The sequence below is a fragment of the Ambystoma mexicanum genome, chromosome 12 (genome assembly GCF_040938575.1).
Source record: "Ambystoma mexicanum isolate Mex_15411 chromosome 12, UKY_AmexF1_1, whole genome shotgun sequence".
NCBI lineage: Eukaryota > Metazoa > Chordata > Amphibia > Caudata > Ambystomatidae > Ambystoma > Ambystoma mexicanum.
The window spans coordinates 534,029,956-534,174,134 of record NC_090936.1 but is presented as its reverse complement, the minus strand read 5'-3'; the positions used below and the strand labels follow the sequence as shown (position 1 = coordinate 534,174,134).

Here is a 144,179-nt window from a genome sequence, read left to right as displayed (position 1 = left end):
TCCAACCAGGGTTGGGTGGCCTCCCTGTGGATAGCAGGTGAACGTAACACCAAACCCAACAGGAAAAGGTACGAGCATTCCTTGAAACACGTATGCCCAAAACCAAATAAGATTTAAGGGCATTTCTAGGGTTGATGGGGTACTATCGTCGTTTCATTTCTAACTTCTCTGATAAGACCGCCAGGCTAAAAAATAAGTGCAAGAATGCTTAACCAACGAAAATCAAATGGGGAGATGAGCGCAAAGTTTGTTACAACATTCTAGAACAAACACTGTGTAAAAGCCTGATTCTAAAAGTGGCTGATTATTTGAAAGAATGTATTCTGCAGACCAACGCCCCCCTGACAGTTCTAGGCGCCGTCTTATCTCAGAATCATGACAGGTTAGAACATCCCATATTGTATGCCAGTCGTAAATTGGTCCTGATGGAGAACTACTCGATCTTAGAACTCAAGGCAATAGCCATCAAATGGGCCATCCTCCACTTGAAAAACGATCTATTGGTGAGCCCATTTAGAATGATCACAGATCACTCCCCCCTTGTCTGGATAAACCAACGAAAAGAGTCCCACCCAAGAGTCATGCAATTGGTTCTGGACTTCTCAGTTGAACATCGAAAGGGCCGGGAACAATGTTACATGGATTGCCTTTCGAAGTTACGTGTGAAGCAGTCCCATCCAAATCGCATAGGAGAAAGCAATGTAAAAAACCTGATAGTTTTTAGCTTCCCACTCCCAGGGGATCTTCCAAACAGGTGGCTAGGGGAGTGCCATCGCTTTTGTACCATGACCCTGGGGGCGGACTAAAGTGGGAGGATCACCTAGGTGGAGGATCCTCTGGGATTGGAGAGGGATTACCTAAAGGTGAGACATGGGACCCCCTCTTTCCAAACACCCCTATCCAACATTCCATCAGCCTATATGGCAAATTGAGTGCCCGACACACGTTTCCCCCGGTACTCTCTTTGTTCAAAATGCCACAGCACCATCAGAATGGAGGAAATACATCCAGATACCATTTTGATGAATGTCCCGTTAAGAGGGTCAGGCGAAGTTAGACACTGAACGAAATGGCAAGGCACCTGAAGCCTGTTAATACTCCTCGGGTGTATAAAAGGAGTAGCCCTGTGAGATAAGCCACACAAGTTTGACCCATGGAAGGAACCCTATGCACAGACCGAGCGAGAAGGCAGCTAGAAAGGCATGAGCACCCCGAGTTCTACTGTCAGAGAATGGAGCACTGAGACGCTGATGGTTCGTGGGCGGAGTGGGCTAGACAAAACATGGCAAGGGAGCCGTGTCTCCAAGGAGCCAAAGGAGAGTGCGTGAAATCTAAGGAGCAGTCCTTGAACAGTGCTTTTTCCCTTGGGCCAGGAAGGCTGCCCAGGAGTGTCAGAGGGGCGAGTGAGGAGTGCCTGACCTCGACGCAATGAAACTGAAACAGCTAGGCTGATCACAACTAGTGAGTTCAAAGGAAGAAGGGAGCCCAGTTGGTGAACGATTCAAAGCACGAGAAATAATTTGTAGCAAGAGAAGGACAATCGTAAGATAAAAAGATGCACTGAAGAGAAATCTTCAATTGTCCATTGTGAACTGTGATGTGCAAACTATGGAATGAATGTGAAGGAAACAAAGTAATGGAGTGGTTGCATGTACGTATACACTTTGTCGAAAGACACTGTTAAAGTGAAAGTTACTCTCCAAAAGTGCAGGGGAGATGTGCGAAGCTCGAAGTAGTCACTAATGGAAAGCATGAGATGGATGCTGCGTGAGACAGGAAGAGCGAGCTCAAACCTCGGGATAGCAAGAAAGCAAATAAGTTAAAAAGTACCTGGGGCATGACCATAGCAAGAAAGCAAATAAATTGAAGAGTGCCGGGGGCTTGACCCTATTGATGAACTGTGTTACAAGTGTTGAAGAGTTCCTGGGGCACAAATCCCAGAAAGGCCAAGGTGTCGGAGTGGTCACACATAGATCTAACTAAAGTGTGCACATTCGCAAAGTCTCTGATATGAAGAATTGGCAAAGTGTTAAAGTTGTGGAATTGTTGGCAAAGGGAACCCCTGTTGAATCAAGAGCAAAAGAAGCTTGTGCAAAACCTACAAAGTGAAATTTGTGAAAGTCGGGGAAAGGAAACCCAATGAAAAGTGAAGCCTGTTTTGAAAGACCTGAACTTTATCAGATGAAGAATATTTGACCATAGGAAGGCTTTGTCTAGGAAAGGGAACCTGAACAAGCCTTTTGAAACAATTACAACTCTTTTTGAACTTTGCAGAACTTTGTTTATCCCAAATCGTTCAAGCTTGGGGAAGGGAGCTATGGGACAGATCCAACATCGTTTGATGAACATTGGGAAGAAAGCTGTAGAACACCCGCATTGCTATCCTGATATTATTTGCTACAACTTTTTTAATGTTGTCCAAACCCCCACACAGTATCTTTCTAGACAGTGAGGGCAAACATAGGTTAGACACAAACATTCTATTGATTTTGGCTGCCAAAATTTGGACTATTATTCTTTTTCTTTTATGGTCAACACTACTCCCGTAGAGAATAGTGCAAGTTAGGCATTCATTCCAACCACTTTTCTTAAATAAAGGTTTTGTTTTTAAACTGATTCCTTGTGTCTGTGTCTATCTCACACTTCTTACAATATTCAACTAAGCATCCATCCCCACTATCAATTTCTATCAAGATACTACTTTAACCAAAATCACTGAGGACAAACTATTATAGCCATACAAAGTGTCCACAATTCTGTAGCATTATAAATACTATATACACTTCAATAATATCCTTCCATATTACAAATACTATATACTCAACCTAGATTAGCTATAATTACTATACACATATTACTCTGACAGTGTCCAGTGGCTAAGATTCTTGGGTGCATGGCCTGTGGCCATTCCCCCATGGCCACAACAATAGAATTCAACCTTATCATAAATAGGCGCAATACACCTTTAAATAACATGACTCACCCAGAACCCCACCCAATCCCAATAGAATCCTCGGACACATGTCTGTGTCCGCGGACAAATGTTCATATCCGTGGCTTGGAATACCACAGCGGACAGTAAAATTGACTGTGAACTTGGCAGCACCTGCATGGCCTTTTTTCACCTATAAAAATGGCTCCATCTTAAATTTGTTCCACTGCCCCACCCTTCACTGACACTCTTTCACCCACAAAACAACCCCAAATCTAGTTTCCAGAGTCTTTTGTCACTGTGCTGTCTGCAGACAAAGGCTGTGGTCCGCCGATCCAATATGGCGACTGTTTAAAAAAATTATGTTTTCTTAATAAATTTTTCATTTTTGTATGAATTGTTCCCAAAATCACCGGTTTGGGCAGCCCTTGACAAACATTTGCTTTAGAAAATGTCATAAAATCCATCTAGAATGTCAAAAGTTATTAGCCTCTCTGAACCTCTCTACTGCAAAGCACTAAGACCAATATAAATGTTTTAAGGCACAGGGGAGCACACTCTACCGAATATTTTAAAAACTACTGGATGGATTTACCCCAAACCAGTCAGAGGCATGGAAAGACACCTTAACCAAACTGTTCAGATCCCCCGATGACAAACCTCCCTGAATGTCGCAGGTATCCATCCCACTGCTAATCACGAAATCAAGGAACACTCGAAACCACACCCCCCAACCCCCGGACTACACCGAGAAGAACTCCCCCCGCTCCCCTGTGGACACTAAACCCACCCTCCCCGACAATGCCTACCGCCAAACACCCATTCGCAAGGAGACTGTTAATGTTAAGTTTGTTTATGTATGTTGTTATTCTGTTTTATGAACAAGGCATGACTGTAATAAGTCGGTCAGGTGCCCTGAATTAAGGCCCAGACCAGTAAAAATGTAAAGCGCTCTTAACCACAAATGCCAATAAATAAATTTTAAAATAAAATGGAAATGAAGTCAAAGCTTTGTGCCCCATTTGTTTCTTATTTGGTCCAGATCTGCCAAGCAGGTTTCACGCTAGTGTTTTAGAATATAGGCCGTGCTCACTGGCAAGGGCCAAAAGCCCTGGCTAGTGGTTCCAAAAAATGCTGTTTTCAGTCTACACATAATCATTTTCACATAGAGAAAAGGTGCAGTTTTTAAATAGCCATTGCACGAGAACTGCTTGGCAGTTTTGGACCAAATAAGAAACAATTTGGGCACAAAGCATTGGCTGTGCATTCGAGCAAACATTTCACGTTTTCCTCTGTCAGAAATTGAATGGGGACTCGGCCAAAACTGAATTCTTTTTGTTTTCTTAATAGCTTCTTTTTTTAACAGATCTTTCCCAAAATGTCCAGTCTGGGGGGGCCCATACGTACAATGTTGCTTGTACAATTTCAGCTAAGTCCATCATACGAGTCAAAAGTTATTAGCAATTCATTTTTCAGTTTTCCTATGGTACTTGATACTTAACTATACTGCAGTGACCACCACACTATACACTATAATAAATATGAGTATATATTATAGTGCGGCGGTCGCTGCACTAAAGTTATGGTGAGCATTGACTTAGGAAACAAAAAAATCACTTTTGACCCGTATGACGGATTTTGCTGAAATTCTGCAAACATAATTGTACCCACGGGCCGACCCTCCACCTCCAGACTGGACATTTTGGAAAAGATCCATTAAAAAATAAAAAAGTTATTTAGAAAGTAAAAAAGCAGTACCGCCTAGTCTTCATTCATTTTCCCATCGAGAAAAAGTCCAAATTGTGCTTGAGCGCACAGCCAAAACTGCCTCTTAAGCACAAGTTGACATTTCACAATTGGCGCTGTGTGACTGTTTTTGCCTCAATTTTCCAGGAATTGGACCAGGTACGAAACAACTTGGTCACGGGAGTTGTTTAGGGTTATTTCGTCTACTAGTTTTTAAAACATTTGCTGGAGAATGGGGTGGCCCCTTCTCCCTAAAATACAGCTATATCTCTGACTGTGCTTTGCACCAGAGAGGCTTTAAAGAAATAAAAAGCTGCCTTTTTTTGTTAAATGTGTGAAATATTCATGAAAATTCGGGTTAATATTCGGGTTTATCCAAAAGGAAAAGTGGGGAAATAATTTTTGGAGAGGTGAAAGGGATGAAATGTGATCAGGATGGGAGGGGCTAAGAGGACACCATGAAAAATTGGGGTTTTGGGGGTGGGGAGGCTGGGGACCAAGCTCAGAGCTCGAATGTTTTCGTCCAGGGTTATTTTTCATGTTCAGGCTTAGTTTTTGCACATGCTGGGTTATGGCTGAATACTGAATCGGGAATAAGAACTGTGTCACATGTATAATAGCTGCAAATATTTTTGAAATATTTGGGGATATTTGTAGGCTATGGGGAACACATTTTTTTCAAAATGATAGTTAAATAAATGAGATTAATACACAAATCAGTGGAATTTTACAGCTACAGGGAGGTGTGGGGTAACCCATTGCGGCAACATGCTAAGGGGTGCAATATGGCCCTTGCTAGTGGGCCCGAAAGACATTTACAGTGGCCACAGCTGAAGGTCGTAGCTCCCTAGTAGATCCAAAAGAAACATATTGGGGGAACATGTTCAGTGGACACAGCTGAAGGCCATGGCTAGTGGCCCTGTAGTGTTTTAAAATTTACAGTGGGCACGGCCAAAGGCCCTGGATATTGGGCCCGTAAGACATGTACAGTGGCCACGGCTACCTATTGGGTCCAAGAGAACCAAATTGGGGGAATATGTACAGTGGCTAGGCCATGGCAGTACGTATTGCATTTCAACCTTAGCATTTACATATTCTTTACTAAGGCCACACGTAAACATTCATTATTTCTGAACCGAGACAAAACACGCAACCCGAAGACAACACAGAATACAACAACGTGCAGGTACTATTATCCCGCAATATCAGCGTGGTAAGGTTATAACATTTTAAAAAAACATGTTCTGTCAAAAACGAATTTCAGGAGCAAAAATTGCCAGGGCATTCAAACAAAAAACTCTTTATTCTAATCTTGAACACAATTACACCATTGAAAAATGAGTTAGAAAACTAGAAAAAACCGTAGCAACATGCAAAATGTCAATGTGGAAAATATCTGCAACTTTTGTGAGTGTGATTGGTTTCATATTAGCATTACAGAATATTTCGACCATGAAGAAGCCTACTGCCAGAAGAAATAAATCCAATTGCATTGAATGTTGAATAAAGAGGTGATGGTTGAAGGAAAAATTATGAAAAAAATAAACCTTGCTCCCAAAATCGTCTCATATATTTACCTCTCTGCTCCTCCTGACCAGGCTCCACGTCCAGTATACAAATTGTCATGTAGCTCGGTCTGCAATTTGATACCACACTTGCGTTACTACGAGTTCTGCTCGCGGGTGCCCTTGCAGCCACCAGGTTTGACTTGGTGGCCGTACCGGCACCCGTAAGCAGAACATGATGGTAGCACCAGTACCATTATTAACACTACCGGTGCTACCACCCTCCCCATTGAGTCCTATGGGGCTCAAATGGGAATGGGGAATATTTTTTTACGGCGCCCAGAAAAGGGCAATTACCGGGTTCGGCAAGGTCGCAAGGACCCGGTAATTGCCCTTTTCTGGATGCTGGAAAAAAATGAATGCTGGCGGCAGCCGTGCCTGTACTACAGGCACGGCTACCACCAGCCTCGTAATGAGACCCAATAGATAAAGGGAACACACAAAAGTCAACTCAAATTTCATCAGGTCGTAGGCTTGTCGTCTGTTCACATTTGCACTGGATTGTGTGGACGTTCTTTGTGCTGCATTTCGGAAGCATCTGGCAAAAGCAGCATTCATTGTATGAAAATGCTGGCAACACGCCACTCTACAATGCGCAATTTTGTGCATAAACTGTATGGTGCAAAATGTCCAGCTCTAGAATAATACACATTAACCCAAACTTTGCTAGCAGGCACAATGCAAGAAATTCTTCTGCAAATACATGGCATTCAAAATAGGTACTTTGTTACTGAAGTGGAAGTTGAAAATACCAAGCCACAAACTTCCACACAAGAGTTTGTGAACAATACGTCCCTTTCCACTATATATCAAAAAGAAATCATAACATTTCTAAATACCTCTGCTGAAACTTCAGACATTGGGCTACATTCTCAAAAATGGGTGCAAATAAAAGAGTACAGAGAATGGGCCTCATTACGAGTTTGGAGGTAGCCATGCTGCTTTTAGTGGCATGGCTACCCCCAAACCGAGTACCGGGTCCGGGTAGCACAAAAGGAGACTTACCGGGCCATTCTGACCTTGGAGGGCCTGGTAAATCCCTTTCGCGGGACCCGGTACATCCCCATTCCGATTTGAGACTCCATAGGGCTCAATGGGAATGTGGAGGATGCTAACAATGGGCCCGTTAATGATGGACCCATTGTTAGCATCCTGGTCTGCTAGCGGGTCCCGCTAAGGACACCTGGTCTGACCAGACGTCCTTAGCGGGACCCGCTAGCAGACCTCGCAATGAGGCTGTAGAGTGATAGCGGCGCCGGCAGCTCTACCGGAGCTGTTATCACTCTACCGCCTACGTTGTAATGAGGCCCAATGTGTTCTTTTCATATGCACTCATTGCTGAAATGCTCGTCACCTTATTCTCAAAGGTGAACTGAACATTTCAGGAGGGTCTGGACAATAGCGCAAAGATGCGGTGTACAACACCCTTGCATGCATTAGTGCTGAGAGCGCATATCCCACACTAACGTATGACAGGCTCCCCACCTAGACGTGGCGTTAAAGGTCCCGTCTCAGTGAACTGCCAGAGAAAAAAAAACATTGTCATCCTTGTTTCGGGATGGAAATGCACTGGTTTAACAGGCACTACTGCGGCTGTCATCCAAAAAAAAAAATCATGGCTGATTCTGAAATTGCCCTGTTCATGAATTGCGCTACCCCTTGTTCCTATTTCAAAAGTTTGATCCCCATTTAGTCCTGTGCATTTTTTTAAATTTCATATTGGGGTGACCTGTTCGTGTTTGCTTATTTGAAAAAGTGCAGTACGATGACCCTTGTTTTAGTGCACTTAAAAGCGCATCATTTTTTGCATTCAGGATGCAAGTCCCATAAGGGATGCTGGAGATTCTTGGGAAGCGGGACTCACAGGCTTTTTGGAGTCTGATGAGTTACGATCAGGTTGTTCAAGAATTGAGGCAGACAAATACTATGCCTGAAGAGGTATGGTTGGAGTATTTCCGTGTTATGTATATGTCTTTAGAAAATACCCATATGGAGCAGTAAGCGTCAGAACATAGTCCCTAGTCACTGGGGTTTGATAGTGAGGAGATAGAATGACTTATAAGGGTGGTTAAACCCTCGAGTGCGGTGGGCCCCGATGGGATATCTAACGTTGTAACGAAGGCAGATCCTGGCTTATTGGCAAGAATTTTGTATTCCCTCTTCAAGAATATCCTCGATTCTAAGACTATTCCTGATTCCTGGAAGACAGCTATTCTCATACCTATATACAAGAAGGACAATAGGCTATCACCAAACAGCTATGGACCTATTGCCCTTCTCGATGTTAGTTGCAAAATCTTTGCCTCATTAATTCTAGAAGCCTTAAATGCTTGGTAAAGGGTGGCAGGTAGATTTGACGAGTATCAGGCAGGATTCAGGAGGGGTATTGGGACCGAGGAAAATTAATTTGCTCTTATGATGTTGATAAAAATGAAAAGGTGGGAGAGCAAACCTCTTTATATAGCTTATGTGGACCTTTTCATTCACTTTTGATTGTGTTAATAGGGGTAATTTATGGAAAAAGGTAAGAAGCTGGGAGATCCCTAGTAGTTTGCTGGAGATATTGCTTCCTATTCACTCTCATACCAAGGTAAAGGTGCGATTAGATGGAGATGGCACTCTATCTAAGTCAGTGTTGTGGGGGCGGCATGATATCACAAATATGACACTGACACAAAAGATACAATTTGTAAAACCTTTATTGGGTTTGGAAAAAACTCCTACTTTGCCCTATAACTAGGATGGGAGTCGTCTCAACCATCAAATAATAAAGAAAACAGTATTTTTTTTTAAAGTTTTATTTGTTATTACATACAACAGTTAACCAACATTCAACAAACAACTTTCTTCCAGTCCTGCACACAGTTGCGGGAGTGTTTCCAGTTTGGTTTCTCAGCGCACGTTCTAGGTAATCTGTTCTCGCATTTCCTTATGTTCTGTGGGCATCTAAGTACTTCCTCCCAAGGGAATGGGGTTAAGTGCACCAGTCTGTGTCTTCCTGCTTCTCGGCAGGTGGCAGCCAATATCACGCTCTCACTCTGCCCCTTCATTCGTGTCGACATTCTCTTGGTCCTTTGGGCTTTCTGAGTTGTTCTCAGCTGTGGGTGTGAATAACTCCTGCACCATCATGTTCCATGCCAGTATTTTCTCACTGCTTTCATGTGCCCCTCTGTATACTGCTGTTGTCCATACTACTGTTTCTGCTAGTGACCATTGTTTCAGATCTGCCCACCATGCCTCAAATGCCGGTCCGGTTCTGGATTTCTAGGCCATTGCTGTTCAGTGTTTCGCCGGGATGCTCATTAGGTCCCTAGGTTTAGCCAAGTGTGCTCTTTGCTTGCCAACTCTCGGGAATAGTTCCAGCAGATATGATTCTGGTGCCCAGGCTTGCATCTGTATTTCCCCTGCCGCCGCTTTAGCTTTAATTTGGTCCCAAAACCTCCTTATCGCTGGGCAGGACCAGAATGTTTGCAACATGTCTGCATCTTCTGTTGTGCACCTGTGGCAGGGTTGCTTGGTTTTGTTTCCCATGTTGGATGTTCTGCTGGGGGTAAGGTATGCTCTATGCGTGATGTATATCTGTGCTTTTCGGAATCTCGCATTTCTGGAGACTTTCTTTGTGTACCTCAGGGCCCTAGCCAACACTTCATCAGTGAGTGTTCTTTGGAGTTCCTTTTCCCATTTGCCTTGTGCCGGCAGCTCTGTGGTGTTTTGATTACGCAGGAGCCGTTTGTACAGTCTGGACACAGTGTGCCCTCACTCAGCCAGGTCATACGTTCGTCTAGTGCCTCTTCAATTCCCTCTCCGTCACGCAGACCTGGCCACCTTTCGTCCATTGCGCTCACCATGCTTCTATGTAGCATGAATTGACCTTGGTGTATGTCATACTCTTCCATTAGGGTTTGGCATTCCACCATCGTCCTTTTTTCCGTAGGTCTCCCACTTGGGTTATTCCTTTGGCTTCCCAGTATCTTCGGTATGCCCTGAGCGCGTCTGTTCGGGTATACACCAGTCCTGCCAAAGGGATCTGTGTAGAGCAGGGGTCCGGGCTTTTCTGGATCTTCCACGCTTTCCATCAAAAGGTTAGGCCCAGTGTGGCTTTCATGAGAAGCTTCTGGTGTAGGAGTTTCTACATCCATATAATCTCTCTCAGGTAACAGTCTTGAAGTGGGTGCCAGCGTTCCACAAATTGCAACTGCCCTGCGAGATAGTATAGTTAAAAATTTGGTAGTTTGATTCCACCTGACTCGTAGTCTCTCTGCAGTGTGCCCAACGCTAATTTATTTCTGCCCTCACCCCACAGGAATTCCCTTGCTATTGTGTTCAGTTGTTTGAACAATGCCCGGGGTATATTGTAGGGTATATTCGTGAAGTAGTACAAGAGGCGGGGCAGCACTATCATTTTCAGCAGGACTGCCCTGCCCATCATCCCCAGGGGCAGCATTTTCAAGAATGCCATGGACTTTGTGATGTTTCCAAATGCTGCTAGCGTATTGGCTCTATGCGATGCTGTTGGGTTGTGATATATGTCTATTCCAAGGTAACGGAAAGAGGTCAGTGCCCATTTCAGTCCCAGGTTGGGCAAGTGATCTATGTTTGTTCGCCTAAGCGCCGCCATGGGATACAATGAGGATTTCTCTTTGTTAATGACTATGCCGGACAGTTTACTGTATGCTTCTATGACGTCCAGTAAGTGTGGCAATTTCTCTTGTGAGTTATTGATGTACAGAAGCATGTTGTAAGCGCATAATGAAATTAGATGGATGGTGTTATCTAGGCTTATTCCTGTGTCGCCCAACTCCTTCCTGAAGAAGACTGCTTGTGGTTCCAGGGCTAGTATGTAAAGCATTGGTGACTGGGGGCACCCCTGTTTTGTGCCTCTGCGTATTCTCCATGCCTATGAAATGTGCTTGCCTGTCTTGACTTTGGCTCTGGGCTCCGCATACAGCAGCCTGATCCACTGTAGGAAGCCCTCTCCCATCCCAAAGTGTTCAAGTACGTGTAGAAGCCAGTTCCAGTTAGCAGAGTCAAAGGACATGACCGCATCCATGGAGGCCACTGCGCTCTGCTCCTGTCTATGGTTGGTCTGGTCTATGATGTGGTGTAGTCTCCCCAGATTCTAAGTGGTGTTTTGTCTCGGGACATATCCCGTCTGGTCCGAGTTCACCACGGTTTGTATGACCTGCTTAAGCCTGTTTGCGAGGGCTGCTGTGAGGATCTTGCTGTCCTGGTTGATCATCGAGAGTGGTCTGTATGACCTGCAGTCCAAAAGCAATTTTCCAGGTTTTAGGATGGGTATTATAAGTGATTTGAGCATGCTGTCCGGTAGTTGGCCCTGTGTATACGCCGCCTCATAGGTTTCCAGCAGTTTGGGTACTAGTTCCTATTTGTATGTCTTGTAGAACTCTCCTGGTAGCCCATCGGGACCTGGGGTTCTGGCTGTTGGGAGATTTTCAATTACTGTTTCTAGTTCTTCTGCTGTTAGTGGTTCTTCCAATGTTGCTGCTTGTTCTTCTGTTAGTTTTGGGAGTTCTAATTGGTTTAGAGCCTCCTGCATTTCCCAGGTTTCTGTCTCTTGTTTCAGGGAGTACAGGTCTTCGTAGAAGTGTGAGAGCACCTGATTAATGTCCTCCTGGGCTTTCAGCACTTCAGCACTTCACCGTCCTTATTTTTAATTGCATTTAACGGGTCTCCTTGTTTTTCCTGCTTGGTCAGCCAGGCGAGGAGTCTGCCTGGCTTGTCCCCTTCAGCGTGTATTTTTTGTACATATTTCCCATAATCCAATTTCCCCAGCTTCTCCCGATGGCGGTGCACCGTAGTCTTAGTGTGGTTAGTTCTGCTGGTTCTTCTCCTGTCAGTCCTGCCTGCTTTTCTCCCGATTTCCCTATTGCTTCTCCCCTAGCCACTACCTTAAAAGCGTCCCTTAGGGTTCCAGACTTGTGTACACTACCTGTGTTGACTTGAAAGTATTGCTCTATGGTCTCCCGCATATGTTCTTGGAATTCGCTGTCCAGCAGCGCTTCTGCACGCAACTGCCACGTTGGTATAGGAGCTCTCTTGTTTGTGTATCTCCATGTTGCCAGCTACGGGGCATGGTCTGAAAGGGTCCTAGCTTTAAATTCTATGTTTGTAAATTCACCCACGGCAGGGTTTCTGTCCCTGTGAAGATGTAGTCTATTCATGTATGTGTGTCATGTGGGGCATTGTAATGCGAGTATCCGTGCGTATCATTGTGTGTCTCTCTCCAGATGTCTTCCAGCTTCAGCTGTTTTAAGAGTGTCAGTAGAGCTTTCGCCGGTGGCGCTGGTTTCCTGAATTTGTTGTCTGATCTGTCTAACAGCGGGTTGAGTGTGCAATTGAAGTCTCCTCCCCAGATGTACGTCGAGCCTATGTATAGGGAAAGGCCGGAGAGCCAGTCTTTTGAAAAATCCTGTGTCATCATGGTTTGAAGCGTACGTGTTCATTAGGCACACCTCTCTGTTTTCTAGCAGTCCATGCACTATCACCAGCCTGCCCTCATTGTCTTGCTCCATTGCTATGAGCTGGAAAGGGGCATCGGGCCACCCACGTTAGTACCCCCCTGGCGTAGGTGGAGTAGGTTGATCTGTATATTCCCCCCCACGTTCTCGCTATTTTGGACTGGTTGTCCTTCCTCAAATGTGTTTCTTGTATTATTGCCTCTTTTATCTTTAGCCTGTTCAGCCATGAGTACACTCTCAGCCTTTTAATGTAATTGTTCAATCCTTCCACATTCCACGTAACAATGTTAAGTTCTTCTGGTCTCCCCATGGATTCCTTTATTGTGACCCTTCTCTTCCCATGGGCCTGTTCGTTTCGCACTTTCACACTCAGGATGGTTTCTGTCTGGTTCTCTGCCTTTGTGTCTCATGCTGCAGTCTCCGCTTCCACATTGCCTTTGGCTGCTCCCTCCGGTATGCCGATGTGCCTTGCTATGCTTCTCATTTGTATCATGTGGTGTCCCCCCTTTCATTATATGTGTCAGTGTGCTTCGTGCATCTGCAAGCTGCTTCCATGATTTGTTGTGTGTTCCTACTCTCGTTCCAACTTCCAAACAACAAACTTGAACTTGTAACAAACACCCAGTCTCCCTCCCTCTGCTCAGGCTTCACTGCTTTCCTTGCACAGTCTCAGTTTCCTGTGAATGGCTTGCCGCAGCGCAATGCCTTCTAACTGGCATCTTTAACTTTTGGCGTTCCGTGGGGTCTTTTGCCGTGGCAGCTGTTAAGGCGACCTCGACGTTGCACTTTTCTAGCTCCCGCTACAAATTCAATCTGGTCTTGCTTCTGCATATTTCCCCCATTCTTTTTTGCTGTGCTTGTGCGTCTATGGAGGCTCATTTTTGTTGTTGTTAATGTTTCTGGCTCCAAGTTGAGGTATGCCCTGCTGGTCCATAAAGGCACATGCCTCTTTGGTCGTTTCGAAGAAGTGGGATCTGCCATTAAGCAGCACCTTTAGTTTAGCAGGGTATAACAGCATGCATCGCAGGTTTGCTTTCTCGAGGAGCTCTTTTGTTGGTCCAAACTGTGCTCTTTGCCTTTGGGCTTGTATGGTATAATCTGGATAGATTGCTAGCTTTGAGGAGTTTCTGATGATCGCTCCGCCTTTCCTCGAGAAGGCAAGTATCTTGTCTTGATCTTTGAAGTTCATGATTTTAGCTATCATGGGTCTCAGTGGGACTCCCAGTGTTTAATTTTTTGACTAGGGCTCTATGGGCTCGTTCCACTACAAAGCCTTGCAACAGTTTCTCCGCTCCGACCTCTTTCAGTAGTAGGTTTTCTACATAGTTCGTGGGGTTTCTGCCCTATTTTCCCTCCAGTAGTACGACGATGCGTATATTGTTGTGTCGGGCTCTACCCTCTGCGTCCTCGACCCTATTCTCCAAGGTTTTTATTCTTCCGAGCATATCTGTAATTTGGGACTGCACTCCTGCTACGTTGTTGGTGTTTTCCTGCACTTGTTGCTCTGCTGTGCTCATTCTGTCCACCAGGGCTCTGATATCTTGTCATAGCAGTCCCACATCCTTGATCACCGCATCCATTTTGAGCTCAAGTGATGTCTTCAGTGCTGCTATCGCCTCTAGTGCCCTGTGTTTTTGTCCGGTCTCATTGCGCTCACGTTTGTTGAAGCTTGTGGGCCGTTGTTGGTCTTGCGGGCATAGGACTCCATGCTGGTCTGTTTCCCCTTGCTCCCTCGCTGCTTGTCTGGCATATCGCTGTTCTTGTTTTGGCGTGTCTTAGTTCGAGCGTCGTCTCCCTTTCTGGGCAAGTGTGGGGTACTTGAAGTTGGTTTTAACTACTTATGGGCAGCTGGGGTGTTATGCTAGTCTCAGGGCTTTTCGCTACTGTGCGCTTCTTCCTTCATTTATCAGTGTACGCTGTCGTATTCCGTGGATCAGGGGATCAAGTGGCTCCTCCTGATTTGCTGACCTGGCCAGTTCGACTGTGCCGTGCTTCGCCCTCACTTGTGTTTTTCCGGCTCCTCTTGGGTGGGGGCCAGTGAAGAGGGCCAGCGTGTGGCACACTTTAGCTTTCCCTGGTGTGCTGCTCCTTCCCTGTGCGTGTTGTGTCCTTGGTTTTTTTCGCTCTCTCCCCAGCTCTTGAGTAGGTGATCTGCCCTATGGCGCCACTGTGTCTCTATTCTGGTGCATTCAATGCCTCTTCTGTTCACTCTTGCCAGGTTGCGGAGTGCCTGGTTGGGAAATGTTCTACTCAGCTCAGGGCCAGGCTTCTCTTGTTACTGCCTTGGACCCCCTGAATCTTGGTGGGTAGAGTTTGTCTACCTGACGTGCTTCCGTATCTCACCTTCACTGGGTGCTGCCTGCTTTCCCTTGCTGTATGCCGTTATGTGTACTACCTCCCTGGCCTAGGGAAAGGTGCCCTCCTCTCTGGGAGGCTTCATCAATCACATATTAGCTGCTTGTACTGTCTCCTACTCTCCGGATCAGCAGGCGGCTCACTGCGTGCCTCAGGAGGTTTTCTGCCTTCTTTGCGGGCTGCAGACGTGATCTCTTTCGAAGCCCGGTCTACTGGTATGCTGAAGGGTGGATGGGGGAGGGGTCTAGCGGTACTGCCGCTCTCCCGCCTGCGTCCTCTCTTATTTGTTCTGTGTGGGCTTCCCACGGCTCACCTGTTTGTTCTGTGGCTATTGCGGTCTCTCAGAGAGCAGCCCGCTCCTCCTCGCTAGGCAGCCATCTCGCGCCCTCTTTTTACACCAGCTCCGTTCAGTGGTGCTTCCGCGGGCAGATCTGCTTCTTTCACCCTTTGTTGTATTCCTTGACGCATAGGGCTCCCACAGCTGTCCTCTCTCCGCTTAGCCGCGGGCACTTCAGTTCTTCTACAGTTGCCCACCCTCCCGCCTCTCTCCATCTCGTCTTCGGAACCGCTAGCTCCCATCTGCCATCTTGCCCCTCAGGCATTCATCGCTCCGTTTCCGGCTGTCGTGTGGTGGTTCCTCACCTCTTCTCACAGCAATTTTCTGCTCATCAGCTCTCAGCAGCCTCTGACACCTTTTGTTTCTGTTTCAAGGCAAATTGGACCAGTTTTATAGATGTATGTGTAGGATCTCTCCGGAGCTCCGAGATTCTTCCTCTTCACCACATAGCCGCCAACCCACAAAAAAGAAAATGGTCTTATTCATGTCTGTCAAATCAAAAGGGCCTATGCTAACAAAACATAATGCCTGCCCTATCTCTTGTACAAAATGTGTAAAGGAAGTATGTATATAAAAGGAAAATCAGTGTTCGACAAAGAATAAATGTGGCTAAATCAGCTCTCCTCCCCACGTTTAGACAGCATGGAAAAAGGCAGTCTCTGTAGACAGGATGACACACTCTGGCTCGGGCTTTAACACTAAAACAGTTCGGAACGTGATCGAGGCCCGCCTGGTCTTCCACGTTACAGGCTCTTGTTCCAGTCTGCCCCAAATAAAAAAACAAGAAGTTCACACCGGTCCCCCTCTTTTAGGCTCAGACCTCTTTATAGAAACAGAGTTCAATGTTTGTCCCCCTCTGCCAGTCTCAGACCTTGCACAGTTCAAAGTTGGTCCCCCTCTGTTGGGCTCAGACCTTTATCAATTCACCAACACTTGCTTGGGCTGCCTTCCCCAAGCTTTTGACACTGCGGGTCACCCTCTGTTGGACTCGGACCGCTTTTCGGATGCCGAAGACTTTCAAATATGTAGGACTTACTTGACAGACCGCTGCAGGACCACTTTGTCTCAGAATTCAATGTTCAGCTTCCCCTCTCCTCTTCTCTCAGGGTTAACTTAATTCACTTTTGCTTTTACAGTTCATTCACTTTTATTGCCTCAAACAATGCACCTTTCACAGAGACTTTCAAGTGGGCTACTCCTCTTCGCTGGACCACTCCGTTACTCAGTATCGCTGATTCCACAGCTGTCTTTATCGTAAAGCTCATCCACAGGTCTGCCTTTCCTTGCAACCTTCACTTGCCACATATTGTTGCAAACGTCAATCTTTCGTAGCACACACCAGTCTCTCAGGTCTCTTGCCAACTCACTTTTCCGATGTTCAATTCATGAATCAAGGTTAGTACCACAGGCTTGGCCTCGCTTCCCCACATCTGTCGTTCACCCGGCATCGTCGAAACACAATGCAGTCTTCAATATTGGGATCTGGCCTTCTCCACGTGTCATTTGTGGCCTTGTGGAGGCAACAACCTCGGGTAGGGAGCTCTCGCCCCTTGGTCTGTTGCTCTGCTCCAGTAGGGTTGCCTTCGCCCGGAAGCTCTGCTCACACTCGTGTTCCACCTTGGTCAGAGTGTGTCTCTAGGTTCTGCCTTTTATCCGTGTGAGGAGAGCTAATTGGAATCAGGTGTATGCACCTGAAAGTGCATGACTTTGCCTGACCCGATTAGCGGGACATGTCCAGTACGATGTATAAGACTGAGTCTTGTTACTCTCAGTCGCCCTCTTCCTCGGCCTAGTGTTTGTGCATAAAGGGGGTGGGGAGGAGTTGTGACATCGGATCCTAAAAAATAGGAGGGGTTGGATATCCAAAAAAGGGGGGAAGACCATGTCTCACCATCGGCTGTCTCAACTCCACTGTCCGGAAGACCCCTCTCCCAGGTGATCCTCCCGCACTGGTCCATGCCGAGGAACTGGATCCATAAGCGATGACCATGTTATAGCCTCCTGAAAGAGAGATCCCTGCGGTAGCAGGTGAGACACCCTCTGGTTTCTCACAGTGTCTACGAGGAGTGCACCAAGGCTTTGTCTTGGCACCTGCTCTTTTTAACATTTACCTTTCAGATTTGGGTGACGCCTATCTCCCACGTCTGGGATCCATGAAATGTCATTACTTAGCCTATGCGGATGACCTGAGCATTTTTGATCAGACTCATATTGCGCTGCAGTGGTCCTTAGACACATTGACAGATTTCATGGCTATGCATGACCTGATAATAAACAAACAGAAAACAAAAGTTATGTTGATTGACCCTAAACAGCAGAAATGTTCATTTGTATGGAAAATCAAAAAGTCTGGACCAAGTGGATCAATATAAATACTTGGGTTACACCATTTATAGTCGCCAAAGTCGCCATTATTCAGCCAGCAGGACACAGGTGCTGTCCTCCTTTATCCTGGCCCCCTCAGAGGTGCCCCACCCTGCTTGAAATTCCTACCAGGCCTCACTGGCCAGAAGAAACACATCACCCTAAGATGGCCGCAGCCGCGGCGATCGGAAACAACAGAACTGCCTGCTCCCTGCCTTGCCTGCCTCTGCTGCGCCCTGATTGGACAGCTATGCCTTATCCAAACCAATCTCCAGGAAGCTGGCTGGCTTCATCGGCCCCCACCAAAGGCCCACGCTTAAGGCTCCAGACCTCGCCTGTCTGAGCCTGTCCAAAAACTGTCCAGAACATGCATGCTGTCACAGGCTCAAGGTACCCTCATTCCCCTGTTATCACGATCCGGCAATCGGTACCTCTCATCCTACCTGCAGATCTAACTATCCCACCTATATTATTTCTTACTGATGCCCTACAAACTCACTCCACGTTTGCCCATGACTTGATATTATCTTGTTCCACGCATCCCCGACCTCTACAACCTGCTGTCTGTCCCTCCGTAACTTCGGCCTATCGAGCCGCGCCATACAAAGTCACTGCCACCCTGCAGGGCCTTTATCAACGGCCTTGAGAAACGTACGCGTCAGTTCTAGAACGTCTGCCCATCATCCTGCACCCTCTTCGCACAGCCCCTCAACTCCTCACTTCTACCTCGCACCCAACAGGCCGGCGACCCCTAATTTTAGGAAATCCCTCTCAAGCCCCTCCACAACAAGGCACGCTCATCCCCCCTCCCACGCCCAGCCTCTCTTACTCGCTCCACCCACTCCCTCATGTAAGAACCTGTGCCAGCCCTCTGACAATATTGGCATCTCTATGCTCAGTAACATCCGCACTCTAATACCAAGGAATGATCACCTCCCTCAACCTAGTAAAGTTTGTCCCTCAAATGCTAACAATGTCTGCCTATTGCAACCCAATAACGTTTGCCTTTCAAATGCTAAAAATGTCTGCCTATTGAAACCTGTGGGATGTATTGACCCACTCCGCTATGCAATGCGGCATCACCCTGGCAGTTAAGGGGAAAGCAACGGCAACAATGGTGGCAAAACCCTTGTGCGCGCCAAAAACCTAGAAAAACCGTGTGCTCAGCACACAAAAAGAGGGATGCACAACCTGCCACCCATGGTGCATGTGCGGGGAAATAAAGCACACCCTGCAGACAATGTACCAGTGGGCTCCATGACCAGCAAACAGAGTGCAGAGAGAGAAGCAGCACATTGCAAGTGAAACCCAAAAATGTGCCTACAAATGATATTTGCTTTGTTGTTAAAAACTCCTAAATGCCTATACACAACACCTCATCTACATTCAAAATCTGGCCTGGTGCTAAAATTCATGTATCAAATGAAACATTGTGAATCGTACAAAGTCTGAAAACTGACAGCCTATGCCAAAATCTGGGTGCAGTACCCAGGGCGACCTGAATGACAGCTGTCAGAGGAGTACTGAGGAAACTTTAAAGTGACCTAAAAATAAAAAGTCTGCTGGATTAGCAAACATAAAAAGGATTGTTGCCAACAAGGAATACAGATTGTAATTGTGTTTTTGATCCCACAGATTGTAAGGCTAAGAAAGAAATGTATTTGTTTGATGCAACAAAGCTGGTGTTTGCAGGATTTAAGAAGTTAATTAGCTTGGCTGGGTCACAAGAACTGGAAAAGCAGGTTTCTCCCAGAAGGAGGGCCTTCCTCTCAGCAGAAACTCACAGGGAGCTGCTAATTGCGGGTTAGAAAAAGACTTTTGTCTATGGAAATGGAAGGAACAATGACAAAGCCTTTCAGCCCAGGAAGCGGAGGTGTGAAGGGGATCGTAAACTCTCCTGGAAGGAGCTTCCCCCAGGGATGGGGATGCACTGAACTCCCAGGAGAGACAAAGGTGTGGAGCCAAGTGACCATCTGTTGCTAAACATGAAGAAATAGCAATTCTTAAAGACTCATAATTTGTCATCCAAAAGGGTGAAAAATATACCAAGGACAGAGTTGTGAATCGAATTTTTGGCTGCATGTTTTAAGAGGCGGCAAAACCGTGTCACATGTTCTGGACAGGAATGGCAGTATATGTGGTTTTATGCAAAATGTATTGACGTTAGAATTGTGAAAATGTACACGCACATTCCCATTTGAAACACACACATTTATGGAAAGTTGCATCAAATTTGGAAAGTTTGTTCATAGCGAAAAGTACAAAATTTTGTAGAAAGTTGAGACAAGATCCCACCGCTGCAGGGTTTTGAGGAGTAGCTGCCACATAAATTATGGCATCTGTGTGTGTGATTTTGAGACCAGTGGCTAAAGGGAGGTTTCTAAAGATTGTAAAGCAAACCATAAAATGTGACATCAGCTGGCCTTGATCCAATCACTCAAATTGCAAGGCGGAGATGAAGTGGGGTCCAATCCCAGCTCACAGGGGCAAGCCTAGTTAAGCTGGCCCATACATTCCCTTTGTGATGTCATTTTAAGCATAAATAGACAGCTGACAACACATAGGGACACACAGATCCACTCACTTTCCTGATTCCGGCTAAGCACTCTGATCCAGCATTCTACATCCAGCTTTAATATTCTTCCAGATTCCGAGGCCAAATCTCTTGCCAGAAATAGAGAACTATTGATTTCCAGCAAGGCCCAAATCCTCAAATGGATTCTCTCCAACCAGTGAAGCGCTGTGTGGTGTGAGAAGGCCTTTTGAACCATTATCCTGAAATCCCCTGGCCAGCCACCAGGGTAAATACCCTTGCCTGAGGAACTCGCCATCCAGCTGATTCAAATACCCACAGACTAGGAGGGCAGATCCTGTGCAAACCCGGCGACCGGCCTAGATGATCCAGTACTGTGCCCGATGTGCTGTCTTTCCTAGACCAGACCAATCCTATGACCAGAGCTGACGGTCCATTTAATAACTTATCCTCTGAGTATTAATAGGAAGAACTGTGACCCTTAGTATATTTGCATTGTCTCATCCCTATCTCAAACCCATCCTCTCTTTCATTCAGAACCAGTATTGTTAGGAGTATCTTTGCATTGTCTTATCCCTATCTCAAACCCTTCCTATCTTTCCTTCAGAACCAGTATTGTTAGAACTATCTTTGCGCTGACCCTTTTCTCATCTGAAGAAGTCGATTTTCCTTAGCAGTCGGGTGGCACTGATCACGTGACTGTAAGATCCCTGTGTGGTATTCGCTTTTTCATAGTCATCCTCTAGTGTAAGCAAACCCATTTGTCATTTTCAAAAGTGCATTTCTGTTTTCCATTCTCGCGCCTACCTCACAAAAACGACCTTTACTAATACCTCTATAACTCCCTCGGTTTTTGTGATAGAAACAAAATTTCAACTCCTACTTGTACCTAACATCTGTAGCTATCCATAGAACCCAAAACATTCTCCCGTTATCGCAAATATCGCGCAATGAAACGTTTGCCGCGATTTTAAAAATCTGAAAGGTTTACATGTGTAAAATAGCTTTAAACTGCTTCCGACTTGGACCTTAAGATTTCAAATGTTTTCTGCTGACTAAATCATTGCTTGTGATTTTTTGCACCTAGTCAAAGCGGCTCCCATAAGAAATTATAACAATTTAAGTATTTTTGACCACATTTGGTGTTTTTGCCCAGTCAATTCTAAAGATCATTGTAAAGCCATGCAGACAGCTGAAAAGCCAATTCCGTTTTTCTCTTGTGTTTGAAGGGGGAAAGTGGGACTGATATTCTGTTTGATTGTGCTATTCCTGACTACCTGCTCTCTCCTCCCATCGCTTTACATTGCCTATTGGGGGGTTGTGGGGTGTTGCAGGCGGAACCTCTAAACATAGTGCTATCTGATCTGAACCAACACAAAAGTATTGTTTTCTGTGCTGCATTTGTTTTGCTCATTACTTATTCCTAGTGTATTAAAGATATTATTCTGTGTTCCGTCACCCCATTGGTTATTGTCGTTTACCTATTAAAATATATTGTGATTAAATTTAAATACATGAATAAATATTTACCTTTGCAAACCAGCCTGATTCCTGATTCATGATTCCTGGTTCAGTGGTTCAGTGTGCCATGGTACAACTGCACGTTTTTGTTGAAGCTAATAACATCTTAAGTAAACAACAATCAGGGTTCAGGCCTTCTCACAGTACCCAGACAGCACTTATCGACCTACAGATCCAAATGCTACGCATCATGGACAAGGGTAAATCAGGTATGCTGGTCTTACTCGATTTATCCGAGGCCTTGACTTGCTTGGCCATGAACAGCTCCTGTGTTCCTTGGAACATGCGTGTAACTGCACAACAGGGGCAGTAAAATGGTTCCAATCATTCTTATCCAATCGAAGGTCCGAAATTCACTGGGGCGATGCCTTTTTACCTTTGGCACCTATCAGCTGTGGCATGCCACAGGGGGCCAGTCTTTTCCCTGTGCTGTTTAACCTATACCTCAGACCACTCTGCTTGGGGGGACCAGAGTTTTCTTTACGAATTACGCTGATGACACTTAGCTTGTGCTGGAACTGAGTGGTGAGTATGAGCAGGATGCTAGCAATCTCCGGACAGTCTACAAAATCGTGGAGTCCTGGATGGCCATGAATTGGATGTGCGTAAATTGCAGTCAAACTGAAATACTTATATTTGGCTCTTGGCAGGCCTGTGCTACATTAGCACGGAATATAAAAACTTCCATATCAATGAATGTGTCATCCTGGTGCAGTACACATTAAAAACACTAAGAATTTTATTGGAGGTTTCCTTAAGCACATAATCACATGTGAACCAATTAAACAAGAGCTGCTAATACCACCTCAAACTGCTCAGCCACATCAGACCGCTCATCAACGAAAAGAACTGCGCAACCATTGCTAGAGCAACTATCATGTAAAGGCTTGACTGTGGCAACGCCTTGCTGATCGGAGCTAACAGGTCTTGCCTGGTGAGATGCCAAACCGTACAGAACAGCACAGTAGGAATCATCAAAAAGGAACCAAAGGACATACACATTTCGTCCGACAGAAGAATTTTGCATTGGCTGGCAGTGAAGGCATGGATTATCTTCAAATCCATGACTATCATCCACCGCTGTCTCCATGGGTCTGCCCCATCATACTTGAAAGCTCTCATCTCGCAGTACATACCAGGTAGATCTCTGCGCTCTGAAACCCTGGGTCAGATCACCAGCACATCATTCAGACGCTCAAATGGGCTGGGTAGATCGTTCCCTGTAAAGGCTGCTTAAACATAGAACGACCTACCGGTTGCTATCAGATTAGAAGGCAACAGCAGCGCCTTCCACGAGGTTCTGAAGACCACTATTTTTAAATAATATGGTAGCTTGAGCAGGATTCAATTTTAGTTGTTCATTTGTCCGTTTACTCTTTGTTTGTCTGCTGTCTAAATGTTGCGCCCTGATGTCTGCGGTCTTTGGCACATTATAAATAAATATACAGTAGAACCTCTCTCCCTTCCTTAACGCCCTTAATCCTGACCTCCTAGACATCTCAGATCCGATGCACCGAGAGGAATTCTACTCTGCAACTCTGCCCAATGCTATCGACACCATTGCCCCACTAGCGCCCAAAAAAGCTAAACCAGGCCCTACACATCAATTCATGGTACACCCAAGAACTTCCAACCCTCAGAACTGAAAAAAGACTTGCAGAGGCAAGCTGGAAATATAATCCTTCCGACGCTTCTAAACTTAAATTCACTACCCTCACCAATAAACAGGGTCGGGATGGGACAAGAAATAGGGCCAGACACCCAAAAGAAAGTGTCCCACCCCTCGCCTCAAAAATAATGTGGCCATCAAACCATCATTACTGAATCGGGTCAATTCACGACTTTACAGAAAATGCTACTTATGGAGGGTTCATGTGCCTGTTGCATGTTATGTTTTGTGTAAATGCTTGAGAAAGTGATAACATTACTTTTATTCTATTTTTTAAAAAACATCATCACATAAATACTTTTTTTGCAGAACCAGACTCGAAGCATACCTACCCGTTGCCACCAGTAATGAAAATAGAGTTGCATTTAATAAGCTGTACAGCCAAATGATGACACCGGAAAGTACTTTGCCAGTTGTAAATATGCTCAAATATTACATTACAACACAATTTATAAAATAACCTAACTTTGCATACAGTTCTGTGACAGGGTCCACAGCTCCGAGGCGCAGGAGTGGCATAAACCAACCACCCCCACTGCGGTTTTGAGATCTCCTGCAAGTCGATGCTTATACAAGGCTCTGCAACCCCAGCAGGGAAGGGGGCTTAGGGTGACGATGGTTGGATAGGAAGGGGGGGAATTAGGGAAGTGGGGAAACCGGAATTAGGTTTAGGGAGAGGTTATGGATATGTTGGGGATGTTAGGGTAAGGTTTTGACCACTGCACACACTTCCAGTGAGCTGTTACACTCATAGAAACACACGTTCCTGCTCCTGACTCTAAACACATATACAATATCACTATAACAGTATACAAAGGCACAGCAGCATTATAAGAACACAAGGTAGTGCAGCACTTAGCTTAGGTTAGTTGTCACCCAGAGTGTCCTTTGTTGTCTCCTGCAATTTCTTTGTGCCAGGATGTATCGTAGTAGCTGGTCAAATGCTGCAAGAGAGTGCTACAATTAGTGCACTCTCACACACGTGGCTCACACACACGTGGCTGTTCAAGTGCATGTACACATGCAGAAGATTTAGAGAGGCTGCACGACACGTGGCTACTAAACATGCACAGCAGGGGCCGCATGTGCCACTATAAAACACATTTTCATCCAGCTTGTGCCCAAAGAAAATCATGTCACCGGCCTTAACAGTCTGTGCTTGCATTACCACTGTAACACATTTTCGTGCTGTCTCTTGTCCCAGTTCTGCCCCACTCATGTACCTCTTCTTGTCCAAGTATTGCTGAAAGCTGCTATCCCTGCTCGAATTCCACTCCATGGCTGCCATTGTGCTTTCCCCTATGAAATTGAATGGAAACTCGTTCCACTAAAACACCTGCATAACAAATACAGGCTATTACTTCTATGTATGTAAGTATGTTCGTAGGTAGTAACAAAATGACATGCTATTCCCAACTGTGTATGTTCCAACTTAGCTGTAAATTATGTATCCTTCTATATGGATTCATATGAAGGCACTAGCAAGGGAACAAGGAGGTTTCACACAGTTTCTGGCTTGAATGATGATGCTCTTTCACCCAATCATGTAACAGTAAGCATGCAACACCCTTCCCACACAGCGTAGTACTCACTGATCCTATGCAGTGTCCTCCATGGCGGAACCAAAAACGCAAAATGATGTGTGGGACAGTTTTTTTTGGTCAAAGTGGGCAACTTTTTGGCCAATGTTGCTGAATAAATATTCTTTAAAATGCACAATTTACATCACATTTTTTTTTTAAACTCCCCCTTGGTTACTATTCAAACAGTGTCACAAAAGGAATTAATAGCCATTTGCAACTGTGGGCCACTTTTTCATTGGTGCCCGACTCCCGAGACAATTGTATAGCGCAGTCCGAGCCTGGCGCTGGCAACGCACTCGTGCTCCCAATGGTCCAGGGGAGACAGTCACTGGTGAGAGCACAGATGATGACGCCTGGGTCCCACTGCCTGGCTTTCAAAGCCCAGGAGTTACCCGCCAGACACACATGGAGCTTGCTGAAGGGGCTGGCGGTGAATGGTGGGCCTGCGCTGCACGCGCTATTCCCAGGCTGCCTAATAGATTCCTCCTAATCCGAATCTGATGAAAGGACGAACTATTTCTGATCAGTGGCATTGCTATAATTGCGTTGGTAACCCCCAAACTGGGACAATTAAGAATGTGAAGAATAACTAGTAAAGTGATTTGTGTTCTGGTAAAGCGATTCTGCTGTGACCCCAATCCCGTTCAAGACACGTTTAATGTTCATCCCTGCTTTCTCCTCCCCCCTGGGTGACATGCCTGCACTGCTCTGCATGCGGGCTGACAGATCTCGGCTTTGATCCTAACCCTTCCAGTGGGAACAGCCTAAACACCCGCAAATAGGATTTCCTCGGAACCAAACGGTGGTTCGCAGAGCTAACACTCAAAAATAACTGCAGGCATTCATAATACTCTCTACAGGAAACAGCACCTCAAAGTCATGGTACTGTGAGGACTTTCCGAAAGAATGCTTTGTTATTCTATTTGCTGACATTTTTAAGTGTCCTTTTCTCCTTTCGGAAGCTTAAATAGTAACATATTTCAGAGTTATTTGCAGTTCAACCATAGGTATTTATTATAATTAAATGCATGTGCCCTTGTAGTGATCCACAGATGTGTTGTTATGTAAGTGTGCATTGTAGTCCTTCTCCCACTTCCGCAAACGTTTTCTTCATTGAATTACGCTTTTCCGCCTTCTGCGTGGATACCAGTTTCTGCAGAAAACTTAATTATACCGTGAATGATTTTTGCTCTTTCCCCCCTCGGCGAGTGCATCAATACAACCCCTGCGCCTGTGCTACAATGATGTCGCACCTCCCTCGTCTCCCATGACACTTGCGTTCAATCCGTGTGTGCGGGAGATTTACATGCGATGGGTACTACGAGCAGGGCTGGGCTGGGCAGTTGCTTTCAGTGCGTCATCCAGTCCATGCATTCCGGAGCTGCCAATGTGATGACCCCAGCGGTACCCACACAGAGATCCTTTCTGCATGCATGCCTCAAACTAATAGGCTGAGTAGTGTGGGTTCACTTTGCTGCTCTTACCAGATCCCTACCTAAGTAATACATTACAGACAACTTATGTGTATGGAAAAATTGTAGGCCGTAGGCATTTTATTTTCTTACAGAAAATCCAACATAACAAAATAATTACATAGCCATATGCTTTTGGGCACATTGTGTCCAGTTCCGAAGCAGCTCAAGGCTCCTTCTGAGTCCTTGTTATCCCTGAGCCTTCGTTCCTGGGCACATGCTGCCTACGACGTTTCTTGGACCGTGTACCGAAAGAGTACTCGGCGTTCTTTTCTTCTGCCTGCTCCTTCTTTTCTTGGACCGTGTACCGAAAGAGTACTCGGCGTTCTTACTTCCGCTTTGCTCCCTCTTTTTGTACCGTGTACCGAGGGAGTACTCGGCGTCCTGGCTCCTGCCTGCACCCCCACCTCTTCCGTTTCTCTTGTAGGGTGGGTTGGGTGGCAACGTTTTTCCTTTCCATTCTCCAGGTACCAAGAGCCTACCCGAGAGAGGTGAGCTCTTACCTGGTTTGTGCCGCCTCTCCTTTTCCCAGGCTTACTTATACCCCCCGGCCTTTTGTTCCTTCCTGGGGGCGGCCGGGTTACCCCCTCACCTCTTGTTGTTATATTTTGCACCTTCCCAGGTGCCGTTTCCTGCCCTTCCTGGGCTTTTGTTTCTTGTGGCGCCATTCGGACGTCCCTCCCTACGCTTTCGCGCCGTTTTCCCCCCACCCCGCGCCTAAACTCCCAGACCCTCTATCGTCCCGCATTTCATGCGGCCCGGGGCCTGGGTCATAGGCTGAGTAGTGTGGGTTCACTTTGCTGCTCTTACCAGATCCCTACCTAAGTAATAAATTACAGACAACTTATGTGTATGGAAAAATTGTAGGCCGTAGGCATTTTATTTTCTTACAGAAAATCCAACATAACAAAATAATTACATAGCCATATGCTTTTGGGCACATTGTGTCCAGTTCCGATGCAGCTCAAGGCTCCTTCTGAGTCCTTGTTATCCCTGAGCCTTCGTTCCTGGTGACATGCCGCCACACCTGAGTGGGTGTTCCTTACGCCCGCTCAGGTCCCCCCCAAAAGCCCCCTACCTACAGCCTCTTGCCTGAAGTGCCCTAAAAATGTTGTCGGAAAAAACCCCCATCCCAACCTTTGATAGGTGCACTCCATCTTGGTGAAACATGTCCGGGTTGTTCCGGTGTAAGCCATGTCTTATGAAATGCAGTCCTGTACTCTTGCAGTACTTCTCTACTGATGTATTTATCTTCTTTCTCGCTATCTCAATTGCGTGCCTCTTTTGTGCCCCGTGCCAGATCCTTCTAGGTATTATTTCTGACATAAAAATCTGTGTCTTCCACCAGCTGCGGGCTATGCTATGCAGTGACTCACAGATCTTTCTTTGCAATTTGCCCCTGTTCGTGCTCACCAGATCGATCCCCCCTAAATGTATAACCAGGTACTCGGGGGGTTCCCTAAAACCTATTAGGTCCGATAGCCTGTCGTGGATGTCCGCCCAGTGCATCCCCGGGAGGCCCCACCATGACTTAATTGTGTTCATGAAATGTAATCCTTGGTTCACCTCTTCCAGCCACCTGCCTGCCAGGGTCACAAAAGAGTGCCCCACTATCCAGGCCGATTTGTAGGGTCCGACCTCTGTGGAAACGGGGGAGATGAATGTCATATCAGTTCCTCCCTTATGTATCTCTTAAAACATTGTGACTTCCATCCCCCAATTCGTCTCACCCCCTTTGCTCCCAGGCCCCCCACCCACGCAGAGGTTGCTGCCCCTATCCTGAAAGAGTGTGTCCCAAACTCGGCTGGATCCCATCCCGCTTTCGCCACCGCTTGTTTCAATACCGCCTCAAACTGGTACCTACTGAGCGCACTGCCGTCCCTATGTATCAATAACTGCCAGTCGATTTCTGGTCGCAGATCTAAAAATTCCCTGGTGATGCATCTGGGACAGTGGTCCTTCTCTTTGATGCAGTTGAGATCTATCGCTCTCCCCCTCCCCATTTGGTCTGTCTTAGATTTCCTTAGCATTATCGACATCCCTTTGCTGCCCATACTAATGTCTTTCCTTGCCAGGCCGTCTCCTGCCACCGTATTCCTGGCCACCAGTTCCCCTATTCTGAAAGCCCCATAATAAGCTAGCGCAAATGCTGCCCTGAACAGCGCAGTTTCGTATGTGCTGCTGCATGTATCTTGCAGCACTTTCAGTAAAATTATCAACTTCTCAAAATTGACCGGCCTTCTGCTATCAGGCTTCTTCCCCTCTAACTTCGCCCATCCCCTCATCGCATATTTTATCTTATTGCTGTCAGTCGGGTCCGGTATGCCCGCCACTTTTGTGGTATATGCCACCGCTGCCAGGTGCGCTGCTGCCCAGCTTTTCTTTTTACCTTTGGCAAATGCCCCTTCCAGAAATTCACAGATTTTTTCGTTGATATTTTCTCCACCAATTTTACACCTGTTTCCAACAACACATCTTTTACATGCTTTGCGTACTGCTTACCCGTCTTGTATGTCAGGGCATTTATGGTCAGCTTGTCGATGACCCTTTCCTTTTTCCGCTCTTCTCCCACCTCTTTTGAGTCGACCTTGAGGTCAACCGTGCTTTCCTTTCTAGTGCCTCCAATGGGACCCATGCCTTCCGCGGCGTGGGCGTTTTTTCCTTGTCGGCGTCCGGTCTCTGCTCCCTGAATCTCTCCCACTGAAAACGAGAGATTGCATCAGCCACCACATTTTCCTCCCCTGCGATATGCCTCGCCTTTATGCATGTATTTATTCCAATACTATACTGCATGACGCACTTCCCTTGTTTAACACATGCACTACTGCCATGTTATCTGACCATACCGTCAACTCCTTGTTGCCTAGCTCCTTCCCCTATGCGCATAACGCGACCCATATCGGGAAGAGCTCCAGTAGCGTTATGTTCTTTGTCCATTCCGCCACCTGCCATGATTTAGGCCACTTATCTGCACACCATTTTTTCCCCAGTATTGCTCCAAAACCAAAGCCACTGGCTGCGTCAGTGAACAACACTCTTTTACCTTCCTCGTTCACTGGTGAGCGCCATATCACTGTTCCCCTGAAGTTTTCCAAAAAGTCTGCCCATACTTCTAGATCTCTCCTGATTCCCCCTCCTAGCCTGACCCTGTGGTGCCCTTTGGTAGCACCCCTTGTCTTCAGCTCGATCCTTCTCTGGAACACCTTCCCCTGCGGTATGACTCTTCCTGCGAAGTTCAGTTTCCCTGCCAGCGCTTGCAATTCCCTCACTGTTGCTTTGGTTCTTCCTCGTAGTTCCTGTATTGTCTTGAGCAGCTCCATCACTTTGTCCTCTGGGATCCGACACCTCCCCTTGTTCGAGTCGATCTCTATACCTAGAAATTGGATAACCTGTGTTGGTAACGTCGCTTTCTCCTTTGCCAGAGGAATGCCCCACTCACTCGTTATTTCTACGAATTTGTCCAGTGTTGACTTGCACATGTCCGCCCCATTGGGGCCGACAAATAAAAAATCGTCTAGGTAATGCACCATCATGGACTCCCTCATCTCTTGTGCCACTGCCCATTGTAAAAATGAACTCACCCTCTCGAAATATGCGCATGAGATGGCACACCCCATTGGGAGGCATTTGTCGATGAAGTATTTCCCCTCCCAATGCATACATAGCCATTTTTGTGATCTGCTGTTGACTGGCAACAGGCAAAATGCCGATTTAATGTCTGCTTTCGTCATCCATGCCCCTTCCCCTGCTTTTCTGACCAATTCCACTGCCTCTTCGAAATCTGTATATGTTACTGTCGCTTCGCTCTGAGCGATGCAGTCGTTCACCGAGGCCCCCGGAGGGTAGGACAGGTGGTGTATCAACCTGTATTCCCCCTCTTCTTTTTTCGGCACCAGCCCTAGCGGGGAGCACAAGAATTCTTCGAATGGTAGGGCCATGAATGGACCCTCCACCCTCCCCAGTTCTACTTCCTTCCTGATCTTATTGGTCACTATCTCCCTGTTTTCGATTGCTGATTTTAGATTCCTAGGAATGTCTTGTGCTCCTTGCCCTGTGAACGGGATTTTAAAACCCTCCTTAAAGCCTTGCCTAATCTGTTCTGCCGCTTCTTGGTCGGGGTATTTTCAGAGCCACCTTTCCATTCTCTCGATCTTTACCGGCGTGGCCCCTTTCCTGCCCCAGTTCTTATTTCCGTGTCTCGTCTCTTCTGCCGCTCAGAGCTGCAGCCCTTGTGCACTTGGAGCTGCTGTGGTCACCTTTGCATCTCTCGCACTTGTGGCTGAATTTGCACTTCCATCCCCAGCTGCATGGTACTCCTTTTTCAAAGCCCCTGCATTGCCCTGGTTCCGCTCGAGCCGTGCCCGTGCTCCCACTGCCTCCACCCTGTGTTGTCGGGGGCAGGCTGCTCTGCCATCCTCTCTGCGGCCCGTAATTTCTGCTCCGAAAGCTCTGTTCCCTATTCCTGTCGTAGCTGGAGTCGTACCTTCTGCTACTCGATCTATAATCTGTCTTGTAATCGTTCTGCCAGTACTGCCTTCTCTGCTGTCCCCCTGTGTTCCGCTCCTTGGAATCCCATTTTTCTTTCAGCACATTAAAAATGTAGAGGTTAAAGTTTTCCTCGTCCCAGCCCATATCCGGAAAGCAGTCCATCTCCTTTCTGAACTCATGGTCGTACTCCAGCCATGCGTCCCCCCCAAATGCTGCGTGGACCTTCAGCACCCTCTGTTGATAAGCAACTAACGCTACCCCGTCTTCCGGAAATTTCTGTAATATGATTGTCGACATTATGGTGAAGGCCGACATCCAATTATCGAAGTTCCTTACTACTGGCCCCTTTTTGAGTAAACTTTTTTCATCCTCTTTCATGTCTTCGACTGCTACATTCATCCCCCTTTTTTGGCAATCTAATAATGTAAATATATCGATCAACTCTTTTCTCCAAATGTTTTCCTTTACTTTGTCATTTATGTACCAGGCCATCGCTTTCATTGACCTGCCCTGTGCGTCTTTACCCATGGTTGGCCTGCCATATTTCGTCATGAGTGGTGCATCATTTTCTACCGCTGCCACCGGCGGTGTGGCCCCTGCCCCTATGTTTGGCCCTACGGTCGCACTTTGTAGTGTCGCTACAATTGGCGCTCCTTGGGGCACTGGGACTACTGGTGTCCCTTGCGGTGTCGGGACCGGAACTTCCTTGGGCTCATCTGGTGCCCCCTGTGGGGTAGGGACCGGGGCCTCTCTGGGTTCTATCCCTGCCCCCCCTACACCACTCCGCTTTTCCTTGCTCACCACTCCTCTCCATTTTACCCAAGCCTTTAGGTGATCCCTTTCTTCGTCCTCACTGCTGGATTCTTCTGATGAATTTCCCAGCCATTCTTCCCTGCTTTTCTTCCCCCGTCTGATCTTCTTGTCGTTGGTTCTGGGCGACTTACCCGAAACTGTGACGCAATTTTTTCACATCTTTACTATTTTATTCCCAACATCATTATTCACAGTACCTTTCTTTTTATCTTTCCTCTTTCTCTTGGTCGTCGTCTCTGTCTGTTCCTCTGTTCTTTCTGATTCCGCTTTCCCCCTCTTCTGTCCTTGTGGCACTTCGTCTTCGCCTTCGCTGCTGCTGTGTTCGATGAACAGCAGGGGGGATGTTGCCTTCGCTCTTTCTTCTTTCTGCATTACTTCCAGCACCCATTGAGCTCCATACTCCTTCTCCGTCTTTCTTGCCCATTCTGAGAATTCTCGGGCCCTCTTCGCTCTTCCATCCGCCATCCTTCTTGTCTGAATTCTGTCGGTCACGCTTCCGTTTGGCAACTGCAACGAGTATCCCTCTCGCTCGCTCCGGTGCCGTTTCGGTTGCCGCGGTAGTCTGAAGCGTCTAGCGATGTAGAAAATGCGTGAACCCGCAAGAGCAAACGTTTTTCCTTTCCCTTCTCCAGGTACCAAGAGCCTACCCGAGAGAGGTGAGCTCTTACCTGGTTTGTGCCATCTCTCCTTTTCCCAGGCTTACTTATACCCCCCGGCCTTTTGTTCCTTCCTGGGGGCGGCCGGGTTACCCCCTGACCTCTTGTTGTTATATTTCGCACCTTCCCAGGTGCCGTTTCCTGCCCTTCCTGGGCTTTTGTTTCTTGTGGCGCCATTCGGACGCCCCTCCCTATGCTTTTGCGCTGTTTTACCCCCACCCCGCGCCTAAACTCCCAGACCCTCTATCGTCCCGCATTTCATGCGGCCCAGTGCCTGGGTCATTTTGTATGGATGTTTTACAGCCTTAACAGATTTAAAACGTTCATATTTTTCTAGTTGGAGAAAAACGTGTGACACGGCTACGCCGCATATCGTCCTCTTCAAATGTAGCAATTCGATATGCTGCCTACGTTAAAGCAGGTGTTTGTGATGTTATATGTGCAGCTGTCCCTATGGATTGTTTAGTGCATTAGCACTTTACATCCATGGTATGTAACTGGGAACGCTTCATTGAAAAACGTTCCTGTTGTAGAGCTACATGCATTAAAATAATGCCGGTTCACGCTTGATTACTTCTCAAACGACTGCCTTGTCAGCCGTATCATAACACTAAAGATTAAAGTAAATGAGCGGAATTAATAGGACTGCACAAACGATTCTGATTAAGAATGATGTTACAATTCCACCTCCTCTCCCTTGTTAGATATTGGGAGGGGGTTCGGCAAAGGGTCGCGGGGGACATGCTCAGCTCTCTGGTGTGGCTGGAAAAGTGGGGGCCAGCACTTAGCCAGTAGTGTCAGTGCTGTCGAGTCGACGAGGAGAGTACCAGCCGAGTGATGGACTCAGGGCCGGGTATCGGTGGGCCATTGGGCCACTGCAGGAGTCCACTGCAGAGCAGCAAGCCGCCGACGCCAGGCCCCCCACCTGACTCCAGGGCCAAGCCAAAGCAAATCAAGTGGTGGCGATGGCTCCTCTCTGTTCTATCAGAGAGAGGTTAGAGCTGCTGCTGCTGAGGATGAGAGAGCGAAGAGAGAAGGTGGCCAGCCGCGGCGCTGTTGCTGAGACTGCTGCCTCCGTGTGTGCCCAAATTAAAATGCCCGGCAGCCAATCACTCACTCCCACACTGACTCGAAACGTCATGATTGACCTTACCTCTCCTGCTCCAGGCGGTGTCCCAGACACATTTTTAATTGGCTCTCTGCTGGCCATTTCCCTGGTCCCAGGCACTCAGACAACAAAGTTGCTTTCAACTGAGCAAGTGCAACAACAATTTGTTGTTGGCACTTGCAAAGTTGAAAGCAACTTGCAAATGGCCAGTGTCTGTGTGTGTGTGTAGCACGACTGACGCGAGCTTGTCAGCTCCAGGTGTTACAATTCCCAGGAGCAGCCTCAGCTTGGCTCCTCCTGCTCCTGACTGGCACAAGCCGTCAGCTACACCGTTGCCGGCGGATGCCCAGCAAGGCCACTGAGGCAGCAGGTGGCCAGCAAGCACGGCCCCTCTATGAATGATAATTCATCAAAGCAAGGTAACCAACACTTACTGTAAGTAAGTGTGCGTGTGTTACCTTGCTTTGATGAATGCATGAGTAAAGTAACTTACATTACTTAAAGTAACGTAAGTTACAAACACAAATATTGCACCTCCAAACCAAAAATATTGCACCTTCAAAAACTGTTTCAGGGCGGCTTGTCCATAAAACCAGCCCCCAGGTCCTCAAAGTCACTCGACCATGGGCCGAATGACCGATAGTCCAGTCCAACCCTGCCAATAAATTCAAAAAAGCCACCATTCAAGCCAAGGCCTCCTCTCTCAATACTAGGATATCCAATGGTAATTCTGATTCGAAATAACTATTCACTATCCTCAACAAACTTGAAACACCATTGCCCCAAGTCACCACTATACTCAAGGACTCCGCCTGGTGCAATACTTTTCAGAATGTCCTACTACGCAAAATTTACATGCTAAAAAAGAAAATCATTGCAAAAAAGCTACCATTACGGACCAGCTGCTGGCCACCCCAAGGCCCCCCACACACAGACTAAGGCCCCCTATGTTCAGCTTCCAAATCATCACCTCACAAGAAACCCTACACATCCTACTAAGCCTCAATCCCTCTAGGTGTAAAGGAGATGCCTGGCCGGCCCCACTGATCAAAGACTGCAATGACACACTAGCACCTTTCATCACAGCCTTCATCAATGCATCCTTCAACACATGTGTAGTACCTACATGGCTCAAAGAAGCTTGTGTCCTTCCCCTTCTAAAATATAACACACACTCGACCCCACCATCACCACCAAAATACTGGCCCATCACTACTGTGCCATTCCTCCTTAAATTCCTCGACAGAGCAGCCTACCTACAAATTCAATGCCACTTAGAATCCCATCAAATTCTAGGTATGCGCCAATCAGGCTTCCACCCCGGACATGGCACAGAGTCAGCACTCCTGTACCTGAAAATTAGACGAGAACAGAGATGAATGTAAACTTGCCATGCTTCTCCTCCTAGACTTGTCTGCTGCGTTTGACCTGGCTGACCATAACATACTATGCCATCACCTAATTTCCATGGCTGCCTTCTCACAAGAATCTGCAGCTTGGACTGCCTCCTTCCTCGAAGGTCGAGTAATGAAAGTCTTTGCCGAAAATGCCTGGCTTCCCACTCCCTAATTACCTGTGGGGTCCCCCAAGGTTCATGTGTCTCGGCCACCCTTTATAACATTTTCACAAAACCCCTCGTCACCCACCTGGACTTGCTCGGGATAGCCTACACCAACTCTACCGACGATACACAGATTCTCCTTCCCCTCTCAGGGTCCTACCACAAAGACTGCCACCCTCCGCTCCATTTACGCCACGATATGATCATGAAAGCAAACAATGGTTTTTGCAATTCTATGATCACATAATTTGACAAGGTCATCTAATTTGGTTGTTGTAGGCAACTCTCACAGTGGATTTTTTCCCTTTTTTCCTTCCTTTAACCACCTCCCCTCTTTTGTTGTGTTAGCAGCTGGTTGAGTGCACTAATGATTTTGTGAACATTCTATTCCAGCACTTTGTATATTGTTTTCCTGATGAAGATGTGGACTAAATCATTTCTATGCGTCGAAACCGGTTGAAGAAAGTTGGAGATGTGATCATATGGACTATACTGAGTTGATCCACTCCACCAGTTTATTACATCCTTTATAACTGTTGTAATTTTTACATTGAATACACTTTATAACATGTTCTTTTCTCTTTTTTGAGACTATTAGAAAGTCATATTACAAATTGAATTGATTTTGGTATTTGTTTTAGTGCTGTGTGTTTGTATGGTAGGGATTGAATGTGGACAAATGAGTGAATGACTCACTGTAAGTTGTGCAATTGTTATGTTTTTAAAGTTGATGCCTTCTGTCAACACACATGAAATTTGAAGTGTTGATTAATACATGATTCATTTGTTTTCTATAAATTCTGTATCATGCTAAATACATTTGTATACCTAACATTCAAACAACGTCCTCTGGACCATTTTTCAGCATATCCTTGTTCGGTAATACCCTGGTCCAGAGTGTAGGGTCTTTGTGCGCCTTTCAGAATAACTCCATTGAGAGCATTCTAGTTTTCAAACTGCAGAGACTACATGTTTCAAGGAAATTGGAGTTCTTTATTGAGTTTGTTGGTTAAACATGTATTTTGTTGTGTTTGCTGCTCGAGTCTGTGAAGTAAAGAGAACGCATAATACATTGCCTCCCATTTCCGGTACGTTAGTATGGAAAATCTGAATTCTACCTCTACTTGTCATTCAGAGAATCACAGACCTTCGTCACCTCAGAGATGCCAACCCTAAGCTGTTCAGTCACATTATCCTGGGGCCTTACTTTTGGAAACATCTGTCTTAGGAAAGAGTACCTTGCCTCTCTTTCCCAGCGACGTGCCCTGCCCTTTGACCCCTGCCATTGAAAGTGCCATTGCATGACCTTTGGCAGATTACGTCACAATAAGTAATATCACACAGTTTTTGATCGAGGAGCACACTGGTTATCGGTGATGAATCATACAACCAACCCCTGGGGAACCAACACATGCTCTAGCTGTTAACACAGAACGCCTTACCATCGGGTGTTGGTTGCAGGAGAGTGGGGCTAATGCACAAGTGCTCTGGCATGTATCAGCGGAAGAAGTTTAAAACAAAACGTAGTGGAGCTGTGACCCATGTGACAGCAAGTTACATAGTGTTATTGCTTATTTAGCTCAATAGAAGCACACAGGAAGTGCACAGCTTCAAAGAGCTGGTCAACTGCAATCAAGAGTAATGCTTACAATTTAAAACCGCAGTTCCGAACTGTGAAACTTACTATAAAAAGAAGTGGAACAATTAAAAGTAGAAAATAAAATTAGTAGAACTAAAGCCTCCAATAGTTCCGTATCACTTCGACCACTGGTATGTGCAGTAGTCTTTACAGTGACGTGCCAGTAATTGCCTAATTCCGCAGAATAGTTGGGAGAAGTTGCAGCAAGTAACTTTACTCCTGAGCAGCAGCTAGAGTCAGCAAGGTTCAGCTAGGTTCACTGCAGCCCCCCCCCCAGCTGCTATCATTTAGGGGTCGCCAAGGGTCGCAACTGCGACCCCTGAGGTCTCCCTTGCTACTCCTACATTTTTTTTATTTTTTTTATTCAGGCTCATGGGCTGTGGCCAGCAGCATGTGGCGATTTGTTTCTGCCGTGGCTGGTTTTCTGATGGCTATAGCCGGTGAGATAGCTCAGTGGGTTGAGTGCTGGCTGCTGCAATGTGTGTGTGATCTACAGGTTGCAGGTTCGACTCAGCCTTTCATCCTGCTGAGGTTGATAAATGAGTACCAACACAGGTTGGGTGATATTGTATGTATATTTGTTCTATATGAAGCGCTTAAGCAAAAGTGCTATATAATAACACATCATTATCGTTTGGCCTTGGATGTCTGCTTGCGTTCACAGTGATTTGGTAATATGGCCCTATACGCACTGATATTAACGATACATATGGTGATCCATTCTTGCATGAAATGTATATCACATTACAATGAAATCATAACCATATTTTTCGTAGTGTACTCAGAAGCCATGCTATGTGATGCCACTTCCTGTTTTGACGTGGGGTTAAAGGTCGTGTTCCATCGCTTCCCGTGATATCAATTCGGGGTGGGGGTCAAATTTCATCACTTCCTGTGATGTCATCAGAGGTCAATGGTCGTGTGAGTCACTTCCCTACACCTGGCATTTTGGTGAAATGACATCCCTGTCTCTGTTATTCTTATTTAATTAAAAACACATTCCGTCTTGTTGGGAAGCAGAGGGCGCGGGTCAGATATTCATATACAAGCTAATGATTCCTGTAAAGAGCACAATTTATAGGGAGCAATAACGCATCGCCATCTCACCTCAGCCTCATGAATCTGCCTGGCTGCCCTTAGGGAGCAATAGCGCATCGCCATCTCACCTCAGCCTCATGAATCTTCCTGGCTGCCCTTAGGGAGCAATAACGCACCGCCATCTCACCTCAGCCTCATGAATCTGCCTGGCTGCCCTTAGGGAGCAATAACGCACCGCCATCTCACCTCAGCCTCATGAATCTGCCTGGCTGCCCTTAGGGAGCAATAACGCACCGCCATCTCACCTCAGCCTCATGAATCTTCCTGGCTGCCCTTAGGGAGCAAAAACGCACCGCCATCTCACCTCAGCCTCATGCATCTGTCTGGCTGCCCTTAGGGAGCAATAACGCATCGCCATCTCACCTCAGCCTCATGCATCTGCCTGGCTGCCCTTAGGAAGCAATAGCGCATCGCCATCTCACCTCAGCCTCATGCATCTGCCCGGCTGCCCTTAGGGAGCAATAACGCATCGCCATCTCACCTCAGCCTCATGCATCTGCCCGGCTGCCCTTAGGGAGCAATAGCGCATCGCCATCTCACCTCAGCCTCATGAATCTGCCCGGCTGCCCTTAGGGAGCAATAACGCATCGCCATCTCACCTCAGCCTCATGAATCTGCCCGGCTGCCCTCAGGGAGCAATAACGCATCGCCATCGCACCTCAGCCTCATGAATCTGCCCGGCTGCCCTTAGGGAGCAATAACGCATCGCCATCGCACCTCAGCCTCATGAATCTGCCCGGCTGCCCTTAGGAAGCAATAGCGCCTCGCCATCTCACCTCAGCCTCATGAATCTGCCTGGCTGCCTTTAGGGAGCAATAACGCCTCGCCATCTCACCTCAGCCTCATGAATCTGCCTGGCTGCCCTTAGGGAGCAATAACGCATCGCCATCTCACCTCAGCCTCATGCATCTGCCTGGCTGCCCTTAGGGAGCAATAACGCATCGCCATCTCACCTCAGCCTCATGAATCTGCCTGGCTGCCCTAGAATATGACAACCATATGTTCTCTCTCTCTCTCTCTCTCTCTCTCTCCTTCTTTCTCTTTCTCTCTCTCTCTCTCTCTCTCTCTCTCTCTCTCTCTCTCACACACACACACACACTTTACCCCGAATACATGAGCGCTCTTTTCATCTCAAACTTTTCCTGAGAAGCCCATTACTGCTCGGACTCTCAGAAATAATGCGTTGGGATTTGGTGGTTAGCGTGTGTTGATTGAATGACGTGCCTCCATCTACAGTGTCTTTACAACAGACCATACATCCTGTGCATCGATCGCTTCTAATTGGATCTCCGATTGGATGTAATGGATTGTGGAGCCTGCCATGGCCCTGGGGTCGCTCGTTAAGAGCAGAGGTTAACAGGAATAGGGGAAGTGGGTAGGAAATGGCCTTCTTAGTGCAAGCTCAGCTGTCTTAGACGCAACACTTCAAAGTGATATATACGTACATACATCGACTTGCAGGGAGAGGAGCCTGCTCACAGGCTAAGCTAGGTACGCAGAGCACCTGTGAAACTTAAGGCCAGGGAGGCCCTCCGAGGACCCCAGCGCCCCAGATTGTCGCAGTAAGTACAGCAGCAGGGGGTCATTTGGGTCCTTGATTTCAGGCTTCCCTGTCTAGTTCAGTTCCTGCTGACGGAGCTCTTGTCATCAGTGCGGGTTATGGCGCTCCCTTCTTGTCTCCTCTTTCCTCGCATAAGGAGCAAAGACACGCCCCAATGCTGTTTCCTGGGTGGCTTTTAGTGAAGTGTGGGAATAATCCACATTGTCTGCCAGTTATTTTGCACGTTGGCACTTTTTGTAGAGTTTATCTCTCAAGTGAAAAGGGGAACTCAGGCTCCAAGACCCTTCCGCATCTCGCCCCCATCTGGGAACCCTGCCCCCAGACGTTCTACTCTTCAGAGCATTCGGTTACTTCCGGAACGGCCCCGCCGAGCTCTGCTCTGGCAATGCACCTCACCGCTACCAGAACGACAGTGCCAGAGCTAGAGAGTCACTTCAACGTGGACTTGCTTTCCCGCTTAAACCGTTGATTGTGGTATCTGTCTGCACCTGTGACACCTTGTAGTGTTCTGATGGGATGTGTGCTGATGCTTCGTCGAGATCTACCAATGTACCTCCTCCTGACCGGCAGAAATACCTCAAGTCCTGGTAGCGGTGCAAAAGTGGTAAAAACGTGCATTAAAATATCCTCTGTGGCAATTGTCCCGTAAAAAGGCTGGATACCAGAGATGCTATACATTTCATGGAGAAGCCGGCATTTAATGGGTCAATAACTTCACTTCTCTGTAAGATTGCAATATTTTTCATTTGAGGACCAGCACTTCTCGGATTGGACTTCCATACTTTGCGTAAAGCACTACAGCGCCTTCTAAGCACTGTATGTCTAATTATTGATGGGCCGCGCTTTCCATTGGACGAGGCAGCGGTAGCGCTATTCCATGAGTCTGAATTCGACTTACCGAGGCATTACTCCGCAGTCATGCATAGGACCGATACTGGGACTCGTTTACGTTTGGTGGGACAGGACCAGCCCTTCTCAGCAGAGCCACGATATATTTACTGGCAGAGGAAATGGATAATGGTAGAGTACCAACCCTTTAGTCAGGCTGCTTCACCTTCAGTGGAACAGCACAGGCACTCTTTATTGTTTGTGTGTTTATTTATTTATGGAGCGCGCCTCACCCGGAGGTATCTGGGCGCTTTACAAGAATATGCGTATCTTAGTTCCAATAGAAGAAAATTACAGGATATAATGCAATACAGTATAGTACAAAGGTTTACAGGTTATAATGTAATACAATAAAATATAAGGCGGGGGAGAATGTTAACAGTTAAAGTACAATTAGAAGTTAAATACAGTTAAAATACAAACTAATGTACAAGGATACAGATGTGGCGCTGGAGCAGAATTTTAGGGTAGTTAGTGGAGTTGGAGGTCTTTGGAAGTGAGCCAAAGTTTGAAGTTTTTACTAAAATTGTAGAAGGATTGGTCACTTCTTAAGGGAGTTCCAGAGTTGGGCAGCCATGACAGGGAAGCTGCTGCCACCTGCCGTCTTCAGTCTGCACCTGGGGACTCTAAGACAATCTCAATCCTTTAGTGGGGCTACTCTACATTTAGTTGGACTGAACCACCACTTCTCAGCGGGGCTTCTACTTTGGGTTCAGGAGACAGGATGACCCATGTTTAGTGGGGCTGCCTTCACGGGACAGCACCAGCAGTTCTCATGGAGGCTGCTTCGCATTTAATGAGACGCTGGAGACTATCACTCCTCACTGGAGCTGTTACCTTCAATGGGGCAGGACCAGCATTTGACATTCAAACGCCTCAATGGGGCTTCTTTTCATTCCAATGCATGGGGCCGACGCTTCTCAGCAGGGGTGCTCTGCAGCTTATAGTTCCCAGTGGGGCCACTTTACATGCAACATGTTTGGTGATTAATGGGCCATTGCAAACACTTCTTCGCAGGGCTGTTTTCATTTTTGCAGTACAGTGCTAACAAGTATGCGTGGATCTGCACTACCTTGTAACAGGACAGCCCCAGCCCATCTCAATTACATGTTTTACATTCAATGGCGCAGTCCCAGTACTTCCCAGTAGGTTTGCTGTACTTTAAATTGACCCGTCCCAGTATCTCCCAGCACGAAGAGATAGTTTTGCTTTGATTCATTCCATTTCCCCAATTAGTATTCCCATTATAATTGATAAAATGATTTTGAGGGCGCAGTGTTGAAAATCAAGGATATCTCTTGGTGCAAGGTGTGCGCCATGTGTTGCCATAGGACGTTTGGGGCAGGGGGAGGTAGAGGAGTGGTAAGTGGGGGGTTGTGAGGAGTGTGTCTTTTAGAGGGGTCAAGCGCACTGGGGAATAGAGGACAGGGGGCAGGGAGGGGTATGGGGAAAGGCGAATGTGGCAGGGGCTACAAGGGTTTCCTTTGGAAAAAGAGAACAGGGAGACGGGTGCGGGTATAAACTAGATGGGGGTTTCGAGGGTGCCCCCCAGAGAGGCATCAGGGGGAATGGCAGTATGGAGTGCTTCTCTGTGAGGGTTGTAGAATTACCCTTTACAACATATTAGTCTTCATGGTAGATAGTCTGCTTTCTGGAGTGAATTCTTGAGTATAGCGGAGGGTGGATGTTTTGGGTTTGATGCAACACAGTCGTAGTGTGGCATAGTTGTTGACACTGGTGTTCAGGGTGAGTTTGATTGAATCTAGGCGCTTGTTGACATGGGCACTGGTTCTGTGGTGGCTGCTAAGGTGCTGAGCTCATGTTCCAAGCTGACCTTGGGGATGCCCTTGCTGCAGCAGTACTGTGGCCTGATAGGCTTAGCTTGAGCCTATTAAGTGTTTGACTTTCCCATATTAGCTCACAGTCTTTCTTCTCCATGTGAATTGTAGTTTCTTTGAAATGTTCTTCCATTGCTTGGCACTACTTTAGGATGTTTCAAGTGTTCACGGGTTTGGCACCCAGAATCACCATTGTGCCTCCCAAATGTTCGGTTCCGGTACACCCTTGCTGATTCCTTCACCCTGATCAAGATGAAGTGGTGCCTAGCCGGCAAATGGAGACTGGAATTCAGCATAGAGTAAAAGCCCGACCAGACCTGTCCCTTTGTGAACCATGGGCTCTCCCATTTCTCGTTATCGCCCTTTCGACTCCCAGGAACCCCTGGAGCTTCCTTAGTTACAGGCCATAGTACCAATGCCCCCATCCCCTCTTCATTCCAAGCTGTATCGGTTTAAGGTCAACTGAGGCCAGGGACATGACACCTGGGGCCTGATTTACAAAGCGTTTTTCAATGGGATTGTACCATTGTCAAATGCCTGTGTAAATCAGGCCACTAGAGTCCTCCTCTGCCCATTACTTTTGATCAGACCTGCATCAAGTAATGCAGTCACAGTTATGGGGGCAACATCACTTTTGATCTTTTACAAGTTAAGCCAAGAGTTGTCTCTTTCGATAGTGATTCTTCAATCTGCAGACATTGGGCCTCATCACGAGTTTGGCAATAATTTGGCGGTAAATCTGCTGAATTACTGTCAAAATCGGTTACTACCGATCCCGTGGACTTACCACTGAATTCTGAGTGGTGGTATGGCAGTGTTAGGCCCTATTTATGGAGTCCATAGAACTCTGTGGGGAGTCTGCCCAATTTACCATAAATGCAGCAGTAATCCTGTTACAGCAAAAATAAAAGTGGTGGAAATGGAAGTGCCTCCATTTCTTATCCTCAGAACCGAGCTTGTAATGAGGCCCATGATTTGTAAAGTGCTGAAACCTTAATCAATGTGTTCCAAGTGCTGCAAATCGACCTTGAAAGTAATTATTAGGTTAAAATAGCCTTTTCTGAGATACCTTTCTAAACAACATCAAGTTATCCAGCTTCTTCAAGTTATTCAGCCTCTGAATATGAATTCGCTGTTCACTGCATAATATTACTAATAAGCGAAAGGTGTCCTTTCAGCTCTTGCCTTTCTGGCTTTTGGTGCACATTCTTTTGAAAGAGCTAATAGAATATGGGGCTCATTACAGGGTTGCCGGTAAAACTCGCTGGTAGGTGACGGGTTAACAGCAACCCCATAACACCCTTACCGCCGCCTGATATCCCAATACCACCGGGTTATCACAAACAGTGGCAGTAATGGTAAATCCCCATTAGGACTCCATGGAAATGGGGTCACTAAAGCAACGGCACCGTTGACACTTTAGGAGCTACATTTTGCAAGCAAGCTGCAAATGTTGGTGGCAAAACAATAAAGCAGGTATAGTGGTAGCAATTGTGATTAATAATCACTGCATATACAATTTAAGTAAATATTGTGCACAGTGTATACATGAGTACCTAGAAATATATGTTTTGGTGCTAAAAATAAACATGAATAAATAAATGCATTTTAAAAGAAGCATTCATATGAATTCCTGCCCCTGGTCATAGCCTCAATATATGAAGGCAGGGTCTTTGAGAACCCAGTTCTAATGAACATCCAGCACACATTTGCTCCTGATTTTCATATCCAACACGCTTTTGACTCAGTGATCTTAAGCTGATGGCTGCTCATGCAGATTGTCCAAAGTTTGAATTGATGATCTTTGTGGTAGACTAGTACGTGAGTTCCTCTGTCTCCCACGGTAATGTGTAGGTGCAGATCTTCCAATGCAATCGTATGACATTTGCTGAAACTTGGGTCTTGACGTAGGATGCAATACAATTTCCGTTAATTGGAGGCAGATAGTGGCCCCAATAGCGGCAGATTCAGCAATATTTCAGGCTTTCTGAATTCCAGATTATCTACCAATCTTCTCTTAATGTGTGTCTGGAAACACACTGGCGATGGAAACAGAATTTGCCGTACAGATTTCTGAAAGGACATGGGATACCGGTGGCCACCTCTTCTGCTTTCGATGGGGGGCATCAGAGAGTCACACCATGTATTCCTGAAACCAGAAGTATACATCATCTGCATCTAAACAGTTAGTTCCCTGGGGCAAAGGGTCAGGGAGGATGTGTCATTCTGTATTTGGCTTAAATCAGGCTTTGCGACTCAGCATCAGTTGCACTTGGGGCTGCACTAGTCCCGGTCCCGAGGGAGTTATCAGGACATATTTATTTATTTAATTCACTTGTTGATAGCGCCCAAACCCAGAAGTACCATAGTGCTTGTTTACATTGTTAGGCAGAAGCAAGTGATAAGAAACAGTAGCTCGGTTGCATGGTGATTTATGCAGTAGTTACAGAAGAGGGTAAGTAGTAGTACATTAGTACAGTAATACAGTAATAAAGTTGGGCATCTTTTTTAAAGAGAATAGTTTTGAGTTGTTTGCAGAAGACCAGGTTGGATGGTTCTTTTTGGATAAATGGTGGGAGGGCATTCCGAAGAGAGCGGGCAATAAAGGTGAAGCTTGGTCCTCCTGCTTTTTGTCTGGTGAAGCTAGGAGTCGCACACGTGGTGGATGTGGATTAGCGCAGGCTGCAGGGGTAGGGTTTTCTAGAGATGCGCTGAGAGAGGTAAGTGGGTGTGGTCTTGTGAAGGCAGAGGTGGCTGAATGAGAGGATTTTAAACTCAATGCGTGCCCTTATGGGCAGCCAGTGAGCTTCACATCTAGCGAGGGGGATATGATCAGATCATTTTAGACCAAAAAAAGCCTGGGGTGCCTTATTTTGGATTAGTTGTAGTTTGGTAAGGTTTTTGGTAGAGGTTCCTGCAAGAATGGCATTGCAATAGTCCAGCTTGCTGCCGATAATGGCCCTTGCCAGTGTAAGGCAGCTGTCAGGGGACAGCAATTTTCTGCAATGGTTTATAAGCTTAGTGGAGTAAGCTGCAGAGGAGCTTACTCCATGCTGAGTTCAGAGGCAAGGTGTACTCCCAGGGTTTCACAGCGCTAGATACCTGGTTGATGTTGCCATCGATGGAGAAAGAGACGAAGGCTAGGTGAAGATGTCTTAGTCCATGGGGGGAACCCAGAATGAGGAGTTCTATCTTGTCATTATTCAAGCACAGATGGTGGGATTGAATGATGCTGTAGATCCAGTTGATATTCGCAGAGTCTAGATTGTAGTTACCAGTGGGTTTGAGGAGTATTTGCGTGCCATCGGTGAAGTTAGTGTAGGTGATTTCAATGCTGTCCAGGTAATCAAAAAAGTGGCTTAGTATACATATTATACAAAGTGAAGAGAGGCAAGATCCTTAAGGTACCCTGTAAGGGACATTTATAGGGTAGGCTGCTTCTGAGCCAGCGAAGATCCCGGAGGTTCATTCACTCAAGAAGTTGTTGATCCAGCTGGCTGCTTCGTTAGAGAGGTTGATGGTGGAGTGAGATGGTGGTACAGGATATCATAATCAGCGCGGTCAAAAGACGCAGAGACGGCGAGTAGGAGAAGGATGGTGAGGTCACCTGCATCTCAGATGATATCTAGCTGAATCTTAAGCTCAAGGAGAGCAGATTCTGTACTGTCGTGGTCTAAAACCAGATTGGCGTGTGCCTAGAAGGTTGTGGGATTCTAAGTAGGATTGGATTTGTGTGTAAGCAGTATGGTCCAGAATTTTGAGTAGGTAGGGTACCATAGTAATGGGGTGATAGTTAATGGAGAGGGTGGGAACGAGTGAGAGATTTTTGAGGAGGGGGTGACGCATGCTTCTTTGATGGAATTGGGAACTGTAGTAGAGTCAAAGGAGGCATTTAAACATTTAGCAATGATAGGAGCTAGATGGTCTGGGCACATCTTGATAATGTGACAAAGGGCAAATATCTCCTTTACAATTAGAGGTTTTTAGACAAGTGATGGTAGTAATAACTTCAGCTGGAGACAAAGGGGAGAAAGGGAAGGGGACTCGGGGTGGGTGAGGGTGATAGTCTGTACTGGGCACAGTATTAGGTTGGAGCTGGGATTTTTTGACGATGGTTTTGTCTCAAAGGTTCTGTTTTTTTTTAACAAACGCAGACTGGACTAGCGTGCATCAGGTTTTATCTTTTGGAAAGCTTGCTGTAGAAGGGGCAGGGGAGTCCAGCTCTTTGAAAACTGTGACGATTTCTCTAGTATTAGAACTGGCTTTGTTTATCCTGATATTGTAAATGCTGGTTTTAGAGGTGACAATTGAGATTTTGTAGGATTTGGCAGAAGTGAGAAAGGCCTCCTTATGGAAGGTGAATATTTTTTGTTCTCCATAGATGTTCCAGGGAACGTGTCCGTTTGTGGAGGGTGGTTAGTTCCTCTGTGAACCAGTTGTGGTTGGTATTCTTTTTTGTTGTTGTGGTTTTGAGGGGGACTGTTAGGACAGTTTTTCTGAAGTCCAGTTAAGGGCCTAGTAAAACCATTCAACTGAGGCAGTACAAGACTCCACTCTTAGTATAAGACTGTACCACCTGAGTACATGGTAGCGTAGGCAGAGCAGCCAGGCTTATCTTAGGAGGGAGAGAGGGCAGTAGATACAGTACAAGTGAAAATTGTAATACAAATGATCCAAAGAAACACTGAAACACTATGTATTATAAAAATAAAGGATTTATTTAAATACAAGTAGGCCCAGATAAATCTAGGGGTTAAGTAAATACTGAAACATTATATGAAATCACAATATAAAACACAACACTATACTTGAAAGTACACAGACCCAAGTATAGACCTTATTTGGAACACCTAACAGTAGTTCTAGGGAAGTCACAACCTTGTAATACACATTTAGTATAGGCCAAGCCTATTCCTTGGGAGTAAAAGACCAATGGTTACTTTTAGATTACTTTTGGTAATACAAGGACAGTAGGCCCTTCCAGTTGTACAGTGACTCTTGGAGCAAATCACATAAACAGTCAACTGGACAATATACTTTTGGTGAATAGTGAAACACTTATTCTAGGTGCAGTAAAAACCTATAACTACTTTGGTCATAACACACAGTTATACCAGGTGAGTAATACCTATGGATGTAATGTACAATTACAGATGCTTTGGAAATCAGGGAACCCCAGATTGAGATAAGCAATAACTCTTGTAACTTGTTTTGGATGGCACACCGCTAACACAAGGTAAGTAAAACCCACTTACTTTCACTTCACAATGAAGGGGAAAGTAAAACCCAATGTCACACTTTACTGAATAGATATTCTAGGTAGGCAACAACCCAATGTAGACTTATTAAAGACAGGCTAGCAGCAAGTCAGGGGAAGCAAGACCCAGTTGGGGGAAACTCATACAGTTATCCTAGCAGGACTAACCTGGTGATACTAACAGTTGGAGGACACTCATACAATTACCCTTCAGGAGTAATCTGGTGAAACCAACAGATTACTTTTGTAAAGAGGCACAACCTAATCACACGAGAGTAAAATACCTTCACATCTACTTTCTTTTAGACTGGCAAAACAGTGGCTAAGGAAGGAAATATGTTAACCATACTTTTAAGAATAGTGCATCACACATCCAAGATCAGTAAGAACTTTTGTAACTGTTCACTCTTAGAATTACAGTTACCAACCAACTCTTTACAAGTAAGTAAAAACACTTGATTTCTTTTCTAGGCAGAAGTCCCAATCCCTTCAAAGTCTTTCCCTTATTCTTGAAGCATGAGTGTTCTCAGTGGCAGAAGGGGGGTCACTAGGACTAGTGACCAACAGGCAGTGTTAGAATAAGTTCTTTAGTAGCAAAAGCCAGAGTTTCCTTAGGAAAACTGGGCAAACAAGTGAGTACTTTACTTCTAGGGTTAGAAGAGGGTCCAGGGGCTTCACAGAAGACACCCCAGCAGGATTCTAGCAGTGGGACTGGGTGTACTGGACGAGGGACCTCCCAATCACAGAAAACACCCCAGGACTACACAGAAATCCCAACAGGCTTAAGGTAAGTATATACCCAAGCCAAACAGTACCTCAGCAATGAAGAAGAGATTGCAGCAGGAGAACTTCAGGGACTGCAGCCAAATACCTGGTCACTGGATTCCTTGTCCTGGAGACTGAACACAAGACCTCAGAAGGGACTTTGCAGCAGGGATCGATGAAGAAGGCTCTAGGCAAGATTTCTCTCGCGGCTGAATGCGGTTCTGCGGGTTTGGCGCCTTTTCAAGGAGCACAGAAGAAGACAGAAAATCGCGGTTGAATTCTCGTTGTTTAAAAGGTCCAGCACTCTTGTGAGGCGACTTTTTGGACTCAATTCGTGTCTCTGGAGATAGCTGAAGATGCCCACGAAGTTTCAGCGAGATTCGGAATTCGGAAGACCGTGCACCGCACAGTGGCAGGAGGTCCCAGGGTATTGGGGTATTGCAAGAACGCAAGGTCGCAGCAACCCGTGGGATGGCTCAAAATGCAGGTCGTCTTGAGTCTAGTGGGTCTCACCAGGCTCTGGGTTTGGGTCGTCGTTTTCAGAGACCCCAGGTCGATCGGAAGGAAGGGCTGCAGCAGGATCCGGTTACAAAGCAGGCTCTCCGGCCGCTGGAAATCATTCCCGCCGCTTTTCCTTCGTCATCCTCTTCGGTTTTCTGTTCCAGTGGTCGACATGACTTCAGCTTCCAGGTTTCCAGTATTTATCAGGAACTGCAACACAACCTCTGCATTCTCTCCCCGCATTTTACAAGAAAGGGGCGTTTGGCTGTCCAATCAGGACAGCCAACCCCCCACTGGGATCTGACCCAGTTGAAGGAAGGCCTAAGACAAAGGAGGGGGAAGTTTGGGACCCCTCCCCCACTTCCTGTGCTTACAGACTGACTGGAGCCTGGGCAGGGTGTCCAGGGGACTCCCGCCAAAGGCAAAACTCAAACAAAGGATTTTCCCGCCCTGGATGTCAGGGGAAGGAACAAGAAATGACAAGAAACACTAAAATGGCAGAAAAAGAAGACAAGGGCCATTTTGGTAAAAATGAGCACCCTAAGGTGCCTTTACTGCAGCTGTGATTACAACACGGTGTAAAGGTGCACGAAATTAGTAAAAGGTATCACTGCCACCAGCCATTAAAGGTAAGCCTGTCACTGTAACAGAATTGTTACAGTTTAAATGTGAAAGGGGATACATTGTATCTCCCCAGCACTTCACATAAGGTGGGGTGTGCTGGTTTCACAGAATAAAATGTAAAAGGGATCCAAAGATCCTTTCTACCCTTGGGAACTGTAGTTCACTCAAGGTTAGCACAAGAAAGTTAAAGAGGGAGCCCCTAGGGCAACCCAGCAACAACAGGCACTTATTGCCAATAAGTTGTTAGACATGATAACTTTAAAAAGACACTATGGAGAGTCTTAAAAATGACACCCATAAAAAGAGTTAAAGACAGGTGAGTGTGGAAAAAGGTTCCCACTCACTGAGGTATTAATGGAAAATATCTCACTAGAAAAGCAAAAAGTTCTGGAGTTGAACCAGGCAAGGAAGATTTACCAGCCCTGTGGAAATCTTACCTAACAGGGACATATAAGTCAAGAGCATTGAGGAGGGTGCAGTTGTAGGAAGTGAGGATGGTATCTGGGTCAAAGCTGTCCGTCATTTGAGCCAGGAGATGCAGAGATGGTGGGTTCCATCATTTCTTTGGTAAGTTTGTGGGTGTGTCTCACAGTAATGGGTGGGTGTTTGTTGGTTGTTTCTGGTGTAGAGGATCAGAGAGTGGTCTGTCTAGGGCACAGGGGTCAATAGATGAGACCGTGATGGGCAGGTTGCAATGCATGATCCAGTCAAGGAGTCAACCCTCTCGAATGAGTGGGTGCTGTGACAGCTTGTGATATGCTCATCTCATGCAGATGAGTGCTAAGGGCTGTGGACTTGTTGTCAGACGTGTCGTTAAAACCTAAGTTAAAGTCTCCCAGGAGTAGGAGCCTGGTGTTGGGTTTCAGGATCGGTGCGATGAGAGAAAGGATCTCAATTACAGGAGAGCTGAGGTTGTTGGGTTGGGGATAGAGAAGGATGATATTCACAGTGGTTTGGGGATTGAGTTCAATTTTAGAAAGCAGGATTTCGTAGCCTGCAATAGGGGGGAGGGGAGAGGTCCGGATAGGTAGCAAGGACTTCTGTCTGATCTGAGAACAGAGGAACCATTAGGTATGGCGAGGGACAAGGAGGGACCTGCTAAGTTGTGAAACCATGTTTCAGTACTGGCAAAAGGACGAGATTGTGTGCCAGTATGAGGCCATGTATGTCAGGTGCATGAGCGACATAGTTGTTTTCATCCAGTGGATTGTTTGTCGATTCCAGGCACATTCCCATTAATAGCCTCGGTGGCTGGTGGGGTGTCGATGAAGTCCCAATAGAACACTTAAGGGAAATATCCCTGGATCCAACAGATCTTGCCAAGATGCAAATGTCTTGCGTAGTACTTCGACACCCAGGTTTCTGGTGAGAAGTAACTCCTTATAAGTACATCTGGCAAAGGCTTTAACCGTTGATGTGTTCCCAATCGAGGAAAACATTAAATATTTTTGAAAGTGAGAATGCTGCTGATAACCCAGGCATCTGCACAGTTCAGCTCTGAAATTAAAGCGGGCAGCCCCAAGGCGCTGGATGCTGCGATCACTCACGATTCAGTGTCTAGCACAGCACAGGAGCGAAAGTCCAAGTATTACAACTAGCCCAAGAAGCAAACAAGTTGGCAGAAATGTAAGTGTTTTAATGAACGCATCAATCGCTTCCATACCCTTCTTCAGGATTTTGTCTGCAAACATAGTGACTACAGAAAAAGCAGAACTTATGCCCGTTAACCACGAGCTATCAATCAAGGAGTGAATGTCCTGTTCCATTGTATTCTGGCAGGTCAGTAGAGATGCAGTCTGCTTGACCGCCTTGGATTGTGCTTCGAGATAAGAGTCCTCACTGCTACATATTTGTATTAAAATGTTCTGTAAAGGTGCTAAACACAGGCTCAGTTTTGGAAATTGTAAAGGCCTTAAATTGAGGCGTGTCCAGGGTAAGAATATCAATTGTGATTGCATGGGTGGATTCAAAATAAACCCACAACATTTAACTTGTGTACTCACAGTGATATGGGCTGATAATAAAGCTCCAATATGGCAACATAATGCATTGAACTGTACAAGATAGGAACCATTTGATAAGCTATGTGCCTGACTTTGAAATGTGGCAATGGGCGTAGCCTGAAGCGTGCATTCTCTACTATTCTCACAGGAATCCACTTGTAGAGCATGTGCACAAACTATGCGAGTAGAACCTTTGCAATCACGTAATGAGTGCAGTATTAATTCAGGACTTGCAGGTGAAACACATTTGAAATGCCACAAAACGCAATATTCATGTGTCTCTAGCAGGCAGACATTATGGAAATAAACTAAGCAGTTTAAAAAGAGTATTTCATTTGTGATCAATGTTGTGGTCTTGGAAGATTAGATTGCAAACTGGAATGTGTGGAATCTTGGACACTAGATGAAACTTTTGCAAATCACTAAAACAGTCACACATGCTCAAAAGACTTATCACACAGTGATTATCTCACAGAAGATCTATGTATCTCAGTGAGCTCTAGTAGCGTTTACGTCATTTTACTAATTGATGGTATTCATTTCACTAAAACAAGTTAATACTACCAAACTAAATTGCATGTGGCTGCGTAAAGGTAAAAGGAAGAATACACCCTGCTTGATTCGAGTATATGCATGTTTTCTGTTCTTGTGTACAGATGTAAAATGAATGCAAATTAATGAATGAACAAGTCCCTTTCTTTGTATTGCTTGCCATTCTGTACATATTGTAAATACTAGATCTACCAGGAGTCACGAGCCAGGACTGGTTTATTACACCTGACATGGCACAGATTGTGATCTCTTCAAACTGCCCTAAGTATGGCTGTACTTCTTTCACAACCTGCTTGTAGTCATTGGTTAACACGTGCAAGTATCTTTTTACTATGCAAAATTGATATAACTTTTGCAAATCTGCGAATAAATGTTAAAACCCTTTCAACAGATGCCAGTCAAAGAACCAAGCTTCAAACTAAGCTGGGAATATCGCAGCTATTACTAGACTCTTATAGTGATAATGGCATCGGGTAAGGGCTGCACCTTGTGGTAAAGGCTCATTGTCCCCAAGTAATGTCCTGAGTGAAGTAATAGTATACCAGGTTGAGCAGGTTATTACCACACAGCACAACCCGCCCCAAAGGCCATTATTGAGATTATCAGCCATATTCGACTGTCATAATGTTCTGGAAAAAAGTAAAAAGAAAGAAAAAAGAAGGGTTAGTTTGCACCTGAATTTCTCGCAAACCGCTGTGAGTAGGCAAGATGGGTGGAGAAATGGTGCTATTGGAGTAACTTGCTGAGTGGAATAAGCGCAGATCCAGGTGGTAGAAGAATGAGCGGGTTGGGAGGTCACAGGGGAAATGGGAGCAGGCAGGAAATGGATCCCAGTGGTGAAGAGAGAGTGCAGTGAGGGACCGAAGGTGGAAAAAGGTAGCTGTTCAGAGCAAGTTGAAACGGAGGCCTATGGGAATGCACAGAATGTAGACTCATCCTTGTAGTTACAGCCCATATTCCTCGTATACCCATTGGCTGCTGAACTTTCTTTGTCTACTAATTGTGCTTCTTTTTTGCAGCAGGTTCTTTATGGTGAGGTTCCCTCTGCTTAACTTTATAATAGAGTGCTCAATGTGGAAAGGATCTCTTAATATCGATGAGGTCACTTGTCCATTGTAGAGTGAACAGTCAACATTCTGAAATCAGATAAGGGAAATATTTCCAAACAAGATATATGTTTAATGCTGTGCTTGTGCTCATTTCTAGTCACAGAAGGTACAGAAATAGGAAAGGTCATTCTGATTTCCTTTATGGAAAAAATTAAGCTACAGACAAAGCCTGGTGCTGATTTGGATCTGATGGTGCATTTCTCTCCTTTACTGTTGTAAAGAGGAAGGCATTCCAAAACCCAAGCAGTAAAAATAATCAAAAGGTCAAATGATCACTGCACCTCAATGCAAGGGAAAACAAAGTTTACTACATGCAAATAGGTCTCAGACGGTCCCGTAGAACTGAACTGCCACAAAGTTCCTCACTTCCCAAAAGGTTCCAGGTAAACCGCACAATCTGAATACATAGCTTACAATGCCATCCCACCACCTTCATTGGATACCACCTATAGAACATACTAATGTCCCTCTATAGTCCCTGGACTGATTGGAAATACCTTATCTAAACCCATTCCCCTAAACACATGGTCTACTACATCATCATTATTGAATCCAGGTACTGGATTGGTTGTTCGAAAATATTGACACATTCATAAATCATGAGTGCCACGTGATGTGCACCCCTCCGATCCAGACACAAACAAAGCAAACTTGCGAGGCCAACTCTGCTTTGATAAGACACTAGGCCTTCTCATTATACCAGATGCCACGGTGCACTCAAGCTGCCTCTCCAACCTTGTACCAACATTTATAGCATCATCTCTGATCCTCCTAGCCCAAATCACAGAACATTTCAGGCATGTCCCCCCTTACTCCTTCAGACCCCAGTTGCCTAATAATGATGTGACTGGGGCACTGCTCTGGAGTCTGAATTTCAGGGATTTATTTGTTTTTGGTTATGAATGTGCTTATAATTCAAATGGGATGACCACTCTTGGTTAAGGGCAGTAGTGCACTAAATCTTCCTCTTGCCCTTTGGGTCACAAAACCTTATGCCCTATCCTCATGAATTTTTCCTCCCAAGGGTGCATGCTTTCCTGATTCTCCCTACCTTAACATTCCATTCCCACAACGTTCAGGCTGTGTAGCTGGATACAATTAATGATTAGCTGTGCATTGCGTGTGCCTCTGACCTCAGCTTCTCTCCTGGGGAAAGGGTATTTGTTTTTAGAACTGAGCTAAACAGAGCTGCAGCTCCACGTTAGGGCCTGTTTTATCTTCTGTTCATCATGTACTAGCCCTTAAAATCCAATATGGCGACACTTCTGCCATGTAAACACACTGACCTCCCTTCTACCACAGAACCCTTCTGACTCCATCTTCCACCTGTTTCAGCTCTTTCCCTTCATTAAAAACATAACTTTGAAAATAACATCTAAATACTGGGCCTTTTATACTGTACGATCTATAACTTCTGCAACTTTAACAGTTATACATGTACTTCTCCTTCTGTGTTGCTATATGTATGTATCTAATATGTTTCAACACTAACTACAACCAATATATGCACCTTCTGTCACAACTCGACCATGGACACTGTGGGGAAGATGGAGGCTTACTTAGGTATCTTTGCAGTCCTTTTACCGTTCTAGTCTTTCTGGTCTTTTCCCTTTAAAAGGTAGCCACGCCCACAATGCTGTGCGTTGCAACTCGCATTGTCAGCCTTTTGCTAACTTCGCCTGCAGTGCCGCTCTTCGAGCTTGGTCCTTTGAACCTTTACTCCGTAGTACTTTGCCCGCTTCGGCTCTCCCTGTTTCTCTGTTCTTTCCGTCTCGCTGCCTTTCTGTCCGCTCCCTCGTATCTGCTACCTCTCTTGTGCTGGGTTCCCTACCGTTACTCTCCTCTGTGTTCCTTCGCTATTTCGCTCCCGCTTGCTCTCTCTCTCTCCTGCTCGATTCCTTACTCTCGTTCACCCGCTTTCGCTCCCGCTCGCTCTCTCTCACTCCCTCACTCTCTCGTTCCATCTCTCTCCTTCTATCTCTCCCTCTCCCTTTCTTGCCCGGATGTCAATCTCTCGCACTTTCACTTTCGCTTCTGTTCGCTCTCTCATTTTCCCCTCTCTCTCGCTCTCCTGTACTAGCTCTCCCTCTCTCTCTCTCTTACCCGCATATTAGCTGATACCTTCCCTCTTGACTGCTCTTGTGCAGCCTCCGCTTCAGCTTTCCTTGTACGCAGTGGATATTCTTCCAATCCTTTCTGACATCAGCATACCTCGTCCTGTTATACTTGGACTTAAGTACTGTTTGCTGCAATACTATTCATCAGCCTCCTCCACTTCCGACACTCCCAGCAAGCAAGGACTCGCCATCAAACAGGCTTTTTTCTGCCGTCACTGGCTTTTTCCCTGGCGTCAAGGGACTGGCTCCCCTGGGTCCACCGACAGCTTGTTCTCACCACTGTCAGGGTGTCCTCAAGTGGAGACCGTCCCTATCTCTAGGAGCGTAAGAAGGACAAGAAGGAGAAGAAGGAAAGGAAGGGAAGGAAGAGTTCCAAGACGGACGAAGAACCGGATGAGATCAAGAAGGAGAGGAGAAGAAGACCTAAGTATTCTATCCAGGAGGATTCCTCTAAGGAGTCAGGTGAGGAGTCACCGGGGGTGGTAGTTTCCGATTCTGACACCTTCTACCACGCGAAAATCATTCTACTTGCACAATGATATGTGCTAATATGTTTTTTTCACCCAGAACCTTTTTGCGTGGATAGGGATGCTATATGTGCATACCAAGATTCCCCCTTTAGTCTATACTTCATTAACTAACCCTGCTGCCTCCTTTCTGCTATTGTCATCATCCTTGGGTACCCACACCCTACACACATGATGTAAACTCCCTGCCCCCCTCTAGCATATTCTTCCGGGGTACCTGTCATAAAGCAACACCCTCCATCTACTGCTAAGTCAACTCAGTGCTCTACGTAGTTCTCTGGGTATGGTGAGGGTGTGGTCAAGGTACCCAGGGATTCCAGATTCTGCTCTATTTTCAGCATCCTCGGTTTTACAACCCTGTCCCATCTATCAGTTTGGGTGTACTTGTGTTTTGTAAGAGGAGAAGCTCTAGCGGCTGTATTTGACACCATCATCATAGCACTCTTTGGCAACGTCTTCTTGTAGCATCTCAGGATCATCTGAAACGAACAAAAAAGCATGAGCAGAAAAACCACAATAGGAACCAGTAACTTTACAGCTATTTCCAACCACAACGGGGTCCACAGAAACATTGAATCAAACCAGTCGTCAGCATTTACTCCTGCTTCTTTCGCAATGGAAATCCTGAAATTGTGAAAGGCCCCTATCGCATAGTTCAAAGACCCATTGTCTTCATCTTTGGCGGGGGGGAGGGTCTATGCATGCAGCAAGACAGAGAAATGTCCTTGCACACACCTCCCTCCATAGCCGTGAGCAAATCCAGCCTTTATTGAATTAAGTCCCTGCTCCGTCTGGTTTGCCAGCTGAAGCATCCCCCACGTGGTGATCTGCAGCCACTTGGAATTTGCTGCAGTCTGGACACCTGGCGCAAGGAGGGAGGTAAAAAAGGTTTTGTTTTTCATAAATAGTTTATACTGGTCCAGGATCACCTTCAACTTAACGGATGAGTCTTTGAACAGAACCTTTTCTGCCGACAGAAACTTAATGAGCGGTGGACACGCTTGGTAGATAGGGGCTTAGTGGTCCTGGTGGCTGCACATTTATAACAGCATGATGGGTTTCAGGAACTACCAAAACTGCTGAGTGCAGGGTGGTCAGTGAACATATGCCCCTCCATGATGGTGGGAGGTATAAGTACGTGCATTGTCCACGCACACAATACCCATCCATTAACACCACTGTGCCTTCAGTTAAACCAGGGATGAAGGTGTCTTATTACAACAAATGTTAATTCCTACAGGTATAGCTCAATTTCCTCAAAAAAAAGGCATACTCCATTGCCTTTTGTACTTTTGCAGGGGTCTCACTCAACTCGATCCATGCCAATTTTGGCACAGAATTTCCTCATGTTCTGCCATAGTTCTGATTGACACATGCCACATCATCTTCTGAGAACCCCTCTAGCCCCCCGCTGCACAGCTCACTACTCCTGCCACCCATCTAACACTCCAAACATTTTCAACAACAGTGTTATTTTACAACAGGCTTGTTCTTTCTTCTTGGCACATTCTTCATAATTTCTGTCCATTTTTACTGCTTGGACTTTGTGCCTTTGGAAAAGACTTTGTACTCTTCACAGGGGCAGGTGTACGAGACATTGGGCTGTGAGAGGCAGCATTTCTTGAAGTTTAAACAGCTTGGGTTCACCCATCACATGAGGTATCAAAGAGCATACATAGCAGCTCTCGTGTGTCCTCTCCAACCCCACTTTGCGCATGTACCATATGCTATCCAATGCGGGTTGGTGCACATCCGCCACAGTATCCAATATTACCACCTTATATTGGGTATAGTCTATCTCTGCCTCCGTTTACCTCCTGGTTCGTGTCAACCTCAAAGATACATCTGTAACATTTTAATTTCCATACCTACCATTTATATGCCCCAACCATAGAAAATAACCACACAGAAACACGATACCTACTCCAAAAAGCAAATAGCGTTTACAACATAGCATATCTATTAAACAACTTTTGTAGTGCTGAACCTGCAGAGGGGTCGGAAAAAAAATAGGAAAACATGCAGAAAAATGCATACTTATCATCATATTACAAGGATAGACCAATTGTAGTATCATAAAAAAACGTGCTGCAAGGTATGCTTTAATATTACTCATTGATTATGTAGAGCAGTGCCTGGTGCTTTCCAAACATCGGATACCGCAACTCCTTCACCTAAACTGCAAACGTGGTAGCGAAAAACAACAAAGTAGGGGCCCGGGAAACATTGGTCATTCAAGCGCCAGATGAAATTCCTAATGTAAACATGGTGTACAGGGTATAGTTGTGGCACTGCTAAGTTCAGTTCATGTGACGGAAACACTTCAGCTGTTGCTTTTCTTCTAGGAGCAATCTGGCGAGACAAAACTTTAATACTTTTTGGTAGCTCATCAATTATCCCTGAAACTCCTCGCCAAAAACTCCTGCTGCCGTGTGAGCATCTAATGCTGTGCATTTAGGAGTGAGAGGTGTGTGCATTCTTCTCCCCATCACTGTCTTGTGTGTGGACAAATGGTGGTCTTTACTGGGCTGCGTTATCAGGCTAAACAAAGCCAAAGGGAGACAGTGCAGACAGTTCCTCCCTGACGTAGTGCATATCTTAGACAATCTTTTCATTTTCTTCAACAATCCCATTGGCCTGAGGATGATATATCGAGGACAGTGTGTGCTGTATCCCCAATAGGGATGCAATCTCTTTTAACAATTCTTTAAAAATGTGAGTTCCATTGTCAGATTTCTGGACCTCACAAATGCCCCAGTGGGGAAATACCTTGTGTACCAAGAATTTTGCTGCTGATTTTGTATCAGGTTGTGCGCAAGGACCATCCTCAATCCAATGGGAGAATGGACATACTACAACATTAAGGTAATGGTAATTACGGCACCTGTTAAGCATGTCCACATAGTCAATGTGGAGTTCCCACAAGGGTCTAGTCAGACGGGGCAATGTGCCACATAGCATCCTGAGAGTCTGTCCAGTGCTGTAAAGATGACACATTGTGCAATTTGCCACAAACTGGTTGATGTATTCCTGCAGATTGGGAAGAAACCAGTCCTCCTGAACATCTTCTTCGAAACATGTGCCGGGTAATGTAGTTGCTCAAGAGCATCCATGAGCAATTCTTGTGGCATTACTAATTTACCTGTAAGGCTTTGTCTCCATATCCAATCAGTCAGTGACTGTGAGCACCACCTTTTAACCCAAAGCTCGTTCCTCCTGGGGCACCTGACCTTGTAACTAATTTATTTGCATGAGTAGGACTGCTAACTGTAACTGTTGATTGGCCACCTCAGGATATGAAGTGACATCTTTAAGAATTGATGGTCCTTAAGCATCCTTAGGCTGCTTCTAATGCTTCAATTAATGCAGTCAAGTAATGCAATCAATTCTGCTGCCTGAGCTGAATAATTCGTTGACAACCTCTTTTGAACTGCAACCTCATATTCCCCAGTCACGAGTCTGTTAGGCAAGATTTGGAGCAGTGCCTTTTGGGTGCACTACAACAACCTTGACCTCCTGGCTATAGGAGCCCAACCTTTGGTATAAATCTGTACTACACAGGGTGGTAGTGTGGCTGAGCAACCAGGCTTATCTCAAGAGGGGTCAATGTGAGCAGTAGGGGAGTTAAACATAGATTCACTGTGACAAGTATCCAAATAAACACACTCAAGGTTTCTTGATTAAACAATTATTAATTTATTTAACAGTCAGTTTGAATAAGCCTTCTTCAGAAGGGGCAATATAATAGTAACACACAAATACACTCCAAAATACACAATCTAAGTTTCTCTAAATCACCAAGTACCCATTAGGGATGGCACACAGACACTTCCTACATCCTCAGGTGACTTAAATAGTCAGGACACTGTGGACATTAATATATCACTTATACATTTAGATCAATACTAAAATTGGTGTCAAAGAAAAGAGGTTTCAGAATAAGACAAGAGATCAAACAAATATTCTGAAGCAGGTAAGTACTTTTGAACCCCCCCGTGCATAGTAAGTTAACCCTTTCCTTTAAGGAAGGTAAACACACACAATCAGAGGAGAGAAGAGTCATTCAGGGAGCCAGGCCAGCCAATGTCAATTGGGCAAAAGTCTAGGTGAGCTGAAGCACTTCTTGCAGGTAAGTAAAAGTATTGCACAATGTTTCAGAAGTCTTTGCAGAAAAAGTAGAATCAAAGTAGGGTCAAAAGCTAGGAGGCTTGTGAGAAGTAGAAGATGCAAGCAACTCTACAGGAGCAACCAGGATAAGTCTCAACTGAGATAAAGTAAGGCTACAAGACAAGAGGTAAGTTCTCTTAGACTGTACAGTATCTTTGGTTAGAAGATATGGTTCCAACTGGCTTCTAATCCTGTGTGGCTCTGCAGATCCTTTTGTTCCTGGGCCTCAGTCATGGGGACAAGAGGGAGGACATCTGGGGACTCCTGCAACACAATGGGACCGTCAGCGACAGAAAAGGAAAACTTCTGTTTAACAGCACTTCACAGATTCAGCTCCTCGCTTCTCAGCAAATAGCACCACTGCGGTCCCACGGATACCACTGTGGACTTTCCTTTCTTCTGGGGTCCAGCACTCTGTTGAGGTGGTGCAGGCTTGGTCAGTCCTGCTTACTGGGAGTCCTGGGGATCTTCCATCAGCTCGGGTCTGTTTTAAAAGTGATGCACTCAATTTGATGTTCCTCTCCCTGGCTTTTGGTTCCAGCAGCAGCAGCAGTGGAAGTACAGCCAGCTCTGGGAGGATGTCCAAACGAGTTCACTTTGGAGTTGATTGGTCCCACTAACTCAAGGGGAGAAGTTGTCCTTGCAGGGCTTCTCTAGTCGAGGCAAATTCAGAGCTTCAGCACAGCAGCAGGGCTTCACTGGGCAAACCAACGGTCCAGGAGTTGCAGCAGGCGTCTCTTCCAAGTTCTTCTTCAGATTCCTTCGTCCAGTGGTCAACTCTGCCTTCCAGGCCAAAAAGCCTCACTTGTATGCAGGTTTCTCCCATTCATTCTAGCCTAGCTGTCAACCACACAGCAGTGTGGCTGTCTTTGCCAGACAGCCAGCCAGCCTATCACCTTGGGGTGAATTCCTGTAACCAAGGGAATTGCACAGGGAGTTTTGGGCAACTCTCTCACTTCCTGCCCCTGCCAGACATACTGGAGCCAGATGCTGGCTTCACTCATGAATCCCACCAAATAAAAATGAACAAAGGGACCAAACCTGGTTTGGCGCACAGGGTAAATCTCAAGAAGGACCTTTCAAACAAGAAATGGGGAAAAAAGAAGAACGGGGCCATTTTGACAAAATGGGCACTCATGGGTGCTTTACTGCAGCTGCGAACGCAGCCCACGGTAAAAAACACACAATGGTTGTTAAAAATAAACCACTGACACCAGAAAGGGTAACATAAAATGGTTACATGGGAAACTAGACAAAGGGGATACTAAGTAACCCCTCCAGCACCCTATTGTAAGATAGTGTGTGCTGGTTCTAGAAGTTACAAATGTGAGTAAAGCCAATTTCCCTTTACTGCTCTTGGAAACAGTAGTTTGTCCAAGAGAAGTTATTTAAACCTTTGGGAAATCTGAAAGACTTACCTGTGCCACTGTACTGAAGGTACTTTGTGTCACAATGTGAAAAGACGACGCCTATGGAGTTGGTCAGACTCCAAAATACCAAAAGAAAGACAGAGTTTAAATCACAGAAAAATACATGAGAGAGTGGGAAAAAGGTCTCTCTCTTTCCAGGTTAAACATTAAAAAGTCATAGAGTCAAGCAAGTGTGCTGGGGGTCTCTAAGGTAGAGATGAATTAGCACATTTCTGAGAATTCTTTCAAACAGAGTTGCACCACTGATTTGTGTCTCTGGTCCGTTTACTGATCAATCATCGATGACCCATCAAAGAAAATAACCTACCCGTCCTTAAGTGTATCCTCTCTTGCTCATTTTCCGGAACTTCATAGGTAACACAATCAAGCACTTCCTCACCTTCCTCAACAGGTATTGCAATAAATGTGGTGGGGTTCACTGTGCAACACTGCACAATGTGAATGGATGGGTTTGATAAAATAACCTCATTTGCTGAGGCCCTTTGCGTGGTCAGAGTGGATTTTGATTGCTCAAGAATTACAGATACTGTGTGATTTACATATAATGTCACTGAGCAACCCATAGTAATTGTTGAGGATTTCTTTGATGGAAAAGTATGCAGCAGCTAATACCTGTTCACAAGGAAATTGACCCTGCATCACTGAATCTAATATTCCACTTTAATATGCTAGTGAGTGGTATCCTATGGATGTTTGCCTGGACAACACAACAGTAATTACTTGTCCATTGGAATGTGGGAACAAATAACATTCTTCTGTGTAATCAGGGGTTGCTAGTACAGGTGCATTACTTATGGCATTTTTGAGTTCCTGGAAACATGTTATCAGTTCTCCTAGCCATGTGAGTGACCCTTTCCTTCTCTGTGAGAGGTTTTGTCCAACTAGAATAGTAAACAATTCCATGCTCTCCAATAGTTACACAAACCCCAAAACCATTGCATTTCTTTTAAAGTAGTGGGCTTTGGCGTGTTCAGTACTCCTCCTGCTCTTTCTTGGGTTACTCTTATCCCTGCTGATGATATTATTGGTCTCAAATATACCACTTCTTTCTGGCAATACTGCATTTTGTGCTGGTGTACTTTGTATCCTTTGTCTGCAAGCAGTGTCAGCAATGTAATTTAATCTGCTCTGCATAAGTCTTCTGTTGTGCTGCACGCTAAGAGGTCATCTACATACTGAATTGCTTTGTATATGTACGTTCCCCAAATCCATATGGAATACTCTGTTAGAAATCCTCAGGGACTCACAATACCCCCGAGGAAGCCTCATGTTTGGAACCTTTGCCCGCAATAGGTAAATGCAGCAAGATATTGAGACTCAAGGTACAATGGGATGGAAAAGAACACATTTTTCAAATCAATAACAGTAAAATGTGGGGCCTCAGTTGGCATATTGCAAAGAAACATGTCAGGGTTTGTTACAACTGGGAACTAAGCTTCAAGGTTTTTATCGAATGGGCGTAGGTCTTGTATCATCCTTCAACTTGACCCCTGTGCTTTTTTGAAAGGACATATTGCTGTGTTGCACAGGGATTCTGAGGGTACCATAATTTTCTGCTGCCACAACACCATAATCGTCTCATGAATTCCTTCATCTGTTTCCCTTGACAATGGATACTGTCCCCCTCTTGGTAATACTGTGCCTTGCTTGATACATACTGCTGCTATACTCTTCAAGAGCCCTACATTATGGGGTTTGTCAATCCATACATTGCTTGGTTCCTTCAACAAGGCCTCCTGTAGGTGTGCAGGCATGCATTTGGCAATAAGTATAGGGCAAGGGACATTCCTATGCTGGATAATTATTTGACATGGGATACAAACCTCTAACATCATTTCACCATAATTATCATTGTCCTCAAACAACGTCCATCTGACACCCCACTCAGTGGTTGAGCCGGGTCAATACACAAAACAGTATAGCACTCATCTCCCTCTTTGTCAGTCCCTATCAACACTATATTGTAGTCTGCAATCAGCACTCCCTTCAAATCTAGCATAATAATGGTACCTGGAGCATGATATTAGGGTACTGCTGGCCTAAACAGAGGGAACTCTCTATGGTTTATTCCCGATGCCTGGCACCCAGCTCAACCACACAGTTTCTCCATACATGAACACATTTGGCTGAAAAGGAAGCCCTCTCGTAGCACCATCACTGTACAATGTTCTTGTTATTGGCAGAACCCTAACATAAGAAATTCCTGCGTAGAACCCACTACCCCTTCTTCCGTAAACAAAATTGTCATATTTAGTTTGCTTAACAGATCCCTCCCTAACAAGTTCACTTGTGTTGCAGTAGAAAACAATAGCGGAGCTAACACTTCTTGGTTACCTACCTTGATGGGTAAGTCTTCTGTAAATGGAACCAAATGTATTGCCCCAGAGAACCCTTGCATGTCCATTACCTTTCCTGGTAAGGAAGGAATTTGTTGTACCTGTGTCAACCATGAAAATAAATGATTTGTTGCCTATCTCCATACCTATCAGGGGTTCCTCTTCTGGGTTGGCAGTGACTGATGGGACTGAATGGACTGGGCTCATCAGAGCTCTCTGTGGGCTGTCCTACTTTGGGTATGTGTTCAACGCCAGGAATATGAAGGGGTTACCGCGCAACACACTTGCCCCTGCATACAGTGTCACTGCACTGTGCTCCAAAGTATTTTTATCCCATACTTGTGGGGCTTTCTCTTGTGGCTGTCCCTGCGCATACACTGGCATGCTATTGGGTGCTGGTGGTTGCACTGGTGGCAGATATTGATACTGGGACTCTTGTCCCTGCAGAGGCACCTGCACCATATGGGGTGCTAGGAGGCATCATTCCATATGGCTGTTATATGACTGGGACTGCTGGTCTACTGGAATATTCACAGGGGACAAGATGCCTGTCTGCTCCTACACTCTTGCGCAAAATGGCCCATTCTCCCACATGATCAATACGGTCCTGCTCCACCAAATCCTCATTCTCTACCTCCTCAACCCCTATGGAATCCTCCTCTCTCTCTGTAATAACCTCCCTGATAACCTTCCTGGTACACCCCCTCAAATCCCCCATTGTCTGGATAGCCTTCATACCCTCCTGTACACCCCGGTACCATTCTCATTTCCACCGGTGCCATTCACGGTTCTACCTGACCTACAGGTGGGATGTAATCACTGCTCCTTCAATGCTCAACTTCGCTAATTTGTTCTGTACTAACTTCGCTTCAGCCTTCTGCGCATTGTCCACTACTTTCTTATCTTTCTCCTGCCTTTGATTACAGTGATGTACTATAATTGCCAGAATCTCTACACGTACCTTAGCCTCGATCCCCACTACCTTGTCCAAATCTTTCTGCACCGTTTTCTTTAACATATGATAAAATATTGCTATCGTCTTATCCAATGGTTCCCCTGTTTTAGCCCTCCACATCTCCTGAATCTGTAGTATGTATTGTGCCAGGTTTTCATCTTCTTTTATAGTATGTGCCATTGTAGAATGCATGTCTGGTGTTGGGATATTCTACTCTTAGGGCAGCCCATACTTTAGCCCAACAATCATAAAAATTCACCCCATCACAAGATAAAGTAACCAACACACAAGATAAAGTAATTGCAACCTAAAAACCACTGTGAGAAGTGAAATGGGATGTATCAACATTATAAAAGGCCCATAAAGTAAATAAACGTACAGTATCAGAGACTGTGCTCATACTGTACAGCAGGCATGTATAGTAAAATGTGTGCCCTGCAAACGGTGTATACTACCAAATCAGACCAGTGTTAATGTGTCATGAGTAATGAATCACGGTATTGGGTTAGATGATTAGGAAAGTTAGTTACTGTTATGTCATTATTCTGACTGATGGTGGCACTTTCCATTCACACAGTTACCATTTGCCTTTTTGATGAGAAATTACTTGAGTCTGTTGGGGAAACCAAGTTCACTTGATATATTTTAGAGAGTAATGAACACAGAGACCATGTATTGCATTGCAACACAATAAAGACAGTTGGCTTAATCATGTGTAACTTCATGCAGCAACATAACCTCTGCCCCAGACCTCGACATTTACAGAAAACCAAGCAGTAATGAACTAAACAGAAACTATAATAAAATAATAAATAACATATTGGCCTGTACCAGTCCTTCATGAATGTCAATGTCTACAATAATATGTCACCAACATAAGTGTACTCATTACACCCATCATGCACCGTCTAAAATGTCCAGTCTAATGATGGCCACAAGTGGTCCTATGTGTCAAGACCAGTTTCCAAAGAGCACATTTATTCTACACAAAAATAATCATTCAAATTACAAATGCAGGTCATACTGAAACGCTTAGAGATTTGCCAATATCATGCTCTGGCACAACTGCATTAAGAATGAAACTCTTCCCAGATTACCAGATGTCATGTTTGAGTGAAGAATCCAACATTGATTTATGGGATAAGATCATGAAATGCGATGATTCATGAATAATACACACTGCTATGTATTTGTATTTATTGTTTTATATAGCGCCTTAATCTAAGGGGCTTTACAATGAACACAAAAATATACAATAAACATGGAACAGTAGAAGCAATAACGGTAAACATGAGTCAAACCAGAAAATCAGCATGTAGAACAATTTACATATGAGAAAGAAGAGGAGAGGAGGGGGGTGGAGAAAGAACGAGGGGGAGAGAGAGTAGTGTGTAAAGTAAGTAGTAGGAAAAAGGAAGATTTAGAAGAGAAGGGGAAGATAAAGAGAACACAGAAGGGTACAAGAAAGAGGGAAAGAAGGGTGAGAGGGGTAAGGGGATCAGGGAGGGGAATGAAGAAGAGATTTCAGTCAGGAGTGGAAGGAAGAATAGGAAGGGGCGGAACAGATAGAGAAAGGTAGGGTGTTCCAGTGTAAGGGGCAAGAAGCTGAAAGGAACGGAAACGAGAAGAGGCACAATGGGGTGGGGGAACTGAAAGTAAGAAGAGATTGGCAGAACGAAGGGAGCGACAGGGGGTGTAAAATGAGAGAAGAGAGGAGAGGTAAGGAGGAGCAAGGTTGTGAAGAGATTTAAAGACCAGACAAAGGAAGTGAAATTTAAGTTGAGAATGGAAAGGAAGACATCCTAGCTGAGAAAGTGAGTTTGAAATGGAGTCATGAGGAGAGAAAAGACAGAGGGTGTTGATGGCAGAGTGATAAAGGGATTTGAGGGGGGCAAGGTGGGAAGCGGGGAGACTAAAGAAGAGAGAAGAACAATAGAAAAGATGATGTGATGCTATCTAGATTTTAAATTGTTGGTGAAACTGATGTATCTGATGTATTTAGAATGTACACACTAATTGTATGTAGATTTTTTGTAAACATGTTTGTTTAAAAACATATGCAGTTATATACTAAACAAAATTGAAAATACAAACTCATATAACATGTATGAAACAGGTTTTAAACAAGTAAGAAATAAGAAAAGTGCACTCAAAGAAACCACACAGACACCAAATCTGTTAATCTAAATATATTTCATACATGCAGAAAGCCTCGCCAAACTGACTAAAATAAATTAGAGAATAATAATAAACAATTCACACATCTTTAAAATTAAATATACATAGGCGATTATGAAACTAACAAGACATTTCATTAATAATAATAGAAAGCAAAAGTTAATCTATGACAAATTAGAACACTCATGTTCTTCCAAATGGCCAGTTGGTACCACTCATCATGGATAATGCTGTAACTGTTATTTTTTCTGTAGAGGGACACAGTCTACCTAGGCTTAGCCTGTTTGCGCCCACTGTTTATGGCAAATCTTTCCCAGAACCAAGAATAAGGGCCTCATTACACGGTAGGCGGTGAGCCATGGCGCTATTAGCGCCATGGCTCATGCCGGTAAAATACCGGCACCGCCTTGGCGGAAAGGGGATTTACTGCCCCATTCCAAGGTTGGAGGGGCGGTAAATCCCCTTTCCGCCATTGCCCTTCCCCATTCCCATTTCTGCCCCATAGGGCTCCATGGGACTGGGGAAGGCGCTAATTACAGCACCGCAATTTTGTGGTGCCGTAATTAGCTCCGAGGTCCCTTAGCGGGTTGGATTTTAACGCCTGCAAGAAGCAGGCGTTAAATCCTCCAACCCGCAAAGGGACCTCGTAGTACGGCGGTAAGGGTTAACGGTCACCGTTGCCATTAACGGTGACCGTTAACCCTTACCGCCGTCCGTGTAATGAGGCCCTAAATGTCAAGTTTTTCCCTTCTGCACATGTTGGCAACTTTTCATTAGCCAACACAAACCCATGATCCTTCATTATCTGAGTGCCTCGATCACATGAAATCTCCAGGCACTTAGGTTTCAAAGCACAGCATCAGTAGTTTTAATTCCAGCCAACTAATGCCTGGCCGGCCCAACAATTAATGTACCGTCAATTCTAAACTGAGGCCCAACAAGCCACAATATAACTCTGAATAAAATGGTTCTCTCAACAATGATAACACATGTATATTCTTTCCAAGCTGCAATGGAAAAGGACAGAAAGCACAATTCAATAGCACACAGCAATACAGAACATAAACAGGACTAAATAGAGTTTTGAAATATGCCTGCAGAATCCGCCCTTTTCCACTTAATGTGCAACCAACCTTATTGAATCCCGTGTGCCTCACCCTGTTCCATTGCTGTAAGTTTTTCACGTGTACCCGGTAAATGCAGAGTGGTCTTTATTAACCCTTTCAAATACAATCTAAATATCTCATCTACTCATCTGGGCATCAATTTCATTTTTCATTTAGTCACCAACAACATACTTGTCATGCTGACTGAAATACAAAATATGATGTTACGGTGTTGTGGGAGGCTTAACAGTGTGGGCATTTGAGCTCTCCGACACGGGCAGCAGCAATATTTCATACCTGATAAAATAACGAAAAATAATGTTGGAATTACAATTAAAGAAACAAAAAACTTTCCTTCACACTTTCAGTTGCTAAATATATGCGATCAGAAGTACACAGGAGGGCACAGCAGTGAGGGTCCCGAAAAGCCCCTTTTCCTGAACATATATAGCTTCCAGACATGCGTTTCTTTCCCTACATCAGTTATTTCTCAAACCTGGGGCAGAATCTCTACAAAATTCTGGAACCCAATGGGATTATAAAGTAGACCAAATAAACAGCATTTTGTAATTGAGACCTGGCAACCTATTTTTCCCGCAGGACAAAACACATTATGTGATATAGTGTGAATCCTAATAATGAAATATATGTGTCGAGAGGGGATACCCGTGACCCAGATATGGCTACTATTCCGGATAAACAACTCTGATCCCTCTATGGAGAAACCTGAGCCACCCCCTCACAGCATATCCTACTGCTTACTATACCTTACTGACCAGGCTCTAGTTTTCTGATGCATTGCAGTTGTGGAAGCTCTATGGGCCCCAATAACCAATCAATTTCTTAACCTAATCAGACATCGGGGGTTAACTCTGGGATTTCTTGTCCATTGTTCTGCTATCTTCATTTGGCATACATCATTGTGTGCAACCCAGTCTGATATACATTGTACCTAAGGGTGAGTAGAATCTCTCTAGTAGGGGCATATTCTTTTGATGGGCACACAAACTTGAAGATACCTTTAACCTCTGACAGTTCCAACTGCTATGTTTCCAGACTCTTCTTCACGACCACATTTCCACAGGAATTCCAGAATGTTTGGACAGTTCCCAAGGCTCGATCTGATGATGCATGTTTTCACAAATCCTTAGCAACTGCTTGTTCAGGAAGTGTTGAACGTCTGAACAGGTAAGGTACCACTCCACCGCTTTTCCTTCTTCCATGCCATTCCTGATCACTTTGATCAGGAGTTTCTCAGGGACTGTACATAAGGTAGAAACTATTTTGAGTTCTTCAAGATTGGTGTTGATATTTGACATTTGTGCACCAGTAAAAAATGCCCTGTAGCCTTTTGTATGTACCCTAAATAGTTGCCAATCGACTAGCCTCTGAAAGCATTCCAGGTTGTTTGAATAGCACTTGTCCATTCACTAAACAATCCTCTGCGTCCTTTCTTCTCTTGGACAACCACCCTTTTGCTGTACCAACCAATCAGCTAACATTTTGGAACAATTTTGATACTGTGACCTGAAAATCAAACAATGGAAATGTGAAGCTGATTTTGCCTAGAGAACAATTCACAAAGCTATACCTGTACCCAGATCTATCTAAACTAGCTACTGTGTGATAGTAAAGTTCGTGACTGATATCATGGTTCATTTCTAATTCTTGTATCACCATATACAAGAATTAAATATAGAATATTGTGCAATTGTAAAAGATACATCTTACACTAACAGAAACAGTCTGATCAATTTTGGGGGCTGGAGTTTTGGGTTCATCAGTGGCAGCTAATGCATTAGCATACACCTCATAAGAGATCCAGTTTGGGAAGTCATGACAGGCAGAGATAGCCCACCCCTCCTTACAGTCTGCGGCAGAAGTACACAACACCATATTAAGCCTACCCCACATTTCCATTATTCACCATAAGCACACTTTCCCCCTTGCCAGGCCATGGCCTAGCGTTTCTACCACCAAGGCCAGCTCCCTACATCGGCAGTAGTAACCACATTGCTCGTGTTAATCGTGGTCCTTCAGAAGATTAAACTTTCCAGTTTATTTTGTCTTAACCATTGTTCCAAATCATTAATCACTGGCACACTATTGAGGAGACCCACTTGGAAGCTAACTTGTGTGTCGGAGGTACCCGGGGCTCTCCCGAGTCGATAGCCAAGGCGGGGAGGAAAGTTTGCTGCCGTGGTACTGCCCTTGGCTCCTACAACAAAGCAGCGCCAGTAAAGTCAGCACAGCCGATGAGTCAGGGAGACTGATACCAGACCGGTCTGTGTTAGAGCCAATGTTGCAAGCAGCAACATTGTATGAAAAAATCTGAAGAGAACAGTGTGTGAAGCATATGTAAAGAACAACGTGAATATAATCGAGCCGCAGATGAGTGACTGAACTTTTGAAGCTAAGATAGATACCGTAAACAGAGTGGTCCGGTGCTACGTGGGTGCTCATTCGAAGGTCTCATTTAGGTATCGAACTTCGAGGTGGCAAATATGAAAAGGAATTGTGAAATTGAAGTAGTCCTGCAATGGGTCAAGTTAAACCCTGTGCACATTTGAAAGTCTTTGATAGTTAATACAAACAAAAATTGGTCCGAACTAAGCTTAGGGAGACTAATTGTGTAAGAGGAAGGATCTTAGCCCGGCTGAGCGGGATCCGGGGTGAACCGTGAGTCACCCGAGAGAGAATATTCTCTCAACATTGTAAAAAGGGATCTCAGCCTGGAAGAGGGGGATCCAAAGTAACAATCATTGTAAAAAAGGGATCTGAGTCCGGCTGAGTGGGATCCAGGGTGAAGAGTGAATCAATGGAATTGAGCAATTGTAAGAGGAAAATAACTTTTCATTTGTTTTGGTACATAAGGCCCTCTGAATAAAGAGCTTTTTATAAGTAAAGAGACTCACTCTTCACATTGCCTCGTGTGACTTCTAGTGGTCCATATTCTAATTGCCTAGCCCATCGGGATTCTCAGTATCCTTGAGCCATTAACCCCGGGAACCCTAACGTGAACCCCTATGCATTTATCATCTAAGACCTGCACAGACTCACATTGATGTTCACAACAATGTATGCCACTTCCACCAGCCTTAGTGCTATACTTCAGATCAGCTTATACACCATTCTCCTACCAGGTGTTATAGCCAACCAATCTAAGTCCCAGCGCTCACTCGCCAAGACACTGACCCCAACACATAGAACTTCAGTCACTATGCCTACCCATGCAAACAATGTAAACTGGATTAAGCCCACCCTGTTTCTGCCATCCTTGTTCCTCCCAGACAGGATCAAGCCCACCCTATTCCTAACACCTTTGAAACTTGTCTGTCAGAGCCACATCGCCTCCACCTGCTTACACCACCCCTAACTACCTTAGTAACCGTAATGTTAATCCACTAGCCGATACTACCAGTAGACTGGACCACACCCCAACGTCTCAGGAAGGCTCCCCCAGGCTGGTACCAAACTGCCCTTGCCCCACATCAATCAGGAACATCAGACTTGCCACTAAATTAGCCATATGGTATACAATACCACCTGGCCCACCCCCCACTAATAGCCCACCTCAGGGGCAAAAAGAAACGATTCCCAAAACCCACAAAGTCCGTTCAAAAGCTAGTCTGACAGTCTCTACCCATGTCATCAATGACCAAAGTAACAATCCTACATCTATCTGTGGTGCACTGATCAATGCCAGATCCTTGGTTGCACATGCAGCAGACATAGCTGACCTAATTATTGATAAGAAATTGGACTTCCTACAATAACTGAGACCTGGCTACATGCTGCTGCAGGCCCCTCTCTCCTTATTGCTACTCCAGGCCACTACACGGTCCTAAGATCCGACAGAGAATCATCTAAAGGCAGCAGAATTGCCTTTATTGCCAAATGAAACCTGGTATTTAAAATAATCCCCCACTCTTCTCTCAACTCATGTGAAATGATGTCAGTTAAACTTCCTCTCACTAACTCTTGCACTATAACAATGCACCTGAACTACAGACCCCCTGGGCCCATAGGCTCCTTTGCGGAATATATCATCACTCTAATCTCCACCAATACTAAACCCTCCTCACAAATCCTAATATTAAGTGATTTCAATCTAGGTCTTAATGAACCCAACGACCAACCTGCCATGACTCTAGCAAACTCCTTCACTGAGCTAGGCCTCACACAAAGAGTTCTTCTTCTCGCACATGAAAAAGGAAGAACCCTAGATTGGGTTGCCGACCTTAATTGTGCAAATACCATTACCTCCATTGAACCATACCCTTGGACCAACCACTCCTTACACACATTTACTATCCTAGACTGTACACCTTGGAATAAACAAAACCTTATTGCTCCTCCATCCAGACCCGAAATGAAAAGGAATATTACAGTGGACAATCTCAAACCTCTTCTCCAACCCCTACTTAATCTCTTACCCGCCTCCTCTGACCCGGCAGAACTAGTGGATCTGTACATTAATACCATCACATTAGCTCTAGACAAAATTGCACCTCTTAAACTGCGTAAAGGGAAACGTAGAGCACACCTGGTTTACACCCAAACTCAAATCCCTACGAAATGAAAAAAGGAAATGGGAAACAACTTGGAAAAACAATTCCACCCCAGCTAACAAAGATAGACTACTCAAATTCACAGCTAACTACAAAACAGAAATTCACTCAGCTAAACGTGACACCTACAACAATAGGATTGATAAAGCCAGTTCAAGCACCAGAGAACTCTTTACCATATTAAGAGAACTGGAGTCGCCCACCCCTCCAATAGATGACTACGTCAAAGACAAAACTTGGGAGTACCAAGATCCAAGATGCATTAGCTAACAAGATCGCTCTACCCCAAAATAAAATTGTCACCCAAAAACCAACCTTCCAACTCATGACACTAAAAAAAACACCTCGAAATCCTGTCCTAACCTTCCTAACCCCCCTCAATGATTTAAATGTACCCAAGTATCCACCCTAGAAGTGGAAAACATCATAGCTTCGCTGAAACCCTGTAATTGCCAAGGAGACTCCTGCCCTGCATCTACTATTAAAGAGGCTGCCAGTGAACTTGCCCCCTTTATCGCCACGCTTATCAATTCATCCTTCCGCACATGTACTGTCCCCACCAATCTTAAAAATGCATGGGTACTCCTACTTCTAAAGAAACCTTCTCTAGACCCTAGTATCCCTACTATCTTTAGACCCATAACAACAGTCCCCTTTCTATTAAAGATCATCGATAAAGCAGCATATATCCAGATAAAATCCTACTTAGAAACCAATAATCTATTAGGACTCAGACAATCTGGCTTCAGACAACATCATGGCACCGAAACAGCCCTGATTGACCTGAAGATCCAGATTGATGGCCTGAAAGACAAAACCTGCCCTCTAGCTTCTTCTGAATCTGCCAGCCGCTTTTGACTTAGTCGATCATAAGGTGCTCTGCAAACACCTTTCATCAGCGGCCCATTTCTTAGAAGAAGCAACGGTCTGTATCCAACCCTTCCTAAGCAACAGATCAATGAGAGCTTTTTCATCATTGGCAGCAGCTGATCCCATCCCTATAACTTGCGGCGTCCCGCAAGGATCATGCTTTTTGCCCACAATGTATAATGTGTTCATCAAACCACTGTTTGATGACCTAGACTATCTGGGTGTCATATACACTAACTATGCAGATGACACCCAGATCCTCGTACCTCTGACAGGTGACTATGAGAAGGATCTAGCTCTTGTTAACAAACTCTATCTCATCATTCAGGCTTGGATGGCCACACACAGTCTGTGTCTGAATGATGAGAAGACTGAGCTGCAACTCCTAGCCACTCCCTCCAACTAGAAGTAACTGGGCAATGAATACCTCTCTTTCAACATTGATGGCAGTGACATTAAGGTTGCTAAAGAGGTAAAAACCCTGGGTTTCTACTTAGACTCCTCCCTGAGCCTGTGTAAACAAGTCAGTGCCACTGCCTCAGTGACCGCTTACACCTGTAAACTGATCCACGTCTGTAAACCGTTTCTCTCCACAGAAAGCTGCATTACGCTGGCTAGAGCTCTAATCCTTTCTAAAAACTATTGTAATGCCCTGTACATAGGAGCCAACAAATACTTCATCAGCAAACTCAAGATTCTTCAGAACAACGCACTTAGAACAGCCCTTGGCATCTCCAGAAGACAACACATATCAGTGTTCAGACAGGACAATTAGTTATCCATCAAGGACAGAATTCAACTCAAAACAGCCTCCCTGACTCACAAATGCCTTAATAACGCACCCTCTCAATACCTTACCGAAAGGTTCATTAGGAATAATCCCTCTCGACCTACCAGAACTACTAATTCAGGTTGCCTTAGAGTCCCCAGGTTTAAATTGAAGAAGGCAGGTGGCAGTAGCTTTCATGTTATGGCTGCCCAACTTTGGAACTCCCTACCCACCACCTTCAAAATTGACCAATCCTTCTACAAATTTAGGAAAAACATCAAACTTTGGTTCACCTCCAAAGAACTCCCACTCTCTTAGTTGTCCATAACCTGAAAAATAGCTCCAGCGCCATTGCTGTATCCCTGTATATTATTGTATTTTAACTGTCAACAATTTCTCTTGCTATGTCTTTTATTGTATTGTACTATAACATGTAAACCATTGTATTATACTGTATTGTATTATATCCTGTAATCCTCTTATGTTGTAACTAAGAAACCACATATTCTTGTAATGCGCCCAGATACCTACGGGCGAGGAGCGCTTTATAAATAAATAAACAAACAAACTTGGGCACAGAAGGCCCTGATGCTGGTAATTGAACTGTGTCCTCTTGCCGAAGAAGCTAGAGAGTGTGCTACGCTCGAGTGACCCGCCTTGTCCTGTGCCAAAAAGGTGGGCAAGGGAGGCCAATATCCTGAACAGGCTGCCATATCATTTTTGAACACTTCTTTCTTTTTCATAACGTTATCCCCTACACTATTTGTATTTAGAGGTAAGTACTGGCAATCGTTTTTTTTAGTATAGGCCCTTTTGTTTTGACAGCCAGTCTCCCGAAGGATAGCCCTTTTTGATGACACATGTTTCAGCTCCTCAAGAACCTTTTTCAAATCAGGGCATATATCATGTTCACTTCATTTATACAAATAAGTATGTGCATGCATGTTGTGTTGTGTAAGGACAGAGAATAGGGAGGAGTGGTGGGTTTCACAACCTCGGAGGTGGGGTAGTGGTTCCTCCAAACCTTTTCACACACACACACAACATTCACATACCGAAAGTTAAAGAGGTTGCTAGGCCAAAGAAGTTAACACCCCCCCAAAAAAAACTCATTAACTACCTTATTATTATTTGATGTTCGTAGCTTGCTCCCATCTGTAGATTTAGGGTTATATAGGCGTTTATCATACCTTTGTTGAAGTTCAATAAACATCCTTGAACTGTGGTCACTTGTGTCTGTCTTACTATTAATACCATGCCTTCCTTACAGTCCAAAAAGCAGCGGATGTGTTCCTTGGGTTGCTTTAACAGTCTTCCTAACATTATGTTGTAGGCACATTTGCCTTGAGCGCAGAAGGTTTCAGCTCTAACTGAAAAATCAGGTGTATACCAGTCTTGATGCAGGGTAGTAATGGTTCCACTCTTTCTTACATGAGTGAGCCCATGGTAAACACAAGACAAGTTGGAGAACATAATCATTGGGGTGACAATGTGACCATGTCCACCCCGCCAAAGGTTATTCGAGTGAATGTCACAGCCCATTCAAGACGCTTGTGTGAACCATTGCTGCATTTTTTTGGGCCGACCTACACTGTCACCATTTTAATTTTTACTGCCTTTACCCAGACAGTCGCCATTACAGCCCCACATCCCCCTTCTTCAATATCCCTTAAACCGACTTTTACATTGCATTTTGCAGCAAAAAAGTGGTGAAATATTCATTTGGTGAAAGTGTAGGACGGCAAAAGTGGGCTAGACCATCCTAGACCAATGCCCTTTTTCTTACTCTGTCACATCTTCTTGGATAAGTGCTACCTCCTCCAAGGAAGAGAAAGAAGGGCTCTATATCTGACTCTTTACTCTTAATATATATTATGCTTGAGAACTGGAAAATGCTGCTTTTATTGCAGCAGCATCTACTAAGGCGTTTCAGAGGGAAACCTCATTAGTAAGTGCCTGATATGCCGCACATTTCATGATCACCCTCTGTCTAATGAACAACATGGCATCTAAAAGGGAAACCACAAAATTGTGATTCAATTATTGGGGAACCTGTTGAAGTGACACATCTTCTCTTTTTCCACAACTGACCAAAGCTATGTGCTATGCAGAATGCAACGTAGAAGTCTGTGTAAATGTTAACACCCTGCTGCTGCTCTGCCAGTTTACATGCGCAGGTTAAGTTTATTAGTCTGTGACCTGAGCAGAAAGCACATTGGGCCTCCTTACGAGTTCAACAGTAAAATGCCAGTAATACCGTTGCACCGGTATTACTGTTTCCGGTAGGGCGACCACCGTAAATAGCAGCACATTACAAATCCTCGGGCACGCGCACCCCCCCTTCTGGAAATGATAATACCAGCATCACAGTATTACCGGCGTGCACAGCAATCTGCCCGTAACACTGATACCGGCATCCAAACTGCTGGAATTACTGGCACTGGAATAACCAGCGACAGAAATAGCGTCACTGAGGAATCAGTAAGCTTGCCAGTGGCCATCATGGAAAACACAATCCACTCTTAATCTCCTATTTCCTGTTGCCATTCATTGTGAGAGGAGGTACAAAACATGCTGCAGGCAAAGAAGGCACGTGTCCCTCACATCCGCTTCAGGAAACCCAGGTTTCGGAGATAGAACTGACAGCATTGGTGGACACAGTTTTCCAGAAAACTAATGAGCTGTTTGGGGATGGACACCACAAAACCAGTCAACAGCGGAAGACTGCCATATGGTGGGAGGTTGTGGACAGAGTGACAGCCGTATGGACTGCCTCCCACACAACCAGGGACTGCCACAAGCACTGGGACAACCTGTGTCTGAAGGTGTGCAAATTCATTGCCACGCGCAGGAGGGAATCCTAAACCACAGTAGGAGGGATGGTGGCATCCCTCACCCACATGCCCTGGGATGAAAGGTGCAGCTCTATCCTGCACTTGGAGGGCATCAAGGGTGGTCGGATGGCAGAGGCAGGAGCCGGACCCAAGATGATGGTGGTTAGTACAAAAAACCCATGTAAATGCTATTCCTGTATCCAAATACATGTATCCCAAAGAAGAGAGACCAAAACATGTCAGACACAGCAAATTACCTGTTTGGTGAGGAAGGATAGCTCAGAGGCAATGTGTTTGTATTGGATGCAAGATAGTGCAGTGCAACACAAGTTTGAATCCCGATTTCGCGCTTAGAACCCATTCACTGGTATTAAGTGCATTATAAAAGTACAATTATAATAATAATAAAGCGACATTGAAGGGGTTGAAGCTAGAAGTGGCCATGCACAAGCACTGCTGCCATTATGTTCTTGTTTGCTAAGGGAGGACAGAACATGAATTGTAGGCCCACCGCATACACAACATCAGGCCACCTTGGCAGACTAACATGCACCGCATACACAACATCAGGCCACCTTGGCAGACTAACATGCAATGTGCACTCCCAGCACCCACATTTAGATGCACACATCTACAACAGACCAGAGAAGCATCATGATAAGAGCAGTAGAAACGCAATGTGGCATGAATGTAATGCAAGCCCGCAGTCATGACATCTAGAATACTAACAGCATGCTCATCTGTTCCCAACAGGCACATAGTCCTCTGACAGTGATGCCCGGGGACCGTCTTCAAGCTGAGCAGCTGCAGACAGACCTGCAAAGGCAAGCAGACCCAGGCAGCAGGGCCGTACAATTGCCGCACCATAGCCACTATTGTGACCATTGCCACCCACTGCTGCATGTGGCACAGCTGCAACCATCACACCTATAGTCAGTGGCTACACTGTCCCTCCTATGCCATTCAAACTACTATGGGCACGGCAGCCACCAGTCCCTCACCCCCTCCTTCTCCCCTCTGCTCCTTCGCCCCTGTCACACCTGAAGAAGTCACCAGAGTTGTCCGCTCCATGAAGGTCTCTTCCAAACAGGTTTCCCCATGCTCATCTGGAACCATCAATGACAACATTGGCTCTCTTGCCCCTGCACTTGCTGATTCCAGCAACCACTTGTTTGCCACTGGATCTTTCTCCTCCTCCCTGAGCCCCTTCCTCAAACAACCTTCAGCAGACCCTTCCTGTCCAGCCAACTACCGCCCTATTTCCATCAACCCCTTCCTGGTGCAACAGCTGGAGAAGGTTTCCTTGCCCCAACTCAACTTTCACATTGAACTTGTGGGTGATCTCCACGACAACCCATATGGATTCAGAGCATCCAGAGGCATGGAAACTGCTCTTTTAAACACCCATGAAGAAATGCTAGCATCTCTGGACTCCAACTCCCCAGCTGTCCTCATCCTACTCAATCTCTCCTCTGCCTTTGACATGGTCAACCACAAAATCCTCATACAAAGGCTCCATGATACTCTTGGTATCTCGGAACGGGCACTGGACTGGTTGGCCTCCTTCTTAACTAACCACTCTTCCCAATTCATCCTGGGCACCCTCTCCTCTCCTACCTCCATCGCCACTTGTGGTGTACCTCAGGGTTCTATCCTCTCCCCTTGGCTTTTTAACATCTACCTTGCTCAGCTAGCACTCCTCATCTCTCCTTCTCCCCCAACTTTCAGTGTTATGCAGATGACATATCGACCCTTTTTCAAACATCCTGCTAACCCTGTTACACCTTCCATCATCCCTGACTGCCTATCTGCCATCCAGCCCTGGTGCACCTCCAACAATCTCTGCCTCAATGCCAGCAAAACTGAGATCCATCCCATTGGGACCCTTACTCCCTCCTTCCTTCCGTCCCTCTGGCCTTCCTCCATGGGCTCTCGCCCTGTTCCTTCTTCTGAAGCCAGAAACCTTGGAGTCATCTTCGACTCTTCTCTCTCCTTCCTCCCTCACACTCAGTAAATTGCCAAGAAGTCCCACTTTCAGCTCTTCCTTCTCAAAGGAATTCTCCCTTATCTCACTTTCTTCCAGAAGCTCAATGTGACCTGAGCCCTGGTTCTCTCTAGGCTTGAATATTCCAATAGCCTCCTCCTGAATCTACCTTCTTCCACTCTGTGACCGCTCCAGGTAATCCAAAATAGGGCAGCAAGACGTATCCTTGACCTTAAGCCCAGGGACAGCATCTCTACTGTCTGGAAAAGTCTTCACTGGCTCCCAGTTGCTGCACGGATTAAATTAATATCCCTCTGCATCATCCACAAGGCTGTCTGGGGCCAAGGTCCACACTATCTGCAACTCTCGCTAACTAAATACTCTCCCTCTAGACCTCTATGTTCCTCTGGTACCAACTCTCTGTGTGTAAAGCGTTTTGCTAAACAGAGGGCCCGAGGTCGACTGCTTTCTTCATCTGCCTCCCTCCTATGGAACAACCTCCCCCTCCGTCTATGTCTTGAGCAGGACTTTCTTAAATTCCAGAAGCTCCTCAAGATTTTCCTCTTTACCTTCTCCTTCCCTCCTTCTCCCTTCTGCTAATCTCACAGTTGATGTGATTGGTGTCTAGAGCCTTAAGCATCTGAGGGCCCTTGATATCCCACACCCAATCACTCCAGCTTCTGTCAGCTCTCTGCACCTTTCAGCCCACCCCTCGGCCCTGGAGGCTTGCACTTTCCACCCAACGCGGCTTATGGCAGTGTAGCACTTACCAAACCTTGCACTTCATCTGTGACTCACCAATGAGCACGGACACCCCAGCACTTACCCCCACTGCCCTCTTCCTTGCTGCAATTGCACGTTCTGAATATTCACAAGGCATAGTAGGTTTGTCCGATTTTTCACCGTATTTATTTTAAATGTTTTGTATTATATTTATTTCCCTTGTTCCCTCTGTGTTGCCCCGTGGGCACCTTGAAACACTATTTGCTTCCTGTATAAGTGCTTAACAAGCAACAATAAATATAATAAATAAATATATTGTGGCAGTGTTGCCACTGAGGAGGAGTACAATCATGACACCACATACCCCTCAGCTTGATATAGCCCAAGGTCAGCCTTTGTAGCATAGATGCACGCCTGGGTGCAAAAAGGGAAAACTCACTGTGATAGCACAGGAACAGCTACAGGAGATGAGACTTATGAGGAAGTGTTAGCAGTCCTACAGCCACAGGAGTGCCAAGTCCTGAGGCTGTATCACTGCCGCCATCCTCACTCTTGCACAAAGAGTGAGGGAGGCGGATGAGATCACCTCATCCACGGTAGAGGTCATGTAACATGCCATCCAACTCTGTCTGGAAAACATACAGGCCAAGGGGTCAGACCCACCCACATCTGTGATCACCACTGAGGGCTACCAGCAAGTCAGCCCAAGGTGCTGGTTACAGAGACTATGTCCCACAGAGGAGTCTTCGAAGAGCCCCATGGCTAAGAGGGCCTGCAAGTGACAATAACACTGACTGGGCGCTCCACTAGGTGTGTTTGGGGAGGAGGGGGTGTTAAGGGATGGGGTGCTTGGAGAGGGGAGTTGTAGGAGGTTTTGGGGAGGGAGGGTTAGAGGGTATAGGTGCATTCACATTTCTCTCAAATACATTCTTTTCACTGGAAGCAATGACAGGCCATTCCATTTTTTCAAACAACCGTTTACTGTGATTGTGCATCATATACATTAAGGTGCAAGGGAAGTGCTGATTGAAGGGGGGACGCAGAAACATTTCTCAATGAGTTCTTGACGGGTCATGTGTCCATCCCAGGCCTCAATGTGCACAGTGCGTGGGTGTATATGACCGACTGGCACAGCATCATCCTCCTCTGGGGGAGGAATGTATGGCTCTGGGGACAGGGGTATGTTGTGCCTGATGCAGATATTGTGCAACAGTGCACAGGCCAATACAATCTGTCCCACCTTCTCTGACCTGTACATGAGCACACCCCCAGACATGTGCAGGCACCTGAATCGGGCCTTCAAGAGCACAAAGGTCTGCTCAATCACCGCCCTGGTCTCACATGGGCCTGTTTGTAGGCCACTTCGTGTGGGATCTGGGGATTCCTCAGAGGGGTTATTACCCATGGAAGCAGTGGGTATCCAGAATCACCTATAAGGTATAGAGAAACAGGTGTGAGTACTGTAGATTGGTAACAGCATTGCCCAGGATATGAGATGATTTGATAAGTCATTTATAACGTGCCTGTAAACAAGTGTTTTCTAGGCGTGACAAGAAGAGGGAGAAAAGACATAGGGAGGACAAGACAAGCGATCTTACTAGGCTTTGTGTCATTCAGATTGTGCAAGTGCAAGAACGAGAAGTGCAAGTGCAAAGGGAGGGGGGAAGTACAAGGGAGAGGGGAGGGGAAAACAGGGAACCAAAGAGAAAAAGGGACTGTAGGGTTACAGTCACAGCCACTAACTGCATGGTAGGCCCAGAGGCAGTGCAAGGGTGACTGATCAATAAAGTGCCTGGTACCCAGTGAGACTCTGAGTGTAGCCAAGCAAACAGTTGATACAGCAGACAGGTAGGTCACGTAGGTCAGCAGGGGAGGGAGAGAGAGAAAGCAGAGGAGAAGAGGAAATATTTGAGCTGCTTCCAGAACATCAGGTGGTCTGGCTCAAGTTTGAGAGGGGCAGAGAGGACATTCCAGAGGGAGGCACCTGCAGAGGAGAGAGATCTACCCACCACGCTCTGCCTGGAGAAGCGTCTAACCCTTAGAGAGTTGGTGGTAGTTGAGCGTAGGGCTTGAGAAGATAGGTATTTTGGAAGAGAGCGTTGGATATAGTGCGGGTCCCAGGCCCGCACTATATCCCCAGGCTCCTATGTGGTCATAGGAGGAACCAAAAGCTACACCCATGCAGCAGGACACAAGGATAGAACGATTTTCTATCTGCAACTACTTAAGGATAAGCTAATGCTAGAAAGCGCCGATGTGCCGCTTATCTAAAAGTAGATAGGGCAAGAAAGAAAAGACCTAAACAACTTGTCAAAATGGTATTTATTTATTTTATTTTATGATTTTATATAGCTCAAGACCACTGACCCTAGGGCTTAAGGGCGCTAACATACACAAAAACAAATGGGTAAAAGCCACAAGAGAGAAATGCTGAAGCAGGAGAGCTGATGGTAAGGACCATGGCAATGTTTAATTTAACAAGTAAGTCTTTAGGGCTTTTCTGAAAACTCTGTTAGAGTTTTCATCTCTCAACTTGGTGGGGAGATTCTTCCAGGCAATGGGTGTCGCAGAGTAGAAAGCTCCCACCTTCTCCTCCGACAATCTGCAGGCTGGGACAATTAGCTGGGAGTGTCTATTCGATCTGAGGCTGTATTTACTCGTCTTTATCCTTAATGCATCATTAAGATAACTAGGACCCGAATTTTTAATACAGTTGAATGAGATGGACAAGAGCCGAAAGAGAATTCTTTCCTTAGTAGGGAGCCAATGTAGCTCCCTTCACGCCTTACATACATCTGATCTCTTCTTCCACTTGCAATCTATTCAGTTCACAGTTCGGAAGGCCGATCAAGAAACTACTGCAGTAATCTTTCCTCAAACTTATCAGTGCTCTCGCTAGGGTTTCCCTACCTGATTGTGAAAGAAAGGGACGGCCGTGAGATAACAATTTGACATAGTAGGCAGACGAGGCACAAGGCTACTGACCTGTGCCTTCATATTGAGATTGCAGTCAAGATATATCCCTAGTGTCTTAACCTTACTCCTGACTTTTATAGCACAGTCGGTAATCACAAATTGGGAGTACTGGTCTTCCAATTTGTGGATTTTAGGAACAGTACCCACAAGCATGAGTTCAGTCTTACTTGTATTAAGGGCCAGTCCATTGGAGCACATCCAGCTTTGGATGAGGAGATAAATCCTGTTGATGTTCATTTCATCATCCAGAAAGACACCCGTAATAGGGATAATACATTGGGTGTCATCAGCATAGTTTGTAAATTCTATGTTATTAATATCCAGGAATATCCAGGGTAGCTATAATCTCACTATTATGGTGAGAAAGTTACCAAACATTCCCTTCTAGACCACTCTCTTTCATTCACATCAGTTTAAAGAGAAAGAAAGAAAGAAAGAAAGAGAAAGAAAGAAAGAAAGAAAGAAAGAAAGAAAGAAAGAAAGAAAGAAAGAAAGAAAGAAAGAAAGAAAAAGAAACAAAGAAAGAAAGAAAGAAAAAGAAACAAAGAAAGAAAGAAAGACAAACACCTATGGCATACAGTCAGCAGTCTATTTCAGGGTACCAACAGTTATTATCCTATAGACTAACTGACATTTCCTAGGTTATCTCTAGTTCAAAAATGAGTGGTCATATTACAACAATAGCTACCAATTGCTAAAAATGAAGACACCAATTCTCAACTTGCTGCAGATAGAATTGTTAATCAACAAAAAGTTGAGGGGGGATCAATGAAAAATGTATAGCCTCTTAAATTCAGCAACGGCTGTTTACCGGTTTCAGTGGTATAATGTATATGAAACCAATTTCTGCTCATTTATTTAGGGCTGCAACTGAACTATGAACCTGCATCATTTTGTGTCTTGCAGGTTTTGTTTTGAGCTTCTCTCATTCATGGCGACAGACATTATTAAGTGTGGAAAAAGTTCTTCAGAATTTCATTCCGCCTTTGGCCATTCCTAGGCACTTCATTTTACAACTAGCGGAAATTGCATTGACTAGGAACTTCTTTTTGTACAAAGATACATTCTACCAACAAAGCACTGGAACCACGATGGGAGCAATCTTTGCACCAGCACTGGCAAATCTATATGTGGCAGACCTTGAGGATAAATACATCTATCAATACACCAATCCCTTCATTAACCAGATTATGCTATGGACTTGTTACATAAATGATATACTGGTCATTTTTACTGGAGAAGACATGGCCATAACAGAATTTATGAATTGGCTGAACTTACGGAACAGGTACCTGAAATTCTCTTGCAGCAAAAGCAACAAGGTGATTCACTTCTTTGATGTCAAAATACGAGTGTCCGATGATGGCCTAAGCACCACCATTTTTCGCAAACCAACTGATCGAAATGCCCTTTTGAAATATTCAAGTTTCCATCCCAAAAGACAATAGGCCTCATTACACGGAAGGCGGTAAGGGTTAACGGCCACCGGTAAGGGTACCGATGACCGTTAACCCTTACCGCCTTACTACGAGGTCCCTTTGCAGGACCCCACCTTAACAGCTGGTGTAGACCAGCCGTTAAAGTTGGGACCCGCAAAGGGACCTTGGTGCTAATTACGGTACCAAAATTTGTGGTACCGTAATTAGCTCCTTCCCCATTCCCATTATGCCCTATGGGGCAAAAATGGGAATGGGGAAGGGCCATGGAGAAAGGGGGAATTAATGTCCCGCCAACCTTGGAATGGGGTGGTAATTCCCCTTTCCTCCATGGTGGTACCGGTATGGTACCGGCGGCAACCATGGTGCTAATAGCACCATGGTTTACCGCCTACCGTGTAATGAGGCCCAATCTTCCATTTGGCCAATTTCTGAGGTATAGAAAGAATTGATCGATGTTACAGGAATATGACACGCAGGCCTGTGTCCTCAAAAATCATCTACGAGAGAGAGGGTACACTGGCAAAATGATCAAGCATGCCAGAAAATGGGCAAGGAATATCCTGAGGGAAATCACATTTCAACACCAGAAACCTGAGGGTCATCAGCTGATCACAGCCGTGTTTAATCACTCTAATAAAATCAATAGAGTTAAAAAAGAAATGTTGAAGCTCTGGCCAATATTGAATGTGGGGGTTGTGAACTTACCCACACCCAGGTTTGCCATCAAGAAGCGAAGAAATCTTCAGGATACCCTGGTACACTCGTACCAAGTAGACAGTACGCTGGTCGAACCATTAATATGGACCTCAGAATAATTCCTGATGTTAGAATTCTGAGGTGCTACAAAACATTGTGTTGCTATACACTTTGATATTGTCTTGCTTGTCACAAATTTAACTTTGAAGATTTGTATAGGCAGGGTGCGTTGTTTTGTGGGGTATACAGGTTATATTGGGGATAGTTGTTTTATTAGATTTTTTCGTACTGTGTGTTTTAGTAATGTGCACTAGGTTTTACACATTTTTATCATGATGTATGTGTTGAATATTGTGATATTAACTTTGTGATGTGTTAATAAATTATGTACTATTTTTTCACAACTCATGACTCGGTACCTATTTGGTCCATGGACCGAGGTTCTTAGGAAGGAGGCATACTACTCCACTAGTTTCTTGTAAGGTGCTACACTCGTACCAACTACCAGACGCTATTGAACAACAGGGTACATTATGGGACAGATCATCACCATTGGGCCATGCACCATGTGGACAATGTAATGTATGCCTTATGATAACACGTACCAAGTCTTTAGATCTTGGACTAGAACACCTTGGAAGCAGAATTCTTCTACAAATTCTAACAGCTCGAACACCATTTATCTAATTAAATGTCCTTGCCAGTTGAAGTATATTGGCATGACAAGCAGGCCCATTAAAAAACGCATCCAAGAACATATGTCGTGTGTAAGAACAAAATCGGGAAAACGCACCGTTGGTAGCACATTTCCAACAGAAACGACATGGTGCCACGAACATCCAATGGACAATCATTGAGAAGGTGAAATGCCCAAGGCGAGGAGGATATATCCTAACTATGCTACTCAAAAGAGAGCAAAATTGGATATTTCGCTTTAAGACGGACCAATATGAAGCCACACCATGGCAGACACTAGCCGTGCTGCAGGAAACCTCTACGGGAATCGGGCATGGATTGACCTTTAAAAACAATGTCGTCATGCTTTGAGTAAAACTGCCCCTTCCCTTCACCATATAAGGCATTAAAGAGATACGTGACGCAACTGCTATGATTACATGGGGTGGAAGATGGTGTCTAACCACATCATAGTGATCCTCTCTGTATGGTGCATACTTAGGTGCTGTAAGTGTTTCTGCAAGATGACAGATGCAGCTCTTTAGTAATGTAATTGTTAATACTAGGAACACACAAAAAATACACACAAAAAACAGCATAAGGACATTGCTTTGACACGCATGCCTGTCACATGGCCCCTATTTCAACCACGCCAATTTGTCAACATTGTTAATTAAAAAATTGATATGGTTTTGTTTACTTACTACCCGATGGGTACAACATTCACATCATGGTGATCTAACATGGAATGATGGGGTGGATTGATGTATCTGCTCAGCAGTGGGCATGTCACACAGGTATTGCCCGATCTGCCTGGCCAGAAAACATAACTTTTCACATACACATTTGTGACTGGGAGGTCCTTTGGTGTTTTTGCGTATGGCTACTAAACCTGCTAGTGCGCTAAATGGCAGTGCCATGAGATTTTCTCTTGTGTTTTGGCCATATTGTAGTATGGCCTTCTTTCTGCCTTGCAAGTTCAGGAAATCCCACATAAGGTCATGCACTTGCCTGGGAATAGTAGTTCTCCCTGATTGGACAACTACTTGCAGTTTGAATGGTGCAGATCTTTACCATTGGTGGGCTGAACTTCAGGCTTGATTTTGGATAGGAAGCGGCATCCTGCAGCCATATTGACAGATCAGCGTTGGAGCCAAGAATCCCTTGTAGATGAACAGCCAACTGAAGATCTGAAGAAGACTCCTGAAGAGGCTTGGCATCCCTTCCTGCATATGGCCTGGTAAAGCCCTGTTTGGCTATCTGATCTCCGAAGACCCCGAGTGGTGCTTCAGCCATTGGACTAGTGGGACCGACTAATCTCGATGTCTTCTCCAGGATGCAGCCATTATTAGCCTTCAGAAGTGGCCCTTGAACAATTGGTGCACTGAGCAGCTCTCTCATGTGCTATCTCTCCAGAAGCATTGCAATACTATATTTGCACCTAGAACTTTGGTGGTCACTAGTTTGTGGTACAAGTCGCAGTCTGTGCTAATGTTAGCATCCCCGCATTAGGGGGTCCTGTCCTAGAGAAGGTTCTTCAACCAAAACTGGAAGGATTGCTGCTGTCATCTGAGTGGAGTGGCCATCACTGGAACTCACCTTCCGCCATCTTGTGAAGAGTCCTGAAGAGGTCTGCATCGGTGAATCTTAAATTTCTTCATCGCCAGGGGTTGTACCTTATATCTGGATCAGACTGGAAGAATCCTTGCACCTGCAGTTCCTCAGCACCTCTCACCAAAACCAACAGCGGCAAATCCAACCCCCAGTTGACCCACCAAGTAATCTGGGAAAATTGGAGTCAGGGTGGGTAAGAAAACACAAAGCATTTGTCTCCCCCCTTTCCTACATACGATAACATTGGGAATCAGCCCTTTTGTATGCTAACATTCCATTTCACTGCCTTTTGCTGATCAAATCTGGGTAGTGGCACCTGCAAGATAAAACACAATTTACTTACCTAGTAACTCTGTTGCATCTATTCCTTTGAACAATAACCCACACAAGTAACTTACCTGTTACAAATACATTCTGCAGAGAATCATTGTTGTTCCTCTGATTTTGGGGACAAGGCACAATTCTTCTTAGGGAATGGACTGCTGAAATTAGGCAAAATCACCTGTGACATGATTCCATCTTTACTGCATTAGTTTACTTACCTCTTGTGGTATTTAAGTCATTTGAATGCATTTGAAGAACCTATGGTGAATGTTTACAAGTTTATTATTGAGCATTGTATGATATCACCTGTTTGGATGGTTTATGGCCCTTGCTCGATGGTGCCATCTATAATACAAAGGTGTCTTGTGATCCTAAAAGCAGGTTGACCATATACTGGACTGATTCAGAGTGTTCTGGGAATTTCATACTGTCTAGCCCGTTTTTCAGTTGTCGGGAACTTGAGGGCAAGGATTAAGTGAACTCCTGTGGGAGGGGGATCGATGTGTTCTAGATCCCACAATATGAAAAGACTGGTTAGAGATCTACAACAGTGGGATACAAGACAATATAGAAGCAGGGTTTGAGATTACTGAAAATGAGGGCAATACCACAGCATTTATATTATGGTGGTTTTGTACAAATTTATAGATGACCTTTCCTGGCTTCTTCACAGGGAGTATCAGGGTATTGAAAGAGCTACTGCACTCAAATCAAAATCAAATTGTTTATTTGGCAATAACAAAATAACATAAAAGTGCATGCAAACATAAAATCATACAAATAAATAAATTTAATTCACAATAAATTATTCACCACATCTGAATAAATAGCCAATCCAAATTTGAAAGTCCTGATAACATCGTATAAAGTTCAAATTACTGCTATAACAACATTTCTACATCAAGCAAAATCTAAAGAATTTCTAATCCTGGCTTTTATATTTATCAAATTATTATTCAATACTAAGTAATCTATTCTGAGTTAGTATAAAATGAAGGAGAGGTGGCTTATAGTTTTTAAATCCTCTCTTGTGAGAGGAATTAATGTCCTTATCCTTACTGAGGCGTAAGCCGGACAAATAAATAAAGGATTACCCAAGTTTCACTGCCAGAAGGACTAAATGGGAAATACCAAGTTAATGATTAAAACCCAACAATTTACCTATAACTCATGCTAATGGTCCGAGATTAGATCTTAATCTAGTTAATGTCAATTAGGGCCTCATTAACACGCCAACTCCCAGAGGGGTTTCGAGGGCTTTTATTTTCAAATCAGCCAGGGGCCTAATGACTGTTCATCGTTGTCCAAACTGCTACTATAGATCGATAACCCCTACTAGCTAAACAATTATCAATTTTCTAGTGATGGCCTATAGACTAATGCCTTCTCTGCATAAGCATCCACAGGGAACAATCCAGGGGTCCCTGTCTGATGATTTCCCCAAAGGAATGACTTAAGGTTTGCCCCTTTCAGTCACTTAGGTATTCACACTCACTAGTCCATAACGGGCGAGGGAGCGTCAACCCACCGGGTCTTGGCCCCCCTCAGCCATTATGGAGAAGCCAGCCCAGTGAAATACGAGCACTCCCTAAGCAGTTTTTTTTTTCAGCAGTGTTTCCCTTGAACAGTTAAAGTTCCCTAGTCGTGCAAGCTCAATGAGCCAAGCATGACTGGGGGAGTTTGCTTCCCCAGCCTCGCATGGCTCATTGGCAATGTTGGCTGGGGAACTGCATGTCTTTATGTGCAAGGGGGTGCTTCTGTGCCTCCTCGCAAATACAGACAGAGCAGACTGGAGTCTACGCATGAGCAGAAACCTGAAAGCTTCCTGATTCCTGTTCATGCAAGCAGGTGCCTGAGTGCTGGTTAGGAAAGACCTGCGGTCTATGTTCTGCTTTTTTATTTTAAATTATGTGTATGGATGCGTGCATACTTGTTTTGCTAGGTGAATGAATGTATGATGATCGATGCTGGCGTGCATGAGAGCGTGATTGCTGTGTGTATGTTATGTTGTGTAAATGTGTGTGTTTGTATGTTCATGCATTTATTATTTAAATATGTATATGGATGCGTGTATGCTTTTGTTATGAGTGAGTGCAGGGGCGTTGCTAGGGGGGGTGCTAAGGTGGCTATAGCCCCTGATCTTTTGGTTGTAGCCCCGGATAGAATCTCAGGAGCTACAGCCAAAAGGCGAGCTAGCCCCCAGTCCCAACAGTACTGACATCAGCTTAGCCCCGGGTCCTTTCCAGACCTAGCAACTCCCCTGAGTGAGTGTATAATGGGTGCTCGTGTGAATGAGGGAGTGCTTGCAGTATGCATGTTGTCTAAATGTGTGCGTTTGTATGTTCATTTATTTATTTAAATATGTGTATTGATGTGTGTAGTCTTGTGTCATGTGATTGCGTGATGGATGTTCGTGTGAATGAAGCAGAGAGTGTTTGCTGTGTGTATATTGTGTAAATGTGTGTGTTTGTATGTTTATTATTTAAATATGTGTATGCATACTTGCATGCTTGTGTTATGAGTGAGTGCATGATGGGTAATCGTGTGAATGAGAGAGTGCTTGATGTGTGTATGTTGTGTAAATGTGTGTGTTGGTATGTTCATTTATTTATTATTTAAATATGTGTATGGATGCATGTATGCTTGTGTTATGAGTGAGTGCATGATGTGTGCTTGTGACTGTGAATGAGACAGCGAGTGATTGCTGTGTTTTCGATGTTGTGTAAGTGTTTGTGTGTGTTTGTGCTGGTCTAAAATGATTTTGGTGAGTGGGGGTAGGAGGTTTGTACAACAAAGGCATTTTAAAAATGCCTTAGTTGCACAACCCTCCTCCCCACCGGCCAAAATCAGCTCGCTGTCTGAGGTGTTGTGGGGCCCAAGGGACAGCGATGGTATTTTCTTACTGAACGTCTATGATAGATGTCTAGTAAAAAAACACCATACCTTTCTCCTGGCCCCCCAGCGCCTTGCATACACACATAAACACTTTGATTTTGTGTGTGTTTATGGCGCTGTTGGGGACAGGCATGGTATTTCTTTACTGGACATCCATGATAGATGTCCAGTAATAAATACCATCTCCGCCCCCTGGACTGCCAGTGCCTGGCATACACACATACTGTGACTAGGGGTTTGTCCTTCCCTCTAAGGTTAAAAAAATGCATCAATGATTTAAGTGCAAAACTGGTATCAAAACCCTTTTGGGTGCCCTTACAATTGGGGCAGCCATTGTTAGAAACACCAATCTTGTTGGTGAAAACCACATATTACTTACTCATATGTAAAGTTTTTCAGCTTATGTTTAATTCAAAATATTTTTAGTGAAGGTATTTGTGTGTGTGAGGAGCTCGGGACCTAGGGGACAGGCGTATCATTTTTTTATTGAGCGTCTAGGATAGATGTCCAGTAAAAAAAAAAAAAAAACATGCCTTACCCCAGTGTCCACCAGCGCCTCGCATACACACAATCACATTGATTGTGTGCGTGTGAGGCACTGGGGCCAGTGGGCAGGCATGGAATTTCTTACTGGTATGACATTTTATATTGGGCATCTTTGGTAAAGCAAGCATGGTAAGTGTTTTTATGTAGCTTGACTGGAATTTTAGTGCAGCCAGTTGGACATGTTTTCATACTTTGGCAGGTATTTTTAATATTCAAGCCAACTGGAGTATGTTCTTATGTGGGGATACTGCCATTTATTGGCAGAACAAACATGGACATGTTTTCTTATAGTATCATTACTGGCATTATGCACAAAGAAAACATGAGTATGTTCTTATATGGGAATAATAGGGTATATTGGAGCAGTCAGCATGGAAATGTATGGGCACAGCCAGTGTGAAAATGTTTTATTCTGGCACATATTTTGAACAAGGCATCATGAAAATGTGTAGGAGAAATGCTCCTGTGCCCTGTTGGTGACTTGCATGTATTGGATGTTTTACCCTACAAATCCAAATTGCAAACTGTTTGGCTTTTTATCTAATTTTTCTAAAAAGTGTGCTCTAAAATTCAGCATTTTCACCCATTATTTAAAAGAAATTCTCAGGGGAGAACCCCCCCAAACCACCCTTGAGTGATGGAGGGTCCCTGGCTACGCTCGTTCACTATTCCATATCTGGGAAAAATATTTACACGCCTCCAGTTAAACCCACCATCTCTTCTCTCTTTCTCTTACACTACCTTTACTGTATTTCTGATGGTCCTAACTTCCACGCTCCCTCCTTACTGCTTTCCTCAAACCCCAACTCTTCCCCCACTGTGCACTGTAATTACTTTCCTCTCTCCACACCACTGCTGCTCTCCCCTCTTCACACCACTTCTACCCGCCTCCTCCACACTACTAATACTCTCCAAACCCTTCTCTTACATTCAATCTCCTTTCATTTCTCCAATCACCTTCTCATTTACTCCCTTCTCTCTCTCACACACACACACACGCGCGCGCGCGCTCATTCACTTCCAGTTCCACTTCCTCTCACCAACCAATACCTCACCATGCATGCTGCCTTTATAATCCTCTGCCACGCTTCTCTGCACAAGCCTTCCTCCACCTGGTCTCTTTGTCTGCCTAAGCCGCCTCCAACCTCACCTGAGCAACCCAAAACGACATGTCTTCCAGGTCTCCGTTTGTAATGCTAATGATGTGTTATTTATATGGCGCATTCTCCAAAGCATTTTACATAGAACATAGTTACATACAATATCATCCAACTGAAGTTGGTACTCATTTATGGACCTCAGAAGGATGAAAGGCTGAGATGGCCTTGTCAGAATTCGAACCTGCGACCTTCAGATCACACACAGATAACAGCAACGAATGCTCATCCTGCTGAGCTATCTTACTGTATAGGATTTGACACCAGCATTTATCCTGAGCTTCTTCTTCCCGTTGGCTATCCCTCCCTACTGGTTCCCTGGGCCAATCTTTCCCAGTCCTGGGAGGTAGTACAAACATCAAAAGACATAAAAGGCGGTCTAAGCCAGGCCCCTTTTTGTTGTGAGGGTATATCAAGTTTTTGGAATGGAATCCTACGGTGGTGAGTTATGGTGCTTAATTCCCAGTTTGTGTGAGGTCCTCGCGGCCTGTTAGTCCACTCGTTTGACTGGGCAGCCGTTCCGCGGTTCTACCCCAGCTAGGCATGATGCTGTTGTAGCATTCTGTGTATGTGTGGTCCTCGCTTGTTAACTGTGGCTCTGGGTTGCACAGCGGTCTCTCTTGAATACAAGATCTGATACCATTCCTTGACCCGATCATCACACCTCAGGATGGCTCCTTATAAATGTAAGTGCATTGAAAAGAGACAGACCGTATCTCAATACTTTTGTTCTCTAGCCATTACCCTAAATCTTTACGCAAGTACTTGCCCTATAGCCAATTTTTGAGGATTAGGCGTAATTGCACCTATAAATCTAATTACACTGAGCACACCAATCATCTAATTGATATACTACAGCAAAGGGGGTACGCCTACAAACTATTGAAACGCGTGGCAAAGGGGGTCTGGTTCACTGATATAATCACACTACTGACCCCTAAAAATGGGAGGTATAAGACGACAAAGTAGTGTGCATCACCACGTTCTCTGTACATACCACTGATTAAAAAACACTGGCACCTTATATAACATGCAGTCAATTCCTTATGATATGCTATTTTATTTGTATCACGCTCCTACACAACAGTTTCAGAGGGTGACGAGGCAAGGGAGGGGAACAGGGGAGAACAAGACAACAATCTTACTAGGCCCAGTGACATTGAGAACGCGCAAGTGCAGTTAAGTGCAGACATTGAGAACGCGTTAAGTTCCTTAACAGGGTTCCTACGTTCCACCAGTAGGCATGGGACATGAACAGTGACCGGCTTGTTCTCTCTGTCTGTGGACTGTTCTGCCACTTGTCTCAGAGGAGCTTGATTCAAAAGTGCCTCTCTCCCATAGTGGATCCCCCTCTGGTTACAGAAATCGCTAAGGTGGGAAGCATCAGGAATTTGGGAAAATATGGGACTGATCAAGTCCCCAGGCGGTGGTCCTGGTGAATAATTTGTTGGACCCATCAGTGATGGCTGATTTGCAGAAATTCTGAAAGCCTGGCAGTGGACATGGAGGGGCAGCTGATTTTTGAAAGACAGGGTGTCGTATGATAGGGGCCGTATTGCCCCAAAATATCAGGGTTTGAACAGTGTGACTCAGTAGGGCAGTGGGAAGTTGTGGAGTACCTGGGACACTGCACTCACTATTCAGTTGAGTACTAGTCAGGACACTAGTGAAAAGATCAATAATATATTGTGCTGTTCCCTCACCCCGTTATCGTTTCCCGACTGAGGGCACAGCAGGGTGAATGCCAGCCCCTTTTCTTGACCTTCTAACAAGTTTCTTGTGCCCCTTACATTTTACTTTGATCTCTTCATTTCTCATTGGACTGCTTGAGCCCACTTAATATGAATGGACACAGCCTTTCAGGACCTTCTTTCTTACCATTCTGAATAAGCTCGTACACTGGTTTGTGGCAGGAGCATGACACTGATTTTTTCAATATTCGGTAGAGTGCAAAAGGAATTTTCAACTTAATCCTGATAATGACACCCGGACAATGATGGATCATGGGCATGTGTGAGCTAATATAATGATACCAGCATGTGCAGAGCGGGGGGATGGCTGACCACTGGTAGCCGCGATTAGACTTGACTTTATCAAAGGTTCTACATAAAGTGATGGGTATTGACGAAAGCACCTACATTGGCGAGGGATTATTGTGGTCATCAAAGAAGGACTTGTTTGGTTCAACAAGGCGTTCATTACTTTCTTAATCAGATCTTAATCAAAGTTTCAGATTTAATTTGTCACTGCTTAGTTTTCTACAAAAGTCGGCATCTTTCCGGGCAGTGGTTAGGTTGCTGCTAGAAGGATTTTTGATGTCTGCCCTTTTTTTTGTTGAACCACAATAAATTGTCTGTTTCTGATACTCTCTAAACTATATCACATGAGCCTGGTTTCTCCAACAATCTGGTGACAGATGCCTGAACTGTGACGCTCCAAGGCGACACCAGCACTTTGTGGATCACCTTCTCGCAAACTCCCGCCAAGCCCAAAACAAAAGGTAAGAGGTTAGTTGAAGCTCCAGAGGGGTGGTTGAGAGGAGGCTGGCCGTTGGTAGTGGTTTCTGTGAGCCAGACAGGTGAACATTTTAAATGAAGTAGCGAGTTCCGACTCAGATGGGTCTGAAACATAGGGTTGGAATAAGACATATTTGAAGGGTCGTGCCTGGTCTGAAAAATGTCAGAGCACTTGCATCTGTTAGCCGAAGTGTATTGCACCACACAATGTGTTAGTAATTCAGGAAAAGGCATGCATTAGGTAATCCGTTGGATGATGTAGGTAGACAATGAGAGGCGTGTGGGTGATTTTATATTTTTTTCCTCTACTCTGGACTACTTACAGGAGTTTTCCTATCTGACGTTCCTTATTTTTCCTCAGGCTGCAGAAAAGTGGAGTTATCCTTGTGTGAGCATGCAGAATATGTGACAGAGTGGTTTACAAATAAAAGAATAGTTGGGGGGGGGGAATGGCACCAAGGTTTTTAGGCTTCTTCACTATGGATACGGGTCAGTAAAAGAGGGGCTGATACCACCGAAGGGCAAACCAGCACCATATCTGTACACCAAATCTAATAGACTGTGTCAATATTTGCACAACATTAATGGTCTGCCTTAACATTGGAGAATGGGCCCCACCAATTTCGGCTTCAAGGCATCTTTCATGTGGACTGGTTGCACAATCTAAAGAGCACATTAGAACTTAAATAGGTACAAATCTGTCCAATGTACGCAGGGCCTACTGGCATGTTCAGTCCTGGCGGAAGACGGATGCCGTGAGTGCAGCAGGTAAGTGTGTGCGTGTCCCTATTGGTGTTTGTGTGCGTGTATCAGTGGCGGCTGGTGAATTTTAAAGCTGGTGGGGCGATATGTTTCCAGGTGGAATTTGGGAGCGAGTGGGCGCAGCGCGCGAGCCCACACCACCCAAGGGTGGTGTGTGGATGTTCTCCCCCCGCAATTATTTTTAAAAAATCGCCTCCAAAAGGTGTTATTTACTGTCCAAAACCCACCAAAAAATGACATGAAAAGAAAAGCATTAGGTTTTACATACTAATGGTGGTAAATTATTCTTACGTGTGCAAGTGTATTTTATAGCAGCTTGTATTGAGAATAGCTGGTACTATGGTGTATGCATAAAGAATGGTGTCTTCCCTAACTATACCAGGCCGGTTGGTTCAAGAATTATAAGCCTACCCTTCTTGAATCAGTACAATTTCTTCCTCTTTTATTCGAAATTCATGGGCACATACATTGCAATTTAACAGTCTTTTGACACCTCATTTCATCCGACTGCCTTTTTATTCCACAGAAGTGATTAATCAAGTGGTGTAGTGCATCTCCTTTGATTGTTTACACGTTACACTTCTGCAAGCTTTCAGCTGACCACATTTGAAACAAATTAAACATGCTGAAATAAATGTGCCCGCAAAATTCAAACACCGGGTCTTGTCAAATTGGTTCATATGATTTAGTGGCCTCTCGAAGAAATATGCAAGATGCTGCCTATACCTGTGCTACTAATAATGAATAGTTAATAGTCACAACAAATCATCATGCACTTGCTGCATATGAAGCCGACAGTTCTAGCATTAGATCAAATGATTGCTGCAACAAAGGATATTACACATTTTCTGAAGTATGTGCCACAGGAGAACACCACACGCTAGATCAGTGCCCCCTCCTTTTTCACAAACATCTGCGTTGGTGCTCCCCGTAACTACTTTCAAGTGCAGGATTCTTTATACAAGTTAAATTCCTTCTCCAGGGCAGCCTATAAGGTGCTCTAAACACTGTGTGAAGGTCAGGGGCAGGATAATTCTTTGGAATTTGCTGTGAGTAGGTCTGTGGGGTCCAGTCTTCATTATGTATGATAGACTTCTTGTTCCAAAGCCTTTGCTGGTGTGGTGCACTAGACACTTTAGGGGCATGATGGTGTGAGACCCTATCTCTTGTATGGCGCAAGCCACAAGTCTGTATACCTTCCTGTCACCTAGGTTCACGTTTTTCTGTCCTGTTCAATAAGCTAGGAAATGCTGGAAAATGTAGTTTTGGGTCAATGGAACTGAACTACTTGCACTAATAAAAATGAAATCCAGGCCTGAAAACATGGTCTCTGATTCAAAGGGGGGCATCTAGCCATCTTAATTACAGGGGGGATCCTGCTGCAGGATTTCATTTGAAGCAATGTAGAATGGACTGCTGAGAGTGCTACTGCAAGGCCTTTCTTGTTACAGCTGTTATGCAAGGAACCTGTCTGGTACGGTGCAGAGCCCCCAGGTTTCTTATGCATTGCATGAGTAATGCATTCAGTACTATTTTTCCTTAACATTCTGGGACTTGTAGTCTTAATTTTCTCATTTGAAATGGGCCATCAAATCCTGCAAAGCATGATCAAAAACCGCACTAGATGATCTAATTGGGTCATGACTTTGAATAGCTTGAGAGCTCTGTGCAGCTGCAAATGCAGGGGCAGGCTCTTTAGATGTTGATATGAAGCAGCTATGGTGCAGTAGGAACTGCAAGGAAATGCTGCTGCAGTGCCCTGTCTGTTGCTGTGTCACAGGCACTGCTGGAAAATGCTGTTACCAGGATCTATTTTACTAGAGCTGTGCTTGTACACGTTCTTCCAGCCACATTACGGCCTTCACAATCATAGTAGTACACTCCGCTTAACATACACAATAGGACTCATCACCTACAGGAAGGCATTCATGAAGCAGGTTTGTTAGCACTTCTGCACCACTGTTACCCCACCTACCTCTGCTCTTCACTGCCCGTCTCCTGGCGAACTTCCACTCACTCTGACTTCATTTCCTGAAGCTGGCAGTTTAATGTAAATTCCTCTATATGCATCAGGTGGTCACAAGACTTGCAAATCCTCACCATACGACTTTGAAGATGATTCATAAGCTCTTCCAAGTGCTATTCGGTGTCCTTCCATATTGATCTTTGACATAGCGAACACACATGCCAGAACAGCCCCTTGTCCTCCAGTTCGAGTACTATGAAAATGGTATTCATCAACCAACCCAAACAAATCTTAACAGTGCTAGTGTTTGAATTAATTTCGTGAGGCCTGCCTTCATAACAAAACATTTAGCGAGGGGCTGGAAAGGAAGGGTTGATATGCCATGCTACGTTATCAGCTGCATGGCGCCATGTAACACGTTCATTCCATGGTGCCAGCCAATCACAAGCCCGGCATTCACACATTGCCAGATTAATGGTGCGCACCTCGAAGTATGGCCGCACAGGAGTTTCATTATTACGCATGTGAGATGCTAAACAGACAGTAGCAGCCGCTTCCATCTGACAACAAGACTATAAACTTCAGTAAACACAGAACATAGTGAAGCAAACCATTCCAATTCTGTCAGAAAGAGCAGCCGTGGATCCCAACAACACTGGCCATTCTTCACTACAAAGCAATCCTGGCCTAGTAATTCCGATTATATATTCAGAGGCCCAGAGAGTTCATTCAAACGTCTTATATATAAAGGTATGAACTCTGGGCCTCTGAAAGGTTGTAAACCACCACGTGCTTTTGATTTATGATGGCACTTGCAGAGTGCAGACTGCATTGAGCAAAACAGCTTGGAGTCGGCATGCTGGGATCCTTTCTGCGCCCCCTCCCCCTGCTGAAATTCCTTTATTAACACCACCAGGCCCTGCTAGGATGCACTCACCTAGACCACACTGGAGTCGGAGAGGGCAAACTTCTTCGGCCTGCAGCAGACTGTTCTTTTCTCTCTGGTGGGAAGCAGGGCAGGGCAGCTCAACACGTTCCAATCACGAGGACGGAAGAGAGAGAGGAGTGTGGGTGGATGCAGCCTGGGCCATCACCCCACCCCCACGGCTGCCTCCTGCATAGATACAGTAATCTAATTGGCAGTTTGCCATCCATTGGCAAACAGCCAATGAATGTACTGTATCTATGCAGGGAGGGAAGGAGACTCCCTCCCTGCAGATTACAGATCTTTGCTGCGCTGTTTGCGCACATAGTGATACTGGCGGGGCCACCCCTCAAGCGCCCCGCCAGCATCCTAATTAAAAGGCTTACGTAAAGTGCGTGGAGCTACAAGCTCCACGCATTTTACTATAAGCAAAACCAATGTAAAACGGGACGCGCCCCGCTGTTTTATCCGGCCCATGAAAAGGAATCCTATTCGTGGGCCGGCTGCAGGGCTGCAACAATAGGAATGTATTGTCACCAGTGTCTCGCCACAGGGCCCCACGAGGTGGAAAATACTAACAGATTCAGAAGAAGAACTTCTGAACTTCTTCTGAATTTGTTGTACTCTCACACCTGGAGGGGGGCTTAAGTGGGGGGGTGGCGCCCTGCCGCCCTATGATAGCGGCCGCCACTGGCGTGTATGTCTGTGAGGGGATAAGTGTTCAGGTAGTGATGTTAATGGGTGGCGGGCGAGCAAAGAGGGTGTTCGGCGGTGAAACACCGTTGAATTAAAGAGTGAGGGCGTGGGGAGGTTGTCGGGGATCAGGGGTGAAACCCCCCTGAAATAGTAACATTTCAGAATATTGAAGGTAGCACCAAAATCGGCCGAAAAAAATCGGTATTTTATTTGTGCGGCCTTGCTATTTAAAAGTGCAAGCTGCAAAGGAAAATCACAGAAAGTGCAATTCAATAGCACTAGACAATACATAACAGAAACATGTCTACGTATATTTTTGAAATATGTCACCACAAACTCCTTCATAAACATTCTTGCAGTACAAATCCTATGCTATTGTTGTAAGATGGTGAGGCAAAAGAAAAGTTATCATTTGAGAGAAGCAATACTCCAAGGTTATGCACAACGCTGCTTGCCCTAAGGGCTTCATAATAATGAAAGATTAACTGTGCAGAGCACAACAGAGCACACATTAGCTATGTGTGCAGTGCAGTATGAGTGATTGTCCTGGCACTGCCAAGGAATTGAAGTTTCCTTTTTAGAATAGCCAAACGAGCTTAAATGCACAGTCTGGCTTTGGTTAAAAGTCATACCATGGGTGACCACGTGTGCACATCTGCAAGATATTTTAGAGATGAGGACAATAAATAGTGCGTGGTGATGCTACAGGGATACGTCAGATGTCATCTGAAAAGGTATAGCTTATTGCATATCTGGAATAAATTCCAATTGTCCCTTTGAAGTACTGTAGCATGTTGTAATCTCTTTGATCTGTGATGATAAAGGACCACCAAAACAGCTGAATATTATCACCATTTCACTCCCAGATTCTAGAAAATTGAAGGACCCTTGACATACCAACTGAAAGACTCCCAAACCAACCACATATGACGCTTTAACCCAAAGCCAGTCCTTGTGCCATCCTCCCCACCTTATTATGCCTGATTCCTCTCAGCCTTGCATCCTCCATATGGATGTCTCACGAGTCAGCCTAGGTACAGTGCCCTCACGAAAATGAGGGGGTTGCGATTGACCCACTCTATATATTACTAGACAACTATTCTGAAGATAGAACAAATATTCAAAAATGGAGTTGGAGTGTCTGACTATCAAATGGGCCACACACGACTTGAAATATTTACTTAGAGAGCAACTCCTCCAGGGGTCGAAATTGGGATTTGTTGACCAGGAGTAAAAAGCAGCTCCTGATTATCAGGCATCACCCGTTAGGCACGAGCTACCTCTGGGGAATCAGGAGTCAGCCCGTTGTGCACAGCAAATGTAACATGAGCTCAAGATGCAAACTTTATCTTGTCCATTTGCATATTATAAAATATGATTTAAATGTCCCTTAGGCGTGTCCTTTATTCTCCTGTAAACATTCCTAAAACTACACAGTTAATATCTTATAGCTGTGTGTGTTTGGCACCACGTGCCTGAGAGGAGTCAAACGTAGCTCTTGGTAGCTGTTGGTGTCATTGTAAATAGCTCCTGGCAATTTTATGTCAAGACCGGAGGCTCGGATTATGCATATCAGACAGTGCTTGCCATACGAGCAGAGAGTTCCTATTTCATAGGAAGCGAGGACGGAACTAGAGTGGTGGTACCATCACGTGGAGGCCTGGAATGGCAGGGCAATATTTGGTTCCTCCCCGGACCTCATTATAGAGTCGGACGCCAGCCGATGGGGCTGGCTAGCCCGGTGTGGCGATCTGACAACCGTTGGGAGGTGGTTGGAGGAGGAGCTGGCTTTTCACATCAACTGCCGCAAATTGCTAGCAGGATCTTTCGCAGTACAATGCTGGACACAGGAAGGGGCAAGGTGTTCCTTTCTTCTCAAGATGGACAATGTGTCTGCGGTCAGGTACATCAACCGCCTGGACGGGACAAGATCCAAGATGCTAGCAGATCTAGCAGAGGACTTTTGGCATTTATGCGTGCAGAGGGGAGTCAGTGTGACGGCGCAGCATCTGCCGGATGTCCAGAACCATGAGGCATAGTAAATGTGTCATAAATGCCCCACAGAGTTTTATGGACTTAAAATAAATGGGGATTTAATGCATTACCAATGCGAATAACGCCGGACAAAGTTGCAGTAACGCTATTTGAATTGGGTGGTATCCTAGTGGATTTACAACATACCTTTTCAGTCCTCTTCCTCATCCTAGTACTCATGGGATTATGGGAGTCGTAGTTCTCAACAAACAAATTAATTTTTGTAGGTATTTGTTTGATTTTAAGTGTACATTTACTTGCCTTAAAGTAATTTAAAAATGAACCATTCAAATTTGTTGTTAGAAGGGAAGACAAATTATTTAAAGCAACATTTCTAGATTCCTTTACATTATACCTTTGGTAGTAAAGAGGGTGTCTATCCTGAAATACCTTGAAGAATCTTTCCATTGGTAAGGCTTGCTCAGATTTTATGATACTTGTGCTCAGAACCCCAGATCGTATATGTGCGTCAGGGACATTATAATGACAATAACCTGTTTTGGAAGGACAAATACTGTTTCTCATACCACAGCATCTCTTCACCACCCTGGGCCTTGTCTCCTCCCTGGTGATCCTCCTGCAGTACACCACCACCAAGGTCAGGATCAGGAATCATCTGCTTTTCCCTGGCCACCTGGCTGGAGACTCTAGGCAGGGTTTCAGTGAGGGATCCATAAGATTTATTTATTTGACTTTATAAAGTACACAACAGCCCGGAGGCATCGTGGCGCTGTTACAGAATACTTGCTTAGTACATGAATACATTCGATAGGCACAGTAGTACAAAGAATAGAAACATAGGTATTTTATGTGCATTCAATTGGTCACATAGGAATAGCATTTGTGGTTAGTGAAAGAAGACAACCTTAACTGAATAGGTTAGTTTTCAGCATTTTGCAGAAGACAGTGTAGGATTTTTCGTTTCATAATGCTGTGGGCAAGGCATTCCAATTTTTTGGTGCCAAGTGTTGCCTCTTCACAACTCTTTCTCTGATACTGAATTAGGAAAATGATCATGGATAAATAAGAAAAATATCATGGATAAAGGTAAAGCTGGTCTGTTGGTGCTACCATGGGAACTGGAATATGTGGCCAATTGCTCCGCAGAAGCCACTAGATGAATAGTATCATTTCTATCGGATTGGAGGTCTAAAATCCACTGGGGGGAAATATTCTCTAGTGAGACGCCCATTAATTGTGGCATACCCCAGGGCGCTAGCTTATCTCCACTGCTTTTCAATCTCTACCTGAGGTGTCTCTGCATAGTGCTCGATAACATCAGAGCCTCCTTTACAAACTATGCAGATGACACCCATTTAGTGGTGGAGTTTAGTGGCTGCTACATCAGTGACCGTATCAAGGTGGCTTCCCTATATAACTTCATTGCAGCCTGAACGGAAAGGAACTGGATGTGCTTAAACGGGAGCAAAACAGAGTTGTTGATATTCGGCTCCCACCAAACTCGAGCCAAGCTAAGTCAAGAGTATAAGTCTTTTAACATCACAGACTCTCATATCTTAGTGCGAGAGAAGGTGAAAACTCTGGGGATGTTCTTGGAAGCTGCGATGGGCGCAGAAGCAGAGGTTACGTTTCTCAACAAAAATTGCCATTACTACCGGCGGCTACTTAAAGCCATCAGACCATACTTGAGCGAGGGAAACAGGGCCACTATAGCAAGGGCTATAATTCTATCTAGTCTCAACTACGGCAATGCACTTCTGATTTGTGCAAGCAAGGGATGTATAGCAAAGTGTCAGACCTTGCCTTGCAAAACAACGCTGTAAGAATAGTAAAGAAAAAATCAAGAAGAGAGCACATTACAGAGGACAGAAAAGCCCTTCATTGACCATAGAGGACAGGATCTACTTTAAGACCATGACAATGGTCCAAAGATGCTTATTTGGGCAAGCTCTGGCCGAACTAAAAGAAAAAATCACTCTCTATGCTCCAATGCAACCTTTAGGATCAGAGGCTTTAGGACAGATTAATTGCCCCATCGCAAAAAGGTCTAACCGCATGGGCCGGGCTTTTCCAGTGAAAGCTGCTCAGAAATGGAACAGCCTACCAACGAAACTCCATCAAGAAAGGAACTAAACTACCTAAAGTTTAGCAAAGCTCTAAAAAAAATCTCTTTAGATGAAAAATCAGACCTAAAAGATATGTACCATGAGTGAGATAGACAATCTGTCCTGTTCATTTTTATGTTTAGTCTTAAGTCTATGTGTTTTTGCGCCCCGATACCTGTGGGCTTTCGGCGCTATATAAATATATATATGAATAAATAAAGAAGAACCTGAGGAAAACCTGTATATTTATTAGAGCAAACACCCTGACACTCTACTGTTTGGCTATTCCTGATATCGTATTTCTAGACTATTCTCGAGAATAATGAAGTCCAGGGCCCAACGTGTGCCCCGCTAAGAAGGGCTACATGCTTGTCCCCTGTGGAAAATATAGAAATAAAGATGCAGACACCTGGCGGTGGGAATTAAAATACTTTATTTAGTGTAGTGTTTGTTGTGTTTACTGTACTGGAACTGAGCCATCCAGGCCAAAATGAAACTGCATGAAATGTCAAAGGAATAAAGGGAAAAAAGAAAACAAAGGAAAGAGGCCCCTGCTCAGGAGTGGGCTGAGACAGGGAGGTGAAGATTACCCAGGGGACGGTTAGAAAAACAATGGACATAGGGCCACCCAAGAGGCCATGGGGCATGGCAGTGATTATTGTGGGCTCTCTCCAGGCATGGGGGCCATCTAGTACAATAACCTGATGCAGGCTGCGTGTGTTGTGGGGTTGGGTGGTCCCTTGTGGTGGACCGGGCTACCCAGAAAAAACAGCTGGATGGAGACCAGCAGACCGGTGGGGCATTACCTCACCTGATGACAACTGGATTGCTGGTATCATTCTATCACTCCACATACAACTCACTCTGTGAGCAAGTAGAGTATCCCCTGTCATTCTCTCTGTTTGAAGTAGTTTGTCTGTAGTTTGAACAGAGCATATTTCACCCCCTATTGCTTTCTGGGGCAGACCCCCCATCCCACCAACCACCACCAACAGACTGCACCCAGAAGTACTGAAAAGCGGTGGCTGAGTGCAGGAGTCACGCTCCTGTAAAGTGATATGTTTGTATATGTTATTGTTTGTATAGGTCTAAATGTATATTTAGGTGCATGTTTATGATTATAGTTGTGTAGTTTAATAGTTAAAGTGAATATTAATAGTTAAGTAAGGGGAATGTATACAGTGTGGGGCAGTTGTTTCGAAAAAAGATGTAGGGATAATGAAAAGGTAATGATGATGTTTACCCAGGCATTAAGCAGGTGAAGTGGCGGCCTATTAGATGGTGGACCACTCACTGGGGCCATCTACTGGCCCGTGGCCCCCCTCTACAGTGAGTATTGTTAGGTAGCAGTTAGGGGCTTGTTTCGTCAGGTCCACCCTAATGGTTTCTAGGAACCACCCACCTAGATGTCGGGAGGCAAATGCCAACTGATACTTTTCAAAGTCTGGCTGGCCAAACTTGCCAGATATCTAAGACCTCTGTAGCTTACCCAAAGCAATGTGTGCAGGTATATTATCCTAAATGAATTTCAGCATGAGATCATTTACGGTCTCTGTGCACCTTGCTCGGCATGGACAGGTGACATATTAAAAGAACATAGTTTGCCAAAACCATCTTGATTTAATTGATCTTGCCCAGCAAAGAAAGCTGGGCCATAGCCCACCTTTCAACTGCAGTCTTCAGATTGTAAATCAAAATGTCGATGTTTAACCACATCAATCCTGGCACCTGCCCCTTCAGCTATAACTCATCATATGTAAATGTCCTGGGGCACCACTCGAATCCCAGCTTGTCCACCTCCTTTCGATAGAGTGGGAGGACCCCCATCGTATTCTAGTTGATCCAATTTCCAGAAATGTTTCCGAAGTCTCCAGTTATCTCCAAGGTGGCCTTTTATCATTATGATACATACCTCACCACTAAAAGCAGGTTTTCAGCATAGAGCCAGAACCTCTACAATTCCCCTCCCACCTGCAGGCCACATGCTCCACCACTTATGTGTTTCATCATCTTTCATTCACCGGTACATTTCCATGATAAACAACATAAGCAAAAGGGGGCACTCTGCCATGTTCCCCTTCATTTCAAATGGCAGGGAAAGCAGGTCATTCATTCACACAGGTGCAGATAGGGACATACAGAGGCGCTTTGTCAATGCAAAGTATTTCTCACCAGAGTACATGCTTCCATGAGGGTGAAGAAATATCTCATTCAATTCTGTCAAAGCCTTATCTGAGTCCAGCAGCATTAGTTGCTACTTGCTACCTTCTCTCATCAAGTTATACCGTTGAGCATAATCTGTAATAATTTCCCTGTATCCTCTTCTGATGTGAACAGGTTGCAGTCGAAGTTCCTGAATCCTGCAATGATTCTGAAAGCAGCACCCATTACCTCACCTGATAACAACTGGATTGCTGGTATCATTCTATCACTCCACATACAACTCACTCTGTGAGCAAGTAGAGTACCCCCTGTCATTCTCTCTGTTTGAAGTAGTTTGTCTGTAGTTTGAACAGAGCATATTTCACCCTGCCACTCAAAGATGTGCTTAGTTCACATTTCTTCCACTCAGGTGATCACCTTGAGTCTGCAGGCATCCTAAACCGACCTTCTTTTTACTTATTCTCCTAGCTGCATACTTTGAATCTCCTCCCTCTTCTCTTTCTGCTTCCTGTTTGTCACGATACCACATAGCAGCACAAGCAGCACTGTAGGGCCTCTGACACTGTAGAATCACGAATCTCTCTGTTTCTGTTACTCCTTGTGAATACCGGCATTTCTTCAGTGATATTTGTTATGTCTTTTTTATGTCAGTTGAATGACCTGACCAGGGAGTAATTGGGGGCCAAATCTAGACTCGCTAGTGTGTGGTCTGAAAGCAATATATTACCGAGGTAGTGGTTAGTGCAGTTTTGTCTCAACCCAGCTTGAGTACATGCCATGCGCTGCCAAATGTCACGTGTAACTTCTCCCATTCGGGTGTTGCAACCTCAAGACATCATAGAGAGGTTATTACTTGCTCAGATTTTTAAGCGACCTTGCTGCTCTATTACGGCACATCATATAGCTCCTAGCCCTGGATCTTTCAAGAATAGTTTCTTGAACATTTCTTGGAAGTCCCCTTTCATTATCAGAAACCCACCTGTGTTTCTGAATATGCTACTACACCCAGTTTGGTGCAAACAATTGCAATAATGGGTACAGATGTTTTTAACCATAATTTTTATATTAGCTACACTACCCTTGTAACCGTTGGTGGAGATGAGCACAGTTACAGGTAGTTTCCTATGAATTTTTCAATCACCATCCTGAAAGATGGCCAGATTAGCGCCACGATGCCCCCGGGCTGATGCGCGCTTAACAAATACGTATAAATAAATAAATAAAGATCCAGAGCTATAAGACAAGCAGTAGACCTTCGTCACCCACATTCCCACTAGCTTCTCAGCCTTCTCTGCCTGCACGTGGATCTTTTACAGGAAGGCTACACCACAGCCCAGGCTATTGAAGTACGTCAACACTTTAATATGTTTTCTCACACAGCTGAGATAATTGTAGCTTATGTGCTTGCCATACTTGCTTTCATAGATCTATTCAATTCAATATTATTCTCAAAGTGCATCAGGATGCAACAGTCTACGTATGAGTATGATGAGGTGCAGTATGATATATACTCCTCTTCACACCAGTCCCTCTGGCCTATACCAAACCCTCTGCCCCCGGCAGCTAAAAAAGACCAATCCTCTATCTTGTACCATAAAGGACCACCACCATCAGCCGCATCCTGACCCAGATTAGGGCACATTCTGCCCATCGGGAAGTACATGAGCCTGTCTTGCAATATGGATCTTCAATGGGTAACCATTTTCCTTTCCTAGGATAATCTGTCCTTTAATTTAACCCACATTGCTTAACTTCTGTAAGAGCAAGTTTTTATGTACTAGATCAGCCATAGTATTTTAGCAATCCTGTTTCCTTAATGCCATTGATTTAACTGTCATGATGTGAGTTTAACATTACACTCCTGTGCAATGGTGTGTATGGAATGGTGAACAAGTATTGAGTTGTGGTGTGAGGCTTCGTCTGGGCAAAATTTGCCCTCATAAGTTTGTGTACCTTGTATTATAGAGCTTGCAGTTCTGAGTTTAAAATTGGCAAAGCAAAGCCACATGACATAAACCATGTGTATCCAGTTGTATATATAGCTGCCAGTGTGGTTGAGGCCCAGTGAAAATATTAGATATCTATTATTTGTTCACCCCAGATTTACTATTGCCCTCTGCTTACACATGACGTATGAGCACAATGTACCCTATGCCCCTCTCCTGTGCCTAATAGGTATGCCATGACAGGTGTGACAAAGTAATTACTTACTTTACCATTGAGGTCCTTCCCAGCCTAACAGCCAATGCCATGTAAGCCCTAATTGTTCAGAAACACTAGCCGGTGGTGGAGAGTCATCAACCCAGACCTGGCCAATTACCTACTTCACACACTACCTCTTCTCTTTCGAAAGGAAGGACACCCCTCCATCAACCTCTTCAACCAATGGTTCTCCAAAGATATGATCCCCCTCACAACCAACCGTTCCCCCTCCCTACAATACCAAAAGTGGTACACCCTTTCCCTCACAGCTCTCAAAACCTTCGAACATTACCTAAAGCGAACTTGGAGGACCAACCCTACCCACAAAACAAAACAGCCTTCGCAAGACTGAACAGGGCATATCTGTACAAAATCAAGAAAGCCAAAAATAAACCACTATGGAAACCGAATCCCCAACTCCAACAATCCATGCAGTTAACTCCACTAAAATCCTAGAGGAATTCAATTCCCCTAGATGCTCTCTGAGATTAACTTTCCAACCACTTTTATAACATTGCACTTGAAAGACATCGTACCATCACCACAAAACTAGCTTGGATCCCGCCATGTACATCCGTCCCTCTCTCAATCCCAAACTTTTCCTTGCGCTCCCTACCAACTTTCTCTCAGTTATACTTCTTTCCTAGGCTTATTTCTGCAAACTGAACCCATAGACCTATGGCCCTTTAAGACGAGGTAGCAATACTTAAAGATGGATGGGGATGCAGAATTTACTCAAACATCAATAATTAAACCAACTCAGGAAGTTGCCAAAACTTGGTCTGTTTTATTTGCATTTATCTAAAACAGGGAGTTACAACGGACATCAACGGACGTTCGCTCGATTTCTCTGAATGCATATTATAAAAAACACAACTCTTATAGTCAAAACTCATCATCAATGACGTCACACTATGTGGCAAACTACAAAAACCTACTTGAGGATGTGATAGGCTTACAAGGAACATCTAAGTATATGTTCCATACTGACGGGGGTTGTGATTGGGTCTCTACTGTCAGGTGGGCAACTAAGCCCATCCCAAGTGCAAGTCATCTTCCGTGTTGTACTATTACTCAACACCTTATTGGTTACACAAACTATAGGGCTCTTTGATTCATGGCCCTCAACAATTGGTTTGGAACTCTTGTACCCTTCTGGAATATTCCACACCCTAGCAGCACGCGGGTTACCATAGAAGGTGCAGGGAGGGTTGGCGTGATCATGCCTCCCCTCCCAATCAGCCCAACATCTATCATCACTCTTGTAGTCAATTAAGTCTTTGAACTTGACCTTGCTGAAGCTCTCTGTGCCTGAGAATAAAAGGGAGTATCTTCTTGGTTTCGGTGTAGCTCTACCCAATGTCTATTTTGATATGACCATGTGACTGGAGACCGCATTTTCAAGCTCTTTTCAACATTTAATATTATTAAATGATGAACTCTTCACGCCTTCAGTGTTTTTCCATTTCACCTCAAGAGAAGTTTGTTTCTTTCTCACATTCATGTAACTACTGGATGGGAAACCAGGCTCACAGTGGCCTCGACCTCTTGGTGCTGGGCCAGCCAAGCCTTTCTTGTATTTTTCCTTCGCCACTAGTTATTTTTCAATTGGGCCACACTGAAAAACCTCTTACAATCATGGGATTTCAAGCCTTTCTTAAAGTGCATTGTGGAATATCCAGGTTCTATACATTCCTATGTATTATAGGTATATTGGTACATCACCGCAACTATTCACTGCGTAGCTAGCCTTAAGATCGCTTTGTCTACTTGCATTACTGTGTCTGTACAAGTGTAAACTGATTTTGCATTTTCTTCACTGTTTCTGTAGCATGAGTATCTTCATCTCGAGCCCGAAATGTTGCTCATCTTTACCAACTTGTCTTCAGATCTTATCAAATGTCTATGTTCTTTTACCTCGTGCATCTTTTCTGGGTGCGTCAGCTCTGCTCCGCATGACGTCACTAGTCTTCTTTTCCACTCATTTTCATACTTCCTCTGGAACTTTGTCCAAAAGGCCATTATTTCTTTCTGTATGCATATAGGTTTTTCTCAATGGATACCTTGTTTCAAAGATTCTGTGCGGTACAGGTATCCTCACTGGTACTGCACATGTCTCAATTTCTGGTTCCCAACATATAGGCAACACAGGGGCAGAGCTTTTGGTGCGGGTACTTGACTCCTCATCTACACTCCCCCCTTTGGGTGATTCATCGACCACTCTCTCATCAATCTTCATATCAAGACATTCTCGTCTGAAGAAGTGCTTCTTTCAGACCCATATCTTTATGACTCCCTTCAGGTATCCTGCTGATTTCACATGCTCATCAACACTCCAAGTCATAAGCATGCATTGTCCATTGGGACTGCAATAGATCCATCTCCCCACATACTTATTGTGGTCATTTGGGTACAGGAACTTCGTTCCCTCAGGTGCATGAATGCTGGCCTTCACATAGTCTCTGATTTCTTCATCTGTTAGCTCTTTTTGTTCAAATCCTGATTCGACATCAATCACAATCTTCATTCCTATTGCTTTCTTTGCAGTCTTCTTGCATTGTGTGATTATTATCCTGATCACACAAAATCCAAAATGGTCATCACCAACAGGGCTCCAAGTAACTTGAAGATATTCGCCATCCATTTTGGAACCCATGAGAAGATTGATCCAAACTAGCTGTCATCATCAATGTCTTCCAGTTTGTCTTCCATCTTGAGGTGTAAGTTTGTCAGCATCGTTATGGCCTATGTAAAGGTACCATTCATTTCATCGTGAGAAGGTATGAATGTGCAACATGATTCTCCGATTTCGGCACAAACACCTCCATCCATAGCTGTGATCATGTCCTGGACATATCTGTTCTGAAGTGGCATCAGTCTTATGGCTCTCAGCTCCTCCTTGATAGCATTGAATCATTTTATAGTGGTGTTGATCATCTGCAAAAGCTCCCATCTGTTTATCTGTAACCATTTGATATTTGCCATTGTCTGGATCCCAGGCATAAAGACAATAGTACAATTTGAAGAAGTCTTGCTGAACAATCTGTGTTCATATGGAATAGCATCAAAGGCTTCTATTGATTTGGCTGAACAATATTGTTCTCTCTTCATTTGATTTAGGAGTTCAGCAGATCTCTTTTTCTTCAGGTGAGCATCTGCCTTTGGAAACTCTCCAATATTCAGATCACTCTCTGGAATCACCAATGCTGGGACATGAACAATCACGATAGAACACAGTCCTCCCCAATCTCTGGGCAGCTTCATGTATGCTCTGGATCCGCCACGCAATAGTGATCCATTATCACTACTGTCCCGTCCTTCATTCCTGGTATTTCAAAGATTTGTCCGCACTGCTGATTCTCTCCAACTTTTCACATGCCATTGTTTCTGAAGCATAGTTCTGCACTAGCCAAAGGCACTATCTGCAATGAACCTCCTTTGTCTTCGACCCATGCCAGCAACTTTGCAATCCTTGGCTATAGAGGTTTGCATCCATTTTCCTTTTTATTTTATTATTTTATTTTTATTTTTTGAAAAGGTAAGCTTCTTTAATGTTACAGTTCAAAGTAGGAAGGTAAGACTGGAGATAAGGTAATGTGCTTCTACCTCCGCTGGCTCTCTCCCTGCCCTCTCCAAATGTCATTCCTGAAACCCTCATGTTCCCTCTGTTCCAGGCCTCACACCAACACTCCAAGCTCCACTACTCTTACACACATATACACAGCTCATCTTGCAGATATAAAGCTAAGCACTACAGCAAGGTTAGGTGCTAGGCTACAACACATCTCCTTCCTTAAAAGAAGATAAAAGAAACTCTCCATGTGTGCACAAGGAACTTACATACCGAGGAACAATGTCTTCTTATGTCCTGGTCTGCCCCCAAGGACCTAAGGGCTGCCACACCCAAGCACCACATGCTCCTAAAGAGCAATAGACTTTACTAACTCCCATAAAACCATCTATATAAAAGCCTTGCTCCTTCTGTAAGGGCTTGCCATGCCCAAACCCTAGACCTGCCACATCCAGGCACACCCTCACCCCAGTACAGGAAACTGTAGTGCGAGCGACCACACAAACATCCATATTCCTTAATGTTATTCTAAAAGAACTATATACAACACGCAGAGATAAACCTTGATATCTCAATATTCCAAACCCTACAAGTTAAACCACTAGCACCAACCTTTCTCGCCACTAACAACACCACCACCTCTCTCCAACACAGAACAGTAAAGAAAATATATAGGAAAGCTACTCACAACACAAAGATCACACAAATACAATGACACAACCACAAATACCTTTAGAGGTGTAGTGTTTTGATGAGTTGCATCTATTTTTCACTTGCTCAGTAACTGTCTTGTGTTGACCAGTTACTGCCATAGCTCTGCATATGACTACACCTTCTTTTGATCCATCTGGAGAAAGCACTGTTCCCCAGATCTTTCTTTGCAGCTTTGAATTTCTTCATCAGTCTTCCCTTGACAGTTGAGTTTTCTGTTTACTTCTCATCTGATTCCTCCTCCTTTCATTCCAGGCTGTTCATATCTTATCGCATGATTTTTGGTGCGTGCTTTCGCTCTTATCTTTAAATCTTGGACATAATCATCTTCATCTGGTGCTGACCATTCTGTCACCCATACAAAGGATGTCTTTTGACCCTGGAATTGACCTCTTGTATGGCAGAGTGCAAGGTGAGTAAGATAATGAGACATTTGAACATCTATTTCGATAGCTATGAATAACTTAGACTTTGCCATAGCATAAGCCAGGAGTGCACATACATAGCAATCCTCCTCAGAAGTTCTCTTTACCACCTCTTTCATGTGCTGATACCACATGGTGTTCCCCAAATGTGCTGTACTGTCCAAATAATTGTTCCATTCATAATCATCCTCCCTTTCACTTCCCTTAGGTCTCTTTCTTTGTCTATCTCTTTCTCAGAATCTGTATCTGGCACTCAGTAAGGATATCTATGAGAGTCCTTCCTGCATAAAGATTTCTAGGGACAATTGCCACAGGATTAGGTGTCTCCATATGAGCTATTGGAGTAGGGACAATTACATAAGGCCTTGGCTATCTTACAATGTCTAGTTCTGCCAAGGTAACTGGAGTGGGAAGAATCAAAGGGACCACTGCTTTCTTGGGACCAATAAAATACACAGTATAAATTAGCAGTATTAGAAAAACAATGATAACAGTAGAGCAAGCATATATTATGCACCAATAAATGAGGCTCCACCATCGACGCCTTTCCACTCGTCGTTGACTCTGCTCACTTTCTGGGTCTGAAATATGCTCTATGGACCACATGTTTGCCTGTGATCACTTTTAAGGAAGGGAAAACTCGTTTTATTCAGGCAAACTTTTTCAGATGCTCTGGTAGTTGTTGAATCTGTTCTATGATTTCCACAAGTATCTGGCTGATTGCTGGATGGTTTATAGGATTTTTTATAAACACAAATGTGTTGGTGTTCCTCCAAACAACATAAGGATGAACTTGAAACAAATAGTAAAGGATCATAACAAGTAGCTTGTGGGCATCGTCACTAGAAAGGTTAATCTGTACCTTCAGTAAAATGTTCAGGTAATAGGCCGATCTGTCTTATAATTGCTGCCAGTAAACGTCTCAAGGTTGGGCCATTCTTAGGACCCTGGATAAAAGCACTTATATCAGTGCTCCACCCAACAAGAGCAGGGTAAGCTCTGAGTATAAATATGAAGACAGCAAGAAGTAGTCTGTGCTGATGGAGTAATGTCCTCCACAACGAAAGGGCCGCTGAAACGGGGCTTGTGCCACTTTTATGTGAAATTTCTGATTAAAACCTTATCTCCAGCAAATAGTCTAAGTAAACATAGTTCTTTAAACTGGGGTTAGGTACGCACATAGCTCATCTCCTAACAATACTGCAGTAGTCTGGGAATCACTTTGAGTCTTCGATTGAGGAGTTAGAGGTGTTCTCATTCACCTCCCTGTAATTAGTTCATGGGGTGTGAGGTGATGGCCAGAGCCGGGCTGATTTGTCAATGCATATAATGCAAGGGGCAGGCAATGCAGCCACCCCTTTTTCAGTGTTTATTTCAGCTTAGCTATTCTCTCTTTGAGCAGACTGTTGAGTCTCTCACATAGCCTATTCACTTGCGGGTGATAAGCAGAAGAAAACTTGTGCTTAATACTAAGTAATAAGCTAATTTGCTCAAATACCTCATTCACAAAATGGGGGCCATTGTCTGATTTTAGCACCTCGCATACACCCATCTGGGAAATACTTTTTGAACTAAAAACTTCACAGCGCAAGTGGCATCAGGGTATGTGCATGGACCGTCCTGGATCCACCTTGAGAAGGGGCACACCAGCAGTATCGTATACCTATATCCACTATAATCAATATGTAAATGCTGAAAAGGACCATTCAGTCGAGGAATTACTCCTCTGACTGTTCGCAGCATGTGCCCAGAAGTAAACTTTTGACATACAATGCAATTTACAAAGCAACGTGTTCTAACAGGTTCAGTACTGACCAGCCCTCCGCAATGGTTGCTGCGAGGCTGTCTCTAGTGACATGCGCAGGGTAGTGTAGCTGTTCTAGCGCCACCCCTAATAAGGCTACAGGCATCACCGGTTTACCACTGCAGTCTTGTTGACACAATGCCTCAGAAGGGGTTAAGGGACACCCCCTCCATGTCCACAGGTCTTTCTCTTCCTGTGTCGCTTCACTTTGAACTTATATAAATTGCGTTCTCGATAAGTGGTTAAAGCTTTCATTCACAACCATCATCACAACAATTTTCTCTTTCACATCATTTGTATCAAAACACATTATATCAGTTGAATATGCAACCCTTTTTGCCTCTTCATGCGTGGCTTGGTTTCTGCGTGAAATAAAGTCTGTTCTCTTAATGTGCGTGGCACACTTTACTATTGCGATGGCTACTGGGATTTGTAGTGCTTTAATAAGCCTGTCTAATAATGCAGAGTGTTGCACTGGAGTGCTGTCCGCTCAGTGGTAGCCCCTCCTTTTCCAATGTGCTTATCCTGCGTGCATGGTTGATGTCACATAGGCAGAGTCACTGTACACTGTTACTTCCTGGTCTGTGTGATTCTCAAGCGTGACAGTAAGGGCCACTAATTCTGCAGCCTGTGCTGAAAAGTGAGACGGTAGTCTTGCACTTGTCATCACTTCAAATTCACCATTAGCCCTATGCATTACTACAGTGGCACCTGATTGCCTGTTTCCATCAGTTTGATCGATCCTTCACCCTCGGTATCTCCTCATAGAATTCCTTATAGTTTGAGCAATCATGCACTTGTTCATCCTCTGCCAGTGGTTCAGCTACAAACGTGGAAGGGTTCACCATTTTACACCTGACTATTTTGATTGTCGGATTTGAAATGACCACCTCATAAGCAGAAGCTCTTTGAGATGTCAGTGTACCCTTTGGTTTCCTCAAAACAGCAAACAAAGCATGCTCAACAAATAATGTCATGGAACACCCCATCACTATGCTTGCAGTCTTCTCAATAGCAAATGTGGCTGCAGCCAACGATTGTTTGCAAGGGAAGTGACCCCTCATTACTGGGTCCAAAATCCCACTGTAATATGCTAAAGGTTTGTAACCCAAGGTAGTTCTCTGTGTGAGAACTGCTGTCATTAATGTCCCAATCGTGTGCGAGAATAAAAAGAACTCCTCAGAATAATTGAGAATTCCTGTGCATATTGCCTTTTTTAATTAATAAAACCCATCCTCCATCTCGTCAGTCCATTCAATTGTTTCCTGATTCACTTGTGCCTTTTTCTGGGCCTGCAACAAGGGCCTTGTGTATGAACTATAATCAAATAACCATGCTCTAACACAATTGTCCTGTCCTAAAAACTTGCATTTGCTTTATTGTGTGCGGTTTTGATGTTTTCAAAATCGCCTCAGCTCTTGCAGGCGTAACCTTGTTTCCCTCATGTGAGTTGAACTGACCTATGTACAAAACCTCTTCTTGGCAGTACTGCAATTTCTCTTTGTCTACCTTATATCCTTTCTCTGTTAAAATAATCGAATTCTGAGCATTTTCTCTGGTGGCTAATAAATAAAGGCCCTGGAGTATTGTTTGGCACCGTTGAAGGGCTACTCAAATACATATTCTAATTCCCCTTAAGAAAGCCTAAAGTTCATGGTGGTCCCTCTGTGAAATTGACATTTTCCACAACGCATGCGTGTCAGTTTCAATGTTCTATTCATTTCCAAATATTTGGTGGGTTTGTCTTATCGGGCACCCCCCGCGAAGCCAGCCCCCAACCACGGGTGCGTACAGTCCCTCGAAGCCCAAAAGGGTGTTTGTCAAATGTGCCTTTTAAGGCCTGCTTTTAATTATCTTCTTAGTACATTGATTTGGTTCTCCCTTTTGAGCTGTGTTGCGTGTTGTTGTTACTGTGCCTTCTTCAACAGGTATAAATCTGAGCCACCAATCACCCAGAGGCGTGTCACTCCCTAAAGGCTGGGCTCACCCTCTGCTCATCACTGCTGTTGCCATATGTGTGGTCACTGTCAAGGCTACTTGCAGACACAGACACATTCCAAATTCCATTGGTGGCTGCGCCATAGAATCTAAAACAGCAACTGGATTGTTCCAATAAAACTGAAAAACGAGGGACGCGTGTTGCAGTGTTGTGGAGCAAGCAATGGCTGTTGGAATGAAAGTAGTGAATCTCCCAGCTATAAAATATGCGTATTGAAGGCTTAATGTGAAAAGCTGCAGTACACATTTCATATAAAGTGCCTCTAACTTGGATAAGATATACTTTTAATATTAATCATTCTTTTAGCACCAAGTAATTTTCTCGTATACTTTATACTGTGTGCCTAAACCAAAACCGGTGAGATAGGGCTTCAATGTGACAACATGTTTTCTTTCTAAGTTGTTGAGTGGCTCCTGCTTCCTGCAGTTTTCATTATGCTCCTGGTATTGCTGCGCCTGATAGACCTGGGATTTACTAGTGTGGACCACGGTAGGTGTTTATCCCCATGCCACATTGAAACTGGCAGCATTCATGGCACCAATCGCACATAGAGAAGCAGTGATTTCCACTGGAAAACCTTTTTCTCAACTCATTAACTTTTGAATGGTGACAACCACATTGACCCTACGTTTAGCCCCCTTGACAAGACAATACTAATATTATCACTATCGAAGCAATTCTTACTTACCTTGCAAAGATTTACCATTAACTTCAATGATATCTGCCATTACTTAACCTGGAGACTCTAAGGTTGAAAGGTATGGAAGCCCAGTGGCTTTCACACTTTCAGCATTGCAACTAGGGGGGGTGGCACTGCAATGTTAGTCCAACTTGACATTTCTATTGAAGGACATTTTATTTGAAGACATTTTTCAAAGTAGAACATTTTCCTTTTAAGGACTCAAGATGAGGTGAGTTGCTGGCGAGCCTCTCCAAATGGGTTTAAATTACTGAGAGCTGGGTTACACGAACAAAGGCATAGTCCCTCCATTCCAACATGTCAGAACTCGAACCATGTACAGGCAATTTAGAAGAGACATCATTGGGCTGATTTTCACAGGTTGGTGAATCCCATTTCTATGAGTTAAAAGTGTAAACAAACATTTGATACTTTATAATCTGCATTGGCTGTTGTAAGTGGACATGATACAACCTGTCACTGTTGAACTAACTGGGCTTTATTCAAACTGGCACTTCTTTGCTAACTGTGCATGATGACATTTGGCACTGCTTGATTAACTAGGCCCAATGAAACCTGCTATTGCAGTTCTAACTGGGCGCGCTGCCATTCTGGTATGCTGTGCTCACTGGATCCATGAAACCTTACTGGGCATAAACTCGCCTTGGCAATGGTATGAGTACCTGATTGACTATTTCAGATGCCACCGTGCCTCGGTCCAAGCCACTTTTCCAAGTGAAGAAGTGCACCCTGCTCCAACCTCCACCTCCACCCAACTACCTCCACTCTTCAACAAGACCATCTCGTAGCTCTCAAATGAGGATTCAAGCAATTGAGCAGCTTCAGCTACAAGACTATTCCTTCTTTCTCTCTGCCAGCAAGCACAGTGTCACCCACATTCCACTAAACTAACCCATTCATGCAGGCACACACACAGTGTCCCCCGTCATAAAGATACACACATTGTGGCTTTTGTGTATGCAGGGGATAGACATTTACCAGACACTGTCGTAATTGGACTGCCTGGCCATAACATGGTAACAGTTGGAAAATGTTGAGAGTACCTGGGAAAAATCCTATCTAATACCTATAGTAAAAACGGTTGCTTTTTTCAGTGCTTGTTTTTAAAATGACTTCAGTACAAGTAAGATTTATAAATCAAATCACGAGGAAGGCACACTTGGTTAAGGCAATTTTATTACACCACTAAGCATTTACATCTGCAATGAAGCCATAACTCAGAGAAGACTAATTAGAAAAAACACAGGCAGGCTGAAGTTTGATATTACTGCTTGGTTTAGCTAGCTCAAAGTAATCCAGGAGGATTGCTTTGCAAGGGGAGAGGCGGGTAATGAGTAGGAATGACCACAGGGATTGGCATGGCCATTGCAATCAATGGGTGATACTACATCCACTAGCTGTGCATCCCTCCTCACATGTGATCTACCTTCTAGCGTTACACCACGACAATAGTTTCAGCTTAAAAGTGGCCCTTAAGTGTCACCCACCACAACGAATACATACCTTCCTTGTAAGGAAAAGCCAGTAGTTGTGGCTGTGCTATGCTTGCTTCATATATTTCTGTACTGGGGCTAGGAAAACATACACTACTGTATCTCTTTAGCTGGAAATGGCATTCTGTTAGACAGGAAAAGATGAATTATCTTGAAGCTGATCTTAATGTCACACATGCTGCTCTATGGATGTTTGATTTGATTATTTGCATCTTTGGTTGTATAAGCAAATGGACGTTCATGAAATGAATAGCAAGAAAGCCAACCCCTGGTACACTCTACTCCATGGATGTATGTAGGCATTCTGGCTAGAACAAAACCAAAGGCACTACATGCCGATAAGAAAGGGCTGAAAGTTAGAGGATAAACATATACATCTACTACCAAGCTTTCATTTGCTAGTTGAATATCTCTAGAAGTTTATGTTTAGATGTATGTTTTTGATATTGGGATACCGTATCATTATTTATATCTGAATAAACAGTTATTTGATGAAACGGTTTTCAGATTCAGAAATGATTTTTAACGACACATGGTTAAATATGGAACGCAATAATGTGTCTCCATTTTCACTCTTGTTGACAGGTCCTCAAGCAGAAACTGAGCTGACCTAAAACTCTTGTGAGACACACAATGGCCGAAACTACCAACGATACAAGCAGTGGCATGCTTAACCGGACTAAGATCGACTTTGCCTTGCGTCTGGGACTGTCCTTACCCTCCCAGATTGTGTGCCTTTCGGGGTTAGCAGGCAATGCAGTGGTGTTTTGGTTCCTCTGCTTTGGGATGAAGAGAAACCCTGTCACCGTCTACATTCTGAATCTGGCATTTGTTGACTTCACCCTCCTCCTGTGCATCTCTGCTGAACTTCTCTATGCACTTTTGCTTGCCATTGGGGCGGCGATTCCACCATTCATGCATGCACTCTGGCTCCCTCTGCAGTTGATCTTCACAGTTGGCTATAACAACAGCCTCTTTCTTCTGACAGCCATTAGTGTGGAAAGATGCCTCTCAGTTGTTTATCCACTTTGGTACAAATGCCAAAGACCCAAGCATCTGTCGTGTATTGCTTGTAGTTTGCTGTGGGTGCTTGCCATTGCAGTCACGTTTCTGGAGGGTTCTACATGCACAGCCGAAGACCAAGCGGCAATGGCCCCACATTGCACAGCTGTAATTGTGTTCTTATCTTGTCTGGGCTTTGGCGTTGTTTACCTAATTATGATTCTGTCCAGTCTGGTGCTAGTCATCCAAGTCAAAAGGAGCTCCCAGAAGCGTCAACCAACCAGGCTGTATCGGGCCATCCTACTCAATGTTCTTGTCTTCCTAGTCGCTACCTTCCCAACAAGGATATTAAATGTTTTGAAATACTTCCAAGTCATCAAACTGGGCCTGTATGCCAGATTTTCCATCTACTATGCCCACATGTTCTTGACCGCCATGAACAGCAGTGCCAACCCCTACATCTACTTCCTGGTGGGATGGACGAAGAGAAGAAAATCCAGGCACTTGCTCAAAGGAGCCCTTCACAGAGTCTTTAAGAGTGATCAGGAAATGCCATTGTGGCAAAATGAAACTCTCAACTCCAATGTATCCACGGCTGCGGACTGAGCAATGAGAACCTCTACACCCTTTCATAGGCTTTAACATGTAGCAATCGCATGTAGTGCTAACATCTATTTATTTATTTATTTTATTTTTTGGTAGCACCCAGACCCGGAGGTATCATAACATGCACTGTAAAGAGACTTGTTATTCCTGGTGGATCATTACTTCATATTTAAAAATATGTTACCAAGTTTAACATACAATACAAATAGGTATGAAGAGCAAAATTTCGTTTTCATATATTGAAGGATGCAATATCCACATAAAATCATGCACAGCCAGGGGAGTTGCTAGGTCTGGAAAAGACCCGGGGCTAAGCTGATGTTGGTACTGTCAGGACTGGGGGCTAGCTAGGGAGGTGCACTGTAATCAAAAGGAATACAAAATGCAGAAAAAAATAGATCAAGAAAATACGAACTGGATAGGAAAGTATTGAGGGAAGCAAAAATTGGTGTGCGTACTATAGAAATGTTTCTTACCACCGAAGACCTCTCTGCCCAGGGTGCTGTGTTTTGAGTTTGTAAATTAAGAGCCAGTTGCAGCAGTTGAGTCCCAAGAAATGAAACAGTTCTCATAAGTCAAATATAGGCCGCAGCACTTTGAAAGGAAGATCAGAGGATTTGGATGATCTCATCATCATGCACATATTTTCACCAGTCCATTATAGGACTTTAATTAGGGTTAAAGTCTGTGTGCCGGTAACATAACACCCCACATGATCATGGACACATGTCTCAATCGGGCAACACACCAGCCCTGCACTCCAGGTGCAACTAATGCTGCCATAACATAGCCAATGAAATAATGAATTGACCTTTAAAAAGCAGCCAGCCCAGGCAGGGATTGTCAGTCCAAGGGAGAACTGCCAGCACAATGATTGCCAACCTTTGGAGACCCCAAAAGTTAAAACCTGTCAAGAAGAAAGGCCAAGAAAAGAGCCTTTGAAACAAGTACTGCTGTGTAGCTAAATGAGGCAAGTGTGGGGAAAATTGGGGCCTTTAATGTCAAGTGTATTGAAGTTTGAGGAGGGGGAGAACTTTGCTAAAAAAGGAATAGGTTTGCTTGGGAATATGTTTGTTGATGTGGAAAACAAAGGCACATTTGAGTTAAGCATAGAAGGAAAAAGTTGCTTGGAAACAGATTATAGCTGAATGGAAATCCCAGAGTCAGAACCCCTACAGAACGTTTTTCATGCTTTTGAGGGATACAATTGTAAACAATGATGGGTAGACCTGGTTTGGAAGGGGGAAGCAATTTGGAAAGTGGGGAATAGTTGGAGTGAAGGATAGGGAGAGCATGGTTATTACTGCAATGACAAATGTATACTACCTCTAAGAGATAAATGAGGCGTGTCCACGATAAAGAGAGTACTGGGCTACATAAGGGCGAGAATATTAGAAGGGGGCAGAGCACAGCTGTTGTGATGAGATGGAAGGTAAGATCTTTGAAGGTGATAGGCGACATTGCTAAAGATGAGGCGGAGGTATATGCTAGACGAGAAGACATAATCGAGAGACAAGAAGAGAGGCAAGATATTGTAAAGTAATAGGGTTGGTGAGAGGAGATGAAAGTGGATGACCGGAAGTTAGCCCTCCTAAAGTCCTTCCAACTAGAAAGACACTGTCAGGAGAAAACAAACTGGTCCGCTCTAATTTCAAAAGGCTTCAGCATGGTGTCGGAACAATGCAGTGATTGGACACAGAAAATGTGTCTCAATTATTAGAGACACACTTTCAAAATGGATATTTGTGATTTTCTTTCCAATTGTATTCCTGCAGGGTGTCCAGTCAAATGGTCACAGACAAACGGTCGACAGACAAATTGTGGACACAATTTGGTCGACAGGTCAAATGGTCGAATTTTTTTAAATTTATATATATATTTTTTAGGTTTTCGTTTAGGGAAAAAAGGGGTTTTTGGCAAAAAAAGGGGGTTGGGGGGACCCCCACAAAAAAAAAAAAGTGAAAAAAAAAAAATTCGACCATTTGACCTGTCGACCTTTTGGTGTCGACAATTTGTCCTGTCGACCATTTATTTTCGACCAAATGACCTAGAACCTTCCTGCAGCACTGATTAAGGCATTAAGCATGATGCTATCACGTCTACACATCTATGTATGGATCATGAGTCATGGGACTGCTGTTTGGTGAATGCACCATCATGCAGTGCAATGTTTAGAGCTCACTAAAATTAGTGCTTTTCTTAGAAAATATTTCGTCTGCAGTGGTACAGGAGTTGGATAGACATAAACATGCTTTACCAATAGTTAGTCATTCCTGTGAGCAACTTCAAGAGATTATATGTGGTGGATCATGCAATTAATATTTCTCCCCAATGTGAGCTTAGGGGCCCCTTCTGCCTTACTTGTCGTCTCCACTGGAAGCAGCATTCTTCGCCAATTCTTCTCTGCAGCCAGTTGATCCACACTATTTTGGACACAGATGCGATAGGGATGTTTTATTTCTGTTCCTCAGTCATTAGTGACACACTTTTAAAATATATAGTTGTTATTTTCTCTCCCATTTCTTTTTCCAGGCTTGGTGAAGGCTTAGTTGGAGCTCAGTGGCTCACAGTCCACCGAATTGTGTTATCTTAACCATTTTTTCAATTCCCAAGAAAGTCACAGTTGTGTTAGTAACTGGTTTCAGAGTCTAAAAGTAATAATCATTGGCAAAGCCAATAGGCCTCTCCTCTCTCAATCCCACACCACATCATACACCCACACCTCTGGAGCCTCCCATGGCTCCTCCACCAGTTCTCCTTTCTTATCTCACTCCCATCACACATGATGAGGTCGCCAGACAAGTCTGGTCTATGAGGGCGTCATCCAAACAGATGGCCCCTTGCCCCTCCAAAACCATTAAGGACAACATTGACTCTCTCGCTCCACCCTTGGCTGGTCTCTGCAATCTCTCTTTTGCCACTGGAGTTTTCCCAACTTCTCTTAAGCACTCCCTTGTGCACCCTCTGCTTAAAAAACCCTCTGCTGACCCCTCCATTCCAGCAAACTACCACCCCATCGTTATCAACCCTTTCATGGGCAAACACCTGGAGAAGCAGGCTATCTCCCAGCTCACCCTCAACACTGAATCTGCTGGTTGTCTCCACGACCATCAGTCTGGCTTTAGAGTATCCAAGGCACAGAAACTGCTCTTCTGAACACCTGTGAAGACTTTCTCTCATATCTTGACACTAACACCCCCTCTGTTCTCAAGCTTTTTGACCTCTCCTCTGCCTTTGACACAGTAAACCACAAAATCCTGATCGCAGGTCTCTGTGACACCCTGGGAATCACAGGTCAGGCTATGACATGGTTAACATTTCCGACCACCCATCCCAGGTGGAACTTGGGCCCTTTCTCTCTACTATCACTCTTTCAACATGTGGTGTCCCCCAGGGTTCTAACCTATCCCCCTGGTTCTTACATGTCTACACGGCTGCCCTGGCATGTGTGATTGCCACTTTCTCCTCTTACTTCCAGTGTTATGCGGATGACAAGCAACTCTCATTCAGGCTACCCTCAGCCACCTCCTCTACCTCACTCATATTCACTGTCTGTACGAAATTCAGCCATGGTGTGTTGCAAACAACCTCTGCCTCAATGCAAGTAAGACTGAGATCATTTGAATTAGGACTCCTGCACCTGCCTTCTCACTTTCACTCTGGCCGCTCTCCCTTGGCTTTGCGCTCACACCTTCTCCACTCACATTTAGGACATTTCCAAAAAATCCAACTACCAGCTTAACCTCCTCAGGGGTACTCTGTTATACGAAGCGTCACGAGATCGCTGGTTACCTTTTCTTCCCAGAGATCGAGGAGTTGAGGTTGCCAGTCTGTCGAAGTATCAATGCCGATGAAATAGTAACGCAAGGAATTGACCCAACACCCTCCTGATATTGAACGACAAGATGGCACTGAACCAACTCCCAACGCCATGGGTGGCACATCTCTGTATTAACATGACGTTGGGACAGTGTTTTCACTGACAGAGAAGGCTAAGTGAAGTCCTCTGCAACACCAGTAGATCGATGGGCTGTTCTTCAGAACTTCCAGGATGGCAGAAAAGGCATAGGTACCGGCAGGGCACAAGACTGGTAAAAGGTGGGAAAAGCAGGCCTACAAAAAGGGAAGGACAGACAGGGGAACCCCTCCCAGGACTAGAATCCTAACAGGAAAAGAAGCTAGGCTGGGAACCCAGGCTGAACCCTCCCTGTACCCAGAACCAGGAGGTAGGCAAAGACAAGGCAGGAGAGGGGACCAGGAACAGGAACCACCAAGGGCAGGTAAGGAGTAGTTGAGGCAAAGCAAGGCAGAGTAACAGGCAGGACTGGAGGCACAGGCAAGCAGGACTCCAGCAGCGCATACACGGAACAACCGCATTGAGACGCGTTGTTTCCGTGTATGCGGGGCTTTTTTATAGCCCGGGACCAAAGCTAGGCCTGGGACGCATGTCCCTGTTACTGCGCATTCGCGTAACGTCAGATGCTGATGATCCGCGCATGCGCAGAACATGCAAGATGGCTGTGCCCATGGAGCCTACCCGGACCGCGGGGCGTCGCAAGGAAAGATGCCAACGCGGATAGAGTCTACAAGAAGGAGACCGCCGCGGACGAGGACCCGGGCCCCCAGAACAGGTAAGTGGTGCACACGCGCGTGTGCGCGGTGTGACACCATACCCCCTCCCGGGTAACCCCGGAGCTCCAGGCTTCCAGGGATAGCGGAGATAGAAATCCTGAACCAGGCACGGTGCATGTATGAAGGAGCGAAGCTCCCATGTGCGGTCAAAAGCTGGATAACCCTTCCAGCTGACCAAAAGTTGCAGCGCTCCACGCCTAATCTGCGAATAACAAATCTCCTGCACCTCAAACTCAGGAACCCCCCGAACAAAAACCGGGGCAGGACGGGAGCAGGGACGACCCAGAACATCGGGTACATAGGGTTTCAGAAGAGAGACGTGAAAAACAGGATGGGTCCACCAAGAACGGGGCAGGGACAAATGAAAGGCAACAGAGGAAACCCGCCCAATGATGCGAAAGGGTCCAAAAAAGCGGGGAGCCAGTTTCACAGGTAAATTGCGTACCGGCAGATTTCTGGAGGATAGCCATACCCTGTCACCAACTCGAAGGTCAGGCTCAGGTCTCCGTCTCTTATCAGCCTGTTCCTTCATATTGCTTGTGCCACTGTTAAGTTACTAGCCGCCAGGCGATGTTGGTCGCGGGTCAGAGTCACCAAGGCATCTGCTGATGGTACAGCACTGGAAGATGTAGGACGAACAGGAAGCAACTTGGGGTGCAGGCCAAAAAAACAAAAAAAGGGCTGAGTCCGGTAGCAGAATGAACAGCATTGTTGTAAGCCACCTCTGTGGTGTCCAACCATTCCGAACAAGTTGTCTTGAGTGGCATTGGCGTAACATCGTAGGTACTGTTCAAGGGTTCGGTTGGTACGCCCGGTCTGCCCATTGGTTTGGGGATGATAACCAGGACTCAGAGCATGCTTAATGTCCAAATGCCGACACAGTTGATCCCAAAATGAAGAAATAAATTGAGACCCACGATCCAACAGAATCTTCTCAGGGAGACCGTGAAGACGATATACCTCATGTAGGAAATGTCGCGCCATCTGGGAGGCAGTGGGCAGTTTAGGAAATGGTATGAAGTGAGCCAATTTCGTGAAGCAGTCCACCACTACCATGATACACGTGTAACCACCAGAAAGCGGTAAGTCGACGATAAAGTCTGTAGCAACGGTATGCCAAGGGTATGGTGGCGTAGGTTTCAGAAGACCAATGGGTTTCTTGCGAGGAATCTTTGTCTGAGCACATACTGGGCAGGAATCCACATAGAGCTTAACCAGCTTGGCCCATCCGGGCCACCAGAATTGCCGTGCAACCAGTTCTTGAATTGTGCGAACCCCTCAGTGACCACAAACAACGGAATCGTGACAGTTCTGCAGGACGATCCTCTGAAGCTTTAAGGTGGGAACGTACAGGTGATCCTTGAAGACCAACAAGCCGTCGCGTTCCCTAGTATCAGAGCGTTGCAGTATCTGTGACCTGGAGGGATCCGTCCGTGTGGCATCCAACAATTGCTGAAGCTGGGGAGTCACCATCGACAGGAAATGCTTCGAGGCTATCAGAGGTCCGGGCTCTTAGCTCTTTCTACGTCATTCTCCAGGGATGGAGACAGAGCGTCGGCTTTTGTATTCTCGGAACAAGGAATGTACGTGACCGTGAAATCAAACTGCGAAGAGAAGAAGGCCCAACATGCATGCCGGGAGGTTCTGCATTGCAAGGAACGTAAGAACTGAAGATTACGGTGATCCATACGAACTTCCACCGGATACCTACCACCTAGCAAGTGATGACGCCATTCCTCGAAAGCCGCTTTAATTGCCAGCAATTCCTTTTCAGCATAGTTTCTTTCGCTCACTGAATGTTTCCGTGAATAGTAGGCCACCGGGTGTTCTGTTTCCGTAACTGGGTCATGCTGTAGTAAGACCACGCGAATCGCATAGTCTGAGGCGTCTGTTTCAACAACAAATGGTTTTTCATCATCCGGATGCTTTAAAACAGGAGCCGACATAAAGGATTTCTTTAATTCCTGAAATGCCACATCAGCCTGTGAGTCCCAGAAAAATGACACTTTATTGCTGGTCAGGCGGGTTAACATGTTGGTAAGGTGAGAAAAATGTGGTATGAAGCGTCGATAAAAGTTAGCGTAGCCCAGGAACCTTTGTAAAGACTTAACACCATGAGGCTGTTTCCTGTATGGCTTGCAGCTTCGCGGGATCCATCCGCACTCATGTACTGCTGATTACATAGCCCAAGAATTCCATGCTTTCCAGATGAAATTGACATTTCTCAACCTTGGCATACAGGTGGTTAGCAGTTGACCTACAGAGTAATTCCTGAACATGCGCAACGTGCGCCGTGCGAGTAGCAGAAAAGACCAGGATGTCGTCTAGATATACCCACACTGATATAACAATAAGATCCGAAAAGATATCATCCATGAACCTTTGGAAGACGGCCGGGGCATTGCAGAGTCCAAACGGCATTACTCTATACTCGTAATGGCCAAAAGGTGTCTTGAAGGCCGTCTTCCACTCATCCCCCTTCTTACTCCGCACCAGGTGATAGGCATCTCTCAGATCCAACTTGGGGAAGATCCACGCGGATTTCAAGGATTCGAAGATGTCCCGGATGAGTGGCAGTGGGTATCTGTCTTTGCATGTGATTTCATTCAATTGACGATAATCGATACAAGGGTGCAAAGTATCCTCTTTTTTCTTGACAAAGAAAAGTGGGAATCCTGCGGGAGATTTGGACGGCACGATGTAGCCCTTGTTAAGGCAATCCTCGATGTAATCCTGTAGGACTCAGATTGAGTCAATGAATAAATCTTGCCATGACGGATGACTGCATTGGGCAGGATATCGATGGAACAGTCAAAGTGTCTGTGAGGCGGTAATGGAATGTCCTCTGGTTTGGAAAACACCTTGAGGAATCCGGCATACTCCTGAGGTACAGACTGGGTGGCACATAGATGGACATATATGTTGGCAGGAGTAAGAGACCCCAGCTTCGCCGGAAAGGAATCCTGAAGACAACAGTCCCGAGAACAACGTGCAGAGGTGAATACCAGGGATCGGGCAGTCCAGTTGACTTGAGGATTGTGATAAAGCAGCCAGGGCAAGCCAAGCACCACCGGAAAAGAGGGAGACTTGATTACGTCCAACGAAATCCGTTCAAGATGCCCTTCCACTGAGAGCCACAAAGGATCGGATTGTTGGCTCACCGGACCAGAAGACAAAGGGGTACCATCGATCACCTCAACCACTGCTGGCCATTCTTTGCAGTGCGGCGGATCCCATTGGAAATGGCAAACGATGCATCGATGTAATTGCCTGATGCACCACAATCCAGAAGAGCCCTGGTCTTCGTACATTTCCCTAGCCAAGCAATACCAACTTCCAAGACCAACAAGGGTACCGAGTTCAAGGGAGGAAGGTCTGATTCAAAGAGGCGGCCCGCCGCTGCATTCTCACCAAACAGCGGACCTGTTCGTTTTCCTGCCTTTTCAGAGGACGTAGCAGGCAGTTGCCTAGATAATGGCCAGAACCACCACAGTACAAACACAGGTTTTGCTGTCGTCTTCTCTTCTTTTCAGCCTCGAACAATGGACCTCGGATGGCTCCCAGTTGCATGGGTTCTGGACCCACGTCGGTTGAGGGAGTAGGTCCTGGACACTGTACTGGAAGGACCAGGTGGTATCGATCTGTTCTGCGACGTTCACTTCGTCGTTCAGCCAACCTGTGGTCCATGCGCAGGACTTGTTCCACCAATGCGGGTAATGTTTCCGACTCAGGGATATGCAGCAATTCGTCCTTGTATTCTTCTCGCAGTCCCTGATGAAATAACGTCTTCTGAGTGATTTCGGGCCATTTAGAGTCGGTTGCCAGCTGTCGAAACCAACTAATGTAGTTAATGATATCTCCCGATCCCTGTTTGATCTCCATCAGCTGGTTCTGGGCCATGGCTGCCAAGTTAGGTGGTTTAAAGACATCCAGAAAGGCTTTCTCAAAAGCAGCAAAATCGCCCAACAAGGGACTGTTAGTAGAAACCAGAGAAGCGGCCCGAGCAAGGGCATTGCCGGTCAAATTTCCTAGGATGTACCCGATCTTAGCCTTGTCTTGACTGAAATGACTTGACCTGAACTGGAAATGGATCCGACAGTGGGTACAGAACTCTGCCACTCGACGTGGGTCACCATCAAACTTCATGGGAGTTTTGTAGGCCATGGTATTTTCAGGCTGTGGGGGTCCGCTCAAACCCCGACCCATTGCTTGACGAAGGGTATCGTTCTCCTGGCGAAGAGTAGTCATCTCGAGGCGCATGGCACGCATTTCTTCGCGTAGTTCCTGCATGTCATCCATGTTGAGGCTGGAGGAAAGGCGTCTCAATCTGTTATACGAAGCGTCACGAGATCGCTGGTTACCTTTTGTTCCCGGAGGTCGTGGAGTTGAGGTTGCCAGTCTGTCGAAGTATCAATGCTAATGAAATAGTAACGCGAGGAATCGACCCAACACCCTCCTGACAGTGAATGACAGGATGGCACTGAACCAACTCCCAACGCCACGGGTGGTACTTCTCTGTATTAACGTGACGTCGGGACAGTGTTTCCACTGACAGATAAGGCTAAGTGAAGTCCTCTGCAACACCAGTAGATCGATGGGCTGTTCTTCAGAACTTCCAGGATGGCAGAAAAGGTATAGGTACCGGCAGGGCACAAGACTGGTAAAAGGTGGGAAAGGCAGGCCTACAAAAAGGGAAGGACAGACAGGGGAACCCCTCCCAGGACTAGAATCCTAACAGGAAAAGAAGCTAGGCAGGGAACCCAGGCTGAACCCTCCCTGTACTGAGAACCAGGAGGTAGGCAAAGACAAGGCAGGAGAGGGGACCAGGAACAGGAACCACCAAGGGCAGGTAAGGAGTAGTTGAGGCAAAGCAAGGCAGAGTAACAGGCAGGACTGGAGGCACAGGCAAGCAGGACTCCAGCAGCGCATACACGGAAGAACTGCATTGAGACACGTTGTTTCCGTGTATGCGGGGCTTTTTTATAGCCCGGGACCAAAGCGAGGCCTGGGACGCATGTCCCTGTTACTGCGCATGCACGAAACTTCGGATGCTGACGATCCGCGCATGCGCAGAACATGCAAGATGGCTGCACCCATGGAGCCTACCCGGACCACGGGGCATCGTAACGAAAGACGCCAACGCGGATAGAGTCTCCAAGAAGGAGGCTCTGCGGCCGAGGACCCGGGCCCCCAGAACAGGTAAGTGGCGCATGCGCGCACGCGCGTGACGTGACATACTCTTCCTTTTCTCACCTTCCCCCAGTGGCTCACTGTCTCCAGAGCCCAGGTTGTCTCAAGACTGGACTACTGCAACAGCCTCTTTCTCAACCTCCCTGCCTCTGCTTTGCACCCTTTGCAACTCATCCAGAACATAACTGCAAGACTTATCCTTGGCCTCAAGCCCAGGGACCGCATCTCACTGGTGCTGAAATCCACCAACTGGCTCCCTGTGGCTGCAAGGATCAAGTATAAGATCCTCTGCATTGTCCACAAGGCTTTCTGGGGCCTGGGACCTACCTATCTACAACAATGCCTACCTAAATACTGTCCTTCACGAGCCCACTGCTCATCTACCTCCAACCTTCTGCAAGTGAGTCTGTTCTCCAAGCAGAGGTTTGGAGGGAGATCTTGATCGTCAGCAGGGGCCTCCCTCGGGAACAGCCTCCCTACCTCCCTCTGTCTTGAGCCTGATCTGCTAAAGTTCCAGAAACTCTTTAAGACATTCCATTTCTCCTCTTCCTTCTCTCTCCCTCTATCCTGCTAACCTTTCTCTCCGCTCTAGCCCTTTCCCCCCTCCTTTTCCACACAGCTTGCTGACTGGACGCTGGGTGTACCTCAGAGTCTCATAGGTACCCGGCACCCTCGACCATCCTCCTGCACTTTCCTCTGGGCCTGCAATTGCCTCATCACTACTGCAGTTGGTCAATGACCCGTGAGAGTGGCATCTCTGAGCATTTACCCCAGTTACTTACTGAATGGACGCACTTGGACCCCCTCACACACACTTGTTTCTCCCCCTCCCTCTCCTTTACCGTCTGTTCACTTGCACAATCTGAACATACCACGCCATTGAAGATTATCTATCTATCTTCCCTGTCTCCCCTCCTTGCATGGTGGCGCCTAAATGCCCTTGGAAATACTGCAGAATCATTGTAAAACCTCTTTGCTGTTATCTACACTGTCAACTGTACTATATTCACTGACTCTGCCTCCTGTCTGTGCAGACTGTATCGTTCAGAAATTCAAGGGCTCTGAATGACTGTTGTTTTTTCCCCTTGCCCCCCCCCCCCCCCCCTTGAGCGCTTTGAAATACTTGCCTTGTGTATAGGCACTTTACAAATAAACATTTCCATACCATGTTTTAAGAACATGTGTTGTGTAGTGTATAGTTGATTGTGTTGGAAGCAAGCCATTGGATATGAGGTTTGTGATTTGAATTTGTGTTTAAGTGTATGCGGTTTGTGTCTATTCCATGCATATTTGTAGCAATATGTAAGAATGCCACCATGTGCACCGCTAGGGTCCTTCCTTTCCTCTATCATACTCTCTACCTGTTGTGTTCCCCAGGGGTCTAACCTCTCTCCCCGGCTGTTCAACCAATACCTGGCACTTCTCACCCACCGCATTGCTGCTCTCTGCTCCAACATTCAGTGCTATGCGGATGACATTCAGCTCGTTTTCAGGCTCCCCTCTGCCATCTCTTCTTCTCTCAACTCTGACTGTCTGTCTGCTATGTAGAAGTGGTGTGCCGCCAACAATCTCTGCCTTCATGCCAGTAAGACCGAGATTCACCTCATCGGCACACCTGCACCTTCCTTTCCTGTCACTCCCTGGCCGGCCTCCCTTGGCCCTCTTCCTGCTCCCACCTGTGAAGCTAAGAACCTCAGGTCATTTTCGACTCCACACTCTCCTTTTCTCCTCACATCTCTGACATCTCTAAGAAGTCAAACTATCAACTGTACCTCCTCAGAGGTATTCTTCCTTTCCTCTCCTTACCCCAGAAGCTCACTGTTTCTAGAGCTCTGGTTCTCTCTAGGCTGGACTACTGCAACAGCCTCTTTCTAAATCTGCCTGCTTCTACTCTCCACCCTCTGCAACTCATCCAGAACAGGACTGTGAGACTTGTCCATGGCCTCAAGCCCAGGGATCGTATCTCTCCAGCACTGTAATCTCTGTATTAGCTCCGAGTGGCTGCAAGGATTAAGTTCAAGACACTGCATTATCCACAATGTCTTTTGAGGCTTGAGTCATCAATACCTCCAACTCTCTCTTCATAAATACCTTCCCACTCAAGCTCTTCGCTCCGCCATCTCCAACTCCCTCAGGGTCAGTCGCTTCTCCAAGCAACTAGTTGGTGGTAAATCTCTTTCTTCAGCTGGGGCCTCCCTCTGGAACAGCCTCCCTGCCTCTCTGAAACTTGAGGAGAACTCTCTCTGGTTCCAGAAGCACCTCAAGTCCTTCCTCTTTGCTTCTACCTGCTCTCTTCCTCTCCGCTGCTGATTTCCTATCTGATACTGCACTGGTCACCTGGCTACCCTCTGATTTTGGGCCGAGTCCTGCCGCCCAGTTTCACACCTGCATTGCCTCCCGGCAACCCTTGCACTTGAGTGCGTATCTTTAACCCTACAGTCTCCCCTAACTGCATCTTTGGACACCTGCTGTCTGCACTTACCCTTGCACCCGCCACCTGCTGGCCGCTCTTCTTGTTATTGTTTTGATCCCATGTACAGCACTGCCCTCTCCACTTTCCCCTGGCACTTTTCCTCTCCTCCTCCCCTTCACTTGCTCGATCTCATTGTCCCTTGGCCTAGTAAGATCGCTGTCTCTGTCCTCCCTCTGTTCCCCCTTCCTTGCCTCATCGCGCCTTGAAACACTTGTGTATAGGCACGTTACAAATACCATATCATATCATATCATCATATCATGTCGAAGTATTATATTCATACGCTAAATATAGCTCAAGTATGAGTATGTCATGCATGTAGCCAAATCAGATACTCCGCATTGTCATCAGATAATCTCATCAAATGCCAAGTACTGGTAGTGTCATGATATGACCACATACTCTAATTACAAGAGGTGCCTTAAAAATGCAGTGAGATATACAATACACAAAGACTTATAGATTAACAGACTGTGGCAATGCTGAGATATGAGAGCCAGATAATGCCCTTTTTAGTTGATTTGTTTTTAAAATAAATGCTCTTCGTACAGGGTTTGGGTTGGTGAAAAGCCTATAGGGAATAGAGGAAAACATCTAAAAAATTGTAGAGCATAACCTTGTAGAACGGGCTTAAGAAAGGAAAACCATAAAGCTCTGTTTCCCATGTGCTCCCTCCACCTCATGATTATGGTTCCCTTAAAGTCCCTAATCCTAATCTTATAAATTTCTTTCCCTCCAAAGTCTGGCCAACACAAAAGCCTAAATCTACTCCTATAAAGTCTTTTAGCCTCTTAGCTAACCCTATTCTCACAACAAAATGTTCCTAATCCTTTGCCAACAAAATCATCCATGGTTTAGACTTCCCAGCGTTACTTGTATTTCATCAGTATTCAAATTCTCCGTGATGTCCTTGCCTAGGGTGCTTCATGGTCTCTTGGTTTGTCCTATACATAGGCCTTTCCAATGTTTTTTACCTAGCCCTCCCTAAGGCCTTTTGTCTTTATAGCACCCAGGCCTCTTCAGGGTCTCTTCGCTAGACCTCTGCAGGGTCTATTATCTACACAATATTTGAACCACTCCATGGTCTCTTGTTTAGACCTCCCCAGGGTCTAAACACAGCAGCTAGACATATAGCCGCTCTCTGGACTAGACTTCTCCATGGTCTTTTAACTTCTCAGCATATAGATCCCTCCAAAATCGCCTATCCAGTGTCTCTCATCTTTTTGACAGACAAACATCTGCATAGTCTCTTGGCTATACCTATCGAAGGGCTTTGGTCTTCTCAACAAAAATACCCCTTTCACTGGCACTTATCTTCTTGACAGCTAGACGTCTTTATGGTTGTTTATCAAGACCTCTCTTGGAGTCTCGTCAATTCTGGCATTGAGGCCACTCTACAGTCTTTTGTCTAGAACTCCCAAAGTCTCTTTTTTTCAGTATGTAGGCCTTTCCCAAGTTCCAGGTTTAGACATCTCCACAGTCACTTCTTTTCTGATGCCTTCCCCTGTTTGTTCAGGTTTCTCATGCAACATCTCAGTTCTCCAGTTCTGCATTTCATTCAGTATCTGTGTCAGCACATCCTTTCCTATCCCCACTATTCTTACTGGTATATCTTATTTATTTATTTTAAAATGTTTATGTGTATAGCGCACAACAGCCTGTGGGCATCGCAGCGCTGTTACAGAGGTAGGCAAGTTACTTAGTTACAGTGGTACATACATAACATATCAAGTGTACACAGTTCGTTTGGTTTCAGAGAACATGAGTATGCTTGAATAAAGATAAACAGGTGTGCAAGGTTAGTCAAACATTCAGGTTTTGAGGGCTTTGCAGAATGCAAGTGGGACGGTTCATTCCTGAGGGTAAGTAGCAGGGAATTCTATTTTCTGACAGCAATGAAAGGGAAGCTAGCACCACCTGCTTTGGCGTGTTTGACTCTGTGGATTATGATTCAGTGGGAGTATGGTGTTCTGTTGGGTCTGGACAAGCCCACTCTGATTACTTTTGAGGAAAGGAAGGGGGAGGGGGCCTGTGTGAGTGATGCACTTGAGGGTGATGGTGAGGGTTTCAAATGTATTTATTTTGACATTTGTATAGCGCACCTAACCCAGAGGCAACTGTGTGCTAAATAAGATGCGTTCTTTGATTTGGGATCCCTTTTGGGAATGTTGAGGACAGTTCTAATTGCGTTGTTTTGGAATATTTGGAGTTTCATTAGATTTTTAGAAGAGGTACCAATCAAAAGGGCGCTACAGTAGTCCAATCTTGAATCTTTTATCGCTCTGGCAATCGAGAGACAGTTCTCGGTGTATAAGAATGAGTTGACTGCATTAATCTGCTTAGTGGATTAAGCTGCTGAGGAGGAAATTGTGCTAGCTTGATGAGACATAGAGAGGGTGGCATTCAGGTAGACTCCTAAGGTCTTGACAGAGGAAGAGACAGGGATCTGTATGTTGGCGATTGTGAAAGAAGTGAATTGTCGATTTCGTTTTTTTAGGGTTTCTTGCGAACCTGCCCGGTCTATTTCCGTTTTGTCATCATTGAGGCAGAACTAATTGGCTGCCATTCAGGCCTGAATGATGGAGTAGACTGTGTTAAGGGCCTGGTCATCTGTTTCGTACTTACCGGAGAGTAGGAGGAGGACTTGGGTGTCATCAGCATAGTTGGTGTAAGCTATGCTGATGGAGTCCAAGATGTCAAATAGTGGCTTAGTAAAAATGTTATGGAGAGTGTGAGAGATACAGGATCCCTGTGGTACTCCGCAATGGACGGTGGTGGGGGCTGTGCAAGACTGATCTGAGAACACTCTCATGGCTCTTCCTTCCAGGAAGGGCGTGATCGACGTTGTGGCTTTGGGGGAGAAGTGAGCTGAGGAGCTGAGGTGATGACACAGGATTTTGTGGTCCACTAAGTCAAATGCAGCTGATAAGTACGGAAGGCGATTATTGCTGGCTTGCTTGCATCCTTAATTTCATCTAATTGATTTTTTAGATCAAGCACAGCTGATTCTGTGCCAAGACCAGGGCAAAAGCTAGATTGTCGGAGACCAAGGTTGCAATTGGTTTTGAGGAAGTGTTGGACCTGAATGTAAGCTACTTTGTCAAGGATTTTTTAAAGGAAGGGGACTGTTGTTATGAGCCTTTAGTTGTTGGGGAGGCCGGGGCAAATGAAGTTTTTTTAGAAGTGGCCGTATCCAGGCTTCCTTGAGGCAAAGGGGAACCAGTCCTGAAGCAAAGACAGCATTTATGAATGCGGTGAGGAACGGCACCAGGGTGGCAGCACAGTCCTTAATGATCATGGCTGGGCAGTCATCACCTTTGCAATGAGATGGTTTGAGATGTTTCAGGAGGGTGACGACTTTGGGTTCAGTGACATCCTTGACGGAGAAGAGGGAGAAGTCCTGGGTGAAGGGGCTAGTGGTGGGTGTGGCTGGGGGTGTGATCAGTGCATTCTGGTCGGTTAGGATTCTGCTATGCAGCAGGACTAGTTATCAAGCATGGCAGTTTGGACATTTGAACACCAAGCTTCATCTTTGGAGACGACCTGCGTGCTAGGAGCTGGTGTTTCTAATTCCCTGAAAATGAAGATCATGCCTTGATACTGGAAGACCTTCTGCTCCACAGCTGCAACAAGTGAGCTAGCTCTGTCTAATCTATTTTGCAGGATGTGCAACTAGAAAATCAGCTTCCTCCTAGCATCTTCCCCCTAATTGTTTTCCCCAGCATTTGTATAATCATCTTGGCCACGGAGTGAATATGAAAGGCATCTCGCGATTGGTGTGTCACTGGTTTTACCCATCTTGGACCCTCTGACTGGCCCTTTCCCTAATGACATCTTAGTGCCCTTGTAATATAATCATTAATTCCTCCTTTGTATCAGCTAATGGGTAAATTGCACCTATTGCTTCTAATTAACTGTATCAAGTCTTTACATGTGGGCAGAGACCTCATTGGCAGCTTGAAGTGCTTAACACATTGGTTTGCAGCTCTGTGATGCTTTGCTGCCACCTCGAGATGCAGGGAGCGCTGATGTGATGTTTCCGCTTGACCTCACAGTCTCCATGTGATTGCCATTTTTCATCCTCTAGAATATTCAAGTTCATCTGTTCTGCTGAATACTAACGGTTTTGGGAATTATGTTCTACAGTGTTTCTTTCCACCCCCCAAACCCTAGGACTGCTCTGTTCTGACATATAGTCCTCTGTCAATGGTTTGGATGCTTGTGTCCTCTCGGTGTAATTGCACCTTTTGTTTCTCAGAGGAGGCGACAACCAAAGTAAATCCAGCTCTATCCCTCCTCATGGAGGCACCTTGGGTAGCAGCCTGATCACCCCAGTTCTCTGTGACTCTGCCCCCTGATAACAAAGGATGGGCATTTTATTTAACTCACCACTGGACACACATGAAAACGTGTACACAGGCAGTGGTAAATCAGCCCTACTGGTGAAGTCATGCATGAAAAATTCATAGTCTGTCATCCATATCAGTCATCATGTAAATGAGTGGGAAGGTGAGTGTTTGGTGGTAAAGGTGGAAATATGTTGGCCAGGAATGGGAGAGGAGCCGCCAACACAAGCTTCATCAGCTCAAGGTCTGCAAGCCCAGCTGCAACTAGGGGTTGGGCGCTGAAGAGAAGATGAAAAGCAACAGCTGAAGGAAACACTGACCACGTATACTGCATGGAAGGAATGGCAGCAAATATCGAGAGAGGTGAAAGCAAAGAGAGGGAGAAGAACAGGAAAGCCAAATGAAGTCACTTATTCCCTCTGTGACTCACAAACATAAAGTATAAAGGACACTGAGGGAAGGGAGACCAGAGATCAAGTAGCTGGAAAGCTGTGGAGTAAATCGAAGGCAACAAAGTACAACCTGATAGGGTGATGGCAAGATGGGAGGTTTGAAAAGAAATGATTATAGAAGGCAATGAAATACAACCTGATGGGGGGTGGCAGGATGGGAGGCATGAACAGAAAGATCAAGGTAAAGGACCAAGTGAATAGTCTGTAGAAGTAAGAGTCAAACCAATGAAACCCTGGACACACATTGACACTTCCAGCATGAACCTAAGAGGCAGCATGAGGAAAACGCTTGAATATTAATTGTAAATGCGTAAACAAAGTCTAATTCTAGTAAGTTATTATGGAAAATCTTTATTCTATGTCAAGACCGGAGGCTCCCATTATGCTTGTTTAAAGCTTACTCACCACAATGGATGCCGGCTGATCTACCGTTTTTAGGTAGAATTGCTTGAATACTGATTCGCTTGAACTAGGCGAACTCCTGCCTGAAAGGCTTTGTAGGCCATGGCTCCTCTAACGGAGTGGGCTCCGAAGTTCTGGGTGTCGATGCCTGCTTGAGCTAGAGTCCAGCGCACCCAGCGTGCTAAGGTCGGCGCTGATATCACTTTGTGCGGTTTACGCAGAGCTATCAGTAGCTGCCCGTTAGGGGAGGTCCTGAGTGAAGCTGTATTCTCTTCGTAGACTTTCAAGCATTTAACCAAGCAAAGCTTAAGTTGATCTCTAAAGGCGTGATAAGAAATCACCTTGGAATTGCACTTCGTTCTTCTATGAATAAGGAATATAATGCCATCTGGACAAAAGGCCCTGCCTGCTAAATCTAGAGCTCTGATGTCAGAGACTCTCCTGCAGGATACCAAGCAGAGTAGAGTAGTGAGTTTGCCGGATAGGGCCGTACGTGATAGTTCTTCATTACAAGGCCATGACAAAAAAAGGTTCAGTACTTTATTAACGTCCCAAAGCTTGTCATAGCGAGCTGGAGGTGGGACGGTAAGCCTCACACCCTTGAGCAACCTGCAGACGAGGTGGTGTTCTCCTGCTGGTACTCCTTGGATAAGTTTGTGACCTGCTGAAATCGCTGAATGGTAGGCGTTCACAGTTCTGTAGGCAAGCCCTCTTTCCGCTAGGTATGCTAGAAAATTCAAAATCTCTTCTACAGGTGCCGAAATTGGATGTGATCCTTTCTCTCGGCACCAGGAGCTCCAGATGCTCCAAGAGTTGGAATATCTCTTAAGGGTAGTAGGAGCCCAGCTCTCCTCGATGAGATTGATCGCTTTGTGAGACATGCCTGGGACTCTCCATCTTGACCTGAAATCCTCCAGGTCACTAGGGTCAGAGATCCGCTGAGGAGGAGAGGATGACGCTGACCTGATGGATCTAGTAGGAGATCCGGAAACTGGGGTAGTAGGATTGGAGAATCCGAAGAAAGTTCCAGAAGAACTGGATACCAGGTCTGAGATGTCCAGACCGGCACTATAAGGATCAGATCCGCATGCACCTGACGGGCCTTCGCCAGGGTCCTCGCTATCATAGTGAAAGGAGGAAAGGCATACAGTATTCCCTGGGACCATGACTGCAGGAATGCGTCTGTTGCGGCTGCAGCCGCGTCCGGCCTCCAGCTGTAGAACGTTGGTAATTGGGAGTTGAGTCTGGAAGCAAAGAGGTCTATGGTCATTGGACCCCAGATATCCTGGAGGCGGAGGAAAACCTCTCTGTTGATCCTCCAATCGCTGTAATCTGTCGAGTGACGGGAGTACCAGGCCGCTACTACATTTGAGAGACCGGGAAGGTATTCCGCTGTAACTGAAATCCGATGATCCAGACATAAATGCCAGAAATCCTTGGCTAATTCTGCTAGGGGTCTCGACTTGGTGCCGCCCAGTTTGTTGATGTATCTTACCGCTGAGATGTTTTCCATCTTTAGTAAGATACAGCAACTCACTCTGTCTCTGGCAAAAGAGCGCACTGCAAAGGAACCTGCAAGAAGCTCTAGACAGTTGATATGCAGATCCAGCTCCTGAGGGGACCAAGTCCCTCCCATGGCTACGGAACCGCATCTCGCTCCCCAACCGGAGTGACTGGCATCCGACTCGATGATAATATCTGGAGCAGAGCCGAAGATGGCTCTGCCGTTCTAGGCTTCCATGTGAGTTAGCCACCAGTTGAGCTCTGTCCTCGCTTGAGGAGACAGTGTGAGGAGTTCAGAATAAGAAAGGCTTTGCCTTAAGTGTTGGCCTTTTAGTCTTTGCAGTTCTCGATAGTGAAGAGGGCCGGGAAATATTGCTTGAATGGAAGATGAAAGTAGCCCTGTCACTCTTGGTAGTTCTCGAAGAGAGAACATGTTCTTCTGTAAGAGCCTGCGTATCTCTCTTTTGGTAGAGTGAATCTGGGCTGATGGGAATCGAAGTTGAGAATACTGCGTGTCCACTATGAATCCCAGAAATTCCATATTTTTGGATGGAAGTAGAACTGACTTTTCCCAGTTTATGAGAAAACCGAGGCTCTCTAGCATGTTTATTGCCAATTTGGTCTGTTTCTGAACTAGCTCTTGCGAGTGGGCCATGGAAATAATGTCGTTTAGATAAATTATGAGACGGACTCCTTGTTCTCTTAATTGAGCTACTACAGGTCTTAAGAGTTTGGTGAAAACCCAAGGCGCCGAAGAGAGTCCGAAGGGTAGACTTGTAAACTCCCAATCTCGATTTCTCCAAGAAAATCTGAGGTAACTTATGTGTGCTTGATTAAACGTCACTGTGAGGTAAGCGTCTTTTAAGTCTAGGCGCATAAGCCAGTCATTCAGTCTCAGAAGATCTCTGAGCATGTGTATACCTTCCATTTTGAAATGGCGGTAAATGATGAATTCGTTGAGAGCTTTGTGGTGTATGACGGGGCGTACCTTTTTCTTCCTGCGTACCAGAAATATGGGACTGAAGAAGCCTCCCTGACTTGAGCAGGGGCGAATCGCTTGCTTCTGATGAAAACTGAGTATTTCGCTGTCTAAGGCGGTTTGATCTGACTGAGACATTATTATGGGAGTGGGGCGACATGTCTGAATGGGCTGCACGAAAAACTCTAGGCGCAGGCCCCGAGCTGTGTCCCTTACCCAGGCGTCTCCCGCGAAGGTATCCCAAGCATTTGCAAACATCATTAACCTCCCTCCTATAGGTGTTAGTGGCGCTGGCGCTGCTATTAGTACACTGACCTGTAGATTGTTGTTGGGCTGGGTATCTAGCCGCTCTCCTCCAGGGACGCCCTCTTCCACGACCTCTCGAGGGGAAGAATGTGTCGGAGCGTTCTTGCCAGGAATTATGCTGGCCTCTGGATTGTTCAGGTCTCTTGTCAAAGAAGTAACGGCCTGAAGAGCGACCTCTTCCTCGTCCGGCCCTGGAGAAATCCTTGGTTGCAAATACTCTTTTTATTGAAGCCTGTGCTTTGTCCAATGCTGTGAATGTCCTGACGAATTTTTTCATCTCCTTCATAAAAGGATCTCCGAAAAGCAGGCCTTGCGCAGTTGGGCCGGATTCTGTGTCTGCCAGTTTGGTTAATTTGGCATCTATTTTGTATACAATGCCTTTCCATCACTCTGTTGAAATAGCGCAACTGGCCTTTCCGAAGAGACAAATAGCCCTCTGGACCCAACCGGACAGTATTACTGGGTTGATGGGGTCCGAGGAGCTGATGGCTGCATTTGCAAGATCTGAGATTTTTGCTAGTGGACCTGCTACGTCCAGTACTTTGACCTGGCAGGACTTCCAGGCGCGATCAATACCCTTCCTAGGGTCTTTGACATTTTTACCTAGAAAGGTAATCATTTTAGAATCAAGCTCTGGAGTCAGAGCTACTTTGTCCGCAATGTCTGGTCGTGGACATTCAGCACAAAGTCTGGCCCTGATTTCCTTGTCAAGTGGCTTGCGCAGCCTAAGGTAGATGTAATTTGATGTCTTGGAAGATGGTTCCCAGTCGGTGGACCTGGGGTGTATCAAGTCTTCCGGGGTAAACATCCCTTCTGTAGGAGGTTTGTTCCCGGTTGTGTCTTTAGGGATGGGGTCTGCCACAATCCCTGACCCTGAGGGTTTTGAATCCTCTAGATGAAATTCCTCTAAGAGGGTTGATGGGAAGGGGTTACCTTCCTATTCATGAAGGCTTGTTTCAGCCTTGAAAAGGCATCCATTATGGCAGCTGTGGCATTAGTTGGCTGGCTCGGGGGGTCGTAGAGCTCTTGCTCTTGCGAGCCGGTGTACATCCCCCTTCAGTAAGGTGCTTCCTTTTCTGTGCTCTCTTCCTCCCAGGAGGGGAGGTCCCTCTTAAATGCTCCTCCATAGTGTCTAGGCGATTTTGTATGGGAATGAGCATATCCGTTACAGCTTTCTTAATACTGGTCTCCACTGAGGATCCCAGAACCTTCTGTAAGCTATTAGCCATTGCCACTTCATCTATATGAAGTGGCAATGGCCATGCCTGATATGATTGAGGTGAGTACTGCGCTGCCATTTTTATTTTTTATTTTTTTTATTTTCTGGGCTTCTGAACGCCTTCTCTCACTGCCCAGTAATCTTAGTTCAGTTCAGCTTTGTTATTGTTCTTGGTATGCTGAACAGGAGATTTCTTTCTCCTCCTTTTTTTTTTGTATGCAAATTTAGAATTTAAAATATATATAGGTTCACTCTCGTGGGTTCTCTTGTCAATCCGCGATGAAAATCGCAATGAAGAAACTCGTTACTGCCTGAAGAGGGATTCCGGCGCTTGAGCTTGCAAGAACCGTTATACTATTAACGGTCATGCGCACTCGAGTGCCGGAATGTTGAGGAAAGAACCAGGGAGAGCAGGAGCTCCCCTGGTGGTCTGCGGGCGGCGCAGCGTGTTCCGGCTCAGCCGCACCGGCTCCCCAGTGCTCAAGGAGAGCAACGAAGATACAGGGAAGCCGGCGCGAGTCCGCCGAGGGATCCGCTCGCCGAGCGGATCAAAAACAGCTGAACAGCTGTGACCGCGCAAAGCAGAGCTTCACATTACGCAGTCTCCGAGGCCAGTAGAAGGCAACTGGCGTCGGAGCCCACAACAATCAATAACAATACGAAAATCAATAGATATTGAAAGTAAATTCGTATAAGCAGAGCGCACTCTTAATAACAATGAAATAAATATAATATTATGAAAAAATGTAACGTTATCTTTAAATTATGAAACATGTCATAAACAGTGCTAAACGCGAAGTACTTATCTCTTGCTGTGAGCAGCAAATAAAGAGGGAGTGACATCATGTTTAGGACTGTTTATGGAGGGGATCTGGACTACTATTGGTGGACTAGGTCACATGTTGGTGGCCTCTAATTGAACTGGAGCTAAGCTCACTGGAAAATGCAGTTCCTTCAGAGACTCTTAGTTTTATGTTATGATTTTACTGTTATATTACTATGCTTACTATATATTTAGTGCATCTGTTTTATGCACATTACTCATGGCACATTTGGGTGCACAAATATCTTGCTGCTGAGATTTTTCTTTATTGTTGAATAAAAGAAAGAGAAGCATAATGGTAGCTTCCGGTCTTGACATAGAATCCGAGACTAACCAGAAATCAATAGTGGTTGCAATAACAAAGTCTAATTCATGTTCAGAAATGAAGTTTAACTAAAGAATAAGAAACATTAAGGCTAAAAACCTGCTGCATGTTATGACGAACGGTTTATTCAAAGACTGGCCCTCCTTGAAAGAGCAGCGCATAATTACTCTTGCACAGAGTGAATACACGTTGATATGGGAGCGTCTAATGCAGGAGACAGAAATTCCCATCAACAATCCAAAAACCATTGTGTGAGCACAAATCACACATTGAGAAGGGAAGTTTCCATTCCACAGAGGCTCAGAAACCAGAAAGACTGAGTGATAAAACAAGAGAAGCCTTGCAGAAACATGGAGCCCTCGAACAACGGAGACAGTGGCAGACAAAAGGAGATTGAAATGGCCTCTTGGATTTCAAAGAGAATCACTAAACATGTTACAAGTGAAGGTGTCCACTTTGTATTCAATTAAGTTATTTTTCATTGAAAAATTAAAATTGAGTTCAGTCCTTTCAATGGAAGTGAATCTCCACAAGGCACACAACCTTACACGCAGACACACACACTACAACCCAGCTTCACTTCACGTGCTGGCAAAGTGAGATCCAGCTGTAAAATCCATCGATTTTCTATAAATGTCTAAAATCACAAAATGTTTCTGTCTAAGCTTAGTTGCTGCTTCGGGAATGCCTTTTGTAACAACCTATGGTTATAGCTAAAACCGTAAGTCTATGAAAGTGATTACTTGCATTTTGCTCCTCCCTAGTTTCCTCAAAGAACAAGGAACAGCGGAGGCTGCCAGTGAAATGTGGGACACAGGGAGCTAGGAAGAAGGCAGAAGCAAAGAAACAGAACCTTTTTTAAAATTATTTTATTTGTTTTGGCTATAAATAACAACCTTTCAAACACAGATTAAAAACTTGTAAGTACAGTCATGTTAACCATTTCTTGTTACAATAAAATGCACATAAAATTGCATAGATGAAATTTGGTCTTGCGCATGTTTTGTGTTACAAGAAGCAAGCATGAATGTTATTTTTATAAAAGGTATTAGCGATGTATCAATGTAAACAGTGAGGTATTTTGTGCTAACAAGAAACAGGCATCAATTTCATTCATTATACAATTATTAAACACATGTTATAGAAAAACGATGACGAGGAGGACTACAAGATTATTGTTATTTTAGAATGAATGGCATTTAAGCGTGCAAGATTTTACTGTGTTGCTGTTTTTGCATGATACTAATCAATTTAGTTGATTCTTATTCCGACAAATAATGATGGCATTCCACAAACGTAATAGGCTACAATTTGATATTCAGTCTCAATAGATAATTGATTGTGGCTAGATTTAGAGAGATTTGGTTTGCATTAAAAATCATAAGCCACATATGATGGGGAGATAGTAATTGAAATTTGCGAAGACATTTGTGAAAATATTGTTTCCTTAATGAGGTTAGGTTAGTGCAGTGAACAAGTAGATGTTCCAAGGTCTCAGGTTGGGTGTTGAGGTTACAAAATCTGCACGTGATATATATTTGCTGGTTTCCCAATCGAAATGCTACCAGCGCTTTTGTAGGCCATAAATTAAAGCGCAATCTCATTAAATGAGTGTGATATCTTTGGTCGGGAAATCTCTGAAGACATGTCGGAATTTGATTAACCGGTTTTGGAACAAAATTCCCATTAATGAATACCTTGTATTGATTACATTTTGCCCAGGTGGTATTCCAGTCAAAATACCAAAGTTTTTTCTTTGCATGATCAGAGTTATTTATTAATAGATTTTATTCAATGTCTGCTTGATTCATCATTTTCATACAATGGTGTTTCCAAGGGTCTAGCGATTTATCACGTTTTCCTTCTAAGGCAGATGCCAGTGCTGGTATTAAGGTAGATTCAAACATTGCTTTCATTAACTATTTTCTAAATAGCAATAGAGCATGACAGGACACAATGGCATTGAGCGATATAATTCGTAC

At 45.1% G+C, this 144,179-nt stretch overlaps 1 protein-coding gene across 1 annotated transcript; it reads left to right on the top strand.

Annotated features, from left to right (window-relative positions):
- The first annotated feature begins 39,369 nt into the window (after positions 1–39,369).
- Positions 39,370–119,830, top strand: LOC138512991 (mas-related G-protein coupled receptor member H-like). The gene is made up of 2 exons (XM_069627707.1): positions 39,370–39,481; positions 118,525–119,830. The coding sequence occupies exon 2, from the start codon at positions 118,573–118,575 to the stop codon at positions 119,545–119,547; it is 975 nt and encodes a 324-aa protein (XP_069483808.1). The 5' UTR covers positions 39,370–39,481; positions 118,525–118,572; the 3' UTR covers positions 119,548–119,830.
- Positions 119,831–144,179: the final 24,349 nt, after the last annotated feature.

Coding starts and splice junctions, on each gene's coding strand:
- LOC138512991 (XM_069627707.1), top strand. CDS start 118,573: ATGGCCGAAACTACCAACGATACAAGCAGTGGCATGCTTAACCGGACT.